Source organism: Oncorhynchus mykiss, chromosome 6 (genome assembly GCF_013265735.2).
Source record: "Oncorhynchus mykiss isolate Arlee chromosome 6, USDA_OmykA_1.1, whole genome shotgun sequence".
NCBI lineage: Eukaryota > Metazoa > Chordata > Actinopteri > Salmoniformes > Salmonidae > Oncorhynchus > Oncorhynchus mykiss.
In genome coordinates, this window is record NC_048570.1 from 20,037,295 (window position 1) to 20,181,473 (window position 144,179).

Genomic DNA, 144,179 nt, shown 5'->3' on the forward strand with positions numbered 1-144,179 from the left:
AGTTGGGTAAAACTTAACTTTATGCAAATACTCTTGCGACAAAACGTTGCTATTGACCAATCGAAGCTCACTATAGTTTCCTGCCCCTACTGGATTTGCTGTTGATACCTAGCACTACCTAGCCTGCTTACTAGCAACAACATGAAGGCGAAGCAAGTGTGACTATCCAAATTTACACGTTAAAATGGTCTTGGCCGTAATAGGCGGGCACACAATCACCAACACTGGACAATTGAGGAGTGGAAAAACCTCGCCTGGAATATGACCGCGAGTTCAGTTTATTTGAGTGGCCAGCACAGTCTGCACAGTCCCCAGACCTCAACCCAATAGAGCATCTTTAGGATGAGATGGAACAGGCTGTTCACAGCATGAATGTACCACCGTCCAATCTGCAGCAACTGCATGATGCCATCACGTCAGCATGGACCAACATCCCTGTGGAACGTTCCAGACACCTCGTAGAATGCCCCAAAGAATTCAGACTGTAGGGAGGCCGACCTGGTACTAGATGGGTGTACCTAATAAACTGAGTTTATCTGTATAGGAAGGAAAGTGGAAGGAATAAGGAATGCGTTTATTGCTTGTTTATTGGATTAAACATGATATATTCAGATTCCCTTTCATTTGAACCATTCTCTATTCCATGCAATACGATAGCTGCAATGTCAATTGCACCTCTTCCCTAATTGGTTCTGTATCCATGTGGTTAGTTGAACAGCAGGTGTGTCATAATTTCAGAGATCCTTGTGTGTGTAAGGTGAGCCACAGTTTAGCCATCAGTTTTGGACCTTTTTACTTGTTTTAAACAGTTCATTTCGCAGTCTGTTTTCCAAGCCTTTTAAGTGTTAGAGCGTCTGCCAGCTCTCTCACAATTTCTCTGTGTGAATTATTGAAGAGGGCTGGAGAAACCAGTGAAGCAGGTTTAATCCTCAGGAGCTGAACACTGAGCGCTAAGACCAGGGAGACACAGTGAAGCAGTTTTAATCCTCAGGAGCTGAACACTGAGCGTTAAGACCAGGAGACACAGTGAAGCAGGTTTAATCCTCAGGAGCTGAACACTGAACCTTAAGACCAGGGAGACACAGTGAAGCAGTTTTAATCCTCAGGAGCTGAACACTGAGCGCTAAGACCAGGGAGACACAGTGAAGCAGTTTTAATCCTCAGGAGCTGAACACTGAGCGTTAAGACCAGGGAGACACAGTGAAGCAGTTTTAATCCTCAGGAGCTGAACACTGAGCTTTAAGACCAGGGAGACACAGTGAAGCAGGTTTAATCCTCAGGAGCTGAACACTGAGCGTTAAGACCAGGAGACACAGTGAAGCAGGTTTAATCCTCAGGAGCTGAACACTGAACGTTAAGACCAGGGAGACACAATGAAGCAGGTTTAATCCTCAGGAGCTGAACACTGAGCGTTAAGACCAGGGAGACACAGTGAAGCAGGTTTAATCCTCAGGAGCTGAACACTAAGCGTTAAAGACCAGGGAGACACAGTGAAGCAGGTTTAATCCTCAGGAGCTGAACACTGAGTGCTAAGACCAGGAGACACAGAGGATGAGTCATAGCATCAGCTCCAGAGCATTGTCAGAATGTATCTTTCATATATAACCAACCCAGTTTTCATCACACAAGTCTACCTAATACTCACAAACTGTACAATGAGTAGAGACATTGTGTAGGCTGTTACATAATCAGTTGTTATTAACTCATGATTGATTTGCCTGCTCCTATTATAAACATAAAGTAATACAACAGAGATCGGACATTTTGAAGGCACTGTGGGTAGAATTACATGCACACCGTGCCTAGGAATAGCTTTAGAAGAGTGTGGAGGCATTCAACAAGAACAGTGGGCTCATCTAATAAGAACAGTGGGCTCATCCAAAAAGAACAGTAGGCTCATCCAATAAGAACAGTGGGCTCATCCAATAAGAACAGTGGGCTCATCCAATAAGAGCAGTGGGCTCATCCAATAAGAACAGTGGGCTCATCCAATAAGAGCAGTGGGCTCATCCAATAAGAACAGTGGGCTCATCCAATAAGAGCAGTGGACTCATCCAACAAGAACAGTGGGCTCATCCAATAAGAACAGTGGGCTCATCCAATAAGAACAGTGGGCTCATCCAATAAGAACAGTGGGCTGATGATATGTTTGTATAGAATAACAGAACCTCTAGGCCGAGTCGGTTTAAGTGCCAATTAGAGAGGAGAGACAGAGAGAGAGAGAAGGAGAGAGAGAGAAGGAGAGAGAGAGAGAGAGAGAGAGAAAGAAAGAAAGAGAGAGCGAGAAGGAGAGAGAGAGAGAGCGAGAAGGAGAGAGAGAGAGAGAGAGGTAGGTAGGTAGGTAGGTAAAGAAAGCAGAGTGGGAGACATATCTCTCCAGAGATAGGATGAAAGGAGAGTGAGAGGAAAAGAAAGGAGGAGGGAGCAAGAAAGAGGCAGAGTGAGTGGTAGTGAGAGAGTGGGAGAAAACAAGGTAAACGAGAAGGAAAAAGAGGGAGAAAGCAAAATAGTGTGTTTCTGTAGGAGGATGACAGTGTTCACTTCCTGGTCGATGGGATGAAGTGAACACACAGTACGGAGAGACGAATACGGGCTGAGAGGACAAAGAAACATAAACACCAAAGGAAACATTGCGCCTGTGTTTCCCACCACACCAGCGCTAGCCATCCTCTACAGGGAAGAGTCAGACCCAGGAAAGCAGCACAGCACTCAGTAATGGAGGTAGGTCCCCTTAGGGCTCAGGCTCAACATGTTATGGCTGCTAAACTGGATGTGATGGGCTACAAGTAGATCATATTGACTAGCCCAGGGCAAACATGCTAGGAAGTATTGGAAAGGCATTGGAAAGAAGTCTAGCATTTGGATGTGTTCTGATTCGGCAATTATTTACTGTAAGCAGAGGAGATGTTTTGCAGTCCATGATTGAAGAAGAACATGTATTTTAACAATTAAAGAGTTGAAAAGTTGATCCTTTTAGTGCAGGTGTTTAGCTTGTTTTCTAAAGAACAACTCTCTGGAGTACATGCACCTTGGTCCTGACTGAGGTGTCAGCTTTCTACTGCCTCTAAACACTATCAAGTCCTGTTGTTGAAACTACAACTATCAATATAATATGTAGCAATAAAATGTTACATACTACAGCTTTTGATAGTGAATAGAAAAAACAGCAAATGACACAGTTTACAGCAGGGGGCATCTGTGTTGCTGTACTACATCTATAAACTGTATTTCTATCTGGAAAATGCAAGACAATAAAATAACAAAAATCAAATCACTTATTCATTAGACACAATTCATGACACAGAAATAGATCCTTATTCTCTTAACCGACAACCTACCACCCCAGTGTACATCAAACAAGGAGATTAGTGTACACTGCCATAACGTCAAACCATTGTGACATCTGGGAACATTACTTGTTGAAACCTGCAGCTAGGTTTAAATACAGGGTCTGGTGACAAGATTAGATTTTGGATAAACAGGGCACCTGCACAGACATGTTCAGCCATGCATTATCGTGCAGCTTTATGCTGGGAATAAAAATGGATACAGGAAGATGTGTGGGTGTAGAGAAACTGGAGATGACAGGCTTTGGAAAGCAGCACAGTCTTTTCTTATATTCCATCTGCAGTGTCTTCAGACTAACCATTAAAACCTGCTAATGAAGCTCTCAAAATAACTGTCCCAGATACCCAAATACAGCATGTATTAAGGCGTGATTCATCAATGCTAATGTAGGGATGCTATTGCTATAGTTTTAGCACAGCGAATGAAAACACAACATTGATGCCCCACCCCCACATATGCATATATTTATTTCCTTTAAAAATCAGAACATAAAGTACATTAAGTCCTCAAATGTCGGCTGCACAAACAACAGCCAATGTTAACCTTAAACACTAGTTGAAGGTCCAGTGCAGTACAACTGTGATTTACCTGTATTTTAAATATAATTCCATATTGTGAAATTGTGAAAATAGTGATAATTCCATTTTAGTGTAAGAGCTGTTTGAAAAGTCCTCCTGAAATTTCAACATGTTTTGTGGATGGAGTTTTGGCCAATAAGAATATCAAACCACAGCTTTCCCCCACCCCACAGTCCTAACAAAATTATTGCTTGAGAAATTGCTATTTGGTAAGAAACTATTTTTGTTGAAAGAAGAAATTTTAATTTGAAAAATCACAGTAGGGTACTTAATTGTTACCCAGAAATGATTTGATATTGGTATACAAATGGCTGGATTGGACCTTTTAAAGGACAACTTATTGTATTTCGGATGTAAATGGTATGTTATAGAAGTGTCCAGAAAAAATCTTAACTTCTTAATATGCTGTCTGGGGAGTCCAACATCTGGGGGCAGAGTTGGCTCCCAAAGCTCTGGGCTTCATGCTACGCCAGTGTTTATCATTTTGAGGTTCCGAATTATCCAATTATCATAGCGAATTAGGTCAAGGTCAAGGTTATCGGGACTATATACAACCAGTCTTAAATAGTTTGATAACAAAAGTAGGCTGTGATGATGAGATTATAAAACTATTGACTATACAAGTGCGCTATTTTCTGTTGATTTATACAGCTTGTGTCATACCAAGAGGTCTAAGACAGGTTGGAATAATTTGCATACAGGGAGGGACCAGGGAATTTGGTCACAATGCGGACGCAGTGGGCAGATAAGAAACACATGTTAAGTCATGCGTAAATGCAACAAATCCCGATCAGATAATGATCGGATCATTTTAATCAGATGACGACAACCAACTATTAACGCAAGGTGCAACCACGGCTTCTGTGTAACTAATGGCTTGTCCAGATAAGAGGTCTGGCTCTACTTCAAACCTAACAGCTCTGTCACAGGGTATTCAGCCCCCTGATTCAAGGCTTTGAGTTTAAGCCAGAGTAACACCATCCCCAACAATATAGAACTTTCTACCTAGCATGGCCAATGCTCTTTAAAGTTTGGAGCTAAATGTACTCCTCCTCTAATGCATCTCAGTAGACACTCCTGTCACTTCTTGTCTTAAAAGGGGCCTCAGCTTGTTTTGGGTCCACAAGCTTTCAGTCTGTGGTTCTACATTATTGAAAGAGAGAGATACCTAGAGATACTTTTACTTACTTTAAAATCCTACTCCCTTTTTTGTTTTCTGTCGCAAGTGGAACGGGTCACTGCAGTTTCAGTTTTAGATGCAGGTTAGTCGGAAAAAAACGAATCAAAAACAAGATTGAAGCTCAAATTGGCCATGGCCCATGGGCATGATTCAAATTCTAAAAAGAATAATATTTGCTGCCATACATTTTCACTGTCATTTCATTTTTAGTCCAACTCAGAGATAAAAGCCTAAGAAGTAAATATTTCATGATTACGGAGAGGCTACTGATCTGTAGCATCTAACGGACGACACACACAACTCTCTAAAACGATTTTTGGATAGATTCCAGGCACTTCCAGTAACATTAAGTGTTCAGCCATCAGAGAACAATCATCGATGTAGAATGTGGATAACGTGGCTCAATAAGGAAATGTATATAAAAAAAACATAAAGCCTTTAGCACTTGTCGTTTTGCGGCATGGTCATTAAAGGGTAAAGGGTACCATTTGGACTCAATTAAAGACACGTTTATCCTTGCTTGGAGCCCAGCTGCTAGGCTTATGCAAATGCCTTTCACAATGTAAATAGCAGGCAGCCCAGAAATACAATGAATAGAATGGACATCCTCCTCTATAAAAGTTGATTGTTTGTCAGTCTAATGTCTAATTTCAGTGTCGAAATCGCTTCAGGCAAGCATTCTAATTTCAGAGATAGGTCTCCATTAAAATGGGCCTGGCTGTTCTTGTCTCAATGAAAAACAATAGTGCTAAATTAATGAGTATAGTGCGTGCTCACTTCATCACAACACTCATTTAACCTTACCCCCCATCCACACAAAGCCCTTTCCTCAACCACTCAAAATGATTGATTGAAAGACACTTAGGGTAGCCTACAAAATACCCACCGGCATCTAAATCATGCAACCTCATATTCAAACATAAAGTTGACATTTTGATTGATGTCACACACACACAGACACTCACTCTTCCCTCAGTGGCAGTAAGTATGTGCGATTCACTCTTCTGTGCTAAGGGGTCATTTACTCACAGCCTCCTCAGTAATGTACTAAGTGGATCATCCAATTAGATCCCATTGTATGCTCTAAGGAGGAGACATCACACTAGTGCATGCAGAGCCTGGATGGACGGATAGCAGGGGAAAACGAGGGACTGTCATGTATTGTCATGTTGTGTCTTGTTTCTGTCCTTTCCCTTCACCCTGTCTCCCTCTGCTGGTCGTTATTAGGTTACCTTTTCTCCCCCTCTTTCCCCCAGCTGTTCCTTGTCTCCTCCTAACTAACTCGTCACCCCTTTTCCCACCTGTTCCCTTTTTCCCTCTGATTAGTCCTCTATATCTCTCTCTGTTTTTGTTTCTGTCTTTGTCGGATTCTTGTTTGTGTTATTCATGCCTGAACCAGACTATCGTCATGTTTGCTGCAACCTTGTCCTGTCCTGTCGGAATCTGCCGGTCCATCTGAGCCTACGTTTGTTTTGTTATTAAAGAAGCTCTGTTTACGTTAATTCGCTTTTGGGTCCTCATTCACGCACCGTAACAGAAGAATCCGACCAAGAATGGACCCAGCGACTTCGGATCCTCTCCACTCAGCCGTCGAGATCCAGGGAGCGATGCTAGGCAGACACGAGCAGGAATTGTCTGCTGCTCGACATGCCGTTGAGACCCTGGCCACCCAAGTCTCCAACCTCACAGAACAGGTTCACCATCTCCGCCTCGATCCACCGGCCACTTCCAGGGCTTTCGAATCTCCGGAGCCCAGAATCAATAACCCGCCGTGTTACTCTGGGGAGCCCACTGAATGCCGCTCGTTCCTCACCCAGTGTGATATTGTGTTTTCTCTCCAGCCCAACACTTTCTCCAGGAGCACTGCTCGTGTCGCCTACGTCATATCTCTCCTTACTGGACGGGCTCGTGAGTGGGGCACGGCAATCTGGGAGGCAAGGGCTGAGTGTACTAACCAGTATCAGGACTTTAAGGAGGAGATGATACGGGTTTTTGATCGATCTGTTTTTGGGGAGGAGGCTTCCAGGGTCCTGTCTTCCCTATGTCAAGGTAATCGATCCATAACAGACTACTCTATTGAGTTTCGCACTCTTGCTGCCTCCAGTGGCTGGAACGAGCCGGCTTTGCTCGCTCGTTTTCTGGAGGGTCTCCGCGCAGAGGTAAAGGATGAGATTCTCTCCCGGGAGGTTCCTTCCAGCGTGGATTCCTTGATTGAACTCGCTATTCGCATTGAGCGACGGGTTGATCTTCGTCACCGAGCTCGTGGAAAGGAGCTCGCGTTCTCCGTTGCCCCCCTCTCCGCATCACTACCATCTTCCTCTGCCGGCTCGGGTGCTGAGCCTATGCAGCTGGGAGGTATCCGCATCTCGACTAAGGAGAGGGAACGGAGAATCACCAACCGCCTCTGTCTCTATTGCGGTTCTGCTGGTCATTTTGTCACTTCATGTCCAGTAAAAGCCAGAGCTCATCAGTAAGCGGAGGGCTACTGGTGAGCGCTACTACTCCTGTACTCCTTCAAGATCCTGCACTACCTTGTCGGTCTATCTACGCTGGACCGGTTCGTCAGCTTCCTGCAGTGCCTTAATAGACTCTGGGGCGGAGGGCTGTTTTATGGACGAGACCTGGGCTCGGGAACATGACATTCCTCTCAGACAGTTAAGGGAGTCCACGGCCTTGTTCGCCCTGGATGGTAGTCCTCTCCCCAGGATTCAGCGTGAGACGCTACCTTTAACCCTCACTGTTTCTGGTAATCATAGCGAAACCATTTCTTTTTTAATTTTTCGTTCACCTTTTACACCTGTTGTTTTGGGCCATCCCTGGCTAGTTTGTCATAATCCTTCCATTAATTGGTCTAGTAATTCTATCCTCTCCTGGAACGTCTCTTGTCATGTGAAATGTTTAATGTCTGCTATCCCTCCTGTTTCCTCTGTCTCTTCTTCACAGGAGGAGCCTGGTGATTTGACAGGGGTGCCGGAGGAGTATCACGATCTGCGCACGGTGTTCAGTCGGTCCAGGGCCACCTCTCTTCCTCCACACCGGTCGTATGATTGTAGTATTGATCTCCTTCCGGGAACCACCCCTCCCCGGGGTAGACTATACTCTCTGTCGGCTCCCGAACGTAAGGCTCTCGAAGATTATTTGTCTGTAGCTCTTGCCGCCGGTACCATAGTCCCCTCCTCCTCTCCCGCCGGAGCGGGGGTTTTTTTTGTTAAGAAGAAGGACGGGTCCCTGCGCCCCTGCATAGATTATCGAGGGCTGAATGACATAACAGTGAAGAATCGTTATCCGCTTCCTCTTATGTCTTCAGCCTTCGAGATCCTGCAGGGAGCCAGGTTTTTCACTAAGTTGGACCTTCGTAACGCTTACCATCTCGTGCGCATCAGGGAGGGGGACGAGTGGAAGACGGCGTTTAACACTCCGTTAGGGCACTTTGAATACCGGGTTCTTCCTTTTGGCCTCGCTAACGCTCCAGCTGTCTTTCAGGCATTAATCAATGATGTCCTGAGAGACATGCTGAACATCTTTGTTTTCGTTTACCTTGACGATATCCTGATTTTTTCACCGTCACTCCAGATTCATGTTCAGCACGTTCGACGTGTCCTCCAGCGCCTTTTAGAGAATTGTCTTTTTGTAAAGGCTGAGAAGTGCTCTTTTCATGCCTCCTCCGTCACATTTCTCGGTTCTGTTATTTCCGCTGAAGGCATTAAGATGGATCCCGCTAAGGTCCAAGCTGTCATTGATTGGCCCGTCCCTAGGTCACGCGTCGAGCTGCAGCGCTTTCTCGGCTTCGCAAACTTCTATCGTCGTTTCATCCGTAATTTCGGTCAGGTGGCAGCCCCTCTCACAGCCCTTACTTCTGTCAAGTCGTGCTTTAAGTGGTCCGTTTCCGCCCAGGGAGCTTTTGATCTCCTCAAGAATCGTTTTACATCCGCACCTATCCTTGTTACACCTGACGTCACTAGACAGTTCGTTGTCGAGGTTGACGCGTCAGAGGTGGGCGTGGGAGCCATTCTTTCTCAGCGCTCCCTCTCTGACGACAAGGTCCACCCTTGCGCGTATTTTTCTCATCGCCTGTCGCCGTCGGAACGTAACTATGATGTGGGAAACCGCGAACTGCTCGCCATCCGCTTAGCCCTAGGCGAATGGCGACAGTGGTTGGAGGGGGCGACCGTTCCTTTTGTCGTTTGGACTGACCATAGGAACCTTGAGTACATCCGTTCTGCCAAACGACTTAATGCGCGTCAGGCGCGCTGGGCGCTGTTTTTCGCTCGTTTCGAGTTCGTGATTTCTTATCGTCCGGGCTCTAAGAACACCAAGCCTGATGCTTTATCTCGTCTCTTCAGTTCTTCAGTAGCCTCCACTGACCCCGAGGGGATTCTCCCTGAGGGGCGTGTTGTCGGGTTGACTGTCTGGGGAATTTAGAGGCAGGTAAAGCAAGCACTCACTCAAACTCCGTCGCCGCGCGCTTGTCCTAGGAACCTTCTTTTCGTTCCCGTTCCTACTCGTCTGGCCGTTCTTCAGTGGGCTCACTCTGCCAAGTTAGCCGGCCACCCTGGCGTTCGGGGTACGCTTGCTTCCATTCGCCAGCGTTTTTGGTGGCCCACCCGGGAGCATGACACGCGTCGCTTCGTGGCTGCTTGTTCGGTCTGCGCGCAGACTAAGTCCGGTAACTCCCCTCCTGCCGGCCGTCTCAGGCCGCTTCCCATTCCCTCTCGACCGTGGTCTCACATCGCCTTAGATTTTGTCACCGGACTGCCTTCGTCAGCGGGGAAGACTGTTATTCTTACGGTTGTCGACAGGTTCTCTAAGGCGGCTCATTTTATTCCCCTTGCTAAGCTTCCTTCTGCTAAAGAGACGGCACAAATCATCATCGAGAATGTTTTCAGAATTCATGGCCTTCCGTCAGACGTCGTTTCGGACAGAGGTCCGCAATTCACGTCTCAATTTTGGAGGGAGTTTTGCCGTTTGATTGGGGCTTCCGTCAGTCTCTCTTCCGGCTTTCACCCCCAGTCTAACGGTCAAGCAGAACGGGCCAATCAGACTATTGGTCGCATCTTACGCAGTCTTTCTTTTCGCAACCCTGCGTCTTGGTCAGAACAGCTCCCCTGGGCAGAATACGCCCACAACTCGCTTCCTTCGTCTGCGACCGGGCTATCTCCTTTTCAGAGTAGCCTCGGGTACCAGCCTCCGCTGTTCTCATCTCAGTTCGCCGAGTCCAGCGTCCCCTCCGCTCAGGCTTTTGTCCAACGTTGCGAGCGCACCTGGAAGAGGGTCAGGTCTGCACTTTGCCGTTATAGGGCGCAGACTGTGAGGGCTGCTAATAAGCGTAGAACTAAGAGTCCTAGATATTGTCGCGGTCAGAGAGTTTGGCTCTCCACTCAGAACCTTCCCCTTAAGACCGCTTCTCGCAAGTTGACCCCGCGGTTCATTGGTCCGTTCCGTATTTCTCAGATCATTAATCCTGTCGCAGTTCGACTTCTTCTTCCGCGATATCTTCGTCGCGTCCACCCGGTCTTCCATGTCTCCTGTGTCAAGCCCGTTCTTCGCGCCCCCGCTCGTCTTCCCCCCCCCCCCCCATCCTTGTCGAGGGCGCACCCATCTACAGGGTCCGTAGGATTTTGGACATGCGTCCTCGGGGCCGTGGTCATCAGTACCTAGTAGATTGGGAGGGGTACGGTCCTGAGGAGAGGAGTTGGGTTCCCTCTCGGGACGTGCTGGACCGTGCGCTGATCGAGGATTTCCTCCGTTGCCGCCAGGTTTCCTCCTCGAGTGCGCCAGGAGGCGCTCGGTGAGTGGGGGGGTACTGTCATGTATTGTCATGTTGTGTCTTGTTTCTGTCCTTTCCCTTCACCCTGTCTCCCTCTGCTGGTCGTTATTAGGTTACCTTTTCTCCCCCTCTTTCCCCCAGCTGTTCCTTGTCTCCTCCTAACTACCTCGTCACCCCTTTTCCCACCTGTTCCCTTTTTCCCTCTGATTAGTCCTCTATATCTCTCTCTGTTTTTGTTTCTGTCTTTGTCGGATTCTTGTTTGTGTTATTCATGCCTGAACCAGACTATCGTCATGTTTGCTGCAACCTTGTCCTGTCCTGTCGGAATCTGCCGGTCCATCTGAGCCTACGTTTGTTTTGTTATTAAAGAAGCTCTGTTTACGTTAATTCGCTTTTGGGTCCTCATTCACGCACCGTAACAGGGACAGTGAAAGATAGATGCTTGCCTCCCACATCATTTTAAGTACAGTCTAATTTTAAAGAAGATTACTCATACTTTCTACACGATGAATAACAGATTATTTTGTATATCTAGGCAAGTCAGTTAAGAACAAATTCATATTTACATTGACAGTCTACTGGGAAACAGTGGGTTAACTGCCTTGTTCAGGGGTAAAACAACAGATTTTCACCTTGTCAGCTCAGGGATTCAATCCAGCAACATTTTGGTTACTGGCTAAATGCTCTAACCACTAGGCTACCTGCCACCCCTGACGATGTCAAGCGATGTCAGGGGATCCTTGACAGGCTACACAGCGAGAGAGACGGGTCCTTCATGTTCAATTATTCACCTCATCACACACTGGAAATGCTTTTTCTGTCATGTACTACCCTTTTCGATGGCTCACACACACACACACACACACACACACACACACACACACACACACACACACACACTCACCCTTTATGTGAGCTAAGCATAATGGCTTTGTCATGACTGGGAGGGCTAAAAATGTTGATCATCTTGTCTCCTCTCCCTATTCACAGTCTACGTGCCACGAGGGGACAGCAAGTCAGACTGGTGTTTTCAATACATGATATTAGTTATTAATAACAAAAATACAGTTGAAGTCGGAAGTTTACATACACTTAGGTTGAAGGCATTAAAACTTCTTATGGTCTCGACAACATTCCGCTGAAAAGGCAGAGCGCGAAATTCAAAAATATTTTTATGAAATATGTAACTTTTATACATTCACATACATTCAAACAGTTTTAGAAACTTCAGAGTGTTTCCTATTCAAATCTACTAATAATATGCATATATTAGCAACTGGACCTGAGCAGCAGGCAGTTTACTCTGTACATGATTTTCATCCAAACGTGAAAATGCTGCCCCCTATCCCAAACAAGTTCATTTTTCAACCACTCCACAAATTTCTTGTTAACAAACTATAGTTTTGGCAAGTCGGTTAGGACATCTACTTTATGCATGACACAAGTAATTTTTCCAATAATTGTTTACAGACAGATGATTTCACTTATAATTCACTGCATCACAATTCCAGTGGGTCAGAAGTTTACATGCACTAAGTTGACTGTGCCTTTAAACAGCTTGGACATTTCCCAAAAATGATGTCATGGCTTTAGAAGCTTCTGATAGGCTAATTGACATCATTTGAGTCAATTGGATGTGTACCTCTGGATTTATTTCAAGGTCTCCCTTTAAACTTGGTGCCTCTTTGCTTGACATCATGGGAAAATCAAAAGAAATCAGCCAAGACCTCAGAAAAAAAATTGTAGACCTCTACAAGTCTGGCTCATACTTGGGAGCAATTTCCAAACACCTGAAGGTACCACATTCATCTGTACAAACAATGGTATGCAAGTATAAACACCATGGGACCACGCAGCTGTCATACCGCTCAGGAAGGAGACGCGTTCTGTCTCCTGGAGATGAACATACTTTGGTGCGAAAGGTGCAAATCAATCCCAGAACAACAGCAAAGGACCTTGTGAAGATGCTGGAGGAAACAGGCACAAAAGTATCTATGTCCACAGTATCGACATAACCAGCAAGGAAGAAGCCACTGCTCCAAAACCTCCATAAAAAAAGCCAGACTACGGTTTGCAAACTGCAAATGGGGACAAAGATCGTACTTTTTGGAAAAATGTCCTCTGGTCTGATGAAACAAAAATAGAACTGTTTGGTCATAATGACCATCTTTATGTTTGGAGGAAAAAGGGGGAGGCTTGCAAGTCAAAGAACGCCATACCCAACCGTGAAGCACGGGGGTGGCAGCATCATGTTGTGGGGGTGCTTTGCTCCAGGAGGGACTGGTGCACTTCACAAAATAGATGGCAACATGAGGTAGGAAAATTATGTGGATATATTGAAGCAACATCTCAAGACATCAGTCAGGAAGTTAAAGCAAATGGGTCATCCAAATGGACAATGACCCCAAGCATACTTCCAAAGTTGGGGCAAAATGGCTTAAGGACAACAAAGTCAAGGTATTGGAGTGGCCATCACAAAGCCCTGACCTCAATCCTATGGAAGATTTGTGGGCAGACCTGAAAAAGTGTGTGCGAGCATGGAGGCCTACAAACCTGACTCAGTTACACCAGCTCTGTCAGGAGGAATGGGCCAAAATTCACCCAACTTATTGTGGGAAGCTTGTGGAAGGCTACCTGAGATGTTTGACCCAAGTTAAACAATTTAAAGGCATTGCTACCAAATACTAATTGAGTGTATGTAAAAATCTGACCCACTGGGAATGTGATGAAAGAAATAAAGCTGAAATAAATCATTCTCTCTACTATTATTCTGACATTTCACATTCTTAAAATAAAGTTGTGATTCTAACTGACCTAAGACAGGGAACTTTTACTCGGATTAAATGTAAGGAACTGTGAAAATCTTTAAATGTATTTGGTTAAGGTGAATGTAAACTTCCGACTTCAACTGTATGACGTAATTCCAAAACTTCTTGATGTTGTCATGAAATAGACATTTTTACCTAGACATGTGCATGTGCATGTGCACATTGCGACCCCAATAGAAAACACATGTAACTCTTTAAATATTGACCATATCGAGACGGTACTTCTAAGAAGTGCCATCTGGCCCTGTGGCTATTGAGGTACAGTAGAGCTCAGCTCTACTATTGACGTGAATGCTATGGGGAGGTCTCACAAGGAACGTGCGTTCCTTGTGAGACCTCCCCATAGCATTCACGTCAATAGCCATGAAGTGCTTTGAAGGCTGGTTATGGCTCACATCAACACCGTCATCCCGGAAACCCAAGACCCACTCCAATTCGCATACCACCCCAACAGATCTACAGATGACGGAATCCCCATCGCAATCCACAATGTCCTTTCCCACCTGGACAAAAGGAACACCTATGTGAGAATGTTGTTCATTAACTACAGCTCAGCGTTCAACATCATAGTGCCCTCAAAGCATGGTGGTGCTTAGCTCAGTTTATCACTAAGCTAAGGACCCTGGGACTAAACACCTCCCTCTGCAACTGGATCCTGGACTTCCTAACAGGCTGTCCCTAGGTGGTAAGGGTAGGCAACAACACATATATGCCACGCTGATCCCCTCAGGGGTGTGCGCTTAGTCCCCTCCTCTATTCCCTTTTCACCCACGACTGCGTGACCAAGTACACACTTCAACACCATCATTAAGTTTGCTGACGACACAACGTTGGTAGACCTGATCAGCAACAACGATGAGAGGAGGAGGTCAGAGACCTGGTGGTGTGGTGCCAGGACAACAACCTCTCCCTCAACATGAGCAAGACAAAGGAGCTGATTGTGGACCACAGGAAAAGGAGGGCCAAACACACCCCTATTCACATCAACAGGGCTGTATTGGAAAACTATCATGGTCAAAATATATCAAGACAGTCGTGAAGAGGGCACGATAACGCCTTTTCCCCCTCAGGAAACCCCCCCACACACACTTTTGTTTTTACATTGATGCTACTCGCTGTTTATTATCTACGCATGGTCACTTTACCTACATGTACAAATTACCTCGACTAACCTGTACCCCTGTATATAGCCTCGTTATTGTTATTTTATTGTGTTGCTTTCTATTTTTTACTTTAGTTTATTTAGCAAATATTTTCTTAACTCTGTTTCTTGAACTGCATTGTTGGTTAAGGGCTTGTCAGTAAGCATTTCACCTGTTGTATTCGGCGCATGTGACAAATAACATTTGATTTGATTTTAGGTATAAATCCTGTCCTTTATGACCCTGCTGTAGCCTCTATGAGGTAATGGATTGGCTACGTGTGTCACTGTGGGTGTCTGAGTGCCAGCTGGTCCTCTGTGTGACAGGGCTTTGTGTCAGGCAGGTCAGCTGGGGCTTGGGGGAACCAGCAGCAACCCTTCTTCCCACTACACACACTCACTCAAAGAGATCACTCCCTTCAAACCCCACTCTCAGTGTCGCCACGAAACCCTCACCCACACCAATCATTCTCCAGTGACTGAAAACCTTAATCATGGTGATCCTAGAAGGCCTGAGGGTCAGATGGATGTTTATAATATATATACATTTCGATGATGTAGGCTTAATCTTGATGAAATTACAACATTTTCCTAAATACAAGAAGACCCTCTGATAGGTTTAGTGGAGACAGTTCACATACATTATCTTAAATATCTATGATAGTCAATGTAAAATGAGTGCAATTAACCACAGATTTAAGGAAATATTGCCCTACCGCTAATGCAGAGCACTTGGAATGGATATCCTTAAATCAATAATGGTCCATCTGTGAACATTGTGCAAAATATTCCTCTGATCAACATCCTATCATGGAAAAGTTGATCAATTAAGGTTTTTATGTTAAAAGGTGGAAACAATTTAGACTGCTTGTCTAAAACAAGGGCTTACTTCTACAGAGGCTGAGAATGTGGGCGAGCTTAAACTGATATAGCAGCACTGAATGCGACTCAAAGCCGCTTAAAGCCCTCAGCAGCAGCACCAGTGGTGTAAAGTATTGAAAATAATGTACTTTTTACTTCATACATTTTCCCTGACATCCAAAAGTACTTAGCAGGACAGGCAAATACTCAAATTCACGCACTTATCAAGAGAACATCCCTGGTCATCCCTACTGCCTCTGATCTGGTGGACTCACTAAACACACATGTTTCATTTGTAAAGGATGTCTGAGTGTTGAAGATAGCCCCTGGCTATTCTTAAATTTAAAAAAACATGAAAACCTGGTTTGCTTAATATAAGGAATAAAAAATTACTTATACTTTTACTTTTAAAACGTAAGTATATTTTAGCAATTACATTTACGTTTGATACTTAAGTATACTTAAAACCAAATACTTTTATTTGACTTTTACTCAAGTAGTATTTTTCTGGGTGACTTTTACTTGAGTCATTTTCTATTAAGGTATCTTTAATTTTACTCAAGTATGACAATTGGGTACTTTTCCCACTTTTTCCCACTGCACCATTTGCTATTTATTCTAAAGTGTAGTCATATATTTTACACTCAAATATGGTGTTGTCTGTTTAATAGGAGTACATCAACTACCAGACAAAAGTCCACACAAAGACTGGCACACTTCAGGAGACAAAGAAAGAGAGGGGTTCTTTCTCTTCATCCAGAGAGGTGTTTGTTCAGAGTGGGTGCAGGGCAGTGTGGGAGGAACAGAGAAGGGAAGGGAGGAACAGAGAGGGGAGGGGAGGTTATTACACAGTCAGTTGATGGAGAAAATGGGCAGAGGGAGTTTGGGAGTGTAAAGAATCCATTGTGAGGAAAGGAGTTAATCACTTGAGCGGCGTGTGCCGGTGTAAAAGGAGCACATGTTGTACACCCCATCCCCTGGGGGGGCTTCCAAGGTCCCATCTCCTGCCTTGCTGAATTTACATGTCAGTAAAGGAAGACCCACCCCCTCAGAATGGTACCCTCTTGGCGTGGTGATGTGTTCACTGCATGATTGGTTCATTCAGACACACACACTCAGACACACAAACACAGCTACATGGTATTTCCAGGACTGGACCGATTGCAGCGCGTTAGTCTGCTAGATGGATGCTTTTCCGTGGCAGTAAGTCAATGTGAATATTTTCTAGTCTTGTGATGAATTCTGGTGGTGAATTCTAGAATTTGAAAGGGATTGTAAGATAATTAGTTGAGATACATCAACCAGACAGACAGCAGGGGGAGGGGAGAAGAACGATGTCAAAGATTGTTTACATGTGGCATCTGGCATTTGTTCTGTACTTGAACAGGTATACATCTAGATTATTATTAGCTATTATTTGTGCATTGTAAGGGAACAATGCCAAACAGTACAATCATGTAGAATGTATCCTCATCCTGAATGAAGCTAAATATATTTTTCTTTCTAGTGGCCAAGTGGCTGTATTCTCTTTTGTCCATTGTGATTCTAGTCCTTGTCCACATAGCTATTATTGCATTTTCTATGAAAACATAAGATGAGCAAAAGAGGCGCATGTTTTGTCAATCTTTTCATCTCCTCCTGAGAGACAAACAGTGCAAAACTAACGCTCCTTATTCAATCAAAACAACCGCACTTGCACAATGCTCTAATCATGAAGAGCATTAACAGTGACAGCTATGCATGTCTTTCAGGCCAGCCACACTGTGGAAATAATGATTTGCAACAGATTAGCCGTCAGCTACGTACTACTTAATGGGACTATTATAGTTGGCCCTTTGAAACCATGCTTGTGTTCCTGTGGACATTATGCTTAAAGAAAGGACACCAGGTGGTTGGGGAGCCCAAAGGCAATATCATTCACTTCGGAGACCTCTGCTTATTAGTAACTAGTGTGAACTAGTGTACACTATAGGTCTGTTCCCTAGAGGATTAGAGACCATGGTTGGCAACATCTGGGACCTTGTATCTCCCAGGGCAGGGGTGAGGAAGAGAGGGTACGTTTACAGCAGGGGTAGGCCACCCTGGTCCTGGAGGGCAGCAGGTACTTTATGTTTTTGATTTAACCGACCTGGAAGACCAGGTGTGTTGAATTTAGGCAATCATTGAACTGATCAATTAGCTCAATTGGTTAGGTGTGGTGCCTTGTTGGAACAAATTCCTGCAGTACCAGTGGCACTCCAGGAACAGGGTGGCCTACCGTCGGGCTACAGTATGGTTGTTGCAGAAAATAAATCCCTTTATAGAACAAAGTTATATTCACAAAATACAACAATAACAAAACATCTGAAATCGAAATGTCTTCCCTGCAGATGGAAACATTGACAATACCGACCTGGGGTCAAGAGTATAACACCCATTCCCAGTACCTCTTCAACAGCATACGTTAAAGCTGCCAGGACATCTCTTCTGCCCTCACCTATGCCCAGAGACCATGGGAAGTGTCAGCAGCTTCATCTCAGGTCCCAGTCTCCACAGCAAGCACCGTCAGGCCACGGAGTACAAACTAAAGAAGGCAGGCCATCCCCGGAAAACGGGCCGGAGCCTGGATGGCCTACTGAAGTACAGCTTTGCTCAGGGGTCTTCCAACCACACCACTAAAGGCATCTCTCAGGCAGGCAGAAGTGAGGACTTATTTTACTTAAAGGTGAGCCAGAAGTCGCGGATGACTCACCGCAGAGGCGTCCCAACAGAAGATCGTGTAGGAGAGGGACATTCTACTGATATGGAACCAGACGGTAGAGAGACACCTAAACTGCTGCCTATGTCTGGGAAACTGGAGAAGGTGAGACTCTGACTTGCTCAACATCATTTTGAATATGCCTGTGTTGTATAATTAATAACCAGTAAGACAACGTCAAACACAAGATCAGACAAGCACAGTAGGTACTATAGCAAACAACCACATTACCTCTGTTGAAGCACCAAGCCTTGTGTTGTCCAGTCTGTTTTGAACCATCTCCAAGGTTGATGACTAAAGCCCCAATTCTGAGTTAGTTTTTTTAGCCTAACTGCAGCAGCACGTAACCACATTCAAAGCCATAGACATAGCTAGGTGAAAGGACTGACAGTCCAAGAGATTGAAATAACAATTGTAAACTTTTTGAAACTATACCGTATTTGTTAACAAAGACTAAAATGACAGCAAAAACAAGCAATTGAGTAAAATAACCTTATATAACCTTATGATTGTGCGCTCAAGAAGGCATTATAAGTTATATTCTTCAAGAATGAATGGGTAGGCTATATTCTACTAATGAAAATCACAGTAAATATTGCTATGGCTTGATATTTTGTAAGATGTCATCAGTGATGTTCTTATGCATACCCTGCTCTCTGAATAAATCAAATCACATTTTATTGGTCACATACACATGGTTACCAAATGTTAATGTGAGCGTTACAAAATGCTTGTGCTTCTAGTTCCGACAATGCAGTAATATCTAACAAGTAATCTAACAAATTCACAACAACTACCTTATACACACAACTGTAAAAGGATGAATAAGAATTTGTACATATAAATATATAGATCAGCGATGGCCGTGTGCCATAGGCAAGATGCAGTAGATGGTATAGGATACAGTATATACAGTGGGGAGAACAAGTATTTGATGTACTGCCGATTTTGCAGGTTTTCCCACTTACAAAGCATGTAGAGGTCTGCAATGTTTATCATAGGTACACTTCAACTGTGAGAGACAGAATCTAAAACAAAAATGCAGAAAATCACATTGTATGATTTTTAAGTAATTAGTTTACATTTTATTGCATGACATAAGTATTTGGTCACCTACCAACCAATGCGAATTCCGTCTCTCACAGACCTGTTAGTTTTTCTTTAAGAAGCCCTCCTGTTCTCCACTCTTTACCTGTATTAACTGCACCTGTTTGAACTCATTACCTGTATAAAAGACACCTGTCCACACACTTAATCAAACAGACTCCAACCTCTCCACAAGGGCCAAGACCAGAGAGCTGTGTAAGGACATCAGGGATAAAATTGTAGACCTGCACAAGGCTGGGATGGGCTACAGGACAATAGGCAAGCAGCTTGGTGAGAAGGCAACAACTGTTGGCGCAATTATTAGAAAATGGAAGAAGTTCAAGATGACGGTCAATCACCCTCGGTCTGGGGCTCCATGCAAGATCTCACCTCGTGGGAGGCTACAGTCTCAAAGAAAACCATTAGTAACACACTACGCCGTCATGGATTGAAATCCTGCAGCGCACGCAAGGTCCCCCTGCTCAAGCCAGCGCATGTCCAGGCCCGTCTGAAGTTTGCCAATGACCATCTGGATGATCCAGAGGAGGAATGGGAGAAGGTCATGTGGTCTGATGAGACAAAAATAGAGCTTTTTGGTTTAAACTCCACTCGCCGTGTTTGGAGGAAGAAGAAGGATGAGTACAACCCCAAGATCACCATCCCAACCGTCAAGTATGGAGGTGGAAACATCATTCTTTGGGGATGCTTTTCTGCAAAGGGGACAGGACGACTGCACCGTAATGAGGGGAGGATGGATGGGGCCATGTATCGCGAGATCTTGGCCAACAACCTCCTTCCCTCAGTAAGAGCATTGAAGATGGGTCGTGGCTGGGTCTTCCAGCATGACAATGACCCGAAACACACAGCCAAGGCAACTAAGGAGTGGCTCCGTAAGAAGCATCTCAAGGTCCTGGAGTGGCCTAGCCAGTCTCCAGACCTGAACCCAATAGAAAATCTTTGGAGGGAGCTGAAAGTCTGTATTGCCCAGCGACAGCCCCGAAAGCTGAAGGATCTGGAGAAGGTCTGTATGGAGGAGTGGGCCAAAATCCCTGCTGCAGTGTGTGCAAGCCTGGTCAAGAACTACAGGAAACGTATGATCTCTGTAATTGCAAACAAAGGTTTCCGTACCAAATATTAAGTTCTGCTTTTCTGTATCAAATACTTATGTCATGTAATAAAATGCAAATTAATTACTTAAAAATCATACAATGTGATTTTCCAAATGTTTGTTTTAGATTCCGTCTCTCACAGTTGAAGTGTACCTATGATAAAAAAAAAATTACAGACCTCTACATGCTTTGTAAGTAGGAAAAAAATCGGCAGTGTATCAAATACTTGTTCTCCCCACTGTACATATGAGATGAGTAATGTTGGATATGTAAACATTATTAAAGTGGCGTTATTGTTAGTGATGGCTGTTTAACAGTCTGATGGCCTTGAGATAGAAGCTGTTTTTCAGTCTCTCGGTCCCAGCTTGATGCATCTGTACTGACCTCGCCTTCTGGATGATAGCGGGGTGAACAGGCAGTGGCTTGGGTGGTTGTTGAGCTTGATGATCTTTTTGGTCTTCCTGTGACATCAGGTGCTGTAGGTATCCTGGTGGGCAGGCAGTTTGCCCCCGGTGAAGCATTGTGCAGTCCGCACTACCCACTGGAGAGCCTTGCGGTTGAGGGCGGTGCAGTTGCCATACCAGGCGGTGATATAGCCCAACAGGATGCTCTTGATTGTGCATCTGTAAAAGTTTGTGAGGGTTTTAGGTGACAAGCCAAATTTCTTCAGCCTCCTGAGGTTGAAGAGGCACTGTTGTGCCTTCTTCACCACACTGTCTGTGTGGGTGGACCATTTCAGTTGGTCCACCTGTGTGGGTGGACCATTTCACTTCAGTTTGTCCGTGAAGTGTACGCCGAGGAACTTAAAACTTTCCACCTTCTGCACTACTGTCCCGTCGATGTGGATGGGGGGGTGCTCCCTCTGCTCTTTCCTGAAGTCCACGATCAACCCCCTTTGTTTTTTTTATGTTGAGTGAGAGGTTATTTTCCTGACCCCACACTCCGAGGGCCCTCACCTCCTCCCTGTAGGCCGTCTCGTCGTTGTTGGTAATCAAGCCTACCGCTGCAGTGTCGTCTGCAAACTTGATGATTGAGTTGGATGCGTGCATGGCCACACAGTCATGGGTGAACAGGGAGTACAGGAGAGGGCTGAGAACGCACCCCTGTGGGGCCCCAGAGTTGAGGATCAGTGGGGTGGTGGGGGGGGGGGGTCGAGACCCAGGGTACAGGGCGGGGTCGAGGGCGGGGTCGAGACCCAGGGCGGGGTCGAGACCCAGGGTCACGAGCTTAGTACCCTCCAAACTCATTATTATGGTGTTAAATGCTGAGCTGTAGTCAATGAACAGCATTCTTACATAGGTATTCCTCTTGTCCAGATGGGATAGGGCAGTGTGCAGTGTGTTGGCGATTCCATCGTCAGTGGACCAATTTGGAGTGGGTCTAGGGTATCAGGTAGGGTGGAGGTGATATGATACTTGACTGGTCTCCCAAAGCTGGACAGGAGTCCACAAGCTTACCTCTCACACTTTAAAAGTGCCACACATTATTAACCCCTGTAAATCTAAGCTGACATATGGAATTGTTTTAAGGTGGTCATAGTATGGATCATTTAACTACATGATTTTGAATTTTAGGACCCCTTTAAGTATAAAAAAAAAGATTAAATATTGAGTTTGGCCTTTACTATTACAGCCCAGAGAAACACATTGTATAACACATTCATAAATTGTCATAAACACATAAACAGTCCGAAAATAAATCATAATCATTTCAGGTTTTGAAATGTGTCTGTCCTATATCTAGGAGATAGAAGAAAGATCAGATAATATTGTTTGTATTTTGTTTTACATATATTTAACCCTTTTTTGGGGTTGGCACAAAACTAACTTCATACCTCCATTAATTTTTTTAAACCGGTACCGGTTACCTATAAATGAGTCCTGTGACACTCATGTTTGTGAGAGTCTCCCCTTTCCATGGAGGGGTCATAATAGTTTTGTAGGTCAAACCGTTCCTATGCTACAGACGTTTTTGTGAGAAGACCGATTTTCAGGATGTCTTTTGGTCTGACAAACAGCGCTCTAGCTTTGTCAACTTTCCCCACAGATGCGGAAGTGCGACATAGGCGGATGCGGTGGATTGAGATGCATCCAAAGCCTAAAAACAGATGTTATGGGGATTTTTAAAATGATGTTACTTAAATTGAAGCACCAATCGATTCTAAGGGATTATTATCACAGAGTAGGGCTTTTCATATTTTCTCAGGCAGTACAACAAGGTGGAGGAGGAGGTTGGGTATAACTAGTGGTGTTTCCAGATAGCACAGACAGAAATATCTTATGTTACATATCTTTCATGACAGTTTCATGTATTCTGTATATTTATACATTGCATGTTTACATGTACAAATCTCACATATCTGGGTGGATATAATATGTTCCCCCCAGCACTAAATGATGGATTAGTCATTGGCAGTATTATTTGCTTACATGAACATCAACATTGGTTCTCCAGACCAACATGTTATCTGATCGACTTAATTTGTTCCATCTCCTTCCTCTACCTCTAGAATATGGACAAGGCTTTGATCCGGCCCACAGCCTTCAAGCCAGTCATCCCCAGGAGCACCTCTTCCACAGAGACTCACAACAACCTCACCCACCTCCTTAGTCCCCCAGAGAGAACCAGAGACTCCCAGGAGCCCCAACAGGACACATTTTCAGGGACCCTCTCAGACTCTGGGCAGGATTCAATGTCCAGCCTGCCTACTCACAGCACCAGTGGGAGCCACAGTGCTTCCACAGGCCCATTGACTCAGTGTGCAGGAGGCACAGCCTATGGCATGACCCATCCCCAGCAGCCCCCTCTCTGTACATGGACCAACGGGAATGGCATAAGTGCCAGTGCCAGGGTCGCAGCTCTAAGCAATGGAGGGGCAGCGAAGGCTAACAGGGACACCATCTCCCTCCCCTCCCCTCAGCAGCCTAGCCCTCTCTTGGAGGAGATGGGGGGCTGTAATCGCTCACCCATCTCCACAGATGAGTCCCTAATTGAGCTGCTGGAGCAGAGGCTGCTGGAGAGTGAGACAGAGCTGCAGGAGCTACAGGTGAGCTTTGAGGAGAAAGAGGTGGACACGTGTCAGCTGTTTGAGGAGAAGCAGAGGTATTGTGTTGAGGAGATGGAGGGCCTGAAGCAGAGGTGCTCCACCAAGCTCAGGCAGGTCTCCCAGAGGGCCGTGAAGAACCACCAGGCCTTGCAGCTGAAGGTCAGTCAGCTGCAGCAGGACAACCAGAGGCTCCAGGACGAGCTGGTCCAGATGACCCAGGAGAAGGACCTGATAGAGGTCAAACTGATGTCGTTTGAGATGGAGAAGAACCAACTAGACCCCACCTTAGAGGAGACCCAGTGGGAGGTAAGTGGCCAGCAGGTGTCATGAGCCAGGAGTTTTGACCATATTGTCCATATGGTCTTACCAGGGCTAATTGTAGACTGTGACTAGGGCTCAATGTATTTTCTGGTCAGGTCACTAGGATAAACGAGCTACTGAACACCCGGGTCTATGTCATTTCAATAATGTATTGGACAAAAGCAACCACTAGTTCAACACAGTTTTTACCCTTTCCATGTATTACTAGGTATGCCAAAAGGCTGGGGAGATCTCACTGCTGAAGCAGCAACTCAGGGACTCCCAGGCTTGTGTCACTCACAAGCTGAATGACATCGTCAGCCTCAAATCCTCGCTGAAGGAGACCCGGTCCAAAATGGAGGCACTGGAAAAGCAGAACAAATTGCAAGAGGAAAAGATACGCTCTCGCAGTGTGGATGTGGAGGTACTACGTCATTTTTCTGAAAAGAAAATCAGAGGAAGTATGATATGCAAACAGAATAGATTTCTTTACTGATTTTTAGCCGCTACACTAGTGGTGAGCCAATGTAAATCGCATTTAAGAGTGAGTGACAATGCTAAACCTAGGCCATTATCTACTTGACCTCCATGTTCAATAGAAAAATGCATTTGATAATGACACAATTCATATATTCCACCCCAGGTATGCCAAAATGAGCTCCAGCGCAAGAAGAACGAGGCTGATCTACTAAGAGCAAAGGTGGACATACTGGAGACAGACATCAATGAAATGAAAAAGGACCTGGCCCTGGCAAAAGAACATAGGCAGCAGCAAAAGGCCAAACTGGAGGCCCAGGAGAGGTCAGACCAGAGTGGGGGCACTGGAGGGAGCATGAGCACTGACTCCCTCCAGAGAGAGGTGAAGAAACTGAAAGTGGAGCTCAGGGAAGAGAGAGAGACTCAGGAGAGGCTGTCAAACAGCTTTGAGCATGAGAGACAGACGTGGAACAGGGAGAAGGACAGAGTCATCAAGTACCAGAAGCAGCTACAGCTCAACTATCTGCAGATGCACAAGAAGAACCAAGACCTGAAGAGGATCCTGCAGGAGCTCACAGCAGAGCTGGAGAGTCGACCGGAGTTTGACGTGGACATCCACAGCTCAGGGTTACACTATGAGGATATTATTGCCACAGAAATGTGAGGGAGAAACCCACAGAGAATAGTTATAACGATGCTCAAATGTTCTAACAGGGTTATAAAAAAGTCATATGAAACACATAATTTGTTATATCTGGCCAAAACACAGATGAGCTATTTCTGCCTTGGCAGGGACAGCATTTTCGTGATAATCAAGTTGGCTAACATACTGCTGCAGGATATGATAGAATTGCGGTCAGGCTTGGATCTTTTTTTATAAAAATCCTTCATTCTCTGTGACTGTGTAAAGCAGGCTTTAAAGGGCACATCCGAAGTTCAAACAATAACAAATAACAAAACAGCTAATGGGATGGGGCTTGAGAACTATAACTACACTCAAATTCATAGACAGAGCTATGGATGCAATGACTGATCATCCATGAGATCAAAATGATAGATTTAACTGTGTTTTGAAGCTACACAGTGTTTGTTTACATTGTCTTTGTATACAAACATTTTAGGTTCTATTGAGGTAAGAGAGTTGAACTAAGCTCTTTAAGCATTTATGAGTTATATTATTTAAGATTCAATGGCTATATTATCAATTTAGTCCAAAAATGGATGTAGCAACTCCAGATGGTCCTTTAAGCTTTTGTTATCCATAAGTGTGGTTTCCCGGAAACAGATTAAACATATTTTCCGATGAACATTCTCCATTGAGCCTGCTTTTTAGTCCAGGACTATGCTTAATCTGTTTCCAGGAAACCACCCCATAATGAAACCACCTTATAATGTTCAATTGACAGTAGCCTAGAAAGCCTACGAAATGGTTATTCCTCTTGAGAAGTTTCCTAGCATTGTAATGAATTGGGGCATTCTTTCTGTATGTGTCAAGTCCTACATAAGATGTTGTAAGCTCCACAACAACCACTGAGACACAGCAATATGATGTGTTTTTATTTAACCTTTTTGATCACGATCACCACTGTGGCCAGAGATGTTGCAGAGAGAATTAGGCAAGAGGCTGCCCTCGTCAGCGCCAACACAGATACTGGCATCTGCACATGTGTATGGGAGTTCACATATCTCTCCTGTAACATAATACAGTAGCTGCATGGCAACAAATGCGGATGCTTGCAGCCTCTCGCTTCACACAGTCTTTGTTTTTGTTGGAAGTCGCTTGCTCTTTGTGGTAACCATATACTGTAGCCGCGTCTACCTTTAAGTGTCAAAGCACTGGATGTACTGTAAATTTTGTGAATAATCATTCATATTATTTATTGATATAAAGGATACAAAAGTGGTAGTGATTAGTGTTGAAAGGAACTATGCACTTCCATTTTAAGAGGGGTTAGAACATGATTGGCAAAGTGCATCTCACACTACAGTTTTGAGAATGACACAAATATTAATTTTCACAAAGTTTGCTGCTGCAGTGTCTTTAGATATTTTTGTCAGATGTTACTATGGAATACTGAAGTATAATTACAAGCATTTCATAACTATCAAAGGCTTTTATTGACAATTGCATGAAGTTGATGCAAAGAGTCAATATTTGTAGTGTTGACCCTTCTAATTCAAGACCTCTGCAATCTGCCCTGGCATGCTGTCAGTTAACTTCTGGGCCACATCCTGAAGGATGGCAGACCATTCTTGCATAATAAATGCTTGGAGTTTGTCAGAATTTGTGGGGTTTTATTTGTTCACCTTCCTCTTCAGGATTGACCACAAGTTCTCAATGGGATTAAGGTCTGGGGAGTTTCCAGACCATGGACCCAAAATATCGATGTTTTGTTCCCCGAGCCACTTAGTTATCACTTTTGCCTTATGGCAAGGTGCTCCATCATGCTGGAAAAGGCATTGTTCATCACCAAACTGTTCCTGGATGGTTGGGAGAAGTTGCTCTTGGAGGACGTGTTGGTACCATTCTTTATTCATGGCTGTGTTCTTAGGCAAAATTGTGAGTGAGCCCACTCCCTTGGCTGAGAAGCAACCCCACACATGAATGGTCTCGGGATGCTTTACTGTTGGCATGACACAGGACTGATGGTAGCGCTCACCTTGTCTTCTCCGGACAAGCTTTTTTCTGGATGCCCTAAACAATCGGAAAGGGGATTCATCAGAGAAAATGACTTTACCCCAGTCCTCAGCAGTCCAATCCCTGTACCCTTTGCAGAATATCAGTCTGTCCCTGATGTTTTTCCTGGAGAGAAGTGGCTTCTCAGCTGCCCTTCTTGACACCAGGCCATCCTCCAAAAGTCTTCGCCTCACTGTGCGTGCAGATGCACTCACACCTGCCTGCTGCCATTCCTGAGCAAGCTCTGTACTGGTGGTGCCCCGATCCCGCAGCTGAATCAACTTCAGGAGATGGTCCTGGTGCTTGCTGGACTTTCTTGGGTGCCCTGAAGCCTTCTTCACAACAATTGAACCGCTCTCGTTCAAGTTCTTGATGATCCGATAAATGGTTGATTTAGGTGCAATCTTACTGGCAGCAATATCCTTGCCTGTGAAGCCCTTTTTGTGCAAAGCAATCATGACGGCACATGTTTCCTTGGAGGTAACCATGGCTGACAGAGGAAGAACAATGATTCAAAGCACCACTCTCCTTTTGAAGCTTCCAGTCTGTTATTCGAACTCAATCATCATGACAGAGTGATCTCCAGCCGTGTCCTTGTCAACACTCACACCTGTGTGAAAGAGAGAATCAATGACATGATGTCAGCTGGTCCTTTTGTGGCAGGGCTGAAATGTAGTGGAAATGCTTTTTGGGGATTCGGTTCAATTAATTGCAATTCATCTGATCACTCTTCATAACATTCTGGAGTATATGCAAATTGCCATCATACAAACTGAGGCAGCAGACTTTGTGAAAATGTATATTTGTGTCATTCTCAACTTTTGTCCACGACTGTACACTGAGAATGTCTCACTGGTAATGATATCTCAAAGATGTAAAACTTAGCTTTGGAGCTGATCACTTGAAAACAAATTCCGTCTGAGAATATCTAACATGTACTGTATCTATTGGTATATTTATGATACATACACAGAGACATGTTTTTCAAATCTGACAATAAATGTAGATGTATAGATAGATATATGTATATAAATAGATGTACACTACAAAATCAACAGTGTGGCTTTTCATAACATCTCTATCACTGAAAAATGATTTGGCTACTTGATATATTAAACATTTTCTCTTCCTCGTATTGTTTAATCCCAGCCGTTTGTGTTCGCATTGCCCTTCTGGCATCTTCTGCTATCACATGGAGGTTTTCAATCCATTTTTCCAACCTGACACCATGAAGGTTAGAAAATGGGAACGTAGCTTTTCTCAGACCTATAGAGGCATTCCAGCCTGTGTCAGTACTTGGACAGCAGTTAAGTACAGGAGATAGTATGATAATGGGGCCTTACCCAGCTGTGATTCTGATGGCTGGCTAACATTCAAGCACAAAGAGGTTTGAATAAATTAGCAGGCAGAGGCACATGTGCAACATACAAAAGAAAGGCACTGGTCATAGAACAACTAGCTGTTTTGCAGATGTATAATAACCAAGTGAAATTGGACAGGTCCACGGCTAGCTCAGTCTTGACTCTAGTCGTCCAGACCAAACCGTTTGTTCATTGACGTTTGTGGGCTCTATTTAATCCGTATCGCGGAAGTTTAGTGATACAGTGTGATTTAAATTTCAAGTCAATGTTGTGTGTGAGCAATCATCTCATTTATCACCTTAACTTCCTGGCAGAACTCAGCATGTGACCTGGTTGCTGATGACATCTAGGGGTGGGGTGTGGAAGTGGAAAATGGACTGAATATCATAACAATCTGGATTCACCAAATGTTGTACATTTACATATTTACATTTTAGTAATTTAGCAAACACTCTTATCCAGAGTGACTTACATTAGTGCATTCATTTTAAGATAGCTAGGTGAGACAACAACATACCACAATTGTAACAAGTACATTTTCCTTCAACAAAGTAGTTATCAGAAAAGTCAGTGCTAGTTTTATTTAAAAAAATATACAGTACCAGTCAAAAGTTTGGACACACCTACTCATTCTAGGGTTTTTCTTAATTTTGACTATCTTCTACAGTACGTTGTAGAATAATAGTGAAGACATCAAAACTATGAAATAACACATATGGAATCAGGGAGTAACCAAAAAAGTGTTAAACAAATAGCCACCCTTTGCCTTGATGACAGCTTAGCACACTCTTGGCATTCTCTCAACCAGCTTCATGAGGTAGTCACCTGGAATTCATTTCAATTAACAGGAGTGCCTTGTTAAAAGTTAGTTTGTGGAATTTCTTTCCTTCTTGATGTGTTTGTCACATTCACTCTCCGGTGCTCGAGGTCGTCAGGCTGCTCATTATTACACACACCTGTCACCATTGTTACGCGCTTCAGCGCCTCATCAGACTCACCTGGACTCAATCACCTACCTGATTAACTTCCCTATATATGTCACTCTTTTTGGTTATTTTTCCTAGGGGTTATTGTTTATGTTCCGTTGTTTCATGTCTGTACTCTACTCGTGTTTCTTGTTTTGTTCCTTGTGTTATTTATTATTAATGTCACTCCCTGAACTTTCTTCCCGACTCCCAGTGTACACGTTACAGCGTTTGAGCCAGTCACTTGTGTTGTGACAAGGTAGGGGTGGTATACAGAAGATAACCCTATTTGATAAAAGATCAAGTCCATATCATGGCAAGAACAGCTCAAATGAGCAAAGAGAAATGACTATCCAGCAATAAATTAAGACAAAACATTTCAAGAACTTGCGCTTGAACGTTTCTTCAAGCGCAGTCGCAAAAACCATCAAGCGCTATGATTATAAAGGCTCTCATGAGTACCGCCACAGGAAAGGACGACCCAGAGTTACCTCTGCTGCTGAGGATAAGTTCATTAGAGTTACCAGCCTCAGAAATTGCAGCCCAAATAACTGTTACACAGAGTTCAATTAACAGACACATCTCAACATCAACTGTTCAGAGGAGACTGCATGAATCAGGCCTTCATGGTTGAATTGCTGCTAACCACTACTAAAGGACACCAATAAGAAGAGGGAACTTGCTTGGGCCATGAAACATGAGCAATGGACATTAGACCGTTGGAAATCTGTCCAAATTTGAGATTTTTGGTTCTAACCACTGTGTCTTTTTTAGACGCAGAGTAGGTGAAAGGATGATCTCCGCATGTGTGGTTCCCACCGTGAAGCATGGAGGAGGAGGTGTGATGGTGTGGGGGTGCTTTGTTGGTGACACTGTCAGGGATTTATTTAGAATTCAAGGGCAACAGCATTCTGCAGCGATACGCCGTCCCACCTGGTTTGCGCTTAGTGGGACTATCATTGGTTTTTCAACAGGGCAATAACCCAACACACCTCCAGGCTGTGTAAGGGCTATTTGACCAAGAAGGAGAGTGATGGAGTGCTGCATCAGATGACCTGGCCTCCACAATCACCCGACATCAACCCAATTGAGATGGTTTGGGATGAATTCGACCGTAGCGTGAAGGAGAAGCAGCCAACAAGTGCTCAGCATATATGGGAACTCCTTCAAGACTGCTGGAAAAGCATTCGAGGTGAAACTGGTTGTGAGAATACCAGGAGTGTGCAAAACTGTCATCAAGGCAAAGGGTGTCTACTTTGAAGAATTTGTTTAACACTTTTTGTGTTACTACATGATTCCATGTGTTATTTCATTGTTTTGATGTCTTCACTATTATTCTACAATGTAGAAATAAAGAAAGACCCTGGAATGAGTGGGTGTGTCCAAACCTTTGACGGGTATAGTATATTTTCCATAATTATACAGGGGGAATTGTTGATACTGTATGTTGTAAATTTTATATTCTGTATTTACTAAATATATTTTGAAACTAACTATATAGTTGTTTTCCACTGACATCGTAAAATCTACATTACAGTATCATTCTTCCAACAATATACATATTGTTATGATATTTTGAGTGAAGTGAAGTTTTGCTGAGGTAAAATGTTGTTCTACAAGGGACAAAATCTGAATAATAATTAAGGTAGTATGTTGTATTTTCATTAGCTTGCCCAGCTTGCACATTTTATTAGCTTGCTGCAATATGTATAATCTGTAACTCAATAGTAAACACTGTAATTGGGGGCTAAGTCCCACTGGGTCTAAACTAAACTAACGTATTAAATTGTTTTAAGATGGTAATACAACGGATCATTTAGATATTTGATTTTAAATTTTAGGACCCCTTTAGTTTTTTTTCAATTTTTTTTTATGAAACATTGAAATTAGCCTTACTGCTAGTAGCCCATAGAAACGCATTGAATAACAGATTCATATATAGTCAAAAATAAATCAAAAGGAAGTTTGATTTATGTGTTTGTCACATATCTGAGAGACATAAGAAGGATCAGGATTTGTATTTCCATTTTTTTAAACCCATTTTGGCACTAAACTACATCTATACAGCCAATACAGTACTTCCATTCATTTTTTAACTGGTACAGGGCTACCTTCAGATGAGTCTTGCAAGGCTTGTGGGTGTCCTAGAGCAAAACAACCAACATGTACATGTTCCATAGAGGGGTCATATTAGTTTGTAGGCCAAACCTTGTGGATACCACAGAAATTTCTGTCATGCCCTGATCTGTTTCACCTGTCCTTTTGCTTGTCTCCACCCACCTCCAGGTGTCTCTTTTTATCCCTGGTGTATTTATCCCTGGTGTATTTATCCCTGTGTTTCGTGTCTCTCTGTGCCAGTTTGTCTTGTTTTGCCAAGTCAACCAGCGTTTTTCCTAGCTCCCATCTTTCCCAGTCTCTGTTTTTCCCTAGCCCTCCTGGTTTTGACCCTTGTCTGTCCTGACATCGAACCCGCCTGCCTGACCACTCTGCCTGTCCTGACCTCGAGCCTGCCTATCGCCTGGTACTGTTTGGAATCTGACCTGGTTTATGAATGCTCGCTTGTCCTCGACCTGCCTTTTGCCTCCCCCTTTTGCTAATATCAGAGCTCAACCATCTGCCTCCTGTGTCTGCATTTGGGTTCCACATTGTGCCCTTATAGTTTCCATGATAAGACCGATTTTCAGGATGTCTCATGGTCTGATAAACACCGCTACAGCTCAGACACCTTTCACTGTAGATGTCTCATGGTCTGACAAACACCGCTATAGCGCAGACACCTTTCACTGTAGTTGCGGAAGGCCGCCATTGGCAGATGGGGTGAATTGAGACGCATCAATGCAACAAAAAAAACATATCTTTAGTTTAAATTGACAGATTTTGATGGATTTTATTATTATACTAATTCGATTTCTGCGGTGGTGTGGACATTGACTTTAGGGATTTTAAACCCTGTGTACTTAGTGGCTTGTAGTTTGTAAATCCAGATTCAAAGATGGCGTAGCAGTCAGATGTGTGTTTGTCTTGTCCCATGTTAATAGTCTGTAAATATTAATTTATTTTTCGTATTTTTTTCAATCATATTTTAATCTCACTTTCCACCTACGAACTAAATATACTTTCCTACAACCTGCCTCGTCCAATGTGGTACGGATCTGCTATTTTTTTTATACCTTATAACTGGAACCTCCATCAGAAGCTAGCCAGCAAAATAACTAATAGTCATTGTTAGCCACTGCTAGCAGTCCTCACCTTTAGCTCGGACGCCAGCCAGCTTTAGCTCGGACACCAGCCAGCTTTAGCTCGGACAATTACCTGCCAGTCTGCACAGCGCGATATCAACCCAGAGGATATCGGACTGCTTTTCTCTATCACATCACACCGGCTCATCGCAGCTGCTAGCTGAAACCGAGTGGCTACTGTAGGATAATGCCTCTGTCCCGAAGCAAGCACCAGTTAGCCTCGAGCTAGGCCCATGTCCCGGCCAGCCGACGGAGTACACCAGCTAATTCTTGGGCTAAAATACCTATTTTGCCAACTGGCCTGGACCCTTTATTATCGACACAGAGCCCCGCCGATCCATCACAACTGGTCTTCTGACATAATCGTCCGATGTGGTTTCAACAGGCTTTTCCGTTGTGATGTCGCCAAAGACCCATCTGCTAGCCCCGGCCTGCTAGCTTTTTGAACGCTGTGTCTCCCGCTTGCCTAGCGTAGTAGCGACTACCAAACGTCTCCCTGACTCACCTATGATCATTCGGCTACACAGCTGATGCCTGCTGGACTTTTTCATGAACACTGTACCTCATTTTGTTTATCTCTCAGCTCCAGCCTCGAACTCAAGTACTGTGTGTACCTAACTGACCCTCTCTGCCCATTCATTACCATTTACTCGTTGTTGTCTTAGCTCTCTCGACCAACACCTGTGATTGATGTATGCTTCTCTCTAATGTTAATATGCCTTGTCTACTGCTGTTTTGGTTAGTGCTTATTGTTTTATATCAGTGTAGAGCACCCAGTCCCGCTCAACATGTCTTAGACAGCTCTTTTGTCCCACCCCCCATGCACAAGGTGACCTCACCTGGCTTAACTGGTGCCTCCAGAGATGCAAACTCTCTCATCGTCACTCAATGCCTAGGTTTACCTCCAATGTACTCACATCCTACCATACCCTTGCCTGTACAGTATACCCTGAATCTATTCTACTACGCCCAGAAATCTGCTCCTTTTATTCTCTGTTCCCAACGCACTAGATGACCAGTTCTTATAGCCTTTAGCCGTACCCTTATTCTACTCCTCCTCTGTTCCTCTGGTGATGTATAGGTTAACCCAGGCCCTGTAGTCCCCAGTACTACACCTATTCCCCGGGACCCCCAATTTTTTTTATTTCTGTAACTGTAAAAGCCTTGGTTTCATGCATGTTAACATCAGAAGCCTCCTCCCTAAGTTTGTTTTATTCACTGCTTTAGCACACTCTGCCAACCCTGAAGTGCTAGCTTTGTCTGAATCCTAGATTAGGAAGGCCACCAAAAATTCTGAAATTTCCATCCCCAACTACAACATTTTCCGTCAAGATAGAACTGCAAGAGGGGGCGGAGTTGCAATCTACTGCAGAGATAGCCTGCATAGTTCTGTCTTGCTATCCAGGTCTGTGCCCAAACAGTTTGAGCTTCTACTTTTAAAAATCCACCTTTCCAGAAATAAGTCTCTCACTGTTGCCACTTGTTATAGACACCCCCCCCCCAGCCGCCAGCTGTGCCCTGGACACCATATGTGAATTGATTTCCCCCATCTATCTTCAGTGTTCGTACTGTTAGGTGACTTGACACCCGGGCTGTCCTACAATCTAAGCTAGATGCCCTCAATCTCACACAAATTATCAAGGAACCTACCAGGTACAACCCTAAATCCGTAAACATGGGCACCCTCAAAGATATCATCCTGACCAACTTGCCCTCCAAAGACACCTCTGCTGTCTTCAACCAGGATCTCAGCGATCACTGCCTCATTGCCTGTGTCCGTAATGGGTCCGTGGTCAAACGACCACCCCTCATCACTGTCAAACACTCCCTAAAACACTTCAGCGAGCAGGCCTTTTTAATCGACCTGGCCCGGGTATCCTGGAAGGATATTGACTTCATCCCGTTAGTAGAGGATGCTTGGATGTTGTTTAAAAGTGCTTTCCTCGCCATCTTAAATAAGCATGCCCCATTCAAAAAATGTAGAACTAAGAACAGATATAGCCCTTGGTTCACTCCTGACTTGGCTGCCCTTGACCAGCACAAAAACATCCTGTGGCATACTGCATTAGCATCAAATAGCCCCCACGATATGCAACTTTTCATGGAAGTCAGGAGCCAATATACATAGTCAGTTAGGAAAGGCTAGCTTTTCAAACAGAAATTTGCATCCTGTAGCTCTAATTCCAAAATGTTTTGGGACACTGTATAGTCCATGGAGAATAAGAGCACCTCCTCCCAGCTGCCCACTGCACTAGGAAAGGCAAGGAAACATTGTCACCACCAATAAATCTACGATAATCTAGAAATTCAATAAGCATTTTTCTACGGCTGGCAATGCTTTCCACCTGGCTACCCCTACCCCGGCCAACAGCTCTGCACCCCCCACAGCAACTTGCTCAAGCCCCCCCCCCCCCCCCCCCCCCCCGCTATTCCTTCAGCCAAATCCAGATAGCTGATGTTCTGAAGTTCTCTAGATGTTCTCTAGACTCAAACTGTTACAGACCTATATCCATCCTGCCCTGCCTTTCTAAAGTCTTCGAAAGCCAAGTTAACAAACAGATCATGGACCATTTCGAATCCCACCGTACCCTCTCCGCTATGCAATCTGGTTTCCGAGCTGGTCATGGGTGCACCTCAGCCATGCTCAAGGTCCTAAACGATATCAAATCCACCATCAATAAAGACAGCACTGTGCAGCCGTCTTCATCAACCTGTCCAAGGCTTTCGACTCTGTCAATCACCGCATTCTTATCGGCAGACTCAATAGCCTTGGTTTCTCAAATGACTGGCTCGTTTGGGTCACCAAATACTTCTCAGATAGAGTTCCGTGTGTCAAAATGGAGGGCCTGTTGTCCTGACCTCTGGCAGTCTCTATGGGGGTGCCACAATGTTCAATTCTCGGGCCAACTCTTTTCTCTGTATATATCAATGATGTCACTCTTGCTGCTGGTGATTCTCTGATCCACCTCTACGCAGACGACACCATTCTGTATACATCTGGCCCTTCTTTGGACACTGTGTTAACAAACCTCCAAACGAGATTCAATGCCATACAACACTCCTTCCATGGCCTCCAACTGCTCTTAAATGCTAGTAAAACTAAATGCATGCTCTTCAATCGATTGCTGCCCGCACCCGCCCGCCTGACTAGCATCACTACTCTGGACGGTTCTGACTTAGAATATGTGGACAACTACAAATACCTAGGTGTCTGGAGAGACTGTAAACTCTCTTTCCAGACTCACATTAAGCATCTCCAATCCAAGATTAAATCTAGAATTGGCTTCCTATTTCGCAACAAAGCCTCCTTCACTCATGCTGCCAAACATTCCCTCGTAAAACTGACTATCCTACCGATCCTCGACTTCGGTGATGTAATTTACAAAATAGCCCCCAACACTCTACTCAGCAAACTGGATGTAGTCTATCACAGTGCCATCCGTTTTGTCACTAAAGCCCCATATACTACCCACCACTGTGACCTGTATGCTCTCGTTGGCTGGCCCTCACTACATATCCATCGCCAGACCCACTGGCTCCAGGTAATCTATAAGTCTTTGCTAGGTAAAGCCCCGCCTTATCTCAGCTCACTAGTCACCATAGCAACACCCACCCGTAGCACACACTCCAGCAGGTATATTTCACTGGTCATCCCCAAAGCTAGCACCTCATTTGGCCATCTTTCCTTCCAGTTCTCTGCTGCCAATGACTGGAATGAATTGAAAAAGTCACTGAGGCTGGAGACTCATATCTCCCTCACTAACTATAAGGATCAGCTGTCAGAGCAGCTTACCAATCACTGCACCTGTACACAGCCCATCTGTAAATAGTCCACCCAACTACCTCATCCCCATATTGTTATTTTTTTCTCTTTTGCACCCCAGTATCAATACTTGCACATCATCATCTGGACATATATCACTCCAGTGCTAAATTGTAATTATTTCGCCACTACGGCCTTTTCATTGCCTTACCTCCCTAATCTTACTACATTTGCACACACTGTATATAGACTTTTCTATTGTGTTATTGACTGTACGTTTGTTTATTCCATGTGTAACTCTGTGTTGTTGTTCTTGTCGCACTACTTTGCTTTATCTTGGCCAGGTCGCAGTTGTAAATGAGAACTTGTTCTCAACTTTTTTTTATTTTTAAAACAAGCTTTCCCTATGGTTCAGTTGTTTAAGCTGGTCAGCTTTTCTAATTGAGGCTGAGGTAGGATTGCTTTGGTGTAGGGACTTGTAGTGAGTGGTTCGCCATGGGGTAGTCCTTGTCACCTACATGTATGGGGTATTTATGTTTAGCCAAACGATCCTGGAGATGTGGACATGTGCACAGTGGACATCCCAGTCTGTAGATGACATAGGTGGTATTGCAGTTAATATAAAATGTTTGATTTGATATTATGTTAGAGGCTGTATCAACAAAATCGTTTCATGTAGCCTACAATATTCCTGCAACAAAGATCCTCTTCTCTGAAAAGGTCATTTTTGATGGGGATCAATTTTACATATTATTTGACATGGACAATGCACATTGATCTAGAGGAAAAGGAAACACACACCTAATTAGGCAAGGTGCTGGCTAGCGAAGTGGGAAACTTGAAAATAAAGGAGAGCCGCACACTCTAAGAGCTCAGATGCAAAAACATTACATCTTTGCATCTGAGCTCTCCTTTATTTTCAATGCACATTGATCAACATTTCTGTAAATATGCCAGATTTAACCAGCTAGGTAGTTGTAGTCCCTGGGTAGGTAGATAAAACATTTTAAAAAGTATAGTAAACATTTAATAAGCATTCATTCTACAGCTGCACTGCCGACCACAATATATACCCTGAGCAAACAGAAGATGGCACTACTAAGCCAACAAAGGTCTGCTTGTCTGAAAAGTTCATATGGACATGTATTTTGATTATACAGTAGCACTCTCCAGATCCCTGCTTACCCTATATATACCACAGGAAGCTTCTGAGGGGAGAAAGGCTGGAATTGAGTGAATGGAATGGTATCAAACACATGTAAATCATGTTTGATACAATTCTATTTATTCCATTCCAATGATTACTATGAGCCCGTCCTCCCCAAATAAGGTGCCACTTGCAGCCTGTGACTTATACCCTGAGCAAACAGAAAATGTCACTGCTCATATGAATGGAATCTGTATTTTTTTTAAAACTGTCGGTATCTGGTGTGACCACCATTTGCCTCATGTAGCACGGCATTTCCTTTGCATAGAGTTGATCAGGCTGTTGATTGTGGCCTGTGGAATGTTGTCCCACTCCTCTTCAAAGGCTTTGCGAAGTTGCTGGATTTTGGCAGGAACTGGAACACACTGTTGTTTACGTCAATCCAGAGCATCCCAAACATGGTCAATGGTGACATGTATGGTGATAATGCAGGCCACGGAAGAACTGGGACATTTTCAACTTCAAGGAATTGTGTACAGATCCTTGTGACATGGGGCTGTGCATTATCATGCTGAAACATGAGGTGATGGTGGCGGGTGAATGGCACGACAATGGGCATCAGGATCTTTGTGCATTCAAATTGCAATCAATAAAATGAAATTGTGTTCATTGTCTGTAGCTTATGCCTGCACATACCATAACCCCACCGCCACCATGGGGAAAACCGCTCACCCACACTAAACCATTCACGTGGTCTGCGGTTGTAAGGCCGTTTGGACGTACTACCAAATGATCTAAAACGACGTTGGAGGCAGCTTATGGTAGAGAAATTAACTTTCAATTCTCTGGCAACAGCTCTGGTGGACATTTCTGCAGTCAGCATGCCAATTGCAAGCTCACACAAAACTTGAGACATCTGTGGCATTGTGTTCTGTGACAAAACTGCACATTTTAGAGCGGTCTTTTATTACCCCCAGCACAAGGTGCACCTGTGTAATGATAATGGTTTTCAATCAGCTTCTTGATATGCCTCACTTGTCCGGTGGATGGATTATCTTGGCAAAGGAGAAATACTCACGAACAGGGATGTAAACAAATTTGTGCACAACATTTGAGGGAAATAAGCTTTTTGCGCATAAGGAACATTTCTGGGATATTTTATTTCAGCTCATGAAACATGGGACCAACACTTTACATGTTGCCTTTATATTTTTGTTCAGTGTATTTCTGAATCTGTCATAATGACTAACCAGTCATCATCCCTGCTCCAAGCCAACTTCACTTAAAGATTGTTTAGAATCATCATCATCATCACAGACAGGCTTATCTTTACTAAATAAACTGTACAAGTTCCTATATAATGACACAGAAGAGACCAACGGGTAGGCAGAATCAACCCATGCTTTTATTTCATCTGTTGCATATAAAAACATTTTTTCTTCAGTTTTCTTTTTTTTTTACTGAAAGTTTATGATCTACAGTGCTATCCAATAGACTGCAATTAACAAGGAATCCATTAAAATAACTTTATATTGTCTTGTGAAACTTCCAGACAAGTTGGCATTCTAAAGACAACCCAAAAATAATTGTCCTGAAGACCTTTTTGAAGTTACAGTTTGTGTGTTACAGTTTGTGTATTTCTTTCATCCCATAAGAACACAAAATGAGAAAAGAACCCACCGCTTCCATTGGTCCAGGGCTGTTTAGAATCTACAGTATGCGTGTCAAAATAAGAGTCCCCATCGAAGGACGTGTTTTTAGGATGACACCCCCCCTTACCCCCACCCCACCTCACTCCATAATTACTAGCCTTCTCCTCTTTAAGCAGAACGATGACAGTGGTTTTGGATATTGCATGTGGTATGAGTGAACGTGCTTGCCAAGCATGGCTGAGTAGCACATCATGAGTGTTTCAGCCTAAATAAATGCAGCAGTGACTGAACACGTGGATGTGTCTCTACGTCTTGGTGCTTCACAACCCTATAGGATCCACCGTCCCCACAGATCCCCACAGATCCAGCTTGGCCCGAGTCGACCTGGAACTCCACAGCCATGACCTCCATTTTCAAACTTGACAACAGAATGTGTAGCCACGTGCTGCCTTTTTTTTTCATGTTCACATAATATTTCTGATTTGGCTGTGAAGGAAAAAGGCAACATTATTTCATGAATTCCTTTCACAACTCGAGGCCATTGTCTGGGTCAGGTCAGCTCAAACCACAAGACTACCTAATGCAGCAAACGAGGAGAAGAAAAAGAAAAGAGACACTAAAACATGGCATGTTGAATTTAAGGCACAGCCCATGGGCCAAGGAACAGCTTCCTCTAAAAAAACTATTTGGCTTTCCCCTGTCCTCCTTCGCTCTGAGCAAGCGTCTCAGATAACCAATACCAATGGATAATTTTACACTGAATAAGCATGTGTAATAAACATTCTCTCAACAAGAGGTACGCAATACAGCCACACCATCACCATAAGGGATGATAAGAGTAAATAATTTACAACCAACAGCATCATGATGAGAATAATAATAATTATAGTATATACAACACAATAAATATATGTTTGTAAACAGAGATACAACCAGATAAGTGGTATTATGGTAAGGTCATCGGGTGAGGATGGAGAAAAACAACTTGGCACAAGAACATAAGAATGAAATAAAACATTTCAAATTACACATTTCTTTTCAAATAAGCACTCTAACAATTCTTGAATTTTTTATACTCTATGTACATATTTAGAGAAAAAAAGCCTATTTGGGTATAGTAACTGGAAAGCCTGTACAGCGGTCTATGCTACAGCGAGAGCTTGACTGTACCGCCTTTATATGGCAAGAAAGACACAACTAATACAAAAATATATAAATAAATAATAGCATCAATTGTAATACCAACAACAATAGAAATGTGTAAAAGAAAGTCTCTTGGCTGAAGTGTAAAGAGTCTTGTTCAAGCCCAATGAGGACGTGAGTTTTGGCGAGTTTAAAAAAAAAAAAAAAAGTGAAATAGTGAGATATGAAAACATCAAGGCATTATCTATAGCCGACCTGTCTTCTTATGAGACCACTGCACCATGGAGCTGATTGTCTTGTGTTCTTGGTCAAAACAAACAAATCCAAGGTTAGTGTGAGGACAATGACAGAGGGTCATGAACAGTCAAAATTATGTTTTAAATCAAACTGGATGATATTTGGATAAAACCAAATCAAAATACAATGATCAGAAGTATGAAAAATTACTGTTGCTTCTACATTGAAAAAGTTTGGGTCCCCTCCCCCATGTCAAACACTTGGATTCAGGATTATTAAAGGGATAGGGTGACATCACCCTAACTCTAATTTTAACACACCAACGGTTACATGATATTCTCTTACCTAATTTAAATAAGTACCGCCTTGTTACCAACATTTTAGAAAGAGTGTTTGCGGAGGGGTTTGGTTTATATAGCTACTCTACTGTTGCCAAATTTAGACTGTAGGGTGTCAGCAAATATAATTAAAAGTCTACACTATTCATCTATGGCAAAGATACTTACATGTCTCCCCTTTCATCTGTGTCTGGTGTTAGCTAGTGGCTAGTGTTAGCTAGTGGCTAGTGTTAGCTAGTAGCTAGCTAGGTCTTCATCTGTGTCTGGTGTTAGCTAGTGGCTAGCTAGGTTTTCATCTGTGTCTGGTGTTAGCTAGTGGCTAGCTAGGTCTTCATCTGTGTCTGGTGTTAGCTAGTGATTAGCTAGGTTTTCATCTGTGTCTGGTGTTAGCTAGTGGCTAGCTAGGTATTCATCTGTGTCTGGTGTTAGCTAGTGGCTAGCTAGGTCTTCATCTGTGTCTGGTGTTAGCTAGTGGCTAGCTAGGTCTTCATCTGTGTCTGGTGTTAGCTAGTGGCTAGCTAGGTCTTCAGACAGCATGGAACAAAAGGGGGGAGGGTCGAACACAACTATGACGCAGTTGTCATGTCAACACATCTGTCAGTGCTGCTGTGAACCGCATCACAAGAGACATGCCGAATGGGAGATTAAAATATGTACATCATTGATGCAATTTCAATGTTGTTTGAGTTGCTTTGTGTTTCACCAAATCTGCTTGAGATTATTTTACTGCAACACTGCTCACTGCATTCAAGTTTCAGGACAGAGGCCTTTCTAAGAGCTGTCAATCAAGTCAAGCTCATGAACATTAGCTGCTCACCTTAAAACTTCCTGGTAGTTATTTGTTTGTTGTTGAACATTTCTATCCCCCCAAAAAATATTATGAGTGATATCTTAGTCACTCAAAAGGCTATTTTACATGGGAATCAGAATGGCTGTGACCGCTAATGTGTGAAAACATCAACCATGAAGTACATTGGAAAATATTACTGACCTGCAGTAAGGGCTGTGGACAATTCCATTTGAAGTAAATTCAGGATATGAATTGAAATTCCTATTCAAGAGCTATTTATTTTCAATGAGGAACTTTCAATTATTGAACCGGAATTGATTTGTTTCTTATTAGCACTCACAAATGTTGCTGTAATAATGACTGTCACTGTACATATTTCAGACATCTCACAAAGCTATTACTTTATCTGAGGGATTTGAAAGATTAATCTCTGTGTTTATTATTATTTATTATTATTGAACTATTATTCAATAAATTGCGTCCCGAATATGAAATCGAATTGACCACCTCCCTACACCACAATCAGGACATGGAGACATGATTGACAAGTAATAGGAAATAAGGTCACCATGTGCGTAGCACAAAAAGTGTCGCAAGCCGCCAAATTACCAAAATTCTATTATAACATTGCTATAGGTATCAAACCCCCCATAGACTTCCACAGTACAGCAGAGTGTGGTGACATCACCTCTGTACACTTGCAGCACTCCAATGCAGCACTCCAATGCAGCACTCCAATGCAGCACTCCAATGCAGCACTCCAATGCTTCTAACAAGCATTGCATTGTAAGATGACATGCGCTCATATTTACTGCAGGCAACAATAAGTAGAACTTCAAGGATTCTTTCTGGTCAGTCATACAAAATGATTTCATTCAACGTAAAGTCAAGTATGTGTCAACATGTGACATGTTTTTCTTCAGGGAAAACAATCCTTGAAATGATTGTTGCACGATTATGACAACCGAACATGGGGACAGTGGTATGGGAGTAATTGTGTAAATGCTTTTTTGATGAACGTGCAATCCCAAATCAAGCCCTAGCACCTACCCTTTAGGCCCTCCTGTAGATCTGAGAGGATTGGATCCGCTAATATCTATCCGATCCTCTCAGATCTACTGCGTAGAGGGTAGGGGCAAGGGCTTGATTTGTAAGTCTGAGAATACTCCCCAATACTCCCCCAAAACAATAAAAAGTTACCCTTTTACACACAGAAAAGCAGTGGCAGATGAGGCATTTCTCATCAACAGTTTTCAAGTGCCTTTCAAATGTTTTCAAAAGTCACTTTTTTTTCTTGGTTATAACAAAAGTAGAATCTACAATAGATCTCCATGTTATGTATGGTACGATACAAAAACTCTATCGAGGTTAAACCTAGCATTAGAGCTGTAAGATCTTAGCCTTTTTAGTCAGGTTTTCAAGGAAGACTTCAACTTCAGAAAAGTGTCTTGATAAATTCCCACAATGCATTTTTCTCTCAATGTGCTGCAGCGCCTCTCTCCATCCTGTCCTGTTGGGATTTCATTCATCCAGACCACACAACAACGTAGCGTGTTGCTTTGCTGATAAATACAAACAACTAAGAAAAACAGACACTATAGTCACTTCTGAAGAATGGGCACTTAATAACACACAGAAACACCGCCATTGGTCAGCCAAGGCTGAAAGGAGTAGAGATATATGAACAGCATGAAACACACTCTAAACTCTAATCATAATCCTTCATGTAACTTCAACACACTAGGACTAGGTTTTGAAGTGAAATAACACACAAACTACTCCGGTACAAACGGGAATGGAAAAAAGTTTTCCTGAGTGCAAAAAAGTTGTAGAAGTACCAGTGGGTGTGTCTGAGAAGCTGACCAAGGATGAGGAGGGAGGAGTGGCCAAGGGGTGAACAGCGTGCGCTTTGGAACCCTAAACATAAATATATCAAAGAAATAACAGACATAGTCCATAAATCCCCCAAAATACTCTAGAAATAATAATCTCTGGTTACTAAGAAGAAAAGTTTAGTTGCAGTGCATACACTGCTATGTATCGTCTGGTTTCTCCTCGCCCTTCTCTTCCCCTTCCTCCCCCTCCTCTTCCTCCTCCACTACACAAGGTTGTGATGAAGAGGACTCTCCCTCCACTTCCTCTTCCTCCTCCTCCCCCACCTGTTCGTCCAGTAGTATCTCTGTCGACTCTGAGTCCTGCGTACAGAGTGTTTTTGAGTCACTACAACTGTTCTCCTCTTCTTCATCCTCTTCCTCGGGTTGGCTGCCACTGTCCTTCTCCGTGTCTGATTCCCCGTCCTCCTCCAGGGTGAGTTCAAACTGGAACTTGTCCCCTCCAGGGGGGCGGCTGCCGTCCTCAGGCTCGTCCAGGGTGGGTGAGGGGCTCTGGGGGATGGTGCTCTGGTACCACTCCCTGTTGTCCTCCAGAGTGTCCAGGATGTCCTGAGCGTCAGGGTGGACCAGATCTGCCCATGTCTCCCATAGAGGGTGGACGATGTAGTCAATAAAGCCCACCTGGAGAGAGGACAGAGAGGGTTAGGGTTAGTGAAAAACAATAGAAAGGATTTGTGTGTGTGCGTGTGTTTGGTGTTTGCGTGTTGTTTGGGGTTGTATGAGTGTTTTGGTGTGGTTTGTTTCAAAGCAGAGTGAGTGTTTCAGTCCTGGTTTGTTGGGGGTACCTGGCTCTTCTGGACAGAGGCGTTGTGTTTGTCACACATAGGGCTGATCTCCATGCCTCTCTCCCTCTCCCTGTCCCCCTGGGTGAAGAACTCTTCCATGATGCGGTCGGTCCACTGGCGGTACAGCTGCAGGGGCTTGGTGGGGTTACTCAGGTCTGCACAGTGCACCATGTTCTGCAAAACTTGGATCCTGTCAGAGTAGTTGTCCAGGAGTAGAACTCCAGAGCTGGTCACCTTCTTGGTCTCCACCATGGTCTTCAGGTCAGCCAGGAGGTTCATGTGCTTGGACATGTCAGTCGCTAGGACCTGGGAATCACCAGAGACACAACACAGGCTGTCACAATACTGCCAGGGACAAACCAATAGAACACATCTTCTATATTAATGGAGAGTTTGGTAACATCTGATAACATAGAAGAAGTAAACAGTAGCACTCAAGTATAACCATGGACATTTTTTCAACTGATGTGAACACTATTTCAGAGATGTTCCTATTGCTATTGGTTACTGATTACTATCCAGTCACTAACGATGTCGATGACCATCTTGCGCAGTGATTGTCGTTGTTTTTTGGTCAGGTTCTGGAAGATGTCACAGTTCTCTTCCTGAAGCAGCTTGAAGCCCACAGCCAGGTGGTGGTTCTCCAGGACTGACGAGTCATTGTACATGAGGGCCAGCTCTGAGTCTGGGGGACAAACACACATACACTGACTCAGATGTTTGACATGTTCAATGAAGAGGTGTTGTTGAGGTCCTTATAGCTTTAACATAAACAGATCTGGTGTTCTGGCTGACAGAGGCTCATTCTAGTGTTTCCTGACTGACGACTCCTACTGCCTTCGCTGCAGGGCATCCCCCTCTGAACTTCAGGCCACAACGGAGGAGGAGGTGTGTGTTTGTGTGTGTGTGTGCACATGGGTGGATTGAATCTCTCAGTAGGGTTGTTTAGTAACCTGTGTGCTTGAAGTTGAGTGTTAATCCCAAATGCAGGGGAGAGACAGAGGGCATCCATCATGCCTTGTGTAAATCAGTGACGGAACTGTTAAGTCAGGTCTGTATTTAGACTCACTGGTGTTGATGAGGAACTGGTTGGAGACTCCAGGGTGGTCCACGTCATGAATAGCACTGGCAAATATGGCAGCTAGGATCTCCAGGTCTGTGAACACAGCCTGGGAACAGCAGAGAGGACAGTACAGGGTCACACCAGCCATTCAACCAAATAACAGCAATCACAAATCTGTCAGTTACAATCCTGACAAATTAAAGCTGAAGTATATTTTTTGTGGATCTAGGTTTTGTACAAATACAAATGCAGTATTATTGATGAATTGACTGATTGATTGAGGGGTCCAACCTCTAGAGCGGGGGTGGATAGCAGCACGTGAGTGGACTGGGTGACATCAGCAGCATGGATGTTGTTGTGGTAGGCCACATCGCCATGGTAATGGTCTTCTAAGGTCATCAGGTAGGTTATAAAAGTGTCGAGTGGAATTTTAAAAGTTTTTAACAAGTCTCTTTCCTATAAGAAAAACAAAACAAAAACATAATATTGTATTGTAATAGACTGTGGATACAAGTCATGTTAGTACAATCAACAAAAATAAAGCAGATCAAATTTAACTTATCTATACCTGGAATATAGTGTGCATCATGACGGTCAGGGGCCTGTTCCCAGAGAACTGAGTGACTTTGAAAACGTTAAGGCCCCATTTATTTACATCCTCCAGCTCCTGCAAAGGGAAAACAACCATTCTTACACTGATACAGTCGTTTTAGAGCCTCACTCTCTTGGTCTTCTCCTCTTTCTCTATCCCTCCTCTCTAGATCTTTCCCTCCAACCCTCTCCCCTACATGACACTCTATCCCTCTTTCTCCCTCACCCTGTCTCTTCATGTCTCCTCGCCCTCCCTTTCCTAACCCTCTCTCCCACTGCTGCCCACCTTAGCCAGTTCGTCCTCTGTCTCGCTCTTGACTCCGAAGCGGGGTATGTTAGAGTTGGTGAGGCTGGAGCTGTGCTGCAGTTTCTTCACTCCACTGATCTCAGACATGGGTCTATTCTTCTTGTCTTCCTTCTCCTTCTGCGTCTGGGGTGTCGGCATCTCCACCTCGTGCTGCTTGTCTGTGTCAAACACATAGAATAAGAGACAGTGAGTGAGATATCCAATAGGGTGCCATTTGGGACACAGCTCTGGTCTCTCTACAGGGTCCAGAATGAGCAGGGAGGAGCCCAGTGGTAACTGTGGTCACTCACCCAGGAAGGTGCTGGAGATGAACTCTGACACCTGGTTCCCTGAGCGACTCATCTCAGACAGGTGGCTGAGCTCCCTGTTCAACATTCTCTTGAACTGGAACACAACACACACACACACACACACACACACACACACACACACACACACACACACACACACACACACACACACACACACACACACACATACACACATACACACACACACAGAGAGAAGGGGTTACAGTGTACCAGGAAAAAAAATATGGAGTTACATTCTGCACTGGATGTGTCAATCATGATTTTGTATGATTTAAGTTAACTTGGTGGAATCCTGAAGCACAAATTGGAGGATTCTGTATGGCCATATCTGCCATTGAGGGCCAAAGTCATATTTTATATATATTTTTTATTATTATTTTACACCCCGTTCTTGTCTCATCGCTGCAACTCCCCAACAGGCTCGGGAGAGGCAAAAGTGGAGTCATCAGTCCTTCGAAAAATTAGACCCGGCCCACCACATGGAGTCGCTAGAGTGTGATGAGTGTGATGAGCCAAGTTAAAGCCCCACCTGCCAAACCCTCCCCTAACCCAGATGACACTAGGCCAATTGTGCACTGTCCTTTGGGACTCCCAAAGTGGTACAGCCTGGGAATGAACCCAGGTCTGTAGTAATGCCTCTAGCACTGTGATGCAGTGCCTTAGACCACTGCGCCACTCGGGAGGCCCCAGCTAAAGTAATTTCTAAAGGTAGGAGAGTCTTTTAGAAGGGAAACAGCAGACACTGTGAGACACCACACTTTAATCTGTGAGACACCACACTTTAATCAGTACTATTACAGCATGCTCCACACACACACACACACACACACACACACACACACACACACACACACACACACACACACACACAGTTGAGAGGTTGAAGGGAGTACAGATCAGGTGAGCTACCTGCTGCACCCCCTTGCTAGCAACAGTTCTGATGTAATCAGTAACCCAATTCTCCGTCACCCATTTTCATTCTCCCTATCCTTTGCTCCCACTCTCCCTCAGTCTCACCCTCTGGAATGGTAGACCCAAATTTAGCTTTGGCCTTCGATTTGGAGGACATTCAGAGGAATCTGTAGCTGAACTCTTAAAAAACAGTGATTGCGAAACCAGGCTGAAGGCTTCAGCGAGCGCTGCGAAGCAGTTCCGTAAAATGATACATTTTATCACACCTTCCCGCAGCGCTCTCTCACCACAGCTACATCAGCGGTCCCAACCCACAAATGTATTTGGTTAAGCACACAGAAGGCTATATGAAGGCTGTATCTAGTTATATGTATCTAGTTTCACACATACAGTGCCTTGCGAAAGTATTCGGCCCCCTTGAACTTTGCGACCTTTTGCCACATTTCAGGCTTCAAACATAAAGATATAAAACTGTATTTTTTTGTGAAGAATCAACAACAAGTGGGACACAATCATGAAGTGGAACAACATTTATTGGATATTTCAAACTTTTTTAACAAATCAAAAACTGAAAAATTGGGCGTGCAAAATTATTCAGCCCCTTTACTTTCAGTGCAGCAAACTCTCTCCAGAAGTTCAGTGAGGATCTCTGAATGATCCAATGTTGACCTAAATGACTAATGATGATAAATACAATCCACCTGTGTGTAATCAAGTCTCCGTATAAATGCACCTGCACTGTGATAGTCTCAGAGGTCCGTCAAAAGCGCAGAGAGCATCATGAAGAACAAGGAACACACCAGGCAGGTCCGAGATACTGTTGTGAAGAAGTTTAAAGCCGGATTTGGATACAAAAAGATTTCCCAAGCTTTAAACATCCCAAGGAGCACTGTGCAAGCGATAATATTGAAATTGAAGGAGTATCAGACCACTGCAAATCTACCAAGACCTGGCCGTCCTTTTAAACTTTCAGCTCATACAAGGAGAAGACTGATCAGAGATGCAGCCAAGAGGCCCATGATCACTCTGGATGAACTGCAGAGATCTACAGCTGAGGTGGGAGACTCTGTCCATAGGACAACAATCAGTCGTATATTGCACAAATCTGGCCTTTATGGAAGAGTGGCAAGAAGAAAGCCATTTCTTAAAGATATCCATAAAAAGTGTTGTTTAAAGTTTGCCACAAGCCACCTGGGAGACACACCAAACATGTGGAAGAAGGTGCTCTGGTCAGATGAAACCAAAATTGAACTTTTTGGCAACAATGCAAAACGTTATGTTTGGCGTAAAAGCAACACAGCTGAACACACCATCCCCACTGTCAAACATGGTGGTGGCAGCATCATGGTTTGGGCCTGCTTTTCTTCAGCAGGGACAGGGAAGATGGTTAAAATTGATGGGAAGATGGATTGAGCCAAATACAGGACCATTCTGGAAGAAAATCTGATGGAGTCTGCAAAAGACCTGAGACTGGGATGGAGATTTGTCTTCCAACAAGACAATGATCCAAAACATAAAGCAAAATCTACAATGGAATGGTTCAAAAATAAACATATCCAGGTGTTAGAATGGCCAAGTCAAAGTCCAGACCTGAATCCAATCGAGAATCTGTGGAAAGAACTGAAAACTGCTGTTCACAAATGCTCTCCATCCAACCTCACTGAGCTCGAGCTGTTTTGCAAGGAGGAATGGGAGAAAATGTCAGTCTCTCGATGTGCAAAACTGATAGAGACATACCCCAAGTGACTGTACAAGTACAAGTACAGCTGTAATCGCAGCAAAAGGTGGCGCTACAAAGTATTAACTTAAGGGGGCTGAATAATTTTGCACGCCCAATTTTTCAGTTTTTGATTTGTTCAAAAAGTTTGAAATATCCAATAAATGTCGTTCCACTTCATGATTGTGTCCCACTTGTTGTTGATTCTTCACAAAAAAATACAGTTTTATATCTTTATGTTTGAAGCCTGAAATGTGGCAAAAGGTCGCAAAGTTCAAGGGAGCCGAATACTTTCGCAAGGCACTGTATATAGGCTATAATTTGTAAATTAGATTTAGCTACAATATCCCATCGTAAGTAGATAAAGCCCAATAACCTATAGTGATATTTCTAAGAGCGTCTACTATTACAATATGATATTACAATATTATTTTGGGACAATATTTTATCGATATTTGTCTCCAAGTATTGATTAATAAAATCTAATTTTTTGGGGCTACTGTAGGTAGCGTTAGCTAGCGCTAGTCGGCTGTACCTGCACCAAAACTCCGATATCTTTCATCCTATAGCTGGTTCTCCATATTCTTTTAAAATAGTGAGCCAACATGTTTTTAGCACTATTATTTCCCTGACTGATCGGAACTTGTTTTCTCATGCTCTCTATTGTCTCTCTGCAGCAGGTATTGACAGCAATGTGTTTTGAACGTCAAAATCATAGTCAAATCGTGAGAATCATGAGAATATCGTATCGTGAGGTCCCTGGCAATTTTCCAGCCCTAGCGTCTGCTGTCCTCAACTGTAGTGCTGACAACATTTACATTTTATTCTAAACCTGGCAATTGTTGACCCCGCGTTAGCCTGGGATTTGAACTCAACACCTTCAAGCGACCTTATCCAATGATCAAACAGACGTACACTGTGTATATGAGTGTGGAACAAAGTGCTGGACATCTCTGTATCGCTGGACATGTTGGTGAAGCTTGAATCTTCCCTTCCTTACAATTGAGTCGCTGCAATTATTTTGGTACCCAAAGCAAAATAATCTTTGCTCTAGAAAGTGACTGCCGTTGATACATGCCTTTGATATTCACCAATACACTCAATGCCACCCTTTCCCACACAGCAAATCCCTTTTCCTGCATTTCATACCAAAACTAGTCCCTGTAAGCTATAAGCTATAAGTCATGTGGCCATACTGTTCCACAGAGACATCTGTAGCCGGCAGTGAGAGCAACACCATTATCACACCAACTGGGGGGAGCTGCAGACGACACACCCAGCCACACTAACATTTATTTATAATGCCAGAAGTATAGATGGATTATAACATAACACCATTGTCTCTCTATTTACAGCTCAAATAAACAAAGTTCAAGTGGATGTCAGGGACAAGCCTGCTTTTCCTTTGTCTGGTAATGACATCATTCTCACCTCATCAGAGGAATGATGGCTGCTTTTTCAGAAAACAATATATTAATAGTATTAGAATAATAAAATCCACCTCACATCTTACCTTGATAAATCCCCAGGACACAGAGAGCAGGTAGTTGGCCTCAGGCATTTTGAAAAAACAAAATATGTGGTCCAAATATAAAGAGAACAGGCAGAATAGAGCCAGCTACAGCACAGAAAAACAGGCGAGAGAGACCACCAGCAAAAGCAGCTCAATACAGCGAGAGCACAGAGTCCATGAATAAGAGGAGCTTTGAGGTGTACAGCAGGTCCATCCACTGAACACAGTCTGTCATATCTGCTCCGTTCCTCCCTATTGGGAAAGCAATAGTCCAGGATCCTGACTGGGGCACTGCACTCTGGGGTAGCAGGGGACAGAGTGTAGGTGCCCGGGGCTCTGATGAGAGCATCCTCTCTCTCTCTCTCACTCACACTCTCACTCTCTCTCACACACACACACACACACACACACACACACACACACACACACACACACACACACACACACACACACACACACACACACACACACACACACACACACACACACAGCTGGGGTGTGTGAATAATAGATGAAGTGAGAGGAGGATGCTTGGATGCTGCTGGTGCTCGTGGAGCGAGAAGGTCTCCTGTCAATGGCTTGTAAATAAGGCTGCTTCTGCCTGTCTATCACACACACAGCTGCTGCCCTCATCCACACACACAGCCTATCAGGGAGAGGAAAGGGAAAACAGTGAGCTCATCACCACAGCTAATTGGCTGGACAGGAGCAGAGTGAGCTCATCCTTCTGTGTAATTGGTTGAGGTCGAGGTTGGAAGTTAGTCCTCTGAGGAGTTTTTTTCCTCATATTTTTTATTTTTGTGTGCAGTACAGCGGGATGGGGACATACTGTTTGCTTGTGCTGTGTGTGTGTCATCTAGCTGAGGTAATCTGTGAGACATTTGCTGGAAGCGGAGATTGTCTCATCTTGGTCATGCAATATTCACACTGAAAATAATTCAGGCACATTTCCTGGGAGAAAACCACACGTTTAAATCCCATTAAACTTTCACAAGTCATGAGCATCACTGGACTGTCTGGAACAGTTAGTACAGCATAGAGAATAGTGTATGCCACTTCACTAAGGGTCATACATGAAGCTGGTTTCCATTTGTTTGACTATGAGACCATGGATTTGTCCTTTGGTCAAAAGAAGTGCACTATATAGGGAATATGGTCCCATTTGGGACACAACCATGGTCCAGAGTTGTATGGCGAGCTTTCTCTGAACTGGGGATGGGTACAGCACCACGGTATGTGTACATCTGAAGCAGTTTGGATGGAGTATGGATGGATGGTAGTCAGAACACATTGAAATCATTAACAGAGGAAAAGTGAGCAGGATAGAGTTTTGCTTAAATTAACATGCCACCTCAAAGTATTTAGAATGGCAAACTAGACTGGTGGGGAAGACTTACACTATTCGTTTTCTACCTAAAACAATGAAGTAAAGCTTTGGAACAACCAAAATACCCTCAGTAGATGGTAGACAGACAGAGCCACTATATCAGTGTGAGGGTACTGTCGTGTCTCAGATTACTTTACACCTTGCGTCCCCAAAGGTGCCCAGAATGGAATGTGGGTAGTTTCAGCTGCTGGAACAGATGAGACTGCTGGTCACCCTTTGAGAGAGATATAGCGCCTCTGCCTGGGTCCAAGAGACTAAGAACAGGCCGTCACAGGCCCACAAAACACCCACGCACGTACAAATGCGTGTGCACACACATGCGCACACACACGCAAACACACACACACACGGTCAGCTAGCTAGCCGGTATGCTATTGATAGCTCAGCGAAGAGGTGTGAACACACACCTTTGGGTAGAAATCACACCATGTTTAGCTGAGACTTGTATGTAATTTGAAGTGGGACCCAAAATAGGAATTCCCTATGGAATATAGACCCAATCAAATGGATCTCATATCTAGAGCTATTGTTTGTTTTCTCACTTTTTTGTGTGCATGTAAAAGCTAACAACATGTACAACAAACACACACACAGTTTACACATGATTCCACATAATGACATATGTCCATTATTAATACAACATGCCCTTTGCTATCAATAACCAATATGTCTTTCTACAATCTCAAGGTAGATCAGGGACAATAATGACATGTGAGTCTGACATGATCAAATAGGTGGCTGAAAAAGACAAGGTGCTCACTAGAAACAGACAGCGATTTCAGACGTTTGAAAAGGTGATGAGAACATTGATGCAGTATATGCCTTTTTCGGCGCTCATCAAAAAATAAAAACGATGGCCCAGAACAGGGCGCCAATCCATGGGGCTTGGAGTCAGAGTGCAGTCCTTAAACCACTGCGCCATGGCAGTTCACAATGCTCTAGCAAGCCATGAGAATACTATGAACATTTTGTCTTAAGTCTTCCCAAAACTATAGCTCGGGGTAGGCTGTCATTGTAAATAACAATTTGTTCTTAATTGACTTGCCTATTTAAATAGAGGTTATTTTAAATAAATAAATAAAAATCCCTAACCTTAACCCCTCAGAATGAATGCCTAAACTGTTAAGCTTTGAGTTGTATCTGTTTTAACCTTGTAACAACTAGTTCAACTACATGTAGTTCACTTCTCCCCAACACTGCCAGTGAATGAAACATAGAATTAGGAATTAGAATACTAGAATGGACTTTAACCTTCTTTTAATGGGACAAATGTCAGCCATTTTGGTCAGGGAGTTGGTCAACCATGGTTTGCCAATGCTGTGATAAGATATTGTGTAAAATAATGTATTTGAAGAAATGATCAGCAAATGTACACTACCGTTCAAAAGTTTGGGGTCACTTAGAAATGTCCTTGTTTTTGAAAGAAAAGCACATTTTATGTCAATTAAAAGAACATAAAATTGATCAGAAATACAGTGTAGACATTGGTAATGTTGTAAATGAGTATTGTAGCTGTAAACGGCAGATTTTTTATGGAATTTCGACATAGGCAGACAGAGGCCCATTATCAGCAACCATCACTCCTGCTTTCCAATGGCACATTGTGTTAGCTAATCAAAGTTTATCATTTTAAAAGGCTAATTGATCAGTCTCAACATCACCAGTCTCAATGACACCAGTCTCAACGTCAACAGTGAAGAGGCGACACCGGGATGCTGGCCTTCTAGGCAGAGTTCCTCTGTTCAGTGTTCTTTTGCCCATCTTAATATTTTATTTTTATTGGCCAGTCTGAGATATGGCTTTATCTTTGCAACTCTGCCTAGAAGGCCAGCATCCCGGACTCGCCTCTTCACTGTTGATGTTGAGACTGGTGTTTTGTGGGTACTATTTAATGAAGCTGCCAGTTAAGGATTTGTGAGGAGTCTGTTTCTCAAACTATTTGGCAATTTGGAGCCTGTAATCAAACCCACAAATGCTGATGCTCCAGATACACAACTAGTCCAAAGGCCCGTTTTATTGCTTCTTTAATCAGAACAACAGTTTTCAGCTGTGCTAACATAATTGCAAAAGGGTTTTCTTATGATCAATTAGCCTTTTAAAATTATAAACTTGGATTAGCTAACACAACGTGTCATTGAAACACAGGAGTAATGGTTGCTGATAATGGGCCTCTGTACGCCTATGTAGATATTCCATAAAAAATTGTCCGTTTCCAGCAACAAAAGTTATTTAAAACATTATTTCTGATAAATTTTATGTTATTTTAATGGACAAAAAATGTGCTTTTCTTTCAAAAACAAGGACATTTCTAAGTGACCCCAAATTTTGAACTCAGTTGGGCATCAGTCCAAAACAAACATTCTCTATGGAATGACATCACTCCTGTGTAAAAATAACTGTGATGTCACCATTGCATACAGTACATGCAATTACACCAGCTAGCTCTTATGAACCCCCAGCCTGTACTCCAAGTTCTACTTAAGTCCTTTATAATGCACACGATGCATTATAATGTACAAAACATTAGGAACATCTTCCAAATATTGAGCAGCATCCCTTTTTGTCTTCAGAAGAGCTTCAATCCGTCAGGACCTGGACTCTACAAGTTGTCAAAAGCGTTACACAGGCATGCTTGTTGACTCCAATGCTTCCCACAGTGTCAAGTTGGCTGGATGTCCATTGGGTGGTGGACCATTCTTGATACACACCACGGGAAACTGTTGAGCGTGAAAAACTAAGCAGCGTTGATGTTCTTGACACATTTAAACCAGTGCACCTGGCACCTACTACCATACCCTTTTCAAAGGCACTTAAATATTTTGTCTTGCCCATTCACCCTCTGAATGGCACACATACACAATCCATGTCTTAATTGTCTCAAGGCTTAAAATTCATTCTTTAACCTGTCTCCTCCCCTTCATCTGCACTGATTGAAGTGGATTTAACAGGTGACATCAATAAGGGATCATAGCTTTCACCTGGATTCACCTGGTCAGTCTATGTCACGGAAAGATTGTTCTTAATGTTTTGTACACTCTGTGTATCACCGGAGGGCACCTTAATTGGGGAGGATGGGCTCATAGTAATGACTGGAACAGAATTCATGGAATGGTATCAAAACACATCAAACACCTGGTTTCCATGTGTTTGATACCATTATATTCACTCCATTCCAGCCATTATTATAAGCCTTCCTGTGCAGTGTATAGCACAATATACGAATACCACAAAATAACACAAATATATATGAATGATACTGCTATTCTGGTATCCAATACTACTGTTCTGTATTTACGGACTGAAATACTTCAATTTGATGTTATAGTCATGAAATGCCATGTTGTAGGTTGATGGTTGTGTGTGTGTATTGGAGCACCATTACTGTGTGCTGGAGTGAGACGGCAAGCCAACCAGGCCTGTGTGTGTTGCTATGGAAACCAGGGATAGCTGTGTGTGCGACAATGCTACAGAGTGACAATGCTACAGAGTAGAGCCTGTGCGTGCGTGCGTGCGTCCGTGCGTGCGTCCGTCCGTCCGTCCGTCCGTCCGTCTGTCTATCTGTCTGTGGCTGTACTGCCATCTGGTAGTGTTACCAGATCTGTGTCTGACTGTGTCCCATCCATTTTTCTGTCTGCCTGCCCCTCCTGTATCTCATGCCCATCCCCCTATTGTGACATCACAGAGTGTGACATCAGCAGGCAGGCAGGCAGTCTCTCAGCAGAGCCCAGAGCTGATCAGCATGCAGCACGTCAAGGCCTTGCTGGAAAGCTGAGCTGAGCATGCTCCCTGCACACCTCCCTCCCTGCATGACAATGCTAGATACAGCTACAGATACTGATACAAAAGAGATGTATGAATTAATACCAATATTAGTACAGATACAACTGTTGGAGAAGAGGCACGAAGAGGCCAGAGAGAGAGAGAAAATAGTTATTGTTGTTGTTGTTCCAACCATGTGGGAAGCCAACAATCTCAATTGCAAATGACAATTGGTCATCCAATTACTCACCTGTTTTAAACAAAAACTAAATAAAATGAAACTAAATATGACACATAAGTGAAAGGTTCTTGTCGTTACCTTGTTGGAGGCCATCTCGCCAACTGAGTGTCTGGTCTGCAGGGTCTCCAGCTGGTCCAGGCACCAGTCCAGCTCCTCCAACGTCTCGGTGGCCAGTTTCTGGTAGGCCTCCTCTGGGGGGACGAGACAGGGGGGCAGGGGGTCAGTACAGGGGCGCTTCAGGGGCCTAGCGCAGGCTGCTGGCCCGGGGTCTGCCTCCCCACACACAGCGATGCTGAGATGCCCCGAGTGGACGCATGGGTGACTCTTCATACTGGTGCAGAGGGGCCAGTAGGAGAGTGAGAGAGGCCAAGTCACAAGTCTGATTTCCACCCCAAGACAGACACCCTGATAGGGAGAGACCAGAGGGGCCTAGAGTCCTGAATCCTATCCCAGAGACCAACACCCTGAACCAGGCTGTTCAAAGCTAGGGACCCCCCCCCCCCCCCCTGTGTCCAAAGGTCCTACTGTCCAAACCTTTGGAGGAATGACAGGGGCGTATAGTCCTGGAACCGTGAGAGACGGGGAACGAACATGGTCAACCAGAGCGGAGTGTAGCACATGGGGATGTGTGAAACATACTCCTCAGCCTCAAGTGTCCCCACTTGCGCCAGTGAATAGCTAGCTTTTCATGTGGTGCTGACTGGTAAGACGCTTCAGGAGGGCGGTCACGTGTGCTAGCAAGGCACAGGTCCTGAGTTCACGCCAGATATGGGCTGAATCAGGAGGAAGGTGGTACTTGCTAAGCAAGCAGCGTGACGTCCTTTACATGAGCATCCAGCGTTACAGAGCAAGGAAAGCTGTTGAGTGTGCCTCAGTTAAAATCACAGCTGAGACAGGGAATATGGAGGGTGGCCTTTAGGTTCAGATCTGATATTAAACAATAAAACAGAGACATACACACGCATACATAGACACAATGCAAAACAACACAGAACCCCAGTCTGTCAATGATGTGTGTGTCTGAGATTCAGTATACAGTCCATAGAAGATATATAATTCCAGTCATGGAGCAGGATGAAGAGCAGTTTAATTAGCAGGCCCATGTCTGCACAGAGGAGGGATGAAGGGATGAGGGATGGAGGAGGAGGGGCAGTAGGTCCAGACGCTGTCCAAAGCACAATCTCACACCCAGCAGGTTTTCATCTCCAGGCAGGAACAATGGGGAGCACACTGTAGCATGCCTGGCCGGCTTGCTGGGGGGTGCGCGCTTACCGCACACACCACACACACACACGCGCCAGATGGAGAGCTAAACGTAACACATCACTCTGCCTTCTCAGCCTCCCTGGAGCATAAAAGCTACACGTCAACGTTATCCAGAGACAAAAGTGCTTATAATCCAATGGGTGTGTGTTGTGTCTGGGCTCCGTCCTATAGATGCTGTATGTGTAGCCTCCCTGGTATCCAGACGGCAGATCGATGCTCTTCCTCAGAGCTTGTACCTAAAGCCTGAGAGGACTGCACTGTGGATAGGGGAGGGCCGCACTGAAAGCCTGGCCTGGAGTATAGGGCAGTAGACCTGGAGCTCAATGTGTGTATCCATTCGACAGAGGAGGGGTGATGTACAGATAAGGAGAGAGACAGAGAAAGAGGGATGGAGAAAAAGAGATGTACCATGCAGTATGTGCCTGAGACAGATGTCTGACAGTGAACAAAAAGCTTTTTCAAAAGTAACAATCTAAATAATAAGGGTGAAGAAAGACAGTTTCAAACAATGTCATGGTACAGGTGTCAGAAGTCTATTCTAACCCCTTTCAAACCTGAAATAACAGTGTATCAAATCATTTTCATTCCTATTGTAGTCCATATTCCCTATTTCCACAGCAAATGTATGCAAATCATACATGAATAAAATGTGTCACCTCAAAAGCCAATTAATATTAATATTGTCTAAATTAGGATTGGGGAGAACTTTTAAGGCAATGGGATATGGTTAGGGTTGCCAAGGCAGGATATATTACTGGAGACTGTCTAAGTTTCCTAGTAAACTACCAGATTTGATGTAATTTATCAAAATACATCTAGCAGCCCTTTAGGGTATTGCAGATTATCACGTGTCTGTAATAATATCTGGCCCTCTCTCTGGCCTTATCATATGTAAAATATGTGAAATAATGAACTAAGAAAAGTAGAATGACAAAGCTGTAAAACATTATAAACAACAAATATAAACCATCAATTTAGTGAATAACATTGGCGTTTAATAACGGTTTCGTCATGAAATATCCTTAAAAACATTTTTTTTTACACACTTGTTTTTTTTGCTATGTCAATATGTATTTGCTGTCAATGTTTCGGAGTCAAACTGGTGGCAGTTGTGAAAAAAGTCACTAGTTGTCAATAGTTGAAAACAATGCCATTGTTGATTATATGCTTTTTTCATTAATTTGGCTATTTTCTCTTGAATCATATGGTCTATCCATTAGAAACTCATAGACAAAATGGACACAGATATAAATAATGAATACTATATATGAATGAATACATTTTTAATAAGTTATTCAAGTATAAATTACCAACGTTACGATAGATTGCCATAGATTTTCTGTTAATCACCAAAATGACTGAAGACTCCGGTAACTTTGGTAAATTACCAGTAGCTTTGCAACCCTAGATATGTTGCTTTACACCATGTGGAAACTAAAGCATACAGAGAGAGCAATCAGCTGTGGATTAAGAAACACACATACTGTAGGCACTGGAGTGTGTCTGATTATGAACTAATGTACAGTAATACAGCTGGCGCAAAGTAGAGAACATTCAAATCAAATCACATTTTATTTGTCACATGCTTCGTAGGCAACAGGTGTGAAATGCTTACTTACGGGTCCAACAAAGGGTCCAACAATGCAGAGTTAAAGATAAGATAAAGTTAAGGTAAAATAACATTTAAAAAAATGAAATAATGACACAAGGAATACATACATAGTGAATAATTAATACAAATAACAAGTAAAAATAGCATGGCTATATACAGGAAGTATTGACATATGGTAGCAGAGAGAACAGCCCGTAGCCTGGGTGGCTGGAGTCTTTGACAGTTTTTTGGGGCCTTCCTCTGACACTGCCTGGTATAGAGGTCCTGGATGGCAGGGAGCTCGGCCTCAGTGATGTACTGGGTCATACACACCTACACTCTGTAGTGCCTTGCAGTCGGATGCCGAGAAGTTGCCATACCAGCGGGGATGCAGCCAGTCAAGATGCTCTCGATGGTGCAGCTATAGAACTTTTTGAGGATGAGGGTCCATGCCAAATCTTTTCAGCCTCCGGAGGCGGAAGAGGCGTTGTCGTGCCGTCTTTACGACTGTGGTGGTGTGTTTGGACCATGATAGATCCTTAGTGATGTGGATACCGAGGAACTTGAAGCTCTCGACCTGCTCCACTACAGCTAAATTGGGGCGTGCTCAGCCCTCTGTTTCCTGTAGTCCACGATCAGCTCCTTGGTCTTACTGATACTGAGAGAGAGGTTGTTGTCCTGGCAACACACTGCTAAGTCTCTGACCTCCCCCTTCAGGCTGTCTCATTGCCGTCGGTGATCAGACCTACCACCACCAGGCCTACCACCGTTGTGTCGTCGGCAGACTTTGTGGGTGAACAGGGCCTGAGGGGCCCTGTGTTGAGGGTCAGTGTGGCGCATGTGTTGTTGCTTACCCTCACCACCTGGAGTAGGCCCGGCACTTAACCCTCACCATAGGGCACTATGGTGTTGCACGCTGAGCTGTAGTCAATGATCAGCATTTTCATGTAGGTATTCCTTTTGTCAAGGTGGGAAAGGGCAGTGTGGAGGGCAATGGAGTGTGTGTGCGTATGTGTGTGCCACATGTACAGTAATATTCCCAACATAACTCACAACCCTCACAAACATCGGCATTGCATTACTTTTTCCTCTTTGCCCCCTCCCTCACCCTCTCTTTTACATTTCTCTGCCTCTCCTCCTCCTCCTCCTCCTCATCCTTTTCCTTCCCCCCCTCTCCCTCTGTGTATCATTCTTCCTCTCCCTCTCTCGTTATCTCTCTTCCTCTCTCGATATCCCTCTCTCATTATCTCTCTCCCTTTCTGATTTGGTATCAGTGGGTGGGGTGCCACTCTCTCTGACAGGGACTGCACTGACGTCAATGACATTCTTCTCATGCCTAGTGCGACATCAGACACCAGTGCACGAGAGACTACTCTGCTGCACAGATGGCAGGCTGCTGCCAAACCCTGGACCGGAGCAGATAGGAACACTGGAGCTGGACTGGGACTGGAAGTGGGAGAAGGGTAATGCTGTACATACCGCCATCAGGGACATGTTTCTGTTCTAAACTAATGTATGTTGTCATTGCTTTGGAAATCATAATTATCATAACCATCATCATCATTGTGTTTGGTTTGATTCCATTATATTTGATGTCCAATCTTCAAGATATAAAACTAGAAGGAAACTCTTCGAGAGATACACCTGGCGGCAGGTAGCCTAGTGGTTAGCGACGGGCCTAGTAACTGAAAGGTCATCAGTTTGAATCCCAGAGTCGACAAGGTGAAACATCTGTTTATGTGCCCTTGAGCAAGGCACTTAACCCTCCCAGGGTTGCCATTGATAATGGCAGACTAAGGCTGTGACCCCACTCGCCGAGGGTGTCTCAGGGAGAGTTGGGATATGCTAAAAAATGATATTATTATTACATGGCAATACTTTGTCCCTTATACTATGTTGTTCTTCTATAACTACTATGATAACAACAATGCAATTATCCAGGATGCAGTCTGTCCCTATTAAGTGAAGCACATCAGATCACAATGAATAAAGTGTCAACTGTTTTTACTCCCTCACCACCTAGTCTGGATCACAGCAGGTGGCTTACTACTAGACCAGCACTATTGTCTCTCAGAGCTCAGAGTTCATAATCCTACATCACTCCTCATTGGTCTATTCTGCTCATCAGTCTATTCTTAGCCCGCTCTAAAATTAGCCATCTTCAAAAACCAACCAATCGATGGATGTCTGATAAACTAAGAGATAGAGATGGAAGGGATAGGGACAAATGTGGAAGAGACCAGCCTAAATGTCATGTGGGACTCATGGCAGGGCTCGTCTAATGCCCCACTGGCCTCTCTATGTCCCATTTAGACTGTTATAAATCACCTACTTATTGTCTGTCTCAACAGGATGGCACTGCCTGGCCAGCACAGAGCTGTGCATGAATTACAAATAGTCAATACACTCAAACAATCAAGCTGATGACTCAAGGTCTCTTTTATAGCCCATAATGGATGCACTCTGATCAGATCTAAATATAGTGCAATGTCATCAATTCATCATACACTGTGTTCTATGCATGTTCCAGGGTAGATAGGAGAGTGTTGTGTGAGACAATGGGACATACTATCAGAGTATGGGACCTATTGACAGAGTATGGGACCTACAACATGACCTATTAACAGAGTATGGGACGTACTACATGATCTACTAACAGAGCATGGGACCACCTACAATACCTACTAACAGAGTATGGGACCTACTACATGACCTACTATCAGAGTATGGAACCTACTAACAGAGTATGGTAACTACTACATGACCTACTACCAGAGTATGGGGACCTACTACCAGAGTATGGGACATACTACAGGACCTACTAACAGAGTATGGGACCTACTAACAGAGCATGGGACCTACTACATGACTTATTACCAGAGTATGGGACATACTACAGGACCTACTAACAGAGTATGGGACCTACTACACGACCTACTAACAGAGTATGGGACCTACTACCAGAGTATGGGACATACTACAGGACCAACTACAAGAGTATGGGACCTACTGTCAGCATATGGGACCTACTACAGGACCTACTAACAGAGTATGGAACCTACTACAGGACCTACTAACAGAGTATGGGACCTACTACCAGAGTATGGGTCCTACTACATGACCTACTACGAGAGTATGGATCCTACTACATGACATACTACCAGAGTATGGGACCTACTACCAGAGTATGGGTCCTACTACATGACCTACTACCAGAGTATGGGTCCTACTACATGACCTACTACCAGAGTATGGGACCTACTACCAGAGTATGGGACATACTACGTGACCTACTAACAGAGTATGGGACCTACTAACAGAGTATGGGACCTACTACATTACCTACTACCAGAGTATGGGGCCTACTACATGACCACCTAACAGAGTATGGGACCTACTACATGACCTACTACCAGGGTATGGGACTTACTGCCAGAGTATGGGGCCACCTACAATACCTACTAACAGAGTATGGGTCCTACTAACAGAGTATGGGACCTACTAACAGAGTATGGGACCTACTACATGACCTACTACCAGAGTATGGGACCTACTACCAGAGTATGGGACATACTACAGGACTTACTAACAGAGTATGGATCCTACTACATGACCTATTACCAGATTATGGGACATACTACAGGACCTACTAACAGAGTATGGGGCCTACTACACAACCTACTACCAGAGTATGGTTCCTACTACATGACCTACTACCAGAGTATGGGACCTACTAACAGAGTATGGGCCCTACTACCAGAGTATGGTTCCTACTACAGGACCTACTAACATATTATGGGACCTACTAACAGAGCATGGGACCTACTACCAGAGTATGGTTCCTACTACAGGACCTACTAACAGAGTATGGGACCTAGTACAATATCTACTACCAGAGAATGGGACTTACTGCCAGAGTATGGGACCACCTACAATACCTACTAACAGAGTATGGGACCTACTACATGACCTACTATCAGAGTATGGAACCTACTAACAGAGTATGGTAACTACTACATGACCTACTACCAGAGTATGGGACCTACTACCAGAGTATGGGACATACTACAGGACCTACTAACAGAGTATGGGACCTACTAACAGAGCATGGGACCTACTACATGACTTATTACCAGAGTATGGGACATACTACAGGACCTACTAACAGAGTATGGGACCTACTACACGACCTACTAACAGAGTATGGGACCTACTACATGACCTACTACCAGAGTATGGGACATACTACAGGACCTACTATCAGAGTATGGGACCTACTACAGGACCTACTACCAGAGTATGGGTCCTACTACATGACCTACTACCAGAGTATGCTTCCTACTACATGACCTACTAACAGAGTATGGGACCTACTAACAGAGCATGGGACCTACTACCAGAGTATGGTTCCTACTACAGGACCTACTGACAGAGTATGGGACCTACTACAAGATCTACTACCAGAGTATGGGACCTACTAACAGAGTATGGGACCTACTATCAGAGTATGGGTCCTACTACCAGAGTATGGTTCCTACCACAGGACCTACTAACAGAGTATGGGACCTACTAACAGAGTATGGGACCTACTAACAGAGTATGGGACCTACTATCAGTGTATGGGTCCCACTAACAGGGTATGGGTCCTACTACCAGAGTATGGGTCCTACTACCAGAGTATGGTTCCTACTACAGGACCTACTAACAGAGTATGGGACCTACTAACAGAGTATGGGAATAACTAACAGAGTATGGGACCTCCTAACAGAGTATGGGACCTACTAACAGAGTATGGGACCTACTACCAGAGTATGGGTCCTACTACCAGAGTATGGGACCTACTAACAGAGTATGGGAATAACTAACAGAGTATAGGTCCTACTACAGAATATGGGACCTACTACCATGGTTGGCTGCTCACCCTGCCAAACTGCCAGCCGTACATAGTGCTAGAGGGCAAGGAGAGGAGCCCTTCAAGAACAGATCTCTTCTGGTCCACTGGGCTTCTATCCCTGTCGCCTCTCCCTGTCGCCTCTCCCTAAAAACACCTGAGAGAGAAGCCCTATGCTGAAGAAAAAGTGGACGACTCTCCTCTCCTCTTTGACAAAGGCTACCCACAATCTGTATCTTATAGATTACAGTACAATATAAAAGCTAATTTGATATTGTCATTTCACTGTTCTGCTGGTTGGCTCCGGGTAATTAAGTACATTGCTTGTGAATTCCCGGTCCCTTTCATGGTGTGTTAGTTAGTTAGACACACTGATTTAGATGTCATTCTACTGACCTCCTATCACTGTATACCCAGGTCACTGCTACAGTGGGTAGTTAAAGGTGAGGGGCCACACTGTCCTGCTAAGCACAGCCACAGATGTACAGCAGCGACCTGATGCTAGCAGGATCCCATAGGGCTGTGTGGAATGTAGCGACATGATGCTAGCAGGGTCCCATAGGGCTGTGTGGAATGTAGGGACTGGCTATGAGCTATCAGCCAGGGGATAGAGCATGGCGCCTGACAGCACTTGGGCACAGAAGCCTTTACACAAAAGGCTGAGTGACAGACAGACAGACAGACAGACAGACAGACAGACAGACAGACAGACAGACAGACAGACAGACAGATGAACCACAAGTCAAACAGTCCTGCTGGTCGTACTGTACCAGGGTTGCTAACCGCTGTCCTGCAGCCTATATGGTTTTTGGTTCCCATTGTGCTATCCTGTAGCTAGAGGCGTATCTATTCTAAACATGGATGGCTTTTATCCAGTGTCCTATTGTTTGGCTCCCCCTAAAGGATGTCTGTGTCATCATCCTCCGTCTCTGGTCTGACAGTTCCCATCCCCCATCTGTCATATCAGAATGCGATGACACCATCATCAAGGCCTCTTGCCTTTTCCACAACTAATAGAATGGATAATATTGCTGTAGAATGGCAGAGCATTTTCTCTCCCTCCTTTCAATTGTATCAACGTATTCATACAGTACACACACACAAACACACACACACACACACACACACACACACACACACACACACACACACACACACACACACACACACACACACACACAAACATACACAAAGACCACACTTAAAGACTATCAGCGTACCTGTGAAGGTGGTCTTGGTGATGGGTGGTGGATTACACATGGGTGATCTCCTGGTGTGGGGAGAAACAAAACACACATTGATACATCTCCTCCCAAAACAACACTACTGCCCTATCCTCCTATCTCTCCCCTATCGAACTCCTCCTATCTATCTTCCCCCTCTCTTTCCCCCCCTCTTTGTCTCACTAACAGAGGTCAATATACTGCAACGTTCCCTGTTCAGCTGAATCAGTCCTCATTCATCACAGATCTCACGTTGAACTGGAGCAATATGGCAGGGGGGCACCTTTACTGAGTGTTGTTGTAGTCCCAGTCAGGAACAGTAGGGGGAGAACTACAGCAAAGGAGTGACATTCACGTCTTCTCCACCACATTGTGTAAAATGCAAGCAAGTGCCTGGCGGTATAGCGCTCAGACCAAAGGGAGATGGTATGGGGAATACTGAAGCCATTTTTAACAAAACACCATAGCAGGAGACTTCATTTTGCGATATCATCATATAAATACATATATAGCCCCAAAAAAGAAAAACAACAGTAATATTTGGGTGCCTTGCTTTCGACTACTACACAGCAGTAAATACAGACTCATTGTGTATACACTGTATGCTTCTGAGGACTTACTTGTTGGACGCTCTGTCTTGTGAACAATTGCTTAATGCAGCAAAATGATTTCGTACAGTTCTTAGACTGGCCAGAACCTGAAGGAGATCAGGACAGATTAACATTAAAACCCTCAAAATAATCTCACACATTTGAACAGTGATTGAACAATGGGCCTGTGTCTATTGCACAATATCATGATAACATACTCTACTGTGGTTTCCCCAAGGAATTAGCCAGCAAAACAACCCAATACAACTTGTTTACAGTGCCTTGCGAAAGTATTCGGCCCCCTTGAACTTTGCGACCTTTTGCCACATTTCAGGCTTCAAACATAAATATATAAAACTGTATTTTTTTGTGAAGAATCAACAACAAGTGGGACACAATCATGAAGTGAAACGACATTTATTGGATATTTCAAACTTTTTTAACAAATCAAAAACTGAAAAATTGGGCGTGCAAAATTATTCAGCCCCTTTACTTTCAGTGCAGCAAACTCTCTCCAGAAGTTCAGTGAGGATCTCTGAATGATCCAATGTTGACCTAAATGACTAATGATGATAAATACAATCCACCTGTGTGTAATCAAGTCTCCGTATAAATGCACCTGCACTGTGATAGTCTCAGAGGTCCGTTAAAAGCGCAGAGAGCATCATGAAGAACAAGGAACACACCAGGCAGGTCCGAGATACTGTTGTGAAGAAGTTTAAAGCCGGATTTGGATACAAAAAGATTTCCCAAGCTTTAAACATCCCAAGGAGCACTGTGCAAGCGATAATATTGAAATGGAAGGAGTATCAGACCACTGCAAATCTACCAAGACCTGGCCTTCCCTCTAAACTTTCAGCTCATACAAGGAGAAGACTGATCAGAGATGCAGCCAAGAGGCCCATGATCACTCTGGATGAACTGCAGAGATCTACAGCTGAGGTGGGAGACTCTGTCCATAGGACAACAATCAGTCGTATATTGCACAAATCTGGCCTTTATGGAAGAGTGGCAAGAAGAAAGACATTTCTTAAAGATATACATAAAAAGTGTTGTTTAAAGTTTGCCACAAGCCACCTGGGAGACACACCAAACATGTGGAAGAAGGTGCCCTGTTTTACAAGGAGGAATGGGAAAAAATTTCAGTCTCTCGATGTGCAAAATTAAAAGAGACATACCCCAAGAGACTTACAGCTGTAACCGCAGCAAAAGGTGGCGCTACAAAGTATTAACTTAAGGGGGCTGAATAATTTTGCACGCCCAATTTTTCAGTTTTTGATTTGTTAAAAAAGTTTGAAATATCCAATAAATGTCGTTCCACTTCATGATTGTGTCCCACTTGTTGTTGATTCTTCACAAAAAAATACAGTTTTATATTTGAAGCCTGAAATGTGGCAAAAGGTCGCAAAGTTCAAGGGGGCCGAATACTTTCGCAAGGCACTGTAACATGTGTGCCATTGCTCACCTGTGCAAATGGTGTTACAATCATATCGTCGCCATGACTGCAAAAAGAGAACAAGATAAAGAGAGGTTACATTTTATTTTTTGACACACCTAGACACACTTTTATACACCGATCTAAACATGACCTTCAAATGTCCACATTTCCGCCCGCTCGGTGACAAAGAGGAAAAGACTCCAGCCATGTTATGGCAGTATGTGTAGCAGTATGTGTAGCATGGATATATGGCAAGTCTACTAGGCTATATTATGGATATATCTATAAACATATCTGCTTCTTCATTGACTCTATGCACTTTCACTTTTTACCACGAGCCAGGAACATGCCAAGAGAGTGGACCCCCCGGTTCTCTGAAAAACCTGCCTATGACTAGAATGGCAGCTCCTAAATTCTGACACTGGTCACAATGACCGCAAGAACTCTTTCCTCCTCTCCTTCTAAATGACTGTCTCCCTAGATTCCTGTGGGTGTAAAACAGTGTGCAATCCCCCCAACCCCTCCTCACTTTATCCCCCAATCCCCACCCACTTCCTGTGCTGCCACAAGTCTGAGGGCACAAAGTAAAGGGGTGGCATCATGCCCTGTCATCCTAGGAGACTAGGGTGGAATGTGCCACAAACACTGCCCTCTGAACTTAGAGAAAGAGTGAGGGCGGGAATGGGAGGAAGAAATAGACATGAAGAAAAATCACCTGCTCCAAGGTTGTGTACACTATTGTATCACTGGCATTTCATTAGCAGCAGTAGTAGTTATGGTCATAGAAGTAAACTAGCAAACTATTACAGAGGCTATCTCAATCCTTTATTTCTCCATAACATTCTTCTATATCGTACCTTTTCAGTAAAGGGGAAAATAATTTTACAGACAAGCGAAAGAGAGAGAGGGAGAGAGATAGAGAGATGTTTCACATGCCAATAAAGCCCCTTAAATTGAATTGAGAGAGAGCGTGAGAGAGAGAGAACGAGTGGGGAGGGAGGGAGAGAGAGAGAGATTAGGTTAGAGGTTGCATTCCAGCTTCCCTCTCCTCCTGTCTTCCCTCCCCCAGCCCCTAACACTGGTTTGTGTTAGCTAGTACCCGGCAGGATTTATTTATTTTTTATCTGCAGACAGAACTGTTTACATAGAGGCACCAAAGAAATTTCAATAAGATTCTGTCAGTAAATTATTTCCTTAGAGACATCTATGTTCCCTATGTTTGTTTCCCTAGAAAACCAAGTCATTTAGTCCAATATACTGTGTTTGGGATTCATGTCAGTGTTAGATAGCAAAGGCATCGGTTTCTAATTTTACTGTACATCAATGATAAGCCCCAGAGTAACAGTTGGCCCTGAGAGTAACAGTTGGCCTCCAGAGTAACAGTTGGCCTCCAGAGTAACAGTTGGCCCCCAGAGTAACAGTTGGCCCCCAGAGTAACAGTTGGCCCCCAGAGTAACAGGTGGCCCCCAGAGTAACAGTTGGCCCCCAGAGGAACAGTTGGCCCCCAGAGTAACAGTTGGCCCCCAGAGTAACAGTTGGCCCCCAGAGTAACAGTTGGCCCCCAGAGTAACAGTTGGCCTCCAGAGTAACAGTTGGCCCTCAGAGTAACAGTTGGCCCTCAGAGTAACAGTTGGCCCTCAGAGTAACAGTTGGCCTCCAGAGTAACAGTTGGCCTCCAGAGTAACAGTTGGCCCCCAGAGTAACAATTGGCCCCCAGAGTAACAGTTGGCCCCCAGAGTAACAGTTGGCCCCCAGAGTAACAGTTGGCCTCCAGAGTAACAGTTGGCCCCCAGAGTAACAGTTGGCCCCCAGAGTAACAGTTGGCCTCCAGAGTAACAGTTGGCCCCCAGAGTAACAGTTGGCCTCCAGAGTAACAGTTGGCCCCCAGAGTAACAGTTGGCCTCCAGAGTAACAGTTGGCCCCCAGAGTAACAGTTGGCCCTCAGAGTAACAGTTGGCCCTCAGAGTAACAGTTGGCCTCCAGAGTAACAGTTGGCCCCCAGAGTAACAGTTGGCCCACAGGGTAACAGTTGGCCCCCAGAGTAACTACTATGGTTGATCCTGTAAAACAACACACTTCACTGCACCTATCCGGTGTACTGTATGTGACAAGAAAAAAAACAAAATACCAATACAAAAATACTAAACAAACATTAACACTGCATGGCAAATGGGTTAGCTGGTAGCCTTGTGGTTAAGAGTGTTGGGCCACTAACCGAAAGGTTGCTGGTTTGAATCCTAGGTGAAAAATATGTTGATGTGCCCTTGAGCAAGTTACTTAACCCTAATTGCTCCTGTAAGTCGATCTGGATGTGTCAACTGGGAAAAGTAAAGGGACTATGAAGGGAGTATGAGCATCATGTAACATAGAGCCTGGCGAGGAGCTGGCTTGTGATCAATACCATTTAGAGAGGCAGGGTGATTTTAGTGTGGTATTCTGATAGGTGGGTTAGGCTAAGGCAGGGTCATTCAGCCACAATCATAGGGTGCGTCCAGAATGGCAGCCTATTCCCCACACACTGCACTACTTTTGACAAGAGCCCTATGTGGGTAAACAATAGTAGTGCACTACATGGGGAAGATGGGGACCATTTGGGACTCATACCTAGTGACAGGGAGAGACAGGAGGGATATGGTTACTGCCTTACTACAGACTGAATGGAGATACACTGTCTCCAGTCAATACATCATTTCCTGTTTGAGCGTAACTGGATAGTCATCTTGGTAAGGGACAGATGGTTGATGGTTACACAGCTCTATACTAATATACTTCAATGGTAACTAATCTCTGTGTCTCTGTCTGTGTCTCTCTCTGTGTCTCTCTCTGTGTCTCTCTCTGTCTCTGTGTCTCTCTCTGTGTCTCTCTCTGTGTCTCTCTCTGTGTCTCTCTCTGTCTCTGTCTGTGTCTCTCTCTGTGTCTCTCTCTGTCTCTGTCTGTGTCTCTCTCTGTGTTTCTCTCTGTGTCTCTCTCTGTGTCTCTCTCTGTGTTTCTCTCTGTGTCTCTCTCTGTGTCTCTCTCTGTCTCTGTCTCTGTGTTCACTGTTCAAGTTACATGTGTGTCCGTTACTAAAGCTAGAAGAGAGGCAGAAATTAAACTGAAGCACATTGGAAACCTTAGATGTGTGTGTATTGATTTGGTCACCTTGGGGATAATGAGTAAGTTGGTGACCCAAAGGCAATCTATAGTTGTTGTAGTAAGTGAAGCAATTTAGGACAATACATACCTAAAAATAGAGCCTTCTAATGTGATCACCAAACTAACTGAAGAATGCAAGGCCTTTACATTCTCAAGGTTCACACTCAGGGTACTACAGCTAGCTGTCCTACATGTGTAAGATTTGCTTTCCCCTACTGCTGAGGGAAACAGGCTTACAATAGAGACGTGACACCTCAATCAAACAGTGGCCTGGGGAGGGACAACAAGCACACTGACAGACAGATATCAAGTTAAATAACCCCTATGAAAACACTCAATCTCTTCAGTGAGATAAATAGTAATGCATGTGTAGAAAGAAAATGTGTGTGTGTGGATGGGGGGCGGCAATAGGTGAGCTATGATCGACTGAAATAGAACAAGAGAGAGAGTGTGAGACTGTGAGAGTGTGAACAGAGAGGCAGCTGGAGAAAGAAACACTCACATGTCACTGGCGATGGAGGAGTTTCTGGACATGGACTTGGGTGACAGGTCATAGTCCGAGTCGGAGCGGTAGAGGAAGGACTCTCTCCGCTGACTGTGGACAAAGTTGCCCTGCAGTATGAGCCCAGACCCCGGGCTGGCCATGGGGTCCAGTGGGCTGCGCCCTGACGATGTGCCGTTGTCCACATCGAAACTGTCACACAACAACCAGAGAGAGAGAAGAAACATTAGACATAATCATTAACCAGTGTGGCTGTTTGAAACACTGGATGTCTGATTGACTTTTTGTTCATTTCTGCTTTAAAGAACACTGGGCAGGTTATTTAGGATTCTAAACATTCTCTCAAATATCCAAAAGCCTTTATGTGGCAACTGTATCTCAGGCCAGTACTGCAGCTGTATTGGTGAGTAACACAGCTCTGATAAAGACATTGACTCATTGGGTCACCGCCACCACCTGGGACAATGATGTAATCCCACTGTGATGTCACCGCTCCTTAGTGTCCCCCCAGATGATCCTCACTCCAGGGATTACACCTGTCACCCAGGGTTACCTGACCTGTTACCTGGGCAACTAAACCTAATCCTCCAGTTGAAGTGATCCCCCTCCGTGTAGCACCAGACACATCATCATCATCATCGTAATCACCACTGTCAGCTATGTGGTGAGAAAAGCTGTGGTGATAACGTGTGTGCTTCCGTGCATGCGTGCTTGTGTGTGTGGTGAAGGGAACAGTGTGAGCTGAGTGGACTGGGTCAGCTGATTCTGTGCTCATCACTGTGTATATTGATGACATGTTGTTGTGGCTATGGATGGGTACAGCACATTATGCTGCCCTGAACAGCATATTCCCTCTATCACCCGGATGAAGAGCGTCTCCCTAGAACTTTAGAATGAAATCCAATGGCAGATTCTGGCCTTTGATTGAACATTCCTATTGATTGAAATACATTACATCAAAAATGGCCACTGATTCAATCTGTGTCTAACTGTAGGATTCCCTAATAGAACCATGTGGTTGTACACATATTTAACATGACATGAGATTCAGCAAGCTTATTAAAATGCCAATAACGAAAAAGGACTGCAATCAAGTCACATATTCATATATAGCACTGTCGTCGATTCCACTGTGGTGTATCATTTAAGTCTTTTCTCCCATCTTCCTGCTCCTTTCATAATACCAGGCTCATTCAGACACACAGGCATTCAAAATTGCATATAGTAGAGTGGAGGCTGCTGAGGGGAGGACAGCTCATAATAATGTCTGGAGCTGTGTAAATGGACTGGGGTCAAATACATGGTAACCATACGCTTGATGTATTAGATACCATTCCACTCATTCCTCTCCAGCCATTACCACGAGCCCCCCAAATGAAGGTGCCACCAACCTTCTGTGTATCAGGGCCTGCTGCCTACATAATGTTCCCCCTGGGTAGAGTTGCACAGAGAGGGTATATCACTGAAAACTTTTGAAGTTTACCAATAAACTACCTGCATTTTGGTAACTTTCAAGGAATAAATCAAATGTTATCAGGTGATATGTTCTAGTGGCCTTTTTAGGGAATTTCAGATTATCACAGGTTTCTGTAATTATCTCTGGCCCTCTGTGTGGACTTTACACATGTCAAATATATATTTTTTACCTAATAAAGTGCTAATAATGACAGAGCTGTAAAACATGATCCCAAATATAAACCATCAACTTAATGATGGGGGGGGCGAAATTCAAGGTTCAGTTTCAAGTTTTAACGTCACGTGCACAAATAGAGTGAAATGCCTTTCTTGCTCTAAACTCAACAATGCATTAAACAGTAACATTGCATGAAAGTAGACTGTGTGGTGAAACGTCAGCAGTACGTCCAACAGCCGGACCAGCTAACTTTCCCACTCTAGCTAGCTAGCCGACACTATGTTTACAGAGTCACGTTTAACAATAAAAATCATTCTTTTCTAATCTATTTTTGTATTCATCATTATTATTATTATTATTTCATTTTTATAAGATGTTTAAAAATATTTGATAAACAATACAAAACATGCACATACAAATACAAACATTACTACATCAGCCCTACCCAGACCCACTACTCCCACACTCTTATCTCCGGCGCCCGCATCACTTTCTGTCAAATGTTCTCAAACTGTACTATTTTGTTTCTCTCCGTCGCCCACACTCGTTCAATTTTTAGATAATAAAGCATTTTCCATTGCGTGAACGATGGAGGATTGGCTGATCTCCAGTTTTTGAGTATAAGCTTTTTTTGAAAGATAATTGATGAGAAGAGTATTGTCCAACCCATCGGGTATCTCACTACACCCTCATATGACATGTCTTGAAATATACAGACAGACGAATTGAAAGCACATTTACATTGCAAAACCTCTGACATCCATAACTTTGGATTTTATAACATTCCCAGAAGGCATAAATTATTGGGCCATTAGTAGTTTTACACTTATGACATGACTCTGCCGTTGAGCTATAGAATTTAAAAATCTTGTATAATAAATTCGATACGTTAATTTATACTGGATTAAGCGTTTCGTTAACTGTAATCTAATGGAATAATCATTTATGTTGCATGTAAATACGTTTTTATGCATGCTTATGGTGTTATAGAGGTTTGCTTTTTGCATGTTGATAATGTTTGTTTATTTTGTTGTTATGAAGGCACTAGCTGCTTTGACTAAAGGGACAAGTGGTGTATTCAGCAGGGTACTCTGCGATATTCCAGTTGGTGTCTGCAAAGCGCTTTGGAGGCAGAGAGACAGGGCCTAGGAAGCAAAGGATAGAGAGGCAGATACTGTAGGCCTTAGAGCAGGGGTGTCAAACTCCTTCCATGGAGGACAGAGTGTTTTTGGTTTCTCCTTTCAATTTGTATCCATTTAAGAACTAAATCAAATCAAATCAAAATCAAATTGTATTTGTCACATACACATGGTTAGCAGATGTTAATGCGAGTGTAGCGAAATGCTTGTGCTTCTAGTTCCGACAATGCAGTAATAACAAGTAATCTAACAAACAGTTCCAAAACTACTGTCTTGTACACAGTGTAAGGGGATAAAGAATATGTACATAAGGATATATGAATGAGTGATGGTACAGAGCAGCATAGGCAAGATACAGTAGATGGTATCGAGTACAGTATATACATATGAGATGAGTATGTAAACAAAGTGGCATAGTTAAAGTGGCTAGTGATACATGTATTACATAAGAATACAGTCGATGATATAGAGTACAGTATATACGTATGCATATGAGATTAATAATGTAGGGTAAGTAACATTATATAAGGTAGCATTGTTTAAAGTGGCTAGTGATATATTTACATAATTTCCCATTATTAAAGTGGCTAGTGATACATGTATTACATAAGAATACAGTAGATGATATAGAGTACAGTATAACGTATGCATATGAGATGAATAATGTAGGGTAAGTAACATTATATTAGGTAGCATTGTTTAAAGTGGCTAGTGATATATTTACATCATTTCCCATCAATTCCCATTATTAAAGTGGCTGGAGTTGAGTCAGTGTCAGTGTGTTGGCAGCAGCCACTCAATGTTAGTGGTGGCTGTTTAACAGTCTGATGGCCTTGAGATAGAAGCTGTTTTTCAGTCTCTCGGTCCCAGCTTTGATGCACCTGTACTGACCTCGCCTTCTGGATGATAGCGGGGTGAACAGGCAGTGGCTCGGGTGGTTGATGTCCTTGATGATCCTTATGGCCTTCCTGTGACATCGGGGGGTGTAGGTGTCCTGGAGGGCAGGTAGTTTGCCCCCGGTGATGCGTTGTGCAGACCTCACTACCCTCTGGAGAGCCTTACGGTTGAGGGCGGAGCAGTTGCCGTACCAGGCGGTGATACAGCCCGCCAGGATGCTCTCGATTGTGCATCTGTAGAAGTTTGTGAGTGCTTTTGGTGACAAGCCAAATTTCTTCAGCCTCCTGAGGTTGAAGAGGCGCTGCTGCGCCTTCTTCACAATGCTGTCTGTGTGAGTGGACCAATTCAGTTTGTCTGTGATGTGTATGCCGAGGAACTTAAAACTTGCTACCCTCTCCACTACTGTTACATCGATGTGGATAGGGGGGTGTTCCCTCTGCTGTTTCCTGAAGTCCACAATCATCTCCTTAGTTTTGTTGACGTTGAGTGTGAGGTTATTTTCCTGACACCACACTCCGAGGGCCCTCACCTCCTCCCTGTAGGCCGTCTCGTCGTTGTTGGTAATCAAGCCTACCACTGTTGTGTCGTCCGCAAACTTGATGATTGAGTTGGAGGCGTGCGTGGCCACGCAGTCGTGGGTGAACAGGGAGTACAGGAGAGGGCTCAGAACGCACCCTTGTGGGGCCCCAGTGTTGAGGATCAGCGGGGAGGAGATGTTGTTGCCTACCCTCACCACCTGGGGGCGGCCCGTCAGGAAGTCCAGTACCCAGTTGCACAGGGAGGGGTCGAGACCCAGGGTCTCGAGCTTGATGACGAGCTTGGAGGGTACTATGGTGTTGAATGCCGCGCTGTAGTCGATGAACAGCATTCTCACATAGGTATTCCTCTTGTCCAGATGGGTTAGGGCAGTGTGCAGTGTGGTTGAGATTGCATCGTCTGTGGACCTATTTGGGCGATAAGCAAATTGGAGTGGGTCTAGGGTGTCAGGTAGGGTGGAGGTGATATGGTCCTTGACTAGTCTCTCAAAGCACTTCATGATGACGGAAGTGAGTGCTACGGGGCGGTAGTCGTTTAGCTCAGTTACCTTAGCTTTCTTGGGAACAGGAACAATGGTGGCCCTCTTGAAGCATGTGGGAACAGCAGACTGGTATAGGGATTGATTGAATATGTCCGTAAACACACCGGCCAGCTGGTCTGCGCATGCTCTGAGGGTGCGGCTGGGGATGCCGTCTGGGCCTGCAGCCTTGCAAGGGTTAACACGTTTAAATGTCTTACTCACCTCGGCTGCAGTGAAGGAGAGACCGCATGTTTTCGTTGCAGGCCGTGTCAGTGGCACTGTATTGTCCTCACAGCGGGCAAAAAAGTTATTTAGTCTGCCTGGGAGCAGGACATCCTGGTCCGTGACTGGGCTGGATTTCTTCCTGTAGTCTGTGATTGACTGTAGACCCTGCCACATGCCTCTTGTGTCTGAGCCGTTGAATTGAGATTCTACTTTGTCTCTGTACTGACGCTTAGCTTGTTTGATAGCCTTGCGGAGGGAATAGCTGCACTGTTTGTATTCGGTCATGTTACCAGACACCTTGCCCTGATTAAAAGCAGTGGTTCGCGCTTTCAGTTTCACGCGAATGCTGCCATCAATCCACGGTTTCTGGTTAGGGAATGTTTTAATCGTTGCTATGGGAACGACATCTTCAACTCACGTTCTAATGAACTCGCACACCGAATCAGCGTATTCGTCAATGTTGTTGTCTGACGCAATACGAAACATGTCCCAGTCCACGTGATGGAAGCAGTCTTGGAGTGTGGAGTCAGCTTGGTCGGACCAGCGTTGGACAGACCTCAGCGTGGGAGCCTCTTGTTTTAGTTTCTGTCTGTAGGCAGAGACAACGAGGTGAGAGGAGTTCCAAACTAGTTAGTGACCCTAATTGATCAGAGAGGCTGAGAGACAGAGCCTGGGAGGCAGAGGGGATGAGGGGCCCGGGAGGCAGAGCTTGAGAGGCAGGACCTGGGAGACAGAGAGGCTGAGAGGCAGGGCCTGGGAGACAGAGAGGCTGAGAGGCTGAGAGGCAGGGCCTGGGAGACAGAGAGGCTGAGAGGCCTGGGAGACAGAGAGGCTGAGAGGCAGGACCTGGGAGACAGAGAGGCTGAGAGGCAGGGCCTGGGAGACAGAGAGGCTGAGAGGCAGGACCTGGGAGACAGAGAGGCTGAGAGGCAGGACCTGGGAAACAGAGAGGCTGAGAGGCAGGGCCTGGGAGACAGAGAGGCTGAGAGGCAGGGCCTACGAGACAGAGAGACAGAGAGGCAAGGTTTGAGAGGCAGAACCTGAGAGGCTGAGAGGCGGGGCCTGGGAGAGAGAGAGGCTGAAAGGCAGGGCCTGGGAGACAGAGCCTGAGAGGCAGAGTGGCTGAGAGGCATAGCTAGGGCTGTTGTGGTGACCATATTACTGCCACCCGGGCAGTCACTAGTTACGAAGGCAGTCAAATTCCGTGTGACCATTTAGTCATGGAAATTAAGCTTCCCCAATCTCTGATGCAGCTGATTTGATTTGATTTTGATTGGATTTTATTAAGATTTCTTTTAGTCCCCATTTGGACTAATCTTCCAAGAGTCCTTAACATTAAAATACAATTCATAATACAAACACACTTTCACATATAACACACTATTACAAACATACATAATACACTAGCATAATGACCCAATAAATACTCAATCTAAAAAAATATTGATTCTTCATCTACTATAGTCCCACAACATTTCTATATTCTATATTTAAATTGTTTTTAAATAATGTTTAAACTTATATATTGAAAGGTTTCTAGTTTGCTCAGTTAATTTATTCCATTTCTTTATTGCTCTAAATCGAAATGTTCTTTTGCCCATTTATTTTTTCTGTCTGGATAACACATGACGGTGGACAATCTATTCCTAGTATTTACGGAATGTCTGTCTCTTACCAACTGAATACCATTGTGAATAGAACTTGGCCGTTTTAAATGATGTATATTATAAAATAAGATAAGCATGTTTTTTTCAATTATCTTGTCGATTGATGACCAACCAAGAACACTGCGCATGACTGCAACAGAAGAACCATATCTCCGCCTTAAAACAATTGCTGCTTTATTCTGTGCATTCTGCAGCCTCCTAACTTCACTAGATGATGCATTTCCCCAGACCACCGAACAATAGTTCACTTGACTCTCAACCAATGCCTGTGTTATTTGCTGAAGGATTTTCCCTGGTAATTATTTAGCTATCCTTCTGATTATGCATGCTGTTTTAATATTTTTTTTACATAGATTAGTTATTTGAGATGATAAGCAGTTGTCTAGCTGCACTCCCAGTAGTTTGGTTTCTGCCACTTCTTCAATTTGTACTCCTCCCATACTTAATTGTATCCCATGCTGTTTTGGCCTTTTCCTAGTTGAACAGACCAGCATAACTTTGGTTTTCTTGGTGTTTAAAGCAAGTTTGTTATGGCAAACCCATTTCCTGATAATCTCCAAATCTCCTTGCAAAGCTTGCTGTACCTGTTGAACCGATTGTCTTGCTACATAAATTGTAGTATCATCTGCAAATATAGTAGCTTGAGTTTCGCTGATGGTCGTTAATAGCCTACCAAACTTGCTAACTGCCTGGTACTCATCACACTATTGTCCCTCGAATCACACTGACATCTATGTAAATATTACAGATAGAAGGAGCTTAGTTACCAGTATCTTTGTTAATATGGATTGTTCTAAAAAAAGAAAAGTTGACTCTGAAAACCATATATTCATTCAAAGACGAGTGGACGGAACAGTATTTATTCATTCTCTCCGCAACTAACACAAAACCAATGTGTCTGATATGCAGTGAGTCCGTAGCTCTCGTGAAAAGTGCCAATGTTAAGTGCCATTATGACACCAGGCATAGTAAATTCGATCAGAAGCATCCCCTGAACAGGGCCTCCTGGGTGGCGCAGCGGTCTAGGGCTCTGCATCGCAGTGCTAGCTGTGCAACCAGAGACTCTGGGTTTGAGTCCTGGCTCTGTCGCAGCCGGCCGCGACCGGGAGGTCCATGGGGCGACGCACAATTGGCCCAGCGGGTTAGGGAGGGCTTGGCCGGTAGGGATATCCTTGTCTCATCAGTGACTAGCTCCTGTGGCAGGCTGGGCGCAGTGCGGGCTGGGCGCAGTGCACGCTAACCAGGTGCAGTGTTTCCTCCGACGCCCGGTGCGGCTGGCTTCTGGGTTGGATGCGCGCTGTGTTGGGTTGTGTTTCGGAGGATGCATGGCTTACGCATGGCTTTCGACCTTCGTCTCTCCCGAGCACGTACGGGAGTTGTAGCGATGAGACAAGACAGTAACTACTAATAATTGGATACCACGAAATTGGGGGCAACACATTTTTTTTAAGAAAAAAAAAAGAAGTATCCCATGAACACGGAGGTGAGAACAAACAAGATTAACCAACTCAAATCCCAATATGATAGTTCCACCAAAGTCCTTGTCAATTCACTGACACCCCAACCACGTGCAATGGAGTGTCCAATGAGGATAGCTTGGGTTTTGGGAAAACACCCAAAAACATTTTCAGACGCTGAGGTGGTAAAAGAATGTACAGTGCCTTGCGAAAGTATTCGGCCCCCTTGAACTTTGCGACCTTTTGCCACATTTCAGGCTTCAAACATAAAGATATAAAACTGTATTTTTTTGTGAAGAATCAACAACAAGTGGGACACAATCATGAAGTGGAACGACATTTATTGGATATTTCAAACTTTTTTAACAAATCAAAAACTGAAAAATTGGGCGTGCAAAATTATTCAGCCCCTTTACTTTCAGTGCAGCAAACTCTCTCCAGAAGTTCAGTGAGGATCTCTGAATGATCCAATGTTGACCTAAATGACTAATGATGATAAATACAATCCACCTGTGTGTAATCAAGTCTCCGTATAAATGCACCTGCACTGTGATAGTCTCAGAGGTCCGTTAAAAGCGCAGAGAGCATCATGAAGAACAAGGAACACACCAGGCAGGTCCGAGATACTGTTGTGAAGAAGTTTAAAGCCGGATTTGGATACAAAAAGATTTCCCAAGCTTTAAACATCCCAAGGAGCATTGTGCAAGCGATAATATTGAAATGGAAGGAGTATCAGACCACTGCAAATCTACCAAGACCTGGCCGTCCCTCTAAACTTTCAACTCATACAAGGAGAAGACTGATCAGAGATGCAGCCAAGAGGCCCATGATCACTCTGGATGAACTGCAGAGATCTCCAGCTGAGGTGGGAGACTCTGTCCATAGGACAACAATCAGTCGTATATTGCACAAATCTGGCCTTTATGGAAGAGTGGCAAGAAGAAAGCCATTTCTTAAAGATATCCATAAAAAGTGTTGTTTAAAGTTTGCCACAAGCCACCTGGGAGACACACCAAACATGTGGAAGAAGGTGCTCTGGTCAGATGAAACTAAAATTGAACTTTTTCGCAACAATGCAAAACGTTATGTTTGGCGTAAAAGCAACACAGCTCATCACCCTGAACACACCATCTCCACTGTCAAACATGGTGGTGGCAGCATCATGGTTTGGGCCTGCTTTTCTTCAGCAGGGACAGGGAAGATGGTTAAAATTGATGGGAAGATGGATGGAGCCAAATACAGGACCATTCTGGAAGAAAACCTGATGGAGTCTGCAAAAGACCTGAGACTGGGACGGAGATTTGTCTTCCAACAAGACAATGATCTAAAACATAAAGCAAAATCTACAATGGAATGGTTCAAAAATAAACATATTCAGGTGTTAGAATGGCCAAGTCAAAGTCCAGACCTGAATCCAATCGAGAATCTGTGGAAGGAACTGAAAACTGCTGTTCACAAATGCTCTCCATCCAACCTCACTGAGCTCGAGCTGTTTTGCAAGGAGGAATGGGAAAACATTTCAGTCTCTCGATGTGCAAAACTGATAGAGACATACCCCAAGCGACTTACAGCTGTAATCGCAGCAAAAGGTGGCGCTACAAAGTATTAACTTAAGGGGGCTGAATAATTTTGCACGCTCAATTTTTCAGTTTTTGATTTGTTAAAAAAGTTTGAAATATCCAATAAATGTCGTTCCACTTCATGATTGTGTCCCACTTGTTGTTGATTCTTCACAAAAAAATACAGTTTTATATCTTTATGTTTGAAGCCTGAAATGTGGCAAAAGGTCGCAAAGTTCAAGGGGGCCGAATACTTTCGCAAGGCACTGCATGTGTGAAGTTGCTGACACCTTGCTTGAAGGTGAACTAAAAGATGAGCTCATGGAAAAGATCAAACAGATCCCACTGTCAGGTTCCACGGCAATGAGGAGAACTAAAATATTAGCTGAAGATTTAACTTCACAACTTGATGAGGCCCTTCAGAATGCACCGTTCATTTCATTAGTTGTGGATGAATCAACAGAAAACATGGATAACACCCAGCTTCTGGTGGTTGTCAGATTTTATAACAAAACAAAGAAAGGATTCAGTGAGAAGCTGTTAGTTTTAACAAATCTAGAAGCACACACATGGGGAGAGGATATCCATGAGGCCATAAAAGGGATGCTGACAGACAGGGGATAGATCTGAAGTCAGAGGTCTCCATCACCACAGATGGAGCTCCAGCCATGACAGGAAGAGGGAGGGGACTGGTTGCACATTTAAAAGAGGACCACCCTGACCTGACATCATATCTCTGCATCATCCATCAATCTGTCCTGTGTGCCAGTTTGGGAAAATAGTATTCTGAGGTCATAACAATGATGATGAAACTGAACGTTTTGAGAGCAATCCCTACATCCCTACAACACCGCCTGCTACGAGGCATTCTGACAGAGGCCAATGCCAGTTTTGATGACTTACTACAGCACAACAATGTCAGATGGCTCAGCAAAGGCAGGGTTTTGGAACGCTTATGGGCCGTTCAGGAGGTCATCAAAGGTTTCTTATCAGAGCAAAAGGGTGAAAAGGCAACTTGGTTTTCTGAGTTTTTGGAAGATGAGGAGAAGATGGAAACAATTGCATTTTTGACAGACATTACATCACACCTTAATCAACTGAATGCTAAGCTACAGGGACAGAACAACACAGTGTGTGATATGATAACCGCAGTCAAAGAATGATCTCCAGGGAGAACTTGTGCACTTCCCCGATCTGTTGGTGCAAACGCAGGGAGACAAAGATGTTCCCAACCATGTTGATTTCATCCAGAAGCTTATGGATAACTTCAGGGCTCGCTTTGTTGGAAGAGAACTGTTGCTGATCATCCAGAAACCCTTCTTGGTCACAAATGTGACAAGGTTGTCAGAAGAAGCAAAACAGATCTTCAGATGGGTAGATGTTACATCACAGCAAATTGAGTTGATTAAGCTGCAATAAAATGTGTCTTTGAAGGAGCAGGCTGGTGATTGTGACCCTGTAACTTTCTGGGGAAAGATGGTGCCTGCAGCTGATGTCCCTTTTGGCACCATACATCCTGACCATGTTTGGCTCCACATCCAGCTGTGAATCAGCCTTCTCCACAATGAACTTTATTACAAACAAACACCGCACCAGGCTCACCAATGAACACCTGCACCAGTATCTATGAGTGGCTCTCACACCACTTGTGCCAAAGTTCAAAGCATTGGCAGGATACAGAAAGTGTAATTTCTCTCATTAATGCAGAGCAAGGCCCACAGACTTATACATTAATATTGCATGGCCCACAGTGACTTATACATGAATATTGCATGGCCCACAATGACTTATACATGAATATTGCATGGCCCACAGTGACTTATCCATGAATATTGCGTGGCCCACAGTGACTTATACATGAATATTGCATGGCACACACAGTGACTTATACATGAATACTGCATGGCCCACAGTGACTTATACATGAATGTTGCATGGCCCACGGTGACTCAAATGAATATTGCATGGCCCACAGTGATTCAACATGAATATTGCATGGCCCACAGTGACTCAACATGAATATTGCATGGCCCACAGTGACTCAACATGAATATTGCATGGCCCACGGTGACTCAAAATGAATATTGCATGGCCTACAGTGACTCAACATGAATATTGCATGGCCCACAGTGACTCAACATGAATATTGCATGGCCCACAGTGACGTTCTGTGCATTCAGAATAATATTTTGGTTAAACTCTTTTGTTCTCCAGAAAACATACACCCTATTTTATAAAAATTTAAAAATAATATTTCAAGGACCATGTACAATGGTTCACAGTGCACTTTTTGCATAGATAATAAGGCAACCACTTCTGTTGCATGTTTACATTCAAAAGAAGTTGTAATTATTTCAAATTGTAGTCTCATTTAATGTACATTTTATATAACAACATGTTTCCTAAGTCGTAGATGACTATGTTTGTTACTATGCAGTACCACAGCACCGATTGTCACGACTTCCGCCAAAGTCGGTCTCTCTCCTTGTTCGGGCGGCGTTCGGCGGTCAACGTCACCGGCCTTCTAGCCATCGCCGATACACTTTTCATTTTCCATTTGTTTTGTCTTTGTCTTACATACCTGATTTCAATTCCCCAATTACTTGTTCATTATTTAACCCTCTGTTCACCCATGTTTGTTTGTGAGTAATTGTTTTTATGTAATACGGTCCGTTATGTGGGCTCGCTTGATTGTATTGTATTTGTCTATTTTTGAGTAAATTACGTTTATTTACTCATATCTGCTGTCCTGCGCCTGACTCCTCTACACATGCTACACACAGACCTCATTACAGAATTACTCACCAAGAATGGAGTCAGCAGGAGCAGATAGAGGTAGAGGAGCGCGTCCAGCAGCACAGATAGAGGAGCGCATCCGGCAGCACGCAACCATATTGCAACGTCTGGGCACCGCCATGGATCACCGCCCTGGATCACCGCCATGGATCGCCTCATTCTCTCTCCCAACGAGAGAGGAGGAGGCGATCCATGGCGGTGATCCATGGCGGTGCCCAGACATTGCAATATGGTCGCGTGCTGCTGGACGCGCTCCTCTATCGCCAGAGGGAGGGCGTCTGCTCCTGCTGACTCCATTCTCGGTGAGTAATTCTGTAATGAGGTCGTCCAGCGCCTCCACCAGCCCCACTACAGCAGGCCCCACTGTCCACCCCTCCGTCACCCAGTCCCAGCGGGACTCGGCTTGTGCTCCCGAGAGAGTATGATGGGACGACTGCCGGATGGCAGGGAGCTGGGAGGTGCTGCACTTAGGGCGACAGGAGGAGGGGCCATTCCCTGCACCATCTGTGGCCGCAGAGGGCACACAACTGGTCGGTGCTGGGGGGGTTCCTCAGGGAGTCGAGGCAGCAGGCAGGGCACTATCGTGCCACCCCAGGTGAGTCATCACCAGGCTCACCCAGAGCCCCCTGTTGTTCACATGTGTTTATTACATTTCCTGAGTTTTCCCCGTATTCCCAGCATAAGGCGCTCGTAGATTCAGGCGCAGCTGGGAATTTTATTGACCGTGCATTTGCCCGTAGTTTAGGGACTCCCCTTGTTCCTGTGGATATGCCTTTCCCTGTGCACGCCCTAGATAGTCGACCATTAGGGTCAGGGCTGATTAGAGAGGCCACCGCACCACTAAGCATGGTTACGCAGGAGGGTCATAAGGAGAGAATCAGTCTCTTCCTTATTGATTCTCCTGTGTTTCCTGTGGTTCTGGGACTACCCTGGTTGGCCTGTCATGACCCCACTATTTCGTGGCAACAGAGGGCTCTCAAGGTGTGGTCACGAAAGTGCTCTGGGAGGTGTGTGGGGGTTTCCATTGGTGCGACTAAGGTGGAAAGTCCAGACCAGGTCTCCAACGTGCTCATCCACTCAGAATATGCCGGTTTGGCTCTCGCCTTCTGTAAGAAGAAGGCGACTCAATTACCACCAAATCGACGGGGGGATTGTGCGATAGATCTCCTGGTAGACGCTGCACTTCCCATGAGTCACGTGTATCCCCTGTCGTAAGCGGAGACGGCGGCTATGGAAACATATGTCTCCGAATCCCTGGGGCAGGGATACATTCGGCCCTCCACTTCACCTGCCTCCTCGAGTTTATTTTTTGTGAAGAAGATGGATGGGGGACTGCGCCCGTGTATTGACTATCGGGGGATCAATCAGATCACTGTGAGGTACAGCTACCCGCTGCCTCACATCGCCAGTGTGATCGAGTCAATGCACGGGGCGCACTTCTTCACAAAATTGGATCTCAGGAGCGCTTACAACCTGGTGCATATCCGGGAGGGGGACGAGTGGAAGACGGCATTTAGTACCACCTCAGGGCACTATGAGTACCTCGTCATGCCATACGGGTTGATGAATGCTCCATCAGTCTTCCAGGCCTTTGTTGATGAGATTTTCCGGAACCTGCACGGGCAGGGTGTAGTGGTGTATATCGACGACATTCTGATATACTCCGCTACATGCGCCGAGCATGTGTCCCCGGTGCGCAGGGTACTTGGTCGACTGTTGGAGCATGACCTGTACGTCAAGGCTGAGAAATGTCTGTTCTTCCAACAGTCCGTCTCCTTCCTAGGGTACCGCATTTCCACTTCAGGAGTGGAGATGGAGAGTGACCGCATTTCAGCCGTGCGTAATTGGCCGACTCCCACCACGGTAAAGGAAGTGCAGAGGTTTCTAGGGTTTGCCAACTACTACCGGAGGTTTATCCAAGGTTTTGGTCAGGTAGCTGCTCCCATTACCTCACTGCTGAAGGGGGAACTGCAGTGGTCAGCTGAGGCGGACAGGGCATTTGGTCACCTGAAGGCTCTGTTTACCTCGGCTCCCATGCTGGCTCATCTGAATCCCTCTTTGGCGTTCATAGTGGAGGTGGACGCGTCCGAGGCTGGGATTAGGAGCCTTGCTCTCTCAGCGCTCAGGCACGCCACCGAAGCTCCGCCCCTATGCCTTCTTTTCGAAGAAGCTCATCCCGGTGGAGCGAAACTATGTTGTGGGGGACCGGGAGCTGTTGGCTGTTGTCAAGGCTCTGAAGGCGTGGAGACATTGGCTTGAGGGGGCTAAACATCCTTTTCTCATCTGGACTGACCACCACAATCTGGAGTACATCCGGGCGGCGAGGGTTCAAGGCAAGGTGAGCCATGTTTTTACCCCTTTTGTTTTCACTCTGTCCTACAGACCAGGTTCCAGGAACGCTAAGGCAGACGCGCTGTCCCGGATGTATGACACAGAGGAGCGGTCCATGGATCACAATCCCATACTTCCGGCCTCCTGCCTGGTGGCCTCTGTGGTGTGGGAGCTGGACGCGGACATTGAGCGGGAGTTACACACAAAGCCCACTTCCCCCCAATGTCCAGCTGGGCGCCTGTACGTTCCGTCTGCTTTTCGCGACCGTTTGATCTATTGGGCCCACACGTCACCCTCCTCTGGTCATCAGTCAGACTCAGCCTCAGTGGGAAGTACTGGTGGTCCACCTTGGCCAAGGACGTGAGGGTTTATGTTTCCTCCTGCTCTGTGTGCGCCCAGTGCAAGGCTCCCAGGATACCTGCCCAGGCACCTGCCCAGAGGGAAGTTACAACCCCTACCCGTTCCACAACGGCCATGGTCGCACCTGTCGGTGTACTTCCTGACGGGTCTTCCTCCCTCACTGGACAATAGTATTTAGTATAGTATTTGTCTGTTTTTGAGTAAATTACGTTTATTTACTCATATCTGCTGTCCTGCACCTGACTCCTCTACACAAGCTACACACAGACCTCATTACACCGATAAAGGATGATATGCATCCGGAAGCCAGGAGATGCTAAATGTGTTTATGTTCATTAACACTCAATTACCGTGAGACCGACAGTTATTTGCTTGACAATCACCGGCTGACAAAATTTAGTGAGCGCCAATGCCTTAGGCATGGCCTGGGAGCCAGAGAGATAGACAGATAGAGAGGCAGGGCCTGGGAGAAAGCCCAAGAAACAGAGAGGCAGGGCTTGGGAGCCAGAGAGAGAGAGAGAGGCAGGGCCTGGGAGACAGAGAGAGAGAGCGAGAGGCAGGGCCTGGGAGACAGAGAGAGAGAGCGAGAGGCAGGGCCTGGGAGACAGAGAGAGAGAGAGAGAGGTAGGGCCTCGGAGACAGAGAGGTAGAGAAGCAGAGAGACAGAGAGGCAGGGCCTAGGAGACAGAGAAGCAGAGAGGCAGGTCCTATGAGACAGAGGCAGAGAAGCAGAGAGGCAGGTCTAGCAGACAGAGAGGCAGAGAGACAGGTCCTATGAGACAGAGAGGCAGAGAAGCAGAGAGGCAGGTCTAGGAGACAGAGAGGCAGAGAGGCAGGGCCTAAGAGAGAGAGAGGCAGAGAGGCAGGTCCTATGAGACAGAGAGGCAGAGAAGCAGAGAGGCAGGTCTAGGAGACAGAGAGGCTGAGAGGCAGGGTCTGAGAAGCAGAGAGACAGAGATGCCTTAGAGGTAATGAGACAGCGATACCTTAAGAGGCAGGGCCTGCTAGGCTGAAACGCAGGGTCTGGGAGGCAGACAGCCACGTAGGGTCTAACTGCTCTGACCTTTGGATGGAAAATGTGCCAGTTTGGACTGGTGCCTAATTAGTGAGTGAAGGGAACACATATTGTGCTCATTACGCTGTACCCAGCTTCCTGTCTTCTTTCTCTCTTTCAGTCCTGTTTGTCTCTTTCTGGCCGCTCTCTGCACCCTCTCCCTCTCTCTCCCCTTCTGTCTCGATGTCATAGTTGTAAAAGCAGCGCTGAACCCTCCCCAGTTGCTATCACACTAAGTGACTGATAAATGACGTGTTCCCCACACTAACGCCCTAGCAGCACGTTGAATAAGGGTGGCAGGTAGCCTAGCGGTTAGAGCATTGGGGCAGTAACCAAAATGTTGCTTGTTCGAATCTCTGAGCCGGCAAGGTGGAAAAATCTGTTGAGCAAGGCAGTTAACCCCCATAACAGCTGCTGCCAGGGCGCCGATGACACTGATTAAGCCAGCTCCCCGCACCTCTCTGATTCAGCGGGGTTGGGTTAAATGCGGAAGATTCATTTCTGTTGAATGCATTCAGTTGTGCAACAAGCTAGGTATCCTCCTTTCCCTTCTCTTTCCAATTATAAACCTGGACTCAGATACACCACACACACTGTTCTCATTGAGAGTTAGTCTCTGTGTTGTATGTGGGTCTCATGAGTCAGTAATTCTCCTGATGTCACACACTGCACCACCAAGCATAACTGATAATAATGCACGTGACAACCAGGATACAGTGTGTACATGTGTGCTATATATAAATGAATGGGAGAACACTGAATGCAAACTATGCGAACAAAGAGGACAAGAGGGAAAAATGCGCTGATCAAACAACATATTAAATTGATCTGTGGAATAAGTTTAAAGTGTGTAATACAGTGTGATGCTATTAATCTACAATTGATGTTCTTAACCCTGGGCAACATGGGCCTGGGAGGCTCACAGGGATATTGGTATCCACAGTACTCCACAAATAATACATTTGTCAACTCCATACTATTGCCCCAAAATGTTTTTTTTTTTTTTTTTTTTTTTACATAAATGCATTTTAATTTAAGCTTTAAAACTGCAAAGTTCTCTATCTGTGTCATGGCAAAATGGCAAAAATATTAGCTTTAAAGCTGCAACAATAAAAAACATCTCTGCCCTATAACAAAATGTGTAGAACTGCAGGAAATTTGCTTGAAAACTTGAAAACTTTCTCTCTAATGCCAAGAGGGAGGACTTTAAATGTTATTTTCCCAGGCCAGAGACCTGGTTCGTCCAGCCATCAACTGCAGGTGTTATAGTAAAACTACTTTTAGGCAATTTTCTTCACACACACAAGTTGTGTTCTGATTATGAGGGAGTCCCTGATGAATTTGCTATTACAAAAGGGGTCCCCAGTCCCAAAAGGGTTGAGAACCTCTGCTGTAGTTAGGCTACAAACCCAGTCAACTGACTTGCCATAGGGCATCTCTGAGTCACAGGTGACGGTTATTAATACACATCTCCATGGCAGGGTCATCAGAACAGTAACCACAACAGAAGGGGGTATTGACTAGATGGTATACAGCTTATGTCAGAATTTACTTTTCGTAGCAGGTTAGGAGAATTTATGCACCAGGTTAGGAATTAACATAGCAGGTCAGGAGAAATAGTTTAAGGTTAGGAAAAGGGTTAGGATAAGGATTAGCTTAAATGCCAAAATATCAACTTTTGACATGAATTTGACATAAACTGTATCCCTTTAGACACAGCAGAGGGGCTTGGTCTAGATGGCTATTAGGGAGGCCAGAGATGAGTGTCTTTGGTAAATAATCAATGTGTAGAAAGGAGAGGAGACGGTAAGGAGAGACACTGTGGTGCTGACAGTGTGTGTCTTGCCCTTGGCCACAACTAAACATGTCAGATAAACAACTAAACATATCAGCCAGCAAAAGCAAATACAGAGACAGTGGGATATGGGGAGGGAGCATTATGATGTCATACAGACGTGGCATGTGACATGGAAAATGTGAGGTGGGGTGTGTGACACAGAAAAGGAGGGGGGAGGGGTATTTCAGGGGTATTGCTTCTTTGAGACACATGGCATGTCTGTTAGGTATTGTGATTTCACACAGGGTGATATTCTGTACAGAATGGAAAGTGAGATGTGATGGATGTCACAGAGACATGGCATGGTTGGAGGGGGAGAGGTATTGTGATGTCACGGAGACATATACTGTACTGCAGCTACTGTGACATAACAGGAGGAGACATAATGGAGAGTTCCCTTGTGGTAGAACCTGCTGTTCAATCTGTCAGCCATGAAGAATTGCTCATCTCTCTCTCTCTCTCTCTCTCTCTCTCTCTCTCAATTTCAATTTAAGGGAATTTTGTTTAAGGAAACATTTGTTTACATTGCCAAAGCAAGTGAAATAGATAATAAATAAAAGTGGAATAAACAATAAAATGAACAGTAAACATTACACTCACAAAAGTTCCAAAGGAATAGAGACATTTCAAATGTCATATTATGGCTATATACAGTGTTGTAATGATGTGCAAATAGTTAAAGTACAAAAGGGAAAAAAAAACTAAACATTAATATCTCTCTCTCATTGGCTGAAAATTGGTAAGGGAAAAATGTTAACATTGACAAAGCAAGTGAAATAGAGAGTTTATTATCTATCTCTCTCTCTGTCTCTGTCTCTCTCTGTCTCTCTCTCTCTGTCTCTCTCTCTCTGTCTCTCTCTCTCTGTCTGTCTCTCTCTGTCTCTCTCTCTCTCTGTCTGTCTCTCTCTGTCTCTCTCTCTGTCGCTCTCACTCTCTCTCTGTCTCTCTTTCTTTCTCTGTCTGTCTGTCTCTCTCTCTCGCTCTGTCTCTCTCTGTCTCGCTCTCTCTGCCTCTCTCTGTCTCTCTCTCTGTCTCTCTCTCTGTCTCTCTCTGTCTCTCTCTCTCTGTCTGTCTCTCTCTCTCTCTCGCTCGCTCTGTCGCTCTCACTCTCTCTCTGTCTCTCTTTCTCTGTCTCTTTCTGTCTGTCTCTCTCTCGCGCTCTGTCTCTCTCTGTCTCGCCTCTCTCTCTGTCACACACCCACTCAATCAATGACACCTATACTATTCCAGGCAGCCCCCCCCCCCCCCCCCCCCCCCTCCGTCTCAAGGGTTTCTGTATGTTAGAAAGCATGGAACCTTTATGAGTATCAAAGCAGCCTGAGAGCTCTGATAGTGAGTTGACATAGAGCAGGCCCCAGACACTTGGTTCTGTCCTGTTCAGGCATGCAATAACGTCCACAGTAGACTCCACCTTTCCCAGTCCCAGTCCATGTGACTTACTTGGTTTGACTTGGTTTGAAAGGCGAAAGGGAAAAATGTTCAGATTCCACAAACAGAGACACGTGTGTACCCGCATGCAAACACACACACACACACACACACACACACACACACACACACACACACACACACACACACACACACACACACACACACATACAGTAGAAGTTGAAAGTTTACATACACTTAGGTTGGAGTCATTAAAACACGTTTTTCAACCACTCCACAAATTTCTTGTTAACAAACTATAGTTTTGGCAAGTCGGTTAGGACATCTACTTTGTGCATGACACAAGTCATTTTTCCAACAATTGTTTACAGACATATTATTTCACTTATAATTCACTGTTTCACAATTCCAGTGGGTAAGAAGATTACATACACTAAGTTGACTGTGCCATTAAACATTTTGGAAAATTCCAGAAAATGGTGTCAAGGCTTTAGAAGCTTCTGATAGGCTAATTGACATAATTTGTCAATTGGAGGTGTATCTGTGGATGTATTTCAAGGCCTACCTTCAAACTCAATGCCTCTTAGCTTGACATCATGGGAAAATCAAAATAAATCAGCCATGACCACAGAAAAACAATTGTAGACCCCCACAAGTGTGGTTCATCCTTGGGAGCAATTCAATTTCCAAACGCCTAAAGGTACCACGTTCATCTGTACAAACAATAGTACGCAAGTATAAACACCATGGGACCACGCAGCCATCATACCGCTGAGGAAGGAGACGCGTTCTGTCTCCTAGAGATTAATGTACGTTGGTGTGAAAAGTGCAAATCAATCCCAGAACAACAGCAAAGGACCTTGTGAAGATGCTGGAGGAAACAGGAAGAATCTATATCCACAGTAAAACGACTCCTATATTGACATAACCTGAAAGGCCACTGCTCCAAGGAAGAAGCCACTGCTCCAAAACCGCCACAAAAAAAGCCAGACTACGCTTTGCAACTGTACATGGGGACAAAGATCATACTTTTTGGAGAAATGTCCTCTTGTCTGATGAAACAAAAATATAACTGTTTGGCCATAATGACCATCGTTATGTTTGGAGGAAAAAGGGGGAGGCTTCAAGCCTAAGAACACCATCCCAACCGTGAAGCACGGGGGTGGCAGCATCATGTTGTCGGGGTGCTTTGCTGCAGGAGGGACTGGTGCACTTCACAAAATAGATGGTATCATGAGGAGGGACAATTCTGTGGATTTATTGAAGCAACATCTCAAGATATCAGTCAGGAAGTTAAAGCTTGGTCGCAAATGGGTCTTCCAAATGGACAATAACCTAAACATACTTCCAAAGTTGGGGCAAAATGGCTTAAGGACAACAAAGTCAAGGTATTGGAGTGGCCATCACAAAGCCCTGACCTCAATCCTATAGAACATTTGTGGTCAGAACTGAAAAAGCACGTGCGACCAAGGAGGCCTACAAACCTGACTCAGTTACACCAGCTCTGTCAGGAGGAATGAGACAAAATTCACCCAACTTATTGTGGGAAGCTTGTGGAAGGCTACCCGAAATGTTTGACCCAAGTTAAACAATTTAAAGGCAATGCTACCAAATAGTAATTGAGTGTATGTAAACCTTTGACCCACTGGGAATGTGATGAAAGAAATAAAAGCTGAAATAAATAATTCTCTCTACTATTATTCTGACATTTCACATTCTTAAAATAAAGTGGTGATCCTAACTGACCTAAGACAGGGAATTTTTACTCTGATTAAATGTCAGGAATTGTGAAAAACTGAGTTTAAATGTATTTGGCTAAGGTGTCTGTAAACTTCCGACTTCAACTGTAAGTCCATAAGAGAAGAAGAGTTATGACAAACTGAGAAGTAAACAACAGCCCAGTACTGGACCGATGGAGATATAAAAAATAAATCATTTAAACGATAGTATCTGTGGTCACCATCCATTCATATCAGCCCAATGCTCTGTTGTCTTAAATGACTGAAACGGCACACTGTTACAAAAGATTACAGATATAGGCATATACGATCTCACATCAGCTGAAATCTGAGTAGAAGAGAAAGATGAGGTTGAACCCTCAGGGCAGACTATTAGAGATATCCTTCTCCATGTTAATCTGATCATAATACCTGTCCTTGAAAGGCATCCTCATTCAGATGGATAACTCCGCAATGGCTTTAATGATGATGGGGCTTAGTTCACACAGGCCTTCTCCCAGTCTGAGAGGCTTATGTGGATAATTAGCAGGCTGTGTGAGAACAGAGCGACCCTAAGGCCAGGGTCGAGGAGGGAACCAGCATGCTGTGTGTTTGTTCAGGACTGGACTGTACTGCTCAGCCTGAAGTACGTCGGAGAAACCCTGTGGAAATAAACTAGTCTTCGACAGGGATCTACCCTTGCAGAGAACATGTGAGTGCAGAAGTGATGAGGGAGAAAAAGAAGCCATAGACAAGTGGAGACAGGAGGGAGAGAAGAGGGCGGGGAGAGCAGCCACCTGGAGGTGCATTCTATGGAAGAGGAGAACCCTGGGGGCGCTGCTAGGGAGACGTTCCAGAGTACATGATGATTAACATACAGCCTTTACCACCTTATGAGAGAGTATGTAACGGCTGTTGTATGGTGTTGACATGGTGAGTTCTGATGGAAACATAGTAACTAGAGACACCACAGCACAGAGGCAAACATCCATGCTGGATGACTTCTCTTCTTTTCACTGTGTTGTATAGTTAACAGAGTACAACAGAGAGGAAGACTAGAAAAAGACATCTCTCACATACAGTTACTGTAGTTAACCAAGAACCTCTCATGTTCCACAGTCAAAACAACAAATATGAACGGACAGGCCAGAGCTTGACAGCCTGAAGAAGGAAAGGAACCAGAGAACAGTGGGAAGTATGATAAGGGTGCAGGAGAGAGGGCAGAGAGGATTGAGATGACAGGCAGGAGACAGAGGCAGGGAGAGGAAGATGATGTGGAGATAAACGACAGAGCCTTACACAGGATGATGGAAAAAGAGAGAGAGAGAGAGAGAGAGAGAGAGAGAGAGAGAGAGAGAGAGAGAGGCATATTTGTGTCTTTTGGAGGGGTTGGAGTAAAAGTGGTTGGACCTTATGTGCAATTGATCGATAAAGTTACTACTAGGGAACTGGAAATTGGGCGAGTGAGAGAGGAAAGTGGCAGGACAAAGGAGAGAGAGAAAAGGGTGAGAGAGATAAAGGTTTGAGAGAGAGGGGAAAGAGAACACAGAAACAGGGAGAAACAGGACAGTGTGTGGTTGGAAGACATTGTATGTCTGTTTACCAGATTCCTTCCATGTTCCGTAGAGAGCTGATGGAGCGAGATCGTGGCTTCATAACAATACTCATGATGTCACCTTCTCTCCCACACGTTACTGTCCTGTCCAGGCCACAGCCCCCACGGTCCTGTTCAGGTCAAACCACAGACCCCACAACTCCCTAGAAAGGAAAGTGTTCCTGTTCAAACCACGGTTCCCACAGTTCCCACGTTTTCCCCTCCTGGTCAAACGGTCCTATTGTGTTCAGATTGTGGTCAAACCACAGTGGTCACTCTTCACTTCTACAGTTATCTCAAAAAGCTGTCCTGCTCTGATAAGATTCTTTTCAGACCGTGTTTCGACCTCTCCTTCGAACTGCAATAATCCTGTGCATGGGTCCAACAGAGTGGTCCTGTAATGTTCCTGTTGTGGTCGTGTTGTGTTTAGGGCTTCTGTGCCCCAGCCTGGGAGCTTATGGTCCTGACAGAAACAGAGACTGGTAGATAAGTCAGAGAACACAGGACTGGAGTTCCAACTAAAACTATTCACTACACAGGAATCCTCTCTCAGACCACAGTGTGAGTCGGATCCGCCTCCTCTATTAATCGCTCTCTCTCACCCCCTTCCTTTCTCTTTCCCTTCCTCGGACTCCTGTTTGCTCTCTCTCTCTCTCTCTCTCTCTTGCTCTGTAGTTGTTACCAACGTGTGTCAATTCTCTTCCACTTTTTTCCTTACCTCTCCTTCCTCTCCCTCTCGACAGTCTTTTCCTGGCCAGCGAGTATAAGCCCTCCTCCTCTCTTTCTTCTCCCTCTTTTTTCTCTCTGTCTTCTGACTCTTCCCTCCTTCCCTGGCCACATGTGTAAGCTCTCTCTCTTTCTCTCTCTCTCCTTCCTGCAGCTTGAGGGGGGGTTTGTGTTGGCAGGGGTGGGGTTGTTGAGGTTGCAGTAACTCCTGCAGGGGCGGGGCTCTATCCCATAGTACAGCCGCTGTCTCAAACATCAATCACACTGCTGCCAAGGTAACCAAACACCAACACCCGTGTTTTGTTATCCACAATGTGCTAGAGAAGTAGCATAGTGGCATGTGGCACAAATCCACTGTGACTTCCAATGAATTACAATTGAAGTTATCCACAGTGACTAATACAGGTGTAGTAAGGACAGAAAGTAGCTGAATAAAAGTCATAATATGAGCAATGTAAATTAAGTAAAATCTTACATATTGAGCAACTTCAATGACTGAAAACCGTTTGCATAATAGTGGAGCGAGGGAGCGAGGGAGGGAGGGACCAACCAACCAGTGACCAACCAGGAGAGTTTGAGGACTAGCCCCAGACCATTCTCCAACGTGAAAAGATTCTGTTACGTGAAATCATACCAACAACGTAAATTCAAGGTATCGTCATACATTCTAGGAAGTCTAATCCCTCCAATTAAATATCAAGTGTATAAGTCTAACTTGATCATCTTCTATTCGTTGTGGTAATAGTAAGTACTGTTTCAACTGTAGCCAACGTCTACAATCAACATTTTTCTTATCAAACAGAGAAAGAACATGGTGAATGTGGAATCAGGGTATGCTCCGGCTCTTGAGGAAGTTTTGTCAACAAACATGGAGGCTTCCACCACATGGCAGAACTTGGCCAAAGTTTCTGTCAGGGCTACTACACAAGCCCAATTACCTCATAACCTGGTCACTGAGAGAGAGAGAGAGAGAGAGAGACGAGAGAGAGAAGAGAGAGAGAGAAAGAGAGAGAGAGCGAGAGAGAGAGAGAGAGAAGAGAGAGAGAGAAAGAGAGAGAGAGAGAGAGAGAGAGAGAGAAGAGAAGAGAGAGAGAGAGAGAGAGAGAGAGAGAGAGAGAGAGAGAGAGAAGAGAGAGAGAGAGAGAGAGAGAGCTCCTCATTAGGGTCTGACTGGGACAGATAAGTGATTCTCTTATGAAGCACATCTTAGACACAACAACAGCTCGTTATAAGACCCGGTAGTAATAATGTAATAAGTAACAGCAACACACACGTACAAACACACACACACACCTGCATCTCATGTACCTTGGCATAATTGTGTGTCGTGACAACAGAGTGACGTCAACTAGAGGATGTCGTCTTTTGTTCTGCCAGAGAAGAGGGAGAGGGAAAGAAAGAGAGAGGGAGAGAAAGAAAGATAGAGGGATAGAGAGAGAGAAAGAAAGAGCGAGAGAGAGAGAGAAAGAAAGAAAGAGGGAGAGAGAGAGAGAAAGAAAGAGCGAGAGAGAGAGAGAAAGAAAGAAAGAGGGAGAGAGAGAGAGAGAAACTGGCCCACTCAAGGCTTTCTATGAGGGATAATACGTTGGTCATTTGCTTCATGTGCTGCTTCTTTTCTTTTATGTTGTGTGAGAGAAAAGAGACAGGACTGGGGCCACCATCGGCCGCACGTCACACTCTCTCACACTCTCAAACACACACACTCACACAATGAGCTGTAATTCCACATAATCAATGCTGACCTCAGATAATGAGGTAATAATGTATGTAGCGTACCCACATACATCAGCTAACAAATAGGCCTATTCACCAAACAACAGGATGAAACAGGATGTCATTGGATTGGGGGCAATCTTGCCTTATTCCTTCTTCTGGTCATTTTTGTGGACCCTGAGCCGAGTTACTCCCTGACCTTCTGACTCCACATAAAGTCTAACAAACAGCATTTGTTTTAGGTCAGACATGAAGAGAAACAGCTATTCTACATACATCAAATCAATTTGTTGATTTTTAATTTGTTCCCAAGCAGCACATAAAGCCAATGACAGCCATAGTATCCCTCATAGAGAGATGTGAGTGGCCTGGCTTCTCCTTCTCTCTCTCATTCTTTCTTTCTCGCTCTCAACTCCCTCCATCGTTCTTTCCCTCTCCCTCTTCCCTGGCAGAACAAAAGACAACATCCCCTGGTTGACGTTACACTGTCATTTCATCCTGTCATGGTGTAGTATATAAACTCCCTGTCATGGTGTAGTATATATAGATCCTGTCATGGTGTAGTATATATACATCCTGTCATGGTGTAGTATATATACATCCTGTCATGGTGTAGTATATATACATCCTGTCATGGTGTAGTATATATACATCCTGTCATGGTGTAGTATATAAACATCCTGTCATGGTGTAGTATATAAACATCCTGTCATGGTGTAGTATATATACATCCTGTCATGGTGTAGTATATATACATCCTGTCATGGTGTAGTATATATACATCCTGTCATGGTGTAGTATATATACATCCTGTCATGGTGTAGTATATATATATCCTGTCATGGTGTAGTATATATACATCCTGTCATGGTGTAGTATATATACATCCTGTCATGGTGTAGTATATAAACATCCTGTCATGGTGTAGTATATAAACATCCTGTCATGGTGTAGTATATAAACATCCTGTCATGGTGTCGTATATATACATCCTGTCATGGTGTAGTATATAAACATTCTGTCATGGTGTAGTATATAAACATCCTGTCATGGTGTAGTATATAAACATCCTGTCATGGTGTAGTATATAAACATCCTGTCATGGTGTAGTATATATACATCCTGTCATGGTGTAGTATATATACATCCTGTCATGGTGTAGCATATAAACATCCTGTCATGGTGTAGTATATATACATCCTGTCATGGTGTAGTATATATACATCATGTCATGGTGTAGTATATATACATCCTGTCATGGTGTAGTATATATACATCCTGTCATGGTGTAGTATATAAACATCCTGTCATGGTGTAGTATATAAACATCCTGTCATGGTGTAGTATATATACATCCTGTCATGGTGTAGTATATATACATCCTGTCATGGTGTAGTATATATACATCCTGTCATAGTGTAGTATATATACATCCTGTCATGGTGTAGTATATATACATCCTGTCATGGTGTAGTATATAAACATCCTGTCATGATGTAGTATATATACATCCTGTCATGGTGTAGTATATAAACATCCTGTCATGGTGTAGTATATATACATCCTGTCATGGTGTAGTATATATACATCCTGTCATGGTGTAGTATATATACATCCTGTCATGGTGTAGTATATATACATCCTGTCATGGTGTAGTATATATACATCCTGTCATGGTGTAGTATATATACATCCTGTCATGGTGTAGTATATATACATCCTGTCATGGTGTAGTATATATATATCCTGTCATGGTGTAGTATATATACATCCTGTCATGGTGTAGTATATAAACATCCGGTCATGGTGTAGTATATATACATCCTGTCATGGTGTAGTATATATACATCCTGTCATGGTGTAGTATATATATATCCTGTCATGGTGTAGTATATATACATCCTGTCATGGTGTAGTATATATACATCCTGTCATGGTGTAGTATATAAACATCTTGTCATGGTGTAGTATATATACATCCTGTCATGGTGTAGTATATATACATCCTGTCATGGTGTAGTATATATACATCCTGTCATGGTGTAGTATATATACATCCTGTCATGGTGTAGTATATATACATCCTGTCATGGTGTAGTATATAAACATCCGGTCATGGTGTAGTATATATACATCCTGTCATGGTGTAGTATATATACATCCTGTCATGGTGTAGTATATATATATCCTGTCATGGTGTAGTATACACATACATTCGGCCATCTATCCTCCGTTGAAAGTATCATATGTGCGTCCCAAATAGCAACATATTCCCAATATAATGTACTACTTTTCCCCTGTGGGCCCTGTAGTGCACTACATAGGGAATACCGTAGGGTGATATTTGGGACGCATCCCATGTTTCTCCAGCAACTCAGTCAGTCAGATGATGAACCTCTGTGTGAGGCTGGCAAACCAATGAGCTTCTCTAACAGCAGAGGTACAGTAATGTGACTGATTTCATGCTGGCTGACTGGCTGCATCCTGAGGCTGTCCATGGTTTTCACATCACGTGACTCGTTGTCAGTCATTGGTAGTGAATGAAGTGGACATGAATAGGCACAACCCACTGGTTCATGTTAAAGCATCAGTCACACCTTGAGTTTTTTCTTACCCAGGGCCATAGTTACAGGCTAAAGGCAATATCATTTGTATTTTAAACTGTGGGAATTTCACAGGTCCACAGTGATATACTGTCATTGTTGCATACAACCCAACAAGAAAGGGTTAGCAACTTAAACACGAGATATGATAACAAAGCGCTTCAAACTAAGAAGTACAGCAGTTACATTCAGTTACATGTAAAGGTATAATACAAGTTCAGCACACAGGTAATTTGAATCATTATTGCCATCTAGTGCTGAAATAGGCATACTGTATATGCTAAGGCAGTGCCAGTGGACAATTCTAAATCATTATGTCCCCCTAGTGGTCATGAAAGTTAACCTGAAGTTGGCCTAGCATTAAGGCAAGAATAGACCAAGCTAAGAATAGGAATATTCCAAAGTTACTTGGTTGAATTGATTTTGTTAAATAGGCCTTTGTAAAATGAGTTCATGATGCATATGACCTTATTCACTCTACTATCAGTGCAACGTTGCTACTCTCTGTTATCATCTATGCCACTTTAATAACTCTATCTACATGTACATATTACCTCAATTACCTCGACCAACTGGTGCCTCCGCACATTGACTCTGTACCGGTACCCTCTGTAAATAGTCTGGCTATTGTTATTTTACTGCTGCTCTGTAATTATTTGTTCCTTTTATTTCTTGTTCCTATTTGTATTTTTTAAACAGCATTGTTGGTTAGGGATTTGTAAGTAAGCATTTCACGGTAATGTTATTCTAGACATATAGATATGGGTGGAACTTGACCTGTGGATTGAGTGTGCTGACCGTCTGTCCTCTGCAGCCTCACTTCAACCTATTGATAACAAGTTCAAATCAAATCAAATGGTATTCGTCACATGCGCCATGTATTGTATTTGGCACATGTGACGAATACCATTTGATTTGATTTGAACTTGTTATCAATAGGTTGAAGTGAGGCTGCAGAGGACAGACGGTCAGCACACTCAATCCACAGGTCAAGTTCCACCCATATCTATATGTCTAGAATAACATTCTGACCTTTACCTCATGACTTGGTTATGGCGCCAAGACTCACACACCACATTACACACACAGACACACATGCACGCACGTCATTCACACAGACACATGCTTACGTACGAGCAGACACACACACACATACAGAAATAACCTGCTTTGATAATCATAAAGCACACATCTGATTAGTATGATTACTTGGAGAGACAGACAGACCCTGCAGAATTAGCACTAATGGGAGGAAAGTGCCTTGGCTGTGAGCGTTAGAACAACCAATAAGCTGAATAATCAACTGAATGGAGCCGTCTCCCAGAACATGGAGTAAAGTGCAGGATTTGATGGAGCTCTCCCATTCCCTTATTTGTCACCTTTCATACTTCTAATAGCACCAATCTCTCTAACAGTAAACATGTTGCTGCATCCACACACACACACGCACACGCACTTCAAAGTCTACTGCAGATATTGACCAACACCTGCGCAACATTGGATTTATACAGACCAAACACCAGAACTAATACCTTATAAAAACCAAAGCCACAGATGCAGGATCTTAATTTAACCTACAGTATATTGTCACAAAATAATCCTACGGCAACAGGATTTGAAAGTTTAGTCCATAATGTTGTTTGATCAGTGGTTAGACTATTAACTGGCCAAAAATAGGCTACAGTGCCTTCAGAAAGTTCACACCCCTTGACGTTTTCAACATTTTGTTGCATTTAAATAAAATCAAATCAAATCAAATTTTATTTGTCACATACACATGGTTAGCAGATGTTAATGCGAGTGTAGCGAAATGCTTGTGCTTCTAGTTCCGACAATGCAGTAATAACCAACAAGTAATCTAACTAACAATTCCAAAACTACTGTCTTATACACAGTGTAAGGGGATAAAGAATATGTATATAAAGATATATGGATGAGCGATGGTACAGAGCAGCATAGGCAAGATACAGTAGATGGTATCGAGTACAGTATATACATATGAGATGAGTATGTAAACAAAGTGGCATAGTTAAAGTGGCTCGTGATACATGTATTACATAAGGATGCAGTAGATGATATAGAGTACAGTATATACGTATACATATGAGATGAATAATGTAGGGTATGTAAACATTATATTGGTAGCATTGTTTAAAGCTAGTGATATATTTTACATCATTTCCCATCAATTCCCATTATTAAAGTGGCTGGAGTTGAGTCAGTGTGTTGGCAGCAGCCACTCAATGTTAGTGGTGGCTGTTTAACAGTCTGATGGCCTTGAGATAGAAGCTGTTTTTCAGTCTCTCGGTCCCAGCTTTGATGCACCTGTACTGACCTCGCCTTCTGGATGATAGCTGGGTGAACAGGCAGTGGCTCGGGTGGTTGTTGTCCTTGATGATCTTTATGGCCTTCCTGTAACATCGGGTGGTGTAGGTGTCCTGGAGGGCAGGTACTTCGCCCCCGGTGATGCGTTGTGCAGACCTCACTACCCTCTGGAGAGCCTTACGGTTGTGGGCGGAGCAGTTGCCGTACCAGGCGGTGATACAGCCCGCCAGGATGCTCTCGATTGTGCATCTGTAGAAGTTTGTGAGTGCTTTTGGTGACAAGCCAAATTTCTTCAGCCTCCTGAGGTTGAAGAGGCGCTGCTGCGCCTTCTTCACGATGCTGTCTGTGTGAGTGGACCAATTCAGTTTGTCTGTGATGTGTATGCCGAGGAACTTAAAACTTACTACCCTCTCCACTACTGTTCCATCGATGTGGATAGGGGGGTGTTCCCTCTGCTGTTTCCTGAAGTCCACAATCATCTCCTTAGTTTTGTTGACGTTGAGTGTGAGGTTATTTTCCTGACACCACACTCAGAGGGCCCTCACCTCCTCCCTGTAGGCCGTCTCGTCGTTGTTGGTAATCAAGCCTACCACTGTTGTGTCGTCCGCAAACTTGATGATTGAGTTGGAGGCGTGCGTGGCCACGCAGTCGTGGGTGAACAGGGAGTACAGGAGAGGGCTCAGAACGCACCCTTGTGGGGCCCCAGGGTTGAGGATCAGCATGGTGGAGATGTTGTTGCCTACCCTCACCACCTGGGGGCGGCCCGTCAGGAAGTCCAGTACCCAGTTGCACAGGGCGGGGTCGAGACCCAGGGTCTCGAGCTTGATGACGAGCTTGGAGGGTACTATGGTGTTGAATGCCGAGCTGTAGTCGATGAACAGCATTCTCACATAGGTATTCCTCTTGTCCAGATGGGTTAGGGCAGTGTGCAGTGTGGTTGAGATTGCATCGTCTGTGGACCTATTTGGGCGGTAAGCAAATTGGAGTGGGTCTAGGGTGTCAGGTAGGGTGGAGGTGATATGGTCCTTGACTAGTCTCTCAAAGCACTTCATGATGACGGAAGTGAGTGCAACGGGGCGGTAGTCGTTTAGCTCAGTTACCTTAGCTTTCTTGGGAACAGGAACAATGGTGGCCCTCTTGAAGCATGTGGGAACAGCAGACTGGTATAGGGATTGATTGAATATGTCCGTAAACACACCGGCCAGCTGGTCTGCGCATGCTCTGAGGGCGCGGCTGGGGATGCCGTCTGGGCCTGCAGCCTTGCGAGGGTTGACACGTTTAAATGTTTTACTCACCTCGGCTGCAGTGAAGGAGAGTCCGCATGTTTTCGTTGCAGGCCGTGTCAGTGGCACTGTATTGTCCTCAAAGCGGGCAAAAAAGTTATTTAGTCTGCCTGGGAGCAAGACATCCTGGTCCGTGACTGGGCTGGTTTTCTTCTTGTAGTCCGTGATTCCTCGTGTCTGAGCCGTTGAATTGAGATTCTACTTTGTCTCTATACTGACGCTTAGCTTGTTTGATTGCCTTGCGGAGGGAATAGTTACACTGTTTGTAGTCGGTCATGTTTCCAGTCACCTTGCCCTGATTAAAAGCAGTGGTTTGCGCTTTCAGTTTCACGCGAATGCTGCCATCAATCCACGGTTTCTGGTTAGGGAAGGTTTTAATCGTTGCTATGGGAACGACATCAACGCACGTTCTAATGAACTCGCACACCGAATCAGCGTATTCGTCAATGTTGTTATCTGACACAATACGAAACATATCCCAGTCCACGTGATGGAAGCAGTCTTGGATTTAAAATACCTCATAATGTCAAAGTGGAATTATGTTATTGGGAATGTTTACAAATTAAGTAAAAATGAAAAGCTGAAATGTCTTGAGTCAGTAAGTATTCAACCCTTTTATGGTAAGCCTACATAAAGTTCAGGAATATAATTGTGCTAAATAAGTCACATAATTTATTGCATGGACTCACTCTGTGTGCAATAGTGTTACACATGCTTTTTGAATTACTTCCCCATGTCTGTACCCCACATATAAAATGACCTGTACAGTCCCTCAGTCGAGCAGCACATTTCAAGCACAGATTCAACCAAAAAGACAAGGTTTTCCAATGGTTCTCAAAGGGGAACAAAAGAAAAAAGAAAGCAGACATTGAATATCCCCATGAGCCTGGTGCAGTTATTAATTACACTTTGGATGGTGTATCAATACACCCAGTCCCTACAAAGATACTTCCTAACACAGATGCCGGTGAGGAAGGAAACCACTCAGGGATTTCACCATGAACCCAATGGTGACTTTAAAACAGTTGCAGATGAGTGGCTGTGATGGGAGATGACTGAGGATGGATCAACATTGTAGTTACTTCACAATACTAACATAAATGACAGAGTGAAATAAAGAAATCATGTACTGTAACGGTTTTCTTCTGATGAAAGAGAGGCGGACCAAAATGCAGCGTGGTGGTTATTCATGTTTAATTTATAAAGACACTATACATGAATAAACTAACAAAAACAATAAACGTGCAAAAACCTAAACAGCCCTATCTGGTGCAAACACAGAGACAGGAACAATCACCCACCAAACCAAACACCAAACAGGCTACCTAAATATGGTTCCCAATCAGAGACAATGACTAACACCTGCCTCTGATTGAGAACCATATCAGGCCAGACATAGAAATAGACAAACAAGACATCCAACATAGAATGCCCACTCAGATCACACCATGACCAACCAAAACATAGAAACATACAAAGCAAACTATGGTCAGGGTGTGACATGTACAGAATAAAAATATTCCAAAACATGCATCCTGTTTGCAGTATGGCACTAAAGTAATAATGCAAAAAATGTGGCAAAGAAATTAACTTTTTGTCCTGAATACAAAGTGTTATGTTTGGGGCAAATCCAACATAACGCATCAGTAAGCACCACCCTTCGTATTTTCAAGCATGGTGGTGGCTGTTGTGTGTATGCTTGTCATCGGTAAGTTCTAGGGAGTTTTTAAGGATAAAAATGAAGGGAATAGAGCTAACTACAGGCAAAATTCTAAAGAAAACGTAGTTCAGTCTGCTATCCAACAGACACGGAGAGAAAAATGCACCTTTCAGCATGTACATATATGTTTTATGTTTTACTTTGACATCAGAGTATTTTGTGTAGATCGTTGACAATAAAAATGTTAAAAATCCATTTAAATCCCACTTTGTAACACAACAACATTTTGGTAAAGTCAAGGGGCGTGAATACTTTCGGAAGCCACTGTACAATAAATGTATATAACTGTGTTAGTGTGGGTTTTCAGTGAATGTATGTAAATCACAAAGCTAATTTGCATGAACATTTCCTGCGGTGCAGAGAAATTCTCAGCAACAAAGTAGTGATCAAAATAGCCCAGCGGCTGAGAAACGGAGCAACGACATTTTACATAACACTGTGGCGCACTTCAATGTGAACGCTGATCTGTTTGTTAGGGTTGCCCCGGTGGAGCTATTTATCACCGGTAGGCCAGGTAGGGCTTAGATGAGTGAGCAAACATACACACAGGCATACACACATCCACATAAACACATACACACGAGAGCATTCACACACACGAAATGAGGAAGGGCTTTAAAGAACTATTATTGGTCAATCCAGTTGGCTAATAGAGCTCTATGACATGTTCAACTTCCCCTGTCTGCTCCTCTTCCACTGACGATCTCTCACAAAACAGAAAGCTTTGTGAGGGGGAGCAGTTGAAAAATAACTATGACAGTCCAAGAATCACAGCAACAATCCCATTCTAGTCCATCTCAACACAGTTTTCTCTGGGACAAAACTGCACCCCTTCTAGAGAGCACCACTGGGCATCTAGCCTTGGAATAATAACTAAACAGAAACATGACATATTGGTTGATTAATAATAAATACAGAGTCACAATAGCCTACCCTCCCTCCCCTATCCCCAGTGCCCACAGTTACCCTCTCCTCCTGGCTTTGATGTCGATGGGCTTGTTGGTGGCGTATGGAGAGCCACTGGAGCAGGCATGGCGGTAGCGTGCTATCCTCTCAAGAGACTCTGCGTTCGCTGGCAGACTCATCTTACTGCACCTCCACACTCACAGCTGAGACAAACACTCATACACATACGTGCAAGGGAACACTCCCTTACAGCAGACACACACACACACGGTAGAGACACACACACACACTCACTCACACACACACACAAGCGCCAGGGAGGACACTCCTTCTAGAGAGCTCCACTGGACATCACCCTCTACGAGATGAGAGAGAGGAAGGAGAGGTGGAGGGAGAAGCATGAGATAAGGTGAGAGAGAGAGAGACTGAATGATTGTGCAGAGGGGCGGGTACACAGCTATTGGCTGATACTTTATATGTCAGTTACTTTAAGTCTAAGTCTCTAAGAGAGACACTATTACTGTCTGTCTCTAAGTCCATCTGAAACAGCTAAGAAGATAATACTCACTCTCTCAATTAATCACTCACTCACTCAGTCACTCACTCACTCACTCACTGACTGAGGGGATTCGATAAATGCCCTGGGCCTGCACCGGGTGAACCGGGTTAGCATTGATTGCATTCGTTTTGGAACCTTGTTGACAAGATGACTGAGCAGCAATGTTGGAGAAGCTACTCTGAAAATATAGTTTACCAAGCTAACAATTACTTCACACTGGAAGAAGTTAAGTTACACTAAAATATAGTTTTCTAAAGTTATTTTGAAAAAGTAGTTCACTACATCCAAAATACTTTGTGAAGAATTATCATATCTTAATCTGAAATGTCAGACTACAAATTGCAAGAACAGATCACTCTGGAGTCAGATGTTAACATAATGTGTAATTTAGTCTATTAAACACAACAACTATGTAAAGAGGCAGGTCTGATGACTAAAATTAAAGGAAATTCTTGCCTACTTCACTCATATTTAATTACATTTTTGCAAAGAAAAGTAGTGTGTCGTTCCAGTAGTTATATCGCTACATGACAAACAAGTAATTGCAGTTGAAGTCGGAAGTTTACACACACTTAGGTAGGTTTTATTAAAACTTGTTTTTCAACCACTCCAGAATTTTCTTGTTAACAAACTATAGTTTTGGCAAGTGGGTTAAGACATCTACTTTGTGCATGACACAAGTCATTTCACTTATAATTCACTGTATCACAATTCCAGTGGGTCAGAAGTTTACATACACTAAGTTGACTGTGCCTTTAAAAAAAAATCCAGAAAATGGTGTCAAGGCTTTAGAAGGTTCTGACAGGCTAACTTACATCATTTGAGTCAATTGGAGGTGTACCTGTGGATGTATTTCAAGGTCTACCTTCAAACTCAGTGCCTCTTTGCTTGACATCATGGGAAAATCAAAAGAAATCAGCCAAGAAAGAAAAAAAATTGCTCCCAAATTCATCCTTGGGAGCAATTTCCAAACACTGAAGGTACCACGTTCATCTGTACAAACAATAGGAAGCAAGTATAAACACCATGGGACCACGCAGCCGTCATACCGCTCAGGAAGGAGACGCGTTCTGTCTCCTAGAGATGAACGTACTTTGGTGCGAAAAGTGCATAACAATTCCAGAACAACAGCAAAGGACCCTGTGAAGATGCTGGAGGAAATAGGTACAAAAGTATCTATATCCACAGTAAAACGAGTCCTATATCGACATAACCTGAAAGGCCGCTCAGCAAGGAAGAAGCCACTGCTCCAAAACCACCATTAAAAAAACAGACTATGGTTTGCAACTGCACATGGGGACAAAGATCATACTTTCTGGAGAAATGTCCTCTGGTCTGATGAAACAATAATAGAACTGTTTGGCCACAATGACCATCGTTATGTTTGGAGGAAAAAGGGGGAGGCTTGCAAGCCGAACAACACCATCCCAACCGTAAAGCACGGGGGTGGCAGCATCATGTTGTCGGGGTGCTTTGCTGCAGGAGGGATAGGTGCACTTCACAAAATAGATGGCAACATGAGGTAGGAAAATTATGTGGATATATTGAAGCAACATCTCAAGACATCAGTCAGGAAGTTAAAGCATGGTCGCGAATGGTTCTTCCAAATGAACAATGACCCCAAGCATACTTCCAAAGTTGTGGCAAAATGGCTTAAGGGAAACAAATTCAAGGTATTGGAGTGGCCATCACAAAGCCCTGACCTTAATCCCATTGAAAATGTGTGGGCAGAACTGAAAAATGTTGTGCGAGCAAGGAGGCCTACAAACCTGACTCAACTACACCAGCTCTGTCAGGAGGAATGGGCCAAAATTCACCCAATTTATTGTGGGAAGGTTCTGGAAGTCTACCCGAAACATTTGACCCAAGTTAAACAATTTAAAGGCAATGCTACCAAATACTAATTGAGTGTATGTACATTTCTGACCCACTGGGAATGTGATGAAAGAAATAAAAGCTGAAATAAATCATTCTCTCTAATATTATTCTGACATTTCACATTCTAAAAATAAAGTGGTGAACCTAACTGACCTAAAACAGGGAGTTTTTACTAGATTAAATGTCAGGAATTGTGAAAAACTGAGTTTAAATGTAGTTGGCTAAGGTGTGTGTAAACTTCCGACTTCAACTGTAACTACTGAAAACACTACCAATATTTTTTTATTTGATTTGACCCTTATTTTACCAGGTAAGTTGACTGAGAACACAATCTCATTTACAGCAATGACCTGGGGAATAGTTACAGGGAGTGGATGGGGGATGAATGAGCCAATTGTAAGCTGGGGATGATTAGGTGACCGTGATGGTACGAGGGCCAGATAGGGAATTTAGTTCAACTTCCACCAAGCTACTGCAAAATGTGGTTAAATTACAAATAAATTCTCTACTCCCCAACACTGCAGAGGGTCGCTGAGTACTGTTCCATTTGAGAAGGGCGCTCCTCCCTCACCGCTTTTGCATGTTCACGTCATGGGCCATAGCCCGGTGCACTGAATCGAACTCACTCACCCACTCACTCAGTGCTGTGATAGCCTACCCATAAGAGCTGTGATACCCATCTTCCAACGCTAGGGGGCAGCAGTGCCCCATACAGGGACTTTGAATTTCAGGCTAATGTACTGGTTGAGAGGGTATGAAGCTAAATTCAATTGGATTGCATTTACTGTAATTCACCATTATATTGTTATTGCAATAGTCTTATCAAAAACATCACCAGCATCACCACAAGAAACATAACACCACCTATCATTTTAATGATGTTTGACAATTTGACAAAACATCCTTTTTCAGTTAGACTACCTTTCCACTCCAAATCCTTCCCATAATCTCAATCAATAGCTAGGAGAACTTGACGTTTGTTATGGCTGCAAGCAATGGCATTGATGCTTCAACCAATATTTGACCATATGTAGGTGAATTGTTGCCAGGCTAATTTGGGTTTGTAATGAGCATGCCTTCTATGGCCAACAGTGGGCAGTCTCTTCTAAGAAGTAGGACAGTCAAGGCTGAACGCCACACGTTCTCAGACACACACCTGCGTTTGTCTGCCATGGCTTCACAGAGCAGGTGACAACTGCTCCTTGGTGATTTTAAAGGCACAGATACAAAGACAGATGCAAAACTGTACATGTGTAAACACACCCAGACACACCCAGACATGGACACAGCACACACCTGGCTGCCAAATCCACCACACACGATCACTGACTGCAGTATTGTGAAATGAGCACCCAGGAATGGCGTTAGGCTGTTGTCACAAGGTCTCCATGAGGCAAACGGCCAACTGAACCTGCTATCAGAGAAATGGTCCTGTGTGGCACAGTTGGTAGAGCATGGCACTTGCAACACCAATATTGTGGGTTCGACTCCTGATAGGCCCACCCAATGCGGAAATGTATGCGTGCCTTACTGTAAGTCTCTTTGGATAAAAGTGTCTGCTAATATTAGAGAGACAGTGGACAGCTAATTGGACATGCTGTCATTGTGATTGGCTTACGAGGCACAGAGTGCTACAGATCTACTTGACAGTGTAGGGTCACAGACTTTGTTAGGAGCTTAAAAACAACCCACTATCACCTGTGAAGGAGCAACAGGGAGAGAGAGAGTGAAGGGGAGTGAGTGAGTTGAAGAGGGAGACCAATAGTGTGAGAAAAGAAGAGGGAGGGTGCAAGTTCCCCTCATTAGGGGGTGAATAGTACTTTATGTCACAGGGGCCTCTCTCCATCTCTGCTCCTCAATGACTCATTCACACTTCCTGTGTCCCTACACCCCTCACTAGGCCCCATCAGGAACCCAACCAACAGGGCTTTACTGCAATGTTACTGTCCAACCTATACCGACAAAGCAGACTCAAATAAAGACCAGCTTCTACTGAAAGGAAATCTAATAACTTACCATCTATCCCAACTGTGGTCTCAAGCAAAAGCCATTGGTGAGTGAGACCACTGTTGTTGATGTTCCCTTATTTCCGACCAATGTAGCATATTGCTGATAGCAGACTCACAGGACTCAAGTTGTTATCTTCAAAACTGAAGTGTGTATCTTATTTTGCATTTTAAAACCATTCAACTGAGATTTCAGCTCAGGTTCAAAGGGTGGATGTGAAATGAGAAGCAGCAGTTCAAGCATGGGCGTTTATTCTGAGGGCTATCATAGAGTGGGTTACCTGTCCTGGGTGAGGGGTGAAGAGGGGTGAGCCTTGGGGATACATTCACTTCTCATACTGTCTCATAAGTGGTGTGGAGAGGGAGAGGGAGAGGGAGAGAGATCACCCCCTTTGCCCCTCCACCCTAGAGATGGCCGCTGGGTTAAAAATATAGCTTTGATTGGATGCCTGCTTCACATGTATAATCAGTTCACAACCCACTTCAGTGCTGTGTAACATAGCTCACTTTCTAGAGTCTCCAAAATACCATCTCTAGAAAACGAGAGATAAAGAGAGGAAGACATTCAAAGAAATCCTTACATATCTCAAATGGAAACGTTATGGTATGTTTTCCAAGTGACTAAAAACTCCCATAGGTCAAAACATTTTTGAGGGAACCTAAAGTACTGGACTACAAATCCTCTCTAGTGCGGTGGGCCATCGTCTGTGTCGGTGTACCCTTTGCATTGTGGCGGTGATCAGGTCCTCTTTATCTTTAAGTTCTCCTCCCAGATTCATGTTTGTAAACTGGTTTCCATGGTTGCAGAACGACAGAATTCAGAAGGGCATGTAGGTCCTGATAACCAATCAGGCCTCAGTTGCTAGGAGACAGCCACAGGTTTAATAATCACTAATTTAATGGGAAAATGAATGGGTACAACCACCGAGCTTACCCAACGAGCATTATTGTGGAGAAAGCTGCAGAAGATGACATGCCATATAAGGAATGTACAAGATCAGAATGAATGAGAATGGAACATACCAATTCACGTAGGCCTCATGGAACAATTCATAACATTCAATAAGTCTATATCTACAAGACGTTCAACTGATATAAATCGATTGATATAATCTGATATAAATGGACAAAATCACTCTTTTCTGAAGCTGTACCTTAAGTTAAACAAGTCTCATGAAGAGAACGATGTGTGAAAAGCACCATCACTTGAAGGGTCACAACAGCCGTGGACTGTTCATGACTATTCCACCTGCCATTAAGTTGGAGGTCTCAGTGAGGAGCTGGCTCACAAAGCAGAGAGGATCACAAGTCAAAACGTTTCCCCACACTTCAGATAACGGGACAAGCGTAACACACCAGGGGATAAGGCTCCGTGTGTGTGTGTGTGTGTGTGTGTGTGTGTGTGTGTGTCATTGATCATGCCTGAATGCATGACTTTGCATAGGGGACACTATTGGACTGATTTGAACCCAGGTGTTCTCTATGCTCCGTTTTCACACAGGCCTGAAGATCCCAACAGGGATGTTGTGTGTAGAAAACTGACCTTTTCTCCATGTTACATCACTTTAAAAAGCTTTATTTTCTGTGGCACTGGGATTTGGTAATTGGTAGGCTACCAATGCTGCTTTTCTCTTCTCCCGCTGGTACCTTACTAATCCCTTTATGTTACTGATTTCTCAGAGTGTAGGCTGCCCACTGAACACACCTTGTTGTACCTCAGAGAGTGTAGGCTGCCCACTGAACACACCTTGTTGTACCTCAGAGAGTGTAGGCTGCCCACTGAACACACCTTGTTGTACCTCAGAGAGTGTAGGCTGCCCACTGAACACACATTGTTGTACCTCAGAGAGTGTAGGCTGCCCACTGAACACACCTTGTTGTACCTCAGAGAGTGTAGGCTGTCCACTGAACACACCTTGTTGTTTTCTAAATTATTTTAAGGACAGTATTTAAACTAGCTTTACCTCAACTTACAAGGTATGGAGGCTAACAGCCTCACTATATCATTGTCTCTCTGGTCTTTGTGTCTCTGGCTGAAGCACATGGACCACCATTAAGCTGTTTACAGGTCAACTCCAATATCAACTCAACACCATTCTGACACATCACAGCTAATGGCATGGAAAGTCTCAAGATGGATGACACAACAGTAATGACAGACTAATGACAGACCTGCTAAATATCATGAATAATCAAATCATCAATCATTCAATCAAACTGACATGCTCTTTTTTTCTCATCTCTGGGAAAACACACACAAACACACACACATACACACACACGCTTATGCTAATAGGTTTAGTCTGGCACCCATCCCAGTGATGTCAGAGTAATCCCTCTTTAAAACCTTGATGACATCATTATGACGTGGTGTCAGTGTGTGTGTTTGGGAGGTAGGAGAGTGAGTGAGGACATATAGGCGCAAACAAAGTATGTGTGTGTGTGCACTCGTGCGTGTGTGTGCGCATGCATGCGTGTGTGAGGGTGTGCCACCAATCAAGGATTCCCGGAGATCCCGAAGAAATCTGGAGATAAGCCAGGTTAAGCTGTTCTCCAAACAGAACATGGGTCACCATGACGACCATAATAATACAACGACACCATGGTAATGATCATTTTATTTTTGAAATGTTTTTTATTGAACCTTTTTTTTAACTAGACAAGTCAGTTAAGAACAAATTCTTATTTATAATGACGGCCTACCCATAGTCCGTCATTAACTCTGTCGTTGTCATAAACACACCAACATCGTCATCATCCTCAGAGCTCCTATTTTCATCAGTAGTTGAGCACCTTATAATAGACGTTGTGATGTCACACCCATGTTCTAATTCCTAATTCTGTGTCACACACCCATATGCTTATGGATTGGCCAGAAGGCACAGGTCCAACAAAACATGCCTGTGTCCCAAATTGCACTGTATTCCCTATATAGTGCACAATTTTGACCATGGGCCCTGGTCAAAAGTAGTACACTCTATATGTCAACTTAGTTCCTCCACTTTTTACACTGGGACCACACCCAAAGCATAGCACAAAGCAAAGAAGACTATTCGGCTGCTGTAATGGCAAAATAACTTTGAGTCTATTTTCCAGCAGGATCCTATCTTCACCCCTGGAATTATTTGGTACACACAAATGTAAGCACTAGGCTCCTTCATTTGGATTCCAACAAGTTCCTTATATTGCCCTTGTGGGTTCCCCCTCCTGGATTATCAATATGGTATTAGCTCTCTGGTGCTGTAATATTGGAATGTCTGGTATAGACTATAGTGTGTGCATGAGGGGAAATCAACACATGCAAAGTAAGCTACTCTGTCCATTGTTGTCATCATACTGACCAGAATCACCTTTTTGTTGTCATAAGCAATAGGCCTCTAATGTTGCTGTTCTCATAAATATTTTCATCCTCCAGAGTTTCTGCAAGTGTAGCCTTATGTGATTAGCATAGTGATGTCACACTCAGGGCAATGGATAGAAACAATATGACAATACAGACGTCAGTTCAACAGATCAGCTGAAAGTTCACTTCTGTTCCCAAATGACCTAAATGACAAATAAATAAGCATCCTACCCCTGAAGGACAGGGACTAAAACCTGGTGAAGTAGGCATGTGATGTAGGCATGGTGACGTAGGCATGGTGACGTAGGCATGTGATGTAGGCATGGTGACGTAGGCATGGTGACATAGGCATGGTGACGTAGGCATGTGATGTAGGCATGTTGACGTAGGCATGTTGACGTAGGCATGTGATGTAGGCATGGTGACGTAGGCATGGTGACGTAGGCATGTTGACGTAGGCATGGTGACGTAGGCATGGTGACGTAGGCATGGTGACGTAGGCATGGTGACGTAGGCATGGTGACATAGGCATGTGATGTAGGCATGTGATGTAGGCATGGTGACGTAGGCATGGTCACGTAGGCATGTTGACGTAGGCATGTGATGTAGGCATGGTGACGTAGGCATGTTGACGTAGGCATGTGATGTAGGCATGGTGACGTAGGCATGGTGACGTAGGCATGTTGACGTAGGCATGTGATGTAGGCATGGTGACGTAGGCATGGTGATGTAGGCATGGTGATGTAGGCATGGTGACGTAGGCATGGTGACGTAGACATGGTGATGTAGGCATGGTGATGTAGGCATGTTGACGTAGGCATGGTGATGTAGGCATGGTGATGTAGGCATGGTGACGTAGGCATGGTGACGTAGGCATGGTGACGTAGGCATGGTGACGTAGGCATGTTGACGTAGGCATGTGATGTAGGCATGTGATGTAGGCATGGTGACGTAGGCATGGTCACGTAGGCATGTTGACGTAGGCATGTGATGTAGGCATGGTGACGTAGGCATGGTGACGTAGGCATGTTGACGTAGGCATGTGATGTAGGCATGGTGACGTAGGCATGTTGACGTAGGCATGGTGACGTAGGCATGGTGACGTAGGCATGTTGACGTAGGCATGTGATGTAGGCATGGTGACGTAGGCATGGTGATGTAGGCATGGTGATGTAGGCATGGTGATGTAGGCATGGTGACGTAGGCATGGTGACGTAGGCATGGTGACGTAGGCATGGTGACGTAGGCATGTTGACGTAGGCATGTGATGTAGGCATGTGATGTAGGCATGGTGACGTAGGCATGGTCACGTAGGCATGTTGACGTAGGCATGTGATGTAGGCATGGTGACGTAGGCATGGTGACGTAGGCATGTTGACGTAGGCATGTGATGTAGGCATGGTGACGTAGGCATGGTGATGTAGGCATGGTGATGTAGGCATGGTGACGTAGGCATGGTGACGTAGAAATGTGACGTAGGCATGGTGACGTAGGCATGGTGACGTAGGCATGGTGACGTAGGCATGTTGACGTAGGCATGTGATGTAGGCATGGTGACGTAGGCATGGTGATGTAGGCATGGTGATGTAGGCATGGTGATGTAGGCATGGTGACGTAGGCATGGTGACGTAGGCATGGTGACGTAGGCATGGTGACGTAGGCATGTTGACGTAGGCATGTGATGTAGGCATGTGATGTAGGCATGGTGACGTAGGCATGGTCACGTAGGCATGTTGACGTAGGCATGTGATGTAGGCATGGTGACGTAGGCATGGTGACGTAGGCATGTTGACGTAGGCATGTGATGTAGGCATGGTGACGTAGGCATGGTGACGTAGGCATGTTGACGTAGGCATGTGATGTAGGCATGGTGACGTAGGCATGGTGATGTAGGCATGGTGATGTAGGCATGGTGACGTAGGCATGGTGACGTAGACATGGTGATGTAGGCATGGTGATGTAGGCATGTTGACGTAGGCATGGTGATGTAGGCATGGTGACGTAGGCATGGTGACGTAGGCATGGTGACGTAGGCATGGTGACGTAGGCATGGTGACGTAGGCATGGTGACGTAGGCATGTGACGTAGGCATGGTGATGTAGGCATGGTGACGTAGGCATGGTGAAGTACGCATGGTGATGTAGGCATGGTGACGTAGGCATGGTGACGTAGAAATGTGATGTAGGCATGGTGACGTAGGCATGGTGACGTAGGCATGGTGACGTAGGCATGGTGACGTAGGCATGGTGACGTAGGCATGGTGACGTAGGCATGGTGACGTAGGCATGGTGATGTAGGCATGGTGACGTAGGTATGGTGACGTAGGCATGGTGACGTAGACATGGTGACGTAGGCATGGTGACGTAGACATGGTGATGTAGGCATGGTGACGTAGACATGGTGATGTAGGCATGGTGACGTAGGCATGTTGACGTAGGCATGGTGACGTAGGCATGGTGATGTAAGCATGGTGACGTAGGCATGGTGATGTAGACATGGTGATGTAGGCATGTTGACGTAGGCATGGTGATGTAGGCATGGTGATGTAGACATGGTGATGTAGACATGGTGATGTAGGCATGGTGATGTAGACATGGTGATGTAGACATGGTGACGTAGGCATGGTGACGTAGGCATGGTGATGTAGGCATGGTGATGTAGACATGGTGATGTAGGCATGGACACAGCACGAGCTCTCTGACCTCAAACTCACTAATGATATTAACAGTTCCCTAACAACTAGGCCGTAGCAGCTCTACTGTAAGGCTGGCTAAAGGAAGAACTAGGACTGCTTCATCGCTATTTGTGGTCATGTTTGCATTTGGAGTTGTGTATCTCTAGTCCCTCCATGCTGTTAGATGACATGCTGCCAGCCTGCTGTGCCCCTGCTCTGAGAGGTTCAACCGTTCAGAAGCAGAGATAGAAGATAGATCTGATTTATGGTGAGATTAGTCATGAACCACCTGCGGCCATCCTTTCTCCCCTCTGACAGGTTTGATTCGGGGGTCGCATTTGAATTGATCTGACTGTCGTGTTCTGAATGTTCCAAAGCGATACAGAAGATTAAATGTTCTATCCCACAGCTTAAACTGGGGATGCAGGGGAACCAGAGCAGATGGAATGAAATGAATGGGAGTTTTGGGGCAATGCAGAGGCTCTCTGTGTAAGTTTGGCGCTGCACATCTTAGTAGTAAGCACAGAGACTTGCTTTGAAAAAATGATTAAAATAAAAACACTTGTTTTTCAACGGGTCTTTCACAGCTATTTAGAAGGTACACAAAACAATTGTTCTGAAAATGACAGTCAAACACGGCATGGGGTCTATGGTGTCTTTGTAAAGATGTCCCCTTTATGGACAATATACTGAGCATTGAAACTGACAACAGATCCCAGACAAAGTGATGCATGGTTAGTCGAAGAAACTGGTCCTGCCAAGCACACATTCTGTCCAGAACAATGGTTCACTAACGCTCACTGTCTCACACACACGTATACACACACACACACACACACACACACACGTATACACACACGTATACACACACACACGTATACACACACACACGTATACACACACACACACACACACACACACACACACACACACACACACACCTGTGGTGCTGGATGTGTAATTGGATCTTGGTTGTGCTGCTTATCGTGAATAACGGGAACATTATCTCCAGCCATGACTCACTGCACCTTGCTTGACCTGAGCTGAGTGCCTGGGTGTGTGCATGCATGTGTGCATGTGAGTATCTGAGTGTGAGACTTAGTGATATAAGGGTGAAAGAAAAAGGTGTGTGTGGGGGTGGGCGTGGGTGTGTGTGTGTGTGTTTGCGTGTGTGTGCGTGTGTGTGTGGGAGAGAGGGGAGCCTCACACCTGGTAAGAAGACTAAGGCCAGTTTTAACTGACTGACTCACTCAATCCCCATTGAGAAACACTGCTCTACCAAAAGACCCAAACCAAGCTGTGAATTAGGAAATACCAACTAAATAGAAGTAACAAAGAAATTCCTTTATTGTGTAGAAATTGCCAAAAGTGACCAATATAATAGAAAAATAACAAAATAAATATACAGTCTGATGCTGTAGGCTCTTCATATCCAGACGAAGTCAACAGCTGTCATTTTCCATGGAACATAACTACACGCAGACACACACACACACACAGGCACGCACACAGGCATGCACACACACACACCCCCACACACACACACACACACACACAAACATTTCTCCAACAAGCTGTGTCTAAACACTCCCACGGAGCTCTGCAGCAGACTGACCCCCCAGTCTGGCTGTATAGAGCCCACCTTAATAAAGATATGTGCGTCACAAGTAGCACGACAGGAAGACAAAGATTGATGCTGCGGGAGAGCGAAGATGCAGCATTTAACACACACACTAACACACACACACACACACACACACACATTTGTCTCGCTCTCATCTCGCTCTCTCTCATCTCTGCTGGTCCTATGGTTTCACTGAGAAATGGCTTTGCCTCCAAAAGGCTGTGATTCTGGCAGCACTCAGAGTTCCCCAAAAGCCAATTTTCTAAACCTCCACCTCGGTCGTGCGTAAAGTAACTGAGTCAGGCAAAGTAATCTAAGTTTGAGTTTACACTATTTGATCCTGTACAAAACTTAAATGAGGAAAAAAAGAGCTCTAGGAGAGAAAGATAGGTCTAGGAGAGAAAGATAGGCCTAGGAGAGAAAGAGGTCTAGGAGAGAAAGATAGGCCTAGGAGAGAAAGATAGGCCTAGGAGAGAAAGATAGGCCTAGGAGAGAAAGATAGGTCTAGGAGAGAAAGAGAGGTTTGGAGAGAAAGATAGTTCTAGGAGAGAAAGATAGGTCTAGGAGAGAAAGAGAGCTCTAGAGGAGAAAGATAGGTCTAGGAGAAAAAGAGAGGTCTAGGAGAGAGAGCTCTAGAGAAGAAAGAGAGGTCTGGGAGAGAAAGAGAGCTCTAGAGGAGAAAGATAGTTCTAGGAGAGAAAGAGAGGTCTAGGAGAGAGAGAGCTCTAGAGGAGAAGAGAGGTCTAGGAAAGAAAGAGAGGTCTAGGAGAGAGAGAGAGCTCTAGAAGAGAAAGAGAGGTCTAGGAGATAAAGATAGGTCTAGGAGAGAAAGAGAGGTATAGGAGAGAGAGAGCTCTAGAGGAGAAAGAGAGATCTAGAGGAGAAAGAGAGGTCTAGGAGAGAAAGAGAGCTCTAGAGGAGAAAGAGAGGTCTAGGAGAGAAAGAGAGCTCTAGAGGAGAAAGAGAGGTCTAGGAGAGAAAGATAGGCCTAGGAGAGAAAGAGAGGTCTAGGAGAGAAAGATAGGCCTAGGAGAGAAAGAGAGGTCTAGGAGAGAAAGAGAGGTCTAGGAGAGAAAGATAGGCCTAGGAGAGAAAGAGAGGTCTAGGAGAGAAAGATAGGCCTAGGAGAGAAAGATAGGTCTAGGAGAGAAAGATAGGCCTTGGAGAGAAAGATAGGCCTAGGAGAGAAAGATAGGTCTAGGAGAGAAAGATAGGCCTAGGAGAGAAAGATAGGTCTAGGAGAAAAAGAGAGGTCTAGGAGAGAAAGAGAGGTCTAGGAGAGAAAGATAGGCCTTGGAGAGAAAGATAGGCCTAGGAGAGAAAGATAGGTCTAGGAGAAAAATAGAGGTCTAGGAGAGAGAGAGCTCTAGAGGAGAAAGAGAGGTCTAGGAGAGAAAGAGAGGTCTAGGAGAGAGAGAGCTCTAGAGGAGAAAGAGAGGTGTAGGAGAGAAAGAGACGTCTAGGAGAGAGAGAGGTCTAGGAGAGAGAGAGCTCTAGAGGAGAAAGAGAGGTCTAGGAGAGAAAGAGACGTCTAGGAGAGAGAGAGGTCTAGGAGAGAAAGAGAGGTCTAGGAGAGAAAGATAGGTCTAGGAGAGAGAGAGCTCTAGAGGAGAACGAGAGATCTAGAGGAGAAAGAGAGGTCTAGGAGAGAAAGAGAGCTCTAGAGGAGAAAGAGAGGTCTAGGAGAGAAAGAGTGCTCTAGAGGAGAAAGAGAGGTCTAGAGGAGAAAGAGAGGTCTAGGAGAGAAAGAGAGCTCTAGAGGAGAAAGAGAGGTCTAGGAGAGAAAGAGAGGTCTAGGAGAGAAAGATAGGTCTAGGAGAGAAAGAGGGGTATAGGAGAGAGAGAGCTCTAGAGGAGAAAGAGAGATCTAGAGGAGAAAGAGAGGTCTAGGAGAGAAAGAGAGCTCTAGAGGAGAAAGAGAGGTCTAGGAGAGAAAGAGAGCTCTAGAGGAGAAAGAGAGGTCTAGGAGAGAAAGATAGGCCTAGGAGAGAAAGAGAGGTCTAGGAGAGAAAGATAGGCCTAGGAGAGGAAGAGAGGTCTAGGAGAGAAAGAGAGGTATAGGAGAGAAAGATAGGCCTAGGAGAGAAAAAGAGGTCTAGGAGAGAAAGATAGGCCTAGGAGAGAAAGATAGGCCTAGGAGAGAAAGATAGGTCTAGGAGAAAAATAGAGGTATAGGAGAGAAAGATAGGTCTAGGAGAGAAAGAGAGCTCTAGAGGAGAAAGATAGGTCTAGGAGAAAAAGAGAGGTCTAGGAGAGAGAGCTCTAGAGAAGAAAGAGAGGTCTGGGAGAGAAAGAGAGCTCTAGAGGAGAAAGATAGTTCTAGGAGAGAAAGAGAGGTCTAGGAGAGAGAGAGCTCTAGAGGAGAAGAGAGGTCTAGGAAAGAAAGAGAGGTCTAGGAGAGAGAGAGAGCTCTAGAAGAGAAAGAGAGGTCTAGGAGATAAAGATAGGTCTAGGAGAGAAAGAGAGGTATAGGAGAGAGAGAGCTCTAGAGGAGAAAGAGAGATCTAGAGGAGAAAGAGAGGTCTAGGAGAGAAAGAGAGCTCTAGAGGAGAAAGAGAGGTCTAGGAGAGAAAGAGAGCTCTAGAGGAGAAAGAGAGGTCTAGGAGAGAAAGATAGGCCTAGGAGAGAAAGAGAGGTCTAGGAGAGAAAGATAGGCCTAGGAGAGAAAGAGAGGTCTAGGAGAGAAAGAGAGGTCTAGGAGAGAAAGATAGGCCTAGGAGAGAAAGAGAGGTCTAGGAGAGAAAGATAGGCCTAGGAGAGAAAGATAGGTCTAGGAGAGAAAGATAGGCCTTGGAGAGAAAGATAGGCCTAGGAGAGAAAGATAGGTCTAGGAGAGAAAGATAGGCCTAGGAGAGAAAGATAGGTCTAGGAGAAAAAGAGAGGTCTAGGAGAGAAAGAGAGGTCTAGGAGAGAAAGATAGGCCTTGGAGAGAAAGATAGGCCTAGGAGAGAAAGATAGGTCTAGGAGAAAAATAGAGGTCTAGGAGAGAGAGAGCTCTAGAGGAGAAAGAGAGGTCTAGGAGAGAAAGAGAGGTCTAGGAGAGAGAGAGCTCTAGAGGAGAAAGAGAGGTCTAGGAGAGAAAGAGACGTCTAGGAGAGAGAGAGGTCTAGGAGAGAAAGAGAGGTCTAGGAGAGAAAGATAGGTCTAGGAGAGAGAGAGCTCTAGAGGAGAACGAGAGATCTAGAGGAGAAAGAGAGGTCTAGGAGAGAAAGAGAGCTCTAGAGGAGAAAGAGAGGTCTAGGAGAGAAAGAGTGCTCTAGAGGAGAAAGAGAGGTCTAGAGGAGAAAGAGAGGTCTAGGAGAGAAAGAGAGCTCTAGAGGAGAAAGAGAGGTCTAGGAGAGAAAGAGAGGTCTAGGAGAGAAAGTGAGGTCTAGAGGAGAAAGAGAGGTCTAGGAGAGAAAGAGAGGTCTAGAGGAGAAAGAGAGGTCTAGGAGAGAAAGAGAGCTATAGAGGAGAAAGAGAGGTCTAGGAGAGAAAGAGAGCTCTAGAGGATAAAGAGAGGCCTAGGATAGAAAGAGAGCTCTAGAGGAGAAAGAGAGGTCTAGGAGAGAAAGAGAGGTCTAGGAGAGAAAGAGAGCTCTAGAGGAGAAAGAGAGGTCTAGGAGAGAAAGATAGGTCTAGGAGAGAAAGATAGGTCTAGGAGAGAAAGAGAGGTCTAGGAGAGAAAGATAGGCCTAGGAGAGAAAGAGAGGTCTAGGAGAGAAAGAGAGGTCTAGGAGAGAAAGAGAGGTCTAGGAGAGAAAGAGAGGTCTAGGAGAGAAAGAGAGGTCTAGGAGAGAAAGAGAGGTCTAGGAGAGAAAGAGAGGTCTAGGAGAGAAAGAGAGGTCTAGGAGAGAAAGATAGGCCTAGGAGAGAAAGATAGGTCTAGGAGAAAAAGAGAGGTCTAGGAGAGAAAGAGAGGTCTAGGAGAGAAAGATAGGCCTTGGAGAGAAAGATAGGCCTAGGAGAGAAAGATAGGTCTAGGAGAAAAATAGAGGTCTAGGAGAGAGAGAGCTCTAGAGGAGAAAGAGAGGTCTAGGAGAGAAAGAGAGGTCTAGGAGAGAGAGAGCTCTAGAGGAGAAAGAGAGGTGTAGGAGAGAAAGAGACGTCTAGGAGAGAGAGAGGTCTAGGAGAGAGAGAGCTCTAGAGGAGAAAGAGAGGTCTAGGAGAGAAAGAGACGTCTAGGAGAGAGAGAGGTCTAGGAGAGAAAGAGAGGTCTAGGAGAGAAAGATAGGTCTAGGAGAGAGAGAGCTCTAGAGGAGAACGAGAGATCTAGAGGAGAAAGAGAGGTCTAGGAGAGAAAGAGAGCTCTAGAGGAGAAAGAGAGGTCTAGGAGAGAAAGAGTGCTCTAGAGGAGAAAGAGAGGTCTAGAGGAGAAAGAGAGGTCTAGGAGAGAAAGAGAGCTCTAGAGGAGAAAGAGAGGTCTAGGAGAGAAAGAGAGGTCTAGGAGAGAAAGATAGGTCTAGGAGAGAAAGAGGGGTATAGGAGAGAGAGAGCTCTAGAGGAGAAAGAGAGATCTAGAGGAGAAAGAGAGGTCTAGGAGAGAAAGAGAGCTCTAGAGGAGAAAGAGAGGTCTAGGAGAGAAAGAGAGCTCTAGAGGAGAAAGAGAGGTCTAGGAGAGAAAGATAGGCCTAGGAGAGAAAGAGAGGTCTAGGAGAGAAAGATAGGCCTAGGAGAGGAAGAGAGGTCTAGGAGAGAAAGAGAGGTATAGGAGAGAAAGATAGGCCTAGGAGAGAAAAAGAGGTCTAGGAGAGAAAGATAGGCCTAGGAGAGAAAGATAGGCCTAGGAGAGAAAGATAGGTCTAGGAGAAAAATAGAGGTATAGGAGAGAAAGATAGGTCTAGGAGAGAAAGAGAGCTCTAGAGGAGAAAGATAGGTCTAGGAGAAAAAGAGAGGTCTAGGAGAGAGAGCTCTAGAGAAGAAAGAGAGGTCTGGGAGAGAAAGAGAGCTCTAGAGGAGAAAGATAGTTCTAGGAGAGAAAGAGAGGTCTAGGAGAGAGAGAGCTCTAGAGGAGAAGAGAGGTCTAGGAAAGAAAGAGAGGTGTAGGAGAGAGAGAGAGCTCTAGAAGAGAAAGAGAGGTCTAGGAGATAAAGATAGGTCTAGGAGAGAAAGAGAGGTATAGGAGAGAGAGAGCTCTAGAGGAGAAAGAGAGATCTAGAGGAGAAAGAGAGGTCTAGGAGAGAAAGAGAGCTCTAGAGGAGAAAGAGAGGTCTAGGAGAGAAAGAGAGCTCTAGAGGAGAAAGAGAGGTCTAGGAGAGAAAGATAGGCCTAGGAGAGAAAGAGAGGTCTAGGAGAGAAAGATAGGCCTAGGAGAGAAAGAGAGGTCTAGGAGAGAAAGAGAGGTCTAGGAGAGAAAGATAGGCCTAGGAGAGAAAGAGAGGTCTAGGAGAGAAAGATAGGCCTAGGAGAGAAAGATAGGTCTAGGAGAGAAAGATAGGCCTTGGAGAGAAAGATAGGCCTAGGAGAGAAAGATAGGTCTAGGAGAGAAAGATAGGCCTAGGAGAGAAAGATAGGTCTAGGAGAAAAAGAGAGGTCTAGGAGAGAAAGAGAGGTCTAGGAGAGAAAGATAGGCCTATCTTTCTCTCCAAGGCCTATCTTTCTCTCCAAGGCCTAGGAGAGAAAGATAGGTCTAGGAGAAAAATAGAGGTCTAGGAGAGAGAGAGCTCTAGAGGAGAAAGAGAGGTCTAGGAGAGAAAGAGACGTCTAGGAGAGAGAGAGAGAGAGGAGAGAAAGAGAGGTCTAGGAGAGAAAGATAGGTCTAGGAGAGAGAGAGCTCTAGAGGAGAACGAGAGATCTAGAGGAGAAAGAGAGGTCTAGGAGAGAAAGAGAGCTCTAGAGGAGAAAGAGAGGTCTAGGAGAGAAAGAGTGCTCTAGAGGAGAAAGAGAGGTCTAGAGGAGAAAGAGAGGTCTAGGAGAGAAAGAGAGCTCTAGAGGAGAAAGAGAGGTCTAGGAGAGAAAGAGAGGTCTAGGAGAGAAAGTGAGGTCTAGAGGAGAAAGAGAGGTCTAGGAGAGAAAGAGAGGTCTAGAGGAGAAAGAGAGGTCTAGGAGAGAAAGAGAGCTATAGAGGAGAAAGAGAGGTCTAGGAGAGAAAGAGAGCTCTAGAGGATAAAGAGAGGCCTAGGATAGAAAGAGAGCTCTAGAGGAGAAAGAGAGGTCTAGGAGAGAAAGAGAGGTCTAGGAGAGAAAGAGAGCTCTAGAGGAGAAAGAGAGGTCTAGGAGAGAAAGATAGATCTAGGAGAGAAAGATAGGTCTAGGAGAGAAAGAGAGGTCTAGGAGAGAAAGAGAGGCCTAGGAGAGAAAGAGAGGTCTAGGAGAGAAAGAGAGGTCTAGGAGAGAAAGAGAGGTCTAGGAGAGAAAGATAGGCCTAGGAGAGAAAGAGAGGTCTAGGAGAGAAAGAGAGGTCTAGGAGAGAAAGAGAGGTCTAGGAGAGAAAGATAGGTCTAGGAGAGAAAGAGAGGTCTAGGAGAGAAAGAGAGGTCTAGGAGAGAAAGATAGGCCTAGGAGAGAAAGAGAAGTCTAGGAGAGAAAAATAGGCCTAGGAGAGAAAGATAGGCCTAGGAGAGAAAGAGAGGTCTAGGAGAGAAAGAGAGCTCTAGAGGAGAAAGAGAGGTCTAGGAGAGAAAGATAGGCCTAGGAGAGAAAGAGAGGTCTAGGAGAGAAAGATAGGCCTAGGAGAGAAAGAGAGGTCTAGGAGAGAAAGAGAGATCTAGGAGAGAAAGATAGGCCTAGGAGAGAAAGAGAGGTCTAGGAGAGAAAGATAGGCCTAGGAGAGAAAGATAGGTCTAGGAGAGAAAGATAGGCCTTGGAGAGAAAGATAGGCCTAGGAGAGAAAGATAGGTCTAGGAGAGAAAGATAGGCCTAGGAGAGAAAGATAGGTCTAGGAGAAAAAGAGAGGTCTAGGAGAGAAAGAGAGGTCTAGGAGAGAAAGATAGGCCTTGGAGAGAAAGATAGGCCTAGGAGAGAAAGATAGGTCTAGGAGAAAAATAGAGGTCTAGGAGAGAGAGAGCTCTAGAGGAGAAAGAGAGGTCTAGGAGAGAAAGAGAGGTCTAGGAGAGAGAGAGCTCTAGAGGAGAAAGAGAGGTCTAGGAGAGAAAGAGACGTCTATGAGAGAGAGAGGTCTAGGAGAGAAAGAGAGGTCTAGGAGAGAAAGATAGGTCTAGGAGAGAGAGAGCTCTAGAGGAGAACGAGAGATCTAGAGGAGAAAGAGAGGTCTAGGAGAGAAAGAGAGCTCTAGAGGAGAAAGAGAGGTCTAGGAGAGAAAGAGTGCTCTAGAGGAGAAAGAGAGGTCTAGAGGAGAAAGAGAGGTCTAGGAGAGAAAGAGAGCTCTAGAGGAGAAAGAGAGGTCTAGGAGAGAAAGAGAGGTCTAGGAGAGAAAGTGAGGTCTAGAGGAGAAAGAGAGGTCTAGGAGAGAAAGAGAGGTCTAGAGGAGAAAGAGAGGTCTAGGAGAGAAAGAGAGCTATAGAGGAGAAAGAGAGGTCTAGGAGAGAAAGAGAGCTCTAGAGGATAAAGAGAGGCCTAGGATAGAAAGAGAGCTCTAGAGGAGAAAGAGAGGTCTAGGAGAGAAAGATAGGTCTAGGAGAGAAAGAGAGCTCTAGAGGAGAAAGAGAGGTCTAGGAGAGAAAGATAGGTCTAGGAGAGAAAGATAGGTCTAGGAGAGAAAGAGAGGTCTAGGAGAGAAAGATAGGCCTAGGAGAGAAAGAGAGGTCTAGGAGAGAAAGAGAGGTCTAGGAGAGAAAGAGAGGTCTAGGAGAGAAAGATAGGCCTAGGAGAGAAAGAGAGGTCTAGGAGAGAAAGAGAGGTCTAGGAGAGAAAGAGAGGTCTAGGAGAGAAAGATAGGTCTAGGAGAGAAAGAGAGGTCTAGGAGAGAAAGAGAGGTCTAGGAGAGAAAGATAGGCCTAGGAGAGAAAGAGAAGTCTAGGAGAGAAAAATAGGCCTAGGAGAGAAAGATAGGCCTAGGAGAGAAAGAGAGGTCTAGGAGAGAAAGAGAGCTCTAGAGGAGAAAGAGAGGTCTAGGAGAGAAAGATAGGCCTAGGAGAGAAAGAGAGGTCTAGGAGAGAAAGATAGGCCTAGGAGAGAAAGAGAGGTCTAGGAGAGAAAGAGAGATCTAGGAGAGAAAGATAGGCCTAGGAGAGAAAGAGAGGTCTAGGAGAGAAAGATAGGCCTAGGAGAGAAAGATAGGTCTAGGAGAGAAAGATAGGCCTTGGAGAGAAAGATAGGCCTAGGAGAGAAAGATAGGTCTAGGAGAGAAAGATAGGCCTAGGAGAGAAAGATAGGTCTAGGAGAAAAAGAGAGGTCTAGGAGAGAAAGAGAGGTCTAGGAGAGAAAGATAGGCCTTGGAGAGAAAGATAGGCCTAGGAGAGAAAGATAGGTCTAGGAGAAAAATAGAGGTCTAGGAGAGAGAGAGCTCTAGAGGAGAAAGAGAGGTCTAGGAGAGAAAGAGAGGTCTAGGAGAGAGAGAGCTCTAGAGGAGAAAGAGAGGTCTAGGAGAGAAAGAGACGTCTAGGAGAGAGAGAGGTCTAGGAGAGAAAGAGAGGTCTAGGAGAGAAAGATAGGTCTAGGAGAGAGAGAGCTCTAGAGGAGAACGAGAGATCTAGAGGAGAAAGAGAGGTCTAGGAGAGAAAGAGAGCTCTAGAGGAGAAAGAGAGGTCTAGGAGAGAAAGAGTGCTCTAGAGGAGAAAGAGAGGTCTAGAGGAGAAAGAGAGGTCTAGGAGAGAAAGAGAGCTCTAGAGGAGAAAGAGAGGTCTAGGAGAGAAAGAGAGGTCTAGGAGAGAAAGTGAGGTCTAGAGGAGAAAGAGAGGTCTAGGAGAGAAAGAGAGGTCTAGAGGAGAAAGAGAGGTCTAGGAGAGAAAGAGAGCTATAGAGGAGAAAGAGAGGTCTAGGAGAGAAAGAGAGCTCTAGAGGATAAAGAGAGGCCTAGGATAGAAAGAGAGCTCTAGAGGAGAAAGAGAGGTCTAGGAGAGAAAGAGAGGTCTAGGAGAGAAAGAGAGCTCTAGAGGAGAAAGAGAGGTCTAGGAGAGAAAGATAGGTCTAGGAGAGAAAGATAGGTCTAGGAGAGAAAGAGAGGTCTAGGAGAGAAAGATAGGCCTAGGAGAGAAAGAGAGGTCTAGGAGAGAAAGAGAGGTCTAGGAGAGAAAGAGAGGTCTAGGAGAGAAAGATAGGCCTAGGAGAGAAAGAGAGGTCTAGGAGAGAAAGAGAGGTCTAGGAGAGAAAGAGAGGTCTAGGAGAGAAAGATAGGTCTAGGAGAGAAAGAGAGGTCTAGGAGAGAAAGAGAGGTCTAGGAGAGAAAGATAGGCCTAGGAGAGAAAGAGAAGTCTAGGAGAGAAAGATAGGCCTAGGAGAGAAAGATAGGCCTAGGAGAGAAAGATAGGCCTAGGAGAGAAAGAGAGATCTAGGAGAGAAAGAGAGGTCTAGGAGAGAAAGAGAGCATCTAATTTTCCCAGTTTCACCACGTGACTTGATTATTGAGGCATCACAGCACCAACAGCTCTTGAGCAAAGAGCTCCTTCTCAACTGCTACCATACTGTCTAAATATAGACCTCACAATTCTTCTCTTCTCTCCTCCCTCAGCACACCACAGTGCATTGGGTTCACTGTATATGATTACTTTAGACGCTCTGCAGTTGTTGTTACGTTTAGCCTTATTTCTGAAAATAGAAATTGACATAATACGTTTATTTTACTGTCATTATTAAAGTGTTCAGTACCAACCACACAAACATGATAATATAACATTAAATGAAAAATATTGATGCAGGATGAAAACGTTATTTTGAGTTAGGGCGTCAAATATTTTTATAATGCAGCCAAGTAAAAATATGAAATCCACTGGAAAGATAAGGTAAGGACTGACAAAATGACAGACAAATAGCGAAGTCATAGCGTCAGGCAACACAAAATGTATAGGCCTATAGATTAAGTCAAATTGTCAGTGCCAGCTACAGTATGTTATTCCTCCCACATGAACTCTGTTCCTGAAACGACTGCTGTTTCTGTAAGTATTCATGTAATAATATTGAAAACCGTCAAGAGGCAGACAAGAACAGTCACTAGCACTCTGAGATCCAACCCTGCAAATCACTATGGTGACCAATGTGTCTGTGACCAACTAAAAGTGAGTCTGCCAACCTAACACTAAACTAAGACACTCATTAATCCCTTCAATAAGAGCTGTAAAGTCTCGACTATCTAACTGCCAAACTATCGCTCTAAACCCAGCTTCCTTTGTTGACAAAGACATCACTTCCTGTCTACAGGTCTGAGGAGTAGAGGAAGAATCAGAGGACATGGTTCACTCTCCTGCGCTCCTACGTATGTGAGTGTTTGTGTGTGCATGCATGCTTGCTGAGTGCTAAATCCAAGTCAAAATGGGTTTGTGTAACAGCCACTCAGCCTCTCTCTCCCCAGGTGAGGCTTTGTTGTCATGGAGGTAAGTGGTAAATTTAGTCCGGCATCTGCTAGGGTTCCTAATGTCCTACTATATCAATGAGGACATGGGGCTACCAAATAGATACATACTCTATTGTAACGCTCAGCACAATTTCACAGCCCAACACACTCTGCAAACAATAACACAGGCTTGAGTTCAGAGTTTAACATGTACTCTGAATAAGATATTTGAAATGATAAACTATATATAAAAGTATGTGGACACCCCTTCAAAGTAATGGATTCAGTTATTTCAGCCACACCTGTTGGTGACAGGTTTATAAAATTGAGCACACAGCCATGCAATCTCCATAGACAAACATTGACAGTAGAATGGCCTTACTGAACAGCTTAGTGACTTTCAATGTGGCACCTTCATAGGATGCCACCTTTCCAACAAGTCAGTTCGTCAAATTTCTGCTCAGCTAGAGCTTCCCCGGTCAACTGTAAGTGCTGTTATTGTGAAGTGGAAATGTCTAGGAAACGCGAAGTGGTAGGCCACACAAGCTCACAGAACAGGACAGCCGAGTGCTGAAGCACGAAGTGTAAAAATTGTTTGTCCTCGGTTGCAACAGTCAATACCGAGTTCCAAACTGCCTCTGGAAGCAACGTCAGCACAAGAACTTAGTAGGGAGCTTCATGAAATGGGTTTCCATGGCCGAGCAGCCACACACAAGCCTAAGATCACCATGCCCAATGCCAAGCACCGGCTGGAGTGGTGAAAGCTCGCCGCCATTGGACTCTGGAGCAGTGGAAATGCGTTCTCCAGAGTGATGAATCACGCTTCACCATCTGGCAGTCCGACAGAGTAAAGGCTTGTCCATTATTAAGACTATAGTGATAAATAATGTACATCCATCTAAAAGCTCCTCTGTGCACGCACGCACGCACGCTCGCGCACACACGCTCGCGCACACACACACACACACACACACACACACACACACACACACACACACACACACACACACACACACACACACTGTAGGGGATGGATGGCACATTCCTGTTTATGGGGACTGAAACAGGGCTAGGTCCCTCTGCAGCAAACAGACACACTGCCAAAATGGGTTCAGACAGCTCATCTTTAGAGGAAACAGAAGAAGGCCTGTGTTCAGACAACCTTGACAATGTGGACATGTTGTTTTATTAACATTGTCACTTCATCGGACTGCTATATCCCACCAAACCAGACTACCCATAAAAGGGAAAACACACGATTGAAAAACAAAAACACAAGTATACTAAACTGGAAGTCTGTACTATACATATTTATACTATGCTTAACATATACTTTTATCCTGGAATTCTAAGGAATGATTACCCATCCAGATTATCTAACCAATTATGACCATTAATATAATACATTATTACCATACATTAATAGCAGCCTGCTGAAGCTAAGCCATTCAATCTATAATAACTACTGAGCATCACTTATTTCCTCAGTTAAAGGCTTAAGCATCCTTACATAACTCCCCTGCATAGTCTATGTCCCAAATGGTTACCTATTCCCTACATAGCGCACTGGGCCTTTAAGCATCCGCAACACAGCAATTAACACAATGTAAAACTCCTACAAAGTTACCCGCACAAAATAGAGCATTTCATGGTAAATACCAGATGAGCTGCAAGACTGTCTCAGTAAATCAAAATCAAATCAAATTGTATTTGTCACATGCAACGAATACAACAAGTGTACACCTTACAGTGAAATGCTTACTTACAAGCCCTTAACCAACCGCGCAGTTTAAAGAAAAATACCTAAAAAAACAAGAAATAAAAGTAACAAAAAATGTAAGAGCAGCAGTAAAATAACACTAGCGAGGCTATATACAAGGGATACAGAGTTAGTCGAGGTATTTGAGGTAATATGTACATGTAGGCAGAGTTATTAAAGTGGCTATGTATAGATAATAAACAGAGAGTAGCAGCAGCATAAAAGATGGGGGGGGGGGGGGGGGGGGGCAATGCAAATAGTCTGGTTAGCCATTTGATTAGATGTTCAGTAGTTTTATGGCTTGGGGGTAGAAGCCTCTTGGACCTACACTTGGCTGTGCTGTAGCAGAGAGAACAGTCTATGACTAGGGTAGCTGGAGTCTTTGACAATTTTTAGGGCCTTCCTCTGACACCGACTGGTATAGAGGAAGCTTGGCCCCAGTGATGTACTGGGCCGTACGCACTACCGTCTGTAGTGCCTTGCGGTCGGAGGCCAAACAGTTGCCATACCAGGCAGTGATGCAACCAGTCGGGATGCTCTCGATGGTGCAGCTGTAGAACCTTTTGAGGACCTGAGGACCCATGCCAAATCTTTTCAGTCTCCTGAGGGGGAATAGGTTTTGTCGTGCCCTCTTCACGACTATCTTGGTGTGCTTGGACCATGTTAGTTTGTTGGTGATGTGGACACCAAGGAACTTGAAGCTCTCAACCTGCTCCACAACAGCCCCGTCGATGAGAATGGGGGCGCCACCTCTGGATGAGCGCCACCTCTGGATGAGCATTTTCCTGTTTGCTTATCACGTTATACAGCTCATTGAGTGCGGTTTTAGTGCCAGCATAGGGCTGTGGTGGTATGTAGACAGCTACGAAAAATACAAATGAAAACTTTCTAGTTAGATAATGTGGTCTACAGCTTATCATGAGATACTCTACCTCAGGCGAGCAAAACCTTGAGACTTCCTTAGATATCGTGCACCAGCTGTTGTGTACAAATTAACATAGACCGCCACCCCTTGTCTTACCAAAGGCCGCTGTTCTATCCTGCCAAAACAGTGTATAACCCGCCAGCTGTATGTTATTCATGTTGTCGTTCAGCCACGACTCGGGGAAACATAAGATATTACAGTTTTTAATGTCCCGTTGGCATGATATACGTGCTTTTAGTTTGTCCAATTCATTATCCAGCGATTGTACATAGGCCAACAGTACGGATGGCAAAGGCAGATTAGCCACTCGTTGTCGGATCCTCACAAGGCACCCCAATCTCTTTCCACAATACCTGTTCCATCTTTTTCTCCTGCGAATGACGGGGATGAGGGCCTGTTCGGGTGTCTGGAGTAAATCCCTCTCGTCCGACTCATTAAAGAGAAATTCTTCGTCCAGTTCAAGGTGAGTAATCACTGTTCTGATTTCCAGAAGCTCTTTTCGGTCATAAGAGATGGTAGCAGCAACATTATGTACAAAATAAGTTACAAAAATTGCGAAAAAGCAAAAAAAATAGCACTGTTGGTTAAGAACCCATAAAACTGCAACCAACCCCTCCGGCACCATCTTAGTAGCACTGTGATGTCACGTTTCAGTATGACAGATGTAATCCATGTCAAGTTTGAATAAATGTGACTTTACCTAGCAATAACAAAGAGTATACAACAGGTGGCTCTAATCCTGAATGCTGATTGGTTAAAAGCACATTCCAGCCGGTGTCTATTCCACTAAATCTATGATGTTAAAATGCCTACGTACTCTGTTCCATCTGACAGCACAATCCACCGTCTCATCAGCCCAGCCAAACAATTTATAAACTTGATCTCCACTATAAAAAGCATCTAGACATTATCTCACATTTATTTTAGACTAACATTTTGTTTCAACAGCAGATATTTGTATAAACCTTGCAGTCTGTCTCTCAGACATGTGCAACATTGTTTCAATATTAAAATTAGATCTCCAGCTGTCCCATAGTAATGAATGTGTCGGGGTCGGTAGTTGGGACGAGACAGACAGACAGGCAGGCAGCGTTATTCGATATATACAAAGACATTTCAAATGAAAAAAGGTCAAACGAAACAAACAAAACATTGAGATTGCCGTCTTTACAGCTTCAGTGTTTGAAGTGATTGTGTTAGCTGTGTTGTTGCCTAGCTCCTCTGAACAGTGTCCTGATGAGAGAGCACATTTTCTGAGCCAGGTGAAATCGCACCTCATTAGCTCATTGTAATGGATGTATCCAAATAAATGCCTCTAGAAAATAGCTTAAACAAATGCAAATGCAGCTACTGTTATAATTTTTGACGTTTGAATTGACTGTAAGTTAGCCATAGTTGGCTAGCTAGCAAGCAAGCGATAAGAACGATGCCAGCCAGTATTGGCAATGGGACATCTAGAACAAACGACTGGGTCGCGTCTATAGATACAGAAAAAAAGACTTAACGACTAGGTTGTGTCTCTGGCAACCAAACCAATAGAAAGAACAACCAGCCAGCTTGGGTAGCAACCCTAGATTTGTGTTGGGACTATATTTCGTGGAAGGATGAAATAGTATGAATAAATTAATCAAAAGAACATTTTTAATGAAAATGTATCAATCTTTACTTGAATATGTTGGTAACCTGTTGAATAAAAATGATAATGCCCTCGAAGCCGGTGTGTGGAGGGCATAACAACACCCGTGCCAATATATACTCCAAACACTGGCTTCGAGAGCATCGTCACTTAAATAACCTGCAGCAATTCTAAGCGTGTGTGTGTGTTAGAGAGAGAGAGAGGGGAGAGAGAGGGAGGGGAGAGAGAAACAAAGAGAGAGAGATTGAGGAGGGTGGGTGAGAGAGAGGATATCTCATTGTGTTTTCTGTTTACGTAGCTGCCATTGGATTAGCTAGGAACATTCCTGTCTGTCTGTCTGTCTGTCTGTCTGTCTGTCTGTCTGTCTGTCTGTCTGCTGTTCCCCTATACAGCCACAGCCTCTGGTCTGGCATCCCTCCAACGCCTTTAATCTAATACTGATTAGAGTAAACAATGGGTTGGGACAAGAGCTCCCGACCATGTGACCTGACCAAGAGAAACTCAATAGCCAATGCTAAAACCTCTAAAACAGAAAATGTGTTACATAGTTATTATATTGTCTTATATGGAGTTTTCCTGACCTGAGACAATGTTTGGCTGAACACATGTAGAGCACCAAAATAATTTAGATGAATCTGCACAGTATGTTCTATAGACAGCGTGACATTTGAGCTCACGCTCCAGACACTTCTGTCATTGATCACTTCAAGTACCGCAAGCAACCATAAGCAGAAGTCTGTCTGTCTGTCTTAAACTGTACTGTACCTGCTGCATGTTAATGCTGGTCAGGAAGGAAGCAGGAAGCAGGAGGTATGGGTTGAGGTATGGGTCAATAACCTGACAGAGACTATTATGGTCCAAATATTGAGTCACTGTTATATGACTAGGTCTACTAACAGACCATTTAAAGATGGGAAGCAGCAAGGAAACAGTGCACAGCAGTACATCATTTCATGGCTTTGAGAAAGCCACATCCCCAAAAGGAGTGTCTATTTAAATGGCTGATGAAAAGTGCAGAGGAGGAATCTAAAGCATGGAGCCATGGCTAGCAGGCTCTATGAGCCTCCACTGTCCTGTCTTCTGTTCTGGGATAATTAAAAGCTCTGAAAGCTCTACGGCTGGCTGCTGCTGCAGTTTATGTCTGATTTAGACTTATTTATGGATCAACTCAAGCATTTATTGTGGGAGAAAACGGCAGGAAATATGTGGCCCAGTGAACAATAAATCTCCCAGAGAAGGGTTTGGGCTGAACTGGGCTGCCTGTCGGGAGTACTAACTGCCCTGGAACATAAATACAGTACAGAACAGTAGGAAAACACAGGACACAGGAGAACATGCACAAAAACAAATGTTGACGGGGGGTGGCTTAAGTTTAGATGGAAGAGAGCTGCTGAACTCACGTCCACTACTGTTGCTGCCATCATGGACACACACAAGCACACAAACAGAAACACACATACACACACACACTCACCATATCCATGAGTGTCTCCTGAAAGGGAAGTTGCTGAAGTGCATCATAGTCCTTTCCCGCAACCTGTGGCAGAGTCCAGGCTTCTTGGAACTGTGTACTGAATCTTTCCTCTAACCTTTAACACGATCTACACACACTGCCCTCCACGTGTTGCAACCACTTCCAAAACAACATCATGTCTGCATGCCCCTTACAGTGCTCTACACCATATTAATAATACTCATTCCAGTGATGTGCCACCACGTGAACAAGTCATCATGTAGTCAGTAGATGGGATATGAAAAGGCTACATACTGCAAGGCCACCCAAGCTTGGATAAACAAATGCAGTTTGATGCATGCAAGCCTTCAGCGGTGTAAATGAGAGTCCTCAGAGCTGTGACCCAGGAGTCCACACAGGATCGGCTACTAGTTTCTCAGGCGGCTGCTCTTTTCTCCGAGGGATTCTTCCGGTGAGGACCTGGAAATCGCTGTCCCACATCCTCATGGTGAACGGGCTCAGGAATTCATCTCTCCGGAAACCATTCCTTTTCCTGAAAGCCAGGGAAGACGGTTGGAGCAGGAGCAGTCAACACTGGCGTGACAGAGCATGTTACTCTCTCTCTGTCTCTCCCTATATCTCTATGTCTATCTTCCTCTCTCCTATCTCTCTCTTCCTCTCTCCTATCTCTCTCTTCCTCTCTCATATCTCTCTCTTCCTCTCTCCATCCTCCTCTCTCCTATCTCTATCTTCCTCTCTCCTATCTCTATGTCTATCTCTTCCTCTCTAGATTCTGCCTGTCCCCATTAGCTCCCGGGGAAGAAGGAATAAGGGGTAAAAAAATGTGTGAAGCGCTGCGCTCTCATCCCTGCTCTCCCTCTCATCTCTGTTCTCCCTCCCTCCCTCCCTCCCTCCCTCCCTCCCTCCCTTCCTTCCTTCCTTCCTTCCTTCCTTCCTTCCTTCCTTCCTTCCTTCCTTCCTTCCTTCCTTCCTTCCTTCCTAGTCAGTCTGAGGGATGTCCTGACCCTGTTAGGTGTGTGACTGCTCCTTCTGTGTACAGTGAGCTAAACCTATTGATCCTCTTAGTGCACACAGCTCAGCCTTCATTCAGTGGGAAGAGGAGGAGAGGAGAGGAGGAGATGAGAGGAGAGGAGGGGAGGAGAGGAGGGAGGGAGGAGAGAAGCTTCCCAGTCCTCTAAGGCTTGGTTTTGCTGACCTGCAGTCACAGATGTCTGTACAATGCAGACTGCAGACATCTGTGTTTGTGAGTGTGTAGGAAAATGTGTGTGCAAGAGTGCGTGTGCATGTGTGTGTGTGTGTGTGTGTGTGTGTGTGTGAGTGTGAGTGTGAGTGTGAGTGTGTGTGAGTGTGAGTGTGAGTGTGAGTGTGTGTGTGTGAGTGTGCATTCGTGTAAGCCTCCTCAGAGACAGCTTGTCAACTTGTGGCACTGCAGTGAGGTAAAAACCAAACACACATGCATACCGCATGCACACACATAAACACACACACAGATTTATTCTCAGAGATAGGCTAGTGTGGTGGTAACATCTGTCATTTCCCAAATGTACATATTACCATGAATACTAAAACAAAACCTCTCTCACTCTGCCTCCCTCTTCTCCCTCTTTCTCTGTCATCAACACCACTATCTTTCTCTAGCTCCTTCCTTCTCCATCTCTATCCAGGCTTCTCTGTGTTGGTTCTATTCTATCATTTCTTTCCTCTCTCACTATGTTTGCGATTCTCTCTGTCCCTCCCCCACTTTCTCTCCCTTATCTCTCTCTTTCTCTCCTTCCTCTTCCCTACTCTCTCTCTTTCTCTCACTGTGCCAACACATCATTGAACCATGACCTTTCAGACTGCAGAACTAATGCTGGCGCATGTTTCTGTGTCTGTATGTGTCTAGGTTGGGGATGGGCAACTTTGATGGGAGTGGGGGCCACAAAAAACTCAAAGAACTCATCATGAAGTGCCGCAGTGATGCGTGGGTCTGCGTATCCACACCATTCCCGACACATGCAATCGTCTCTAACATTTTGTTGGCGTTTTATTGTTGCAGTTTTAGAGCAAGTTTGGAAAAATTCTATACATTTTGCCATGTGGCAGAGAGAAGATTTTGCTGTTTTATAATACATTTCATGCAACTCTACTTATTCTGCCATGGGGCAGAGATGAACATTTTGCTGTTTTATAATACCTTTCATGCAACTCTACTCATTCTGCCATGGAGCAGAGATGAACATTTTGCTGTTTTATAATACCTTTCATGCAACTCTACTCATTCTGCCATGGGGCAGAGATGAACATTTGCCTCTGAAATGTAGAGCTCTCCTGACAGTTATCCAACTCTGTATCTATACTCATTACAATACCACCACTAATCTCAAACGCTGATGAAAATGTTCTCACATATTCTGGAGTTTAGTTATTACAATTATCTGAAGTCAAAACAGGACACAATAATAGTGAAACAAGACAGTGTGTTCATCAATGAACATGTAACATACACTGAGTGTACAAAACACTAGGAACACCGGCTTTTTCCATGACAGACTGACCAGGTGAATCCAGGTGAAAGCTACGATCCCTTATTGATGTCACTTAAATCAGTGTAGATGAAGGGGAGGAGACAGGTTAAAGAATCATTTTTAAGCCTTGAGACAATTGAGACGTGGATTGTGTGTGTGTTCCATTCAGAGGGTGAATGGGCAAGACAAAATATTTAAGTGCCTTTGAACGGGGTATGGTAGTAGGTGCCAGGTGCACCGGCTTGAGTGTGTCAAGAACTGCAATGCTGCTGGGTTTTCCACGCTCAACAGTTTCCCGTGTATATCAAGAACTGTCCACCATCCAAAGGACATCCAGCCAACTTGACACAACTGTGTGAAGCATTGGAGTCAACATGGGCCAGCATCCCTGTGGGACATTTTCGACAACTTGAGTCCATGCCCCGACGAATTGAGACTGTTCTGAGGGTAAAAAGGGTGCAACTCAATATTAGGAAGGTTTTCCTAATGTTTGGTATACTCAGTGTATGTTGTACAATGCAGACGTGTGTGTGTGTGTGTGTGTGTGTGTGTGTGTGTAGGAAAATGTGTGTGCAAGTGTGCGCTTGCATGTGTGTGTGTGTGTGTGTGTGTGTGTGTGTGTGTGTGTGTGTGTGTGTGTGATGCTGAGTTGAGGTCAGCGTTAGCCCATTCTGAGTATGTGAGTGGTTGTGTGTGTGTGTGAGCATTAAAACTATCATCCTGGCTCTGAGCCAATTGCTGCGGTCTGAAAAACAGGATTCAGTCCTGCCTCTTACACACATCCTGCCCAACACACACGTCACCAGTCTCTCAACTCCTGCCAGGAGTCAAAACGCCGCTTGCCCTCCACAAACCTTCTCTATCAACCACCCGTCAGTGAGAGAGGAAGGAGTGGAAGGGTGGAGAGGAGAAGGTATGGGGTTAATTTGGGTGGTAACCAAGTAGAGGAATTCCTTTCCTTTGACTAGGGTGAAATAATACATAGTTTACTGTGTATTGACTCATAACCCGCAATCCCAGCGGTTATATCTGCAGGGCGGGTAGGTTTTGGGTCATGGAATATTTTGTGGATGAATGGCGGGCGGGATAAAACATTTAAATACATAAAAAATACATACATGTATAATTCTTGTGCAATTCATATCTATAGGCTACATTGATGTTTTTCTTTCATTATTTTTATCTGGCCCATGTTTTAGGGCCTAACTGTACACTCACCAAATACACGACAATCGCCAAATGCTTTTGGGAACTTGAGCAGAATATGTTAACGTCGATCCATTGAGGCAAAAAGCCACGTCGTTGTTTAATTCAATAAGAGAAAAGCTGCGAAATGGAGGGCAGAAAAAAATAGGAGGGTCAGAACAGTAGCCTGATGTTTAGGAAGGATTTGGTGAAGTGGTAAAAGAGGATGATAGCAGTGATAGCAGGATGATAGCAGTGATAGCAGGGATAGCAGGAGGATAGCGGATGTGTTACAGTGTGTATGATGATTGTGAGGCACTCCGCGTTGCATTGTGCATAAGAACAGCCCTTAGCCATGGTATACTGGCCATATACCACACCTCCTCAGGCCTTATTTTAATTATAGTGCAACAAGTAATGAAGAAGAATGCATGTATCTAAACTACCTGCCCTCCAGGACACCTACACCACCCGGTGTCACAGGAAGGCCAAAAAGATCAAGGACAACAACCACCCGAGCCACTGCCTGTTCACCCCACTATCATCCAGAAGGCGAGGTCAGTACAGGTGCATCAAACCTGGGACCGAGAGACTGAAAAACAGCTTCTATCTCAAGGCCATCAGACTGTTAAACAGCCACCACTAACATTGAGTGGCTGCTGCCAACATACTGACTCAACTCAGACCACTTTAATCATGGAAATTGATGGGAATTGATGTAAAAATGTATCACTAGCCACTCTAAACAATGCCACTTAATATAATGTTTACACACCCTACATTACTCATGTCATATGTATATACTGTACTCTATACCATCTACTGCATCTTGCCTATGCCGTTCGGCCATCACTCATTCATATATTTTATGTACATATTCTTATTTATTCCTTTACACTTGTAAAAGGTGTATAAGGTAGTTGTGAAATTGTTAGGTTAGATTACTTGTTAGATATTACCACATGGTCGGATCTAGAAGCACAAGCATATCGCTACACTCGCATTAACATCTGCTAACCATGTGTAATGTGACAAATAAGATTTGATTTGACAAGTTGACCAACAAATAGCCTAACAACATGTTGGAAATTATAGGCAGAAACATAAGCCTACCTTCAAAATCATTCTGCCATCTCTGACTGTACAGACTTTTTTCTTTATTTGCAGGTTAGGGTTGGGTGCGGACCTCAGATTTTCACTTTATCACATATAGTTGGTTGGTTACGGATGGGTTATTAGCAGTTATGTGCGGGTGCGGGTGAACAAGCAGCTGACCTGTGCATTACTAACACACACACACGCCATCATCCAAAGAGACCTCATCTAGCATCTCTGTGTCTCTGTCTGTCTGTGGTTTTGTTTCATAACGATGGTCCCAGTGTTCGGGCTGTTCCTCCTGCTCTACTGAACACTGGTAAGCTGTCACAAGCAATCCTGCAGCCTGCCACACTACAGACAGACAGGGGAGATAGGGAAAGGCCACAGTGGTGGGTACCGAGACAAAGAGAGAGAGAGAGGGAGGGGGAGAGAGACCGAGAGAGGCAGAGAGAAGGATGGCGGGTGTGTGTGTATTTTTTTTATTTTTTTACCTTTATTTAACTAGGCAAGTCAGTTAAGAACAAATTCTTATTTTCAATGACGGCCTAGGAACACTGGGTTAACGCCTGTTCAGGGGCAGAACGACAGATTTGTACCTTGTCAGCTCAGGGATTTGAACTTGCAACCTTCCAGTTACTAGTCCAACGCTCCAACCACTAGGCTTCCCTAGGCTACCCTGCCGCCCCAGGGGAAAGGGGGTAGAAAAGAGAAAGGAGATTGGAGAGACGGGAAAGGTCACAGTGGGTAAACATAGCTGCACTAAAAATCATAGCGAGATGGGGATGAGGGGGTGCAACTCAATATTAGGAAGGTGTTTCATGAAGTTGATGCAAAGAGTCAATATTTGCAGTGTTGACCCTTCTCTTTCAAGACCTCTGCAATCTGCCCTGGCATGCTTCTGATCCACATCCTGGCTGATGGCAGCCCATTCTTGCATAATCAATGCTTGGAGTTTGTCAGAATTTGTGGGTTTTTGTTTGACCATTTGCCTCTTGAGGACTGACTACACGTTCTCAATGGGATTAAGGTCTGGGGAGTTTCCTGCCCATAGACCCAAAATATCGATGTTTTGTTTCCCGAGCCACTTAGTTATCACTTTTGCCTTATGGTAAGGTGCTCCATCATCATGGAAAAGGCATTGTTCATCACCAAACTGTTCCTGGATGGTCGGGAGAAGTTGCTCTCGGAGGATGTGTTGGTACCATTCTTAATTCATGGCTGTGTTCTTAGGCAAAATTGTGAGTGAGCCCACTCCCCTGGCTGAGAAGCAACCCCACACATGAATGGTCTCAGGATGCTTGTAACGGCGTTCTTCATTTGTTGAAAGAGAGGACCGAAATGCAGCGTGGTGGTTACTCATGTTCTTTAATGAATGAATGACGATACATGAAATAACTAAATAAATACGAAAACAACAAACGGAACGTGAAACCTAATACAGCCTATCTGGTGAACACTACACAAAGACAGGAACAATCACCCACAAACACACAGTGAAACCCAGGCTACCTAAGTATGATTCTCAATCAGAGACAACTAATGACACCTGCCTCTGATTGAGAACCATACTAGGCCGAAAACATAGAAATGCCCCAAAACATAGAAAAACAAACATAGACTGCCCACCCAACTCACGCCCTGACCATACTAAATAAATACAAAACAACAGAAATAGAGGTCAGAACGTGACAGTACCCCCCCCCAAAGGTGCGGACTCAAAAACCTTGACCTATAGGGGAGGGTCTGGGTGGGCGTCTGTCCGCGGTGGCGGCTCTGGCGCGGGACGCGGACCCCACTTCACCATTGTCTTAGTCCGCCTTATTGTCCGCCTCCCTGGCTTACTCACCATGGCCACCCCTCTCAATGACCCCACTGGACAGAGGGGCTGCTCGGGACAGAGGGGCAGCTCGGGACAGAGGTGAAGCAGCTGCTCGGGACAGAGGGACAACTGCTCGGGACAGAGGGGCAGCTGCTCGGGACAGAGGGGCGATAGCAGCTCGGGACAGAGGGGCGATAGCAGCTCGGGACAGAGGGGCGATAGCAGCTCGGGACAGAGGGGCGGCAGCTGCTCGGGACAGAGGGGCAGCTGCTCGGGACAGAGGGACAGCTGCTCGGGACAGAGGGACAGCTGCTCGGGACAGAGGGACAGCTGCTCGGGACTGAGGGGCGGCAGCAGCTTGGGACAGAGGGGCGACAGCTGCTCTGGACAGAGGGGCAGCTGCTCGGGCGGCCCCTGGCTGACTGACGGCACTGGCGGCCCCTGGCTTACTGGCGGCCCCTGGCTGACTGGCGGCACTGGCGGCCCCTGGCTTACTGGCGGCCCCTGGCTGACTGGCGGCCCCTGGCTGACTGGCGGCACTGGCGGCCCCTGGTTGACTGGCGGCGCTGGCGCTGGGCTGACTGGCGGCACTGGCGGCCCCTGGTTGACTGGCGGCACTGGCGGCCCCTGGCTGATGGGCGGCACTGGCGGCCCCTGGCTGACGGGCGGCACTGGCGGTCCCTGGCTGACGGGCGGCACTGGCGGCACTGGCGGCCCCTGGCTGACGGGCGGCACTGGCGGCCCCTGGCTGACGGGCGGCACTGGCGGCCCCTGGCTGACGGGCGGCACTGGCGGCCCCTGGCTGACGGGCGGCACTGGCGGCCCCTGGCAGACGGGCGGCACTGGCGGCTCCTGGCAGACGGGCGGCACTGGCGGCTCCTGGCAGACGGGCGGCACTGGCGGCGCTGGGGCGGCGCTGGGCAGACGGGCGGCACTGGCAGCGCTGGGCAGACGGGCGGCGCTGGCGGCGTTGGGCAGACGGGCGGCGCTGGCGGCGCTGGGCAGACGGGAAGCTCCGGCAACGCTGGGCTGAGTAGCTCTCCTAGCGCCGAACAGGCGGGAGACTCCGGCAGCGCTGGAGAGGAGGAAGGCTCTGGTAGCGCCGGAGAGGCGGGAGACTCCGGCAGCGCTGGAGAGGAGAGAGCCCCTGCAAGGATGGGCCGGAGAGACAGCCTGGTACGGGGAGCTGCCACCGGAGGGCTGGTGCGTGGAGGTGGTGACGGATAGACCGGACCGTGCAGGCGCACTGGAGCTCTTGAGCACCGAGCCTGCCCAACCTTACCTGGTTGAATGCTCACGGTCGCCCTGCCAGTGCGGCGTGGTGGAATAGCCCGCACTGAGCTATGCAGGCGAACCGGAGACACCGAGCGCAAGGCTGGTGCCATGTAAGCCGGCCCAAGGAGACGCACTGGGGACCAGCTGCGTAGAGCCGGCTTCATGGCATTAGGCTCGACGCTCAATCTAGCCCGGCCGACACGCGGAACTGGAATATACCGCACCGGGCTATGCACCCGCACTGGAGACACCGTGCGCACCACTGCATAACACGGTGCCTGTCCGGTCTCTCTAGCCCCCCGGTAAGCACAGGGAGTCTGCCCAGGTCTCCTACCTGGCGTAGCCACACTCCCTGTTAGCCCCCCCCAAGAAATTTTTGGGGCTGCCTCTCGGGCTTCTTTCCGCGCCGCCGTGCCTGCTTCGCCAACTCCATTCTCTGATAACCTTCCGCGCACTGCTCCATCGAATCCCAGGCGGGCTCCGGCACTCTCCCTGGGTCGGCCGCCCACCTGTTGATCTCCTCCCAAGTAGTATACTCCATGCCATTGCTGTCCATAACGTCCTCCTTTCGCTGCTGCCTGTTAACACGCTGCTCGGTCCGAGTGTGGTGGGTGATTCTGTAACGGCGTTCTTCATTTGTTGAAAGAGAGGACCGAAATGCAGCGTGGTGGTTACTCATGTTCTTTAATGAATGAATGACGATACATGAAATAACTAAATAAATACGAAAACAACAAACGGAACGTGAAACCTAATACAGCCTATCTGGTGAACACTACACAAAGACAGGAACAATCACCCACAAACACACAGTGAAACCCAGGCTACCTAAGTATGATTCTCAATCAGAGACAACTAATGACACCTGCCTCTGATTGAGAACCATACTAGGCCGAAAACATAGAAATGCCCCAAAACATAGAAAAACAAACATAGACTGCCCACCCAACTCACGCCCTGACCATACTAAATAAATACAAAACAACAGAAATAGAGGTCAGAACGTGACAATGCTTTACTGTTGGCATGACACAGGACTGATGGTAGCGCTCACCTTGTCTTCTCTGGACAAGTTTCTTTTAAACCTTTTGCAGAATATCAGTCTGTCCCTGAAGTTTTTCCTGGAGAGAAGTGGCTTCTTTGCTGCCCTTCTTGACACCAGGCCATCCTCCAAAAGTCTTTGCCTCACTGTGCGTGTAGATGCACTCACACCTGCCTGCTGCCATTCCTGAGAAAGCTCTGTACTGGTGGTGCCCCGATCCTGCAGCTGAATCAACTTTAGGAGACGGTCCTGGCGCTTGCTGGACTCTCTTGGGCGCCCTGAAGCCTTCACAACAATTGAACTGCTCTCCTTGAAGTTCTTGATGATCCGATAAATGGTTGATTTAGGTGCAATCTTACTGGCAGCAATATCCTTGCCTGTGAAGCCCTTTTTGTGCAAAGCAATGATGACAGCACGTGTTTCCTTGGAGGTTGTAAGGACGTTCGTCTGTACGAGAGGCGGACCAAAGCGCAGCGTGGTTGTTTTGATTCATGTTTTAATAAATAACTTCACATGAACAAACTAACAAAAACAAGAAATGTGAAAACGCAAAACAGTCCTATCCTGTGACAACAAACACAGTGACAGGAACAATCACCCACAAACACACAGTGACACCCAGGCTACCTAAGTATGATTCTCAATCAGAGACAACTAATGACACCTGCCTCTGATTGAGAACCATACTAGGCCGAAACATAGAAATACCCAAATCATAGAAAAACAAACATAGACTGCCCACCCAACTCACGCCCTGACCATACTAACTACATACAAAACAAAGGAAATAGAGGTCAGAACGTGACAGTACCCCCCCCCCCCAAAGGTGCGGACTCCGGCCGCAAAACCTTGACCTATAGGGGAGGGTCTGGGTGGGCGTCTGTCCGCGGTGGCGGCTCTGGCGCGGGACGCGGACCCCACTTCACCATTGTCTTAGTCCGCCTTATTGTCCGCCTCCGTGGCTTTCTCACCATGGCCACCCTTCTCAATGACCCCACTGGACAGAGGGGCTGCTTGGGACAGAGGGGCAGCTCGGGACAGAGGTGAAGCAGCTGCTCGGGACAGAGGGACAACTGCTCGGGACAGAGGGGCGGCAGCAGCTCGGGACAGAGGGGCGGCAGCAGCTCGGGACAGAGGGTCGGCAGCAGCTCGGGACAGAGGGGCGGCAGCTGCTCGGGACAGAGGGGCGGCAGCTGCTCGGGACAGAGGGGCGATAGCAGCTCGGGACAGAGGGGCAGCTGCTCGGGCGGCCCCTGGCTGACTGGCGGCCCCTGGCTGACTGGCGGCACTGGCGGCCCCTGGCTGACTGGCGGCACTGGCGGCCCCTGGCTGACTGGCGGCACCTGGCTGACTGGCAGCACTGGCGGCCCCTGGCTGACGGGCGGCACTGGCGGCCCCTGGCTGACGGGCGGCACTGGCGGCCCCTGGCTGACGGGCGGCACTGGCGGCCCCTGGCTGACGGGCGGCACTGGCGGCTCCTGGCAGACGGGCGGCACTGGCGGCTCCTGGCAGACGGGCGGCACTGGCGGCTCCTGGCAGACGGGCGGCACTGGCGGCTCCGGGCAGACGGGCGGCACTGGCGGCGCTGGGCAGACGGGCGGCACTGGCGGCGCTGGGCAGACGGGCGGCACTGGCGGCGCTGGGCAGACGGGCGGCACTGGCGGCGCTGGGCAGACGGGCGGCACTGGCGGCGCTGGAGAGGAGGAAGGCTCTGGAAGCGCCGGACTGAGTAGCTCTTGTAGCGCCGAACAGGCGGGAGACTCCGGCAGCGCTGGACAGGAAGAAGGCTCTGGTAGCGCCGGAGAGGCGGGAGACTCCGGCAGCGCTGGAGAGGAGGGAGCCCCTGTAAGGATGGGCCGGAGAGACAGCCTGGTACGGGGGGCTGCCACCGGAGGGCTGGTGCGTGGAGGTGGTGACGGATAGACCGGGCCGTGCAGGCGCACTGGAGCTCTTGAGCACCGAGCCTGCCCAACCTTACCCGGTTGAATGGTCCCGGTCGCCCTGCCAGTGCGGCGAGGTGGAATAGCCCGCACTGGGCTATGCAGGCGAACCGGGGACACCGTGCGCAAGGCTGGTGCCACGTAAGCCGGCCCAAGGAGACGCACTGGAGACCAGATGCGTAGAGCCGGCTTCATG

The 144,179-nt window shown here is 44.9% G+C and overlaps 2 protein-coding genes and 1 long non-coding RNA gene across 7 annotated transcripts; 1 reads left to right on the top strand and 2 right to left on the bottom strand.

Annotated features, from left to right (window-relative positions):
- The first annotated feature begins 2,271 nt into the window (after positions 1 to 2,271).
- Positions 2,272 to 26,853, top strand: LOC110525418 (leucine zipper putative tumor suppressor 1). 3 transcript variants are annotated; one of them, XM_021605497.2, is made up of 5 exons: positions 2,272 to 2,721; positions 18,073 to 18,545; positions 23,145 to 23,987; positions 24,211 to 24,405; positions 24,625 to 26,853. In XM_021605497.2, exons 2-5 carry the CDS (start codon positions 18,195 to 18,197, stop codon positions 25,120 to 25,122), a joined length of 1,887 nt encoding a protein of 628 aa, XP_021461172.2. In that variant the 5' UTR covers positions 2,272 to 2,721; positions 18,073 to 18,194; the 3' UTR covers positions 25,123 to 26,853. The 3 variants fall into 3 exon arrangements, with proteins under 3 accessions (XP_021461172.2, XP_021461173.2, XP_036835456.1); XM_036979561.1 differs by lacking the exon at positions 2,272 to 2,721 and adding an exon at positions 16,711 to 16,906; XM_021605498.2 differs by lacking the exon at positions 18,073 to 18,545.
- Positions 26,854 to 41,403: 14,550 nt separating this feature from the next.
- Positions 41,404 to 94,436, bottom strand: LOC110525419 (cAMP-specific 3',5'-cyclic phosphodiesterase 4D). Of its 2 annotated transcripts, XM_036979562.1 has the most exons (14): positions 93,607 to 94,436; positions 70,885 to 71,076; positions 67,275 to 67,311; positions 65,840 to 65,916; positions 65,217 to 65,266; positions 56,327 to 56,439; positions 46,699 to 46,792; positions 46,388 to 46,566; positions 46,079 to 46,177; positions 45,802 to 45,966; positions 45,517 to 45,616; positions 44,978 to 45,132; positions 44,448 to 44,753; positions 41,404 to 44,283 (listed from the first exon to the last, which is right to left on the bottom strand). In XM_036979562.1, the coding sequence occupies exons 1-14, from the start codon at positions 93,669 to 93,671 to the stop codon at positions 43,804 to 43,806; spliced, it is 2,112 nt and encodes a 703-aa protein (XP_036835457.1). In that variant the 5' UTR covers positions 93,672 to 94,436; the 3' UTR covers positions 41,404 to 43,803. The 2 variants fall into 2 exon arrangements, with proteins under 2 accessions (XP_036835457.1, XP_036835458.1); XM_036979563.1 differs by lacking the exons at positions 56,327 to 56,439; positions 65,217 to 65,266; positions 65,840 to 65,916; ... (1 more) ...; positions 70,885 to 71,076; positions 93,607 to 94,436 and adding an exon at positions 50,862 to 51,210.
- Positions 59,755 to 63,702, bottom strand: LOC118964851. 2 transcript variants are annotated; one of them, XR_005052033.1, is made up of 3 exons: positions 63,392 to 63,702; positions 62,008 to 63,315; positions 59,755 to 61,943 (listed from the first exon to the last, which is right to left on the bottom strand). It is a non-coding gene; the product is annotated as an uncharacterized LOC118964851 (long non-coding RNA). The 2 variants fall into 2 exon arrangements; XR_005052034.1 differs by having other exon boundaries at positions 59,755 to 61,946; positions 62,012 to 63,315; positions 63,392 to 63,701.
- Positions 94,437 to 144,179: the final 49,743 nt, after the last annotated feature.

What these genes read in the sequence shown, in the direction of transcription:
- LOC110525419 (XM_036979562.1), bottom strand. Translation starts at nt 93,671, where the DNA reads ATGAGTATTGTTATGAAGCCACGATCTCGCTCCATCAGCTCTCTACGG. An exon ending in CACCAAGACCACCTTCACAG is followed by an intron (nt 56,440 to 65,216) that starts GTACGCTGATAG and finishes TCGTCCCCCCAG; the next exon opens with AGGAGGCCTACCAGAAACTG. An exon ending in CATCTCCAGCACCTTCCTGG is followed by an intron (nt 46,567 to 46,698) that starts GTGAGTGACCAC and finishes TGTTTGACACAG; the next exon opens with ACAAGCAGCACGAGGTGGAG.
- LOC110525418 (XM_021605497.2), top strand. Translation starts at nt 18,195, where the DNA reads ATGGGAAGTGTCAGCAGCTTCATCTCAGGTCCCAGTCTCCACAGCAAG. An exon ending in TAGAGGAGACCCAGTGGGAG is followed by an intron (nt 23,988 to 24,210) that starts GTAAGTGGCCAG and finishes ATGTATTACTAG; the next exon opens with GTATGCCAAAAGGCTGGGGA. An exon ending in CTCGCAGTGTGGATGTGGAG is followed by an intron (nt 24,406 to 24,624) that starts GTACTACGTCAT and finishes ATTCCACCCCAG; the next exon opens with GTATGCCAAAATGAGCTCCA.